Source organism: Mesoplodon densirostris, chromosome 1 (assembly GCF_025265405.1).
Source record: "Mesoplodon densirostris isolate mMesDen1 chromosome 1, mMesDen1 primary haplotype, whole genome shotgun sequence".
Taxonomy (NCBI): domain Eukaryota; kingdom Metazoa; phylum Chordata; class Mammalia; order Artiodactyla; family Ziphiidae; genus Mesoplodon; species Mesoplodon densirostris.
In genome coordinates this window covers 2705701-2849879 of record NC_082661.1, presented here as the reverse complement: position 1 = coordinate 2849879, position 144179 = coordinate 2705701, and the positions used below count along the sequence as shown (strand labels likewise).

General features: G+C 46.8%; 2 protein-coding genes across 4 annotated transcripts; one reads left to right on the top strand and one right to left on the bottom strand.

Annotated features, from left to right (window-relative positions):
* Positions 1–49485: 49485 nt before the first annotated feature.
* On the bottom strand, positions 49486–89974 carry C1H10orf143 (chromosome 1 C10orf143 homolog). 2 transcript variants are annotated; one of them, XM_060093885.1, is made up of 4 exons: positions 89857–89974; positions 62916–63089; positions 62720–62817; positions 49486–49924 (listed from the first exon to the last, which is right to left on the bottom strand). In XM_060093885.1, exons 1-3 carry the CDS (start codon positions 89923–89925, stop codon positions 62728–62730), a joined length of 333 nt encoding a protein of 110 aa, XP_059949868.1. In that variant the 5' UTR covers positions 89926–89974; the 3' UTR covers positions 49486–49924; positions 62720–62727. The 2 variants fall into 2 exon arrangements, with proteins under 2 accessions (XP_059949868.1, XP_059949782.1); XM_060093799.1 differs by having other exon boundaries at positions 62755–62817.
* An 18688-nt stretch (positions 89975–108662) lies between these two features.
* On the top strand, positions 108663–139079 carry GLRX3 (glutaredoxin 3). 2 transcript variants are annotated; one of them, XM_060098405.1, is made up of 11 exons: positions 108663–108783; positions 114328–114436; positions 122288–122362; positions 123076–123277; positions 128196–128368; positions 128601–128662; positions 130832–130889; positions 131868–131920; positions 135215–135254; positions 135363–135455; positions 138820–139079. In XM_060098405.1, the coding sequence occupies exons 1-11, from the start codon at positions 108695–108697 to the stop codon at positions 138868–138870; spliced, it is 1005 nt and encodes a 334-aa protein (XP_059954388.1). In that variant the 5' UTR covers positions 108663–108694; the 3' UTR covers positions 138871–139079. The 2 variants fall into 2 exon arrangements, with proteins under 2 accessions (XP_059954388.1, XP_059954387.1); XM_060098404.1 differs by lacking the exon at positions 108663–108783 and adding an exon at positions 109967–110049.
* Positions 139080–144179: the final 5100 nt, after the last annotated feature.

Sequence of the window (144179 nt, the reverse complement as noted above, 5' to 3'; positions counted from 1 at the left end):
CCCATGCCCTCCTCCCACCTGGGCAGAGCCGTTCCTGCCCATGCACATCTCTCAGCACTGCTGGGCCAGCCCCGCCGGATGACCTTGGCCACAGGCACCACCTGGCCTGCACGTGGGACAGACCAGAGGACCAACTCCCAGGAGGCAGCTTCGGCCAGTGGCAGTCTGCAGGGAGACACCCGCTTCCTGTGCAGGTGTGAGCTCTGAGGCCCGGTGGTCACTGCACACTCAGGCCTCCTGTGCTGACGCCCTGCTGTTCCCGCCTGGCTTCCCCACTCCCCTATGCTGTATCCCAGGTAAACCCCTGTCCCCATCCATTCTCGGGAGACGCACCCTGAGATGTGCTCCCAGGAGATTCTGTGCCTCATCCACGTCCAGCAGCCCCTAGTCTGGAAGGCTCCCGCGTGAGTGTCCTGGGGCGGCTGCCACACATCACCACAAACTGGGTGGCTTAAAACAACAGGAATTTGTTCCCTTACAGTTTTGGAGGCCAGAAGTAGGAAACCAGTACCACCAGGCTGAAGTCAGATGTCAGCAGGGCCGAGCTCCCTCTGGAATCTCGAGGGGAAAATCCATTATCCGTGCCTCGCTTCTCCCAGCTCCTGGAGGCTGCCGGCTTCGCTGGCTCGTGGCCGCACCCCTCTAATCTCTGCAGGTGCAGTCAGATGGCCTTCTCCTCTTCTGTCTGCAAAATATCTCCTTCCACCTCCTTCCTATAAGGAGATGTGGTTGCAATTAGGGCTCACCTGGACAATCCAGGCTAAGCTCCCCATTTCCAGATCTTTAATTTAAACCTGTGCAAACACACTTGTTCCTTATAAGGTACAATTACAGGATCCAGGGGTTGGGACCTGACATCTTTGGGGCAGCCCTTAGTCAGCCTGACACACTCCCAATCCAGAGCTCTGGCCAGACCCCCCCTCCCCTTTGGACATTTGTCCTGTCTTAATCTGAACTCATCTGCCCCATCCTAAACCGGAACCGCCATGGACGTTTTCACCATGGCTGAACCACTGGTTCTGTCCTCCAGGCTAGGAATCGGGCACCATCCTCACCCCACCTCTCCCTCCTCCATCTTCTCCCTGACCCAGCCCATCCATCCTAGTCCAGAGACCCTGGTGCACCTGTGGGACGTGAGGTCAGTTGAGGTCATGCTTACCCTCTGTTCACTGACCAAAAAGTGCCCAGTGCCGCTGTGGGTCACGTGTCCCCTCGGCCTCACTCCCGGGCTCCTTGGCTGCAAGTCCCTTCTCCCCCCAGAAACGCCAGCGGCCCCCATGCCTCCATCCTTCAATCTCACCTCACCCGCTTCTGTCCAGACAACTCCAATCATAGCCACCTCAAGGCACTCTCCTGTCCCCCGAGACTCAAACCCTGGCCTGTCGACCACTGCAGCCCCAGGGCCAAATTCTGAATGGACCAGAGGCCTTTCCCCCTGGATGTCCCTTGTCACCTGCACCTAACACCAAGTCTAACACCTCCATCCTCATCTCAGGCCTGCTTCTCCTTCTATGATTTTAAAGCACTGAAAAACAGCTTCTTGCAGATGCCAACCTGCCAGGCTGTTACAGCTCAGGTCTTTCTCTCCGTTTAGAGTTTGCCTATCTTCTCCACTGGACCATGTCCCACACCCGGGAGGCAAGTGACTCTGTCTTGGCCACCATGGTTGTCCCCAGTCTGATATGTTGCATGGCATGTAGTAGGCACTCAATAATATCCACTGACTGGCTTTTCCATTTAACGTTTTGTGGGCAGTTTGGTAATTAACATATCAATATTTTGATGTTGATCCAATGCTGTGTTACATGGACTTGCCCTGACCCGTATCAATGGATGCACAGACTCTGTGCACTTACCTACACCACACACAAAGCTCCAGGAGCTCTTTGTGTATGAGTCGCTGACTGCATCTCTGCTGGTTTCCATGAGCTAGGTTTCTAGGAATGCAATTACTGGCTTGAAGCGCTTTTGGTCCAAATCAGGAGCAGCTTCTTCACTAGCTCAGCCCAGGGTGGGAAGGGTTGGCCACCTGGTTTAAGGCTCTGACCCATCCACCCTAGGCCTGTCCTTCCTTCTGACGAGGTGCAGGTCTGTCCCAGCAGGAGGGATGAGGCTCCCAGGGTCCGCACCGTGCTCGGCCTGAGCAGTGCCCTGCAGTGCGCCCTCCTGGGGCATGTGTCCAGGGACCCTGCAGCTGGCCCCTGGGCCCTCACAAGGAGCTCAGGCCACTACTTTGACGGCGAGCTCAGGCTTCCAGGTGGCCTGCAGGCCTGGACACTGGCTGCCCCCAAGGCTGCAGGACCCAGGTGTGCTGGCCACCTTGGCCCTCTCTGCAGACCACTGCTCCCCGTTCACCCTCACACCCCAGTGTCCAGCAACCCTGAGGTCAGGTCCCTGTGGCCCTGAGATCTGTCCCCAAGCCCACAGCTAGACTATTGAGCTTCTTTATAAATTGAGATAAAACCCACGTAACATGAAATTAACCATTTTAGCCATTTAAAGCACCCAGTTCAGTAGCATTTAGTGCAAGTTAGTACATTCAGAGTTGTGCTCTATCCAGTTCTACAGAATTTTCAAGCCCCCAGAGGAAACCCTGCACCCATTAAGCATTGCTTCCCAGTCCCCTGTGACAGCAATTAAACAAGGAGGTCATCAGACAGTGGCTCTGATGCCAGGTAGCCACAAAAGCCAACCGACGCCTAAGCCGAGTCACTGCACTCGAATCTGGGAAGATGAGACCTGAAAACACCAAACACAAACAGCTGTGGGGTCTTTGTCAAATACGGCGGCTGCTAAAGCTGTGGCCAAATTTTCTTGCTCTTCGAGTCTTCTCTATAAAAACCCCTCCCCACTCCTGTCGGGCGGCCTGGGAGGGCTCCAATCACCTCCAGTTTCACTTCGATGTTTGTTCAAATAGACCCTTGAAAAAATGTACCGTGCCTCAGTTTACCCAGCTCCCGCCAGCCCCTAGTCCTCGCCAATCTGCTTTCTGCATCTGTGGATCTGCCTGTTCTGGACGCTTCATACAAACGAGATCACACGAGACGTGGCCGTCGGTGTCTGGCTCCTTTCCCTCTGCATCACGCTTTCGAGGTTCCTCCAGGCTGTGGCAGGATAGGTGTCACCTCCCTTTGATGGCTGAGGACTATTCCAGGGTGTGGACTGGGACCCTGACCCATGAGGGCCGTGTCCCGCCCCCACTCCTGACCGCCCTCAGCTCAGGAGACTCAGCCCAGGCCCCGAGGCCTGAGGCGGGCGCTGGCCCCAGTGCAGCTCACAGAGGTCTTGGGAGGAAACGGGGGAAGCTCATTCTATTTGGATCAAACAGCTGCCCAAGACACCCACGAACATGCACCCACGCAGCACACTGCCCCCAGCCTGCAGAGAAGTGGCGGTTATGACCGTTGTCCCAGAAACCATGAGCCTGGGTGTTTGTCCCCAAGGTGGGTCTGGGTCCCCTCCTGCCAGGGGCCCAGCCTCTCCCTGTGACCCTGAGCAGAGAGGCTGCCTTCACCTGGGCACAGTGGGGGAAAGGACTGGCTTTCCTCAAGAAGTGGGGGCAACAGGTCTGGGCCGAGACCCCCCCAGCAGCCCCTGGCCCGGCTGCAAGGTGGCACGTCTGTCCTCGATGGAGAAGAGGCCAGTGCGGGAGTGGAGGCCATGTGCCCAGGCCATCCTGCCAGGAGTGCCAGGCTCTGCCAGCAGTGGGCTCAGACTCTCTTCCCCAGGCTGGGCTCCGAGGCCAGGGCTGGCCTCCAGACACCTGCGGCAGGCACTCCCGAGCCAGTGGGTACAGCTGCCCGCAAAGATGGGGCCTGGCCGCCCACAAAGTGTGCGGGAATTTCCTCTGTCTGCTCTTCAGCCAGGCTGGGCTTCCATGGTGAGGCAAGGTGTCCAGCCTGCACCCAGGTCCCAGAGGGCAACCCAGACGGAGGGAGTGACACCGGGAGACGGGGGAGAGCAAAAATGGCATCCAGGTTTTAGTGGCCCGGGTGCCAGGGTCAGTGGAAGGCCCCTCTGAGCTGTTCTGGAGAGAGTGCTGTGCTGTTAGCCGATGCCCAGCAGCCCGCTGCAGACTGGGAGCTCCGTGCCCACAGGACAGGGTGTGGAGAAAAGGGAACCCTCCTACACTGTTGGTGGGAATGTAAATTGGTGCAGCCACTATGGAGAACAGTATGGAGGTTCCTTAAAAAACTAAAAATGGAGCTACCATTGATCCAGCAATCACACTCCTGGGCATATATCTGGAGAAAACCATAATTTGAAAAAATTCATGCAACCCAATTTCATTGCAGCACTGTTTACAATAGCCAAGACATGGAATCAACCTAAATGTCCATCAACAGATGAATGGATAAAGAGGATGTGGTACATATATACAGTGGAATATTACTCAGCCATAAAAAAAGAATGAAATAATGCCATTTGCAGCAACATGGATGGACCTGGAGATTATCATACTAAGTGAAGTAAGTCAGACAGAGAAAGACAAATATCATATGATATCGCTTATATATGGAATCTAAAAAAAAATACAAATGAAATTATTTACAAAACAGAAACAGACACGCAGACTTAGAGAACAAACTTATGGTTTCCAAGGGGGAAGGGTGGAGGGGAGGGATAGACTGGGAGGTTGGGACTGACATATACACACTACTATATTTGAAATAGGTAACCAAAAAGGATATATATGTATAGCACAGGGAGCTCTGCTCAATATTCTATAATAACCTAAATGGGAAAAGAACTTAAAAAAGAATAGATACATGTATATGTATAACTGAATCACTTTGCTGTACACCTGAAACTAACACATTGTTAATCAACTATATTTCAATGTAAAATTTAAAAATTAAAAATAATAAATAAATGAAAAATAAGTACCTCCTCCTCACCCTTCCTGGGAGCAGTTGGCCTATCAGCCACTCACACTTTAGTATGACTTTGTTCCCACTGCACAGACCCTCTCACAGTGTGGTAGCCACAGCAGCTGTATCATGTTTCAGTGGCACCCAACCCCTGTGAGACTCTGATTCCTCTACCCAAATGGAGACTTAGACTCCATACCAGCCTTGTGGAATTTCAGGACATCGAGGATTAAGGACAGATCTCTGGAGTATTTAGAGAGGGAAAGGAGAGGTTAACCACAGAGGAATGAGGATCCAATCAGCAACAGGCTTCTCATCAGTCCCGGTGGGTCCCAGAAAACAATGAAGTCAACATTTAAAGGCAGGAATCTATCCTCAGCCGAACCATCAATTACATTTGAATTTCCAGATATGCAAATTTGGGGGAAATAATCTGTTAATTCTCTTTTGTGCCCTTTCTGAGAAAAATTTTCTTGAGGATGTATTCCAGCAAAGCCAACAATGACAAAAGGAATTCAAGAAAAAGAAAGAAGTGGAATCCAAGAAAACAGTTGCATTAACCCAAGAGTGAAACATGAAAGTAAATTCTAGTCTGAGAGCCTAGGAAACAGCCAGTACAAAAACTAGCGCTCCAAAAGGGAAGGTGGCTGGCCTTCCTGATGTGGAAGCACGCTTGTTCCATCAATATGGAAAAAGAAAGGCAGTTAGCAATGCCAGGATAAAGAGTTACAGATGAGTGTCATGGGCCCAGATGAGGCATCCTGATGTGATTTGGAGCAACTGATAGAGTGTAAAAGTTATACATCCATTTCAACATGAGTCCTGGATCATACCCTTGCCAGAGGCCAGGCTCAGTGGTATAGGAAAGGAATAATATTTATAAAATCATAATATATTTTTACTAGCTTTAGAATTATAGACTCAACATAGTGGCAACTATAGGGGAGACACAGTTAACAGACTGAGGACAGAGTAAGTGTTATAAATTCTCCCCTAGCCGTTTATTACATTGCAACCCCTCACCTCCCTCCCTCTTCTCCCAGCTTTAGTTTTCTCCACAGCTCTCATCACCACCTGATACCCTCTTGCACTGTTGGTGGAAAAGTAAATTAATATAACCACTATGGAGAACAATATGGAGGTTCCTTAAAAAACTAAAAATAGAACTACCATATGACCCAGCAACCCCACTACTGGGCATGTACCCTGAGAAAACCATAATTCAAAACGAGGCATGTACCACAATGTTCATTGCAGCTCTGTTTACAATAGTGAGGACATGGAAGCAACCTAAGTGTCCATCGACAGATGAATGGATAAAGAAGACGTGGCACATATATACAATGGAATATTACTCAGCCATAAAAAGAAATGAAATTGAGTTATTTGTAGCGAGGTAGATGGACCTAGAGTCTGTCAGGTAGAGTGAAGTAAGTCAGAAAGAGAAAAACAAATACCTCATGCTAACATATATATACGGAATCTAAAAAAATTTTTAAAAAAGGTTCTGAAGAACCTAGAGGCAGGACAGGAATAAAGATGCAGACGTAGAGAACGGACTTGAGGACACAGGGAGGGGGAAGGGTAAGCTGGGACGAAGTGAGAGAGTGGCATGGACATATATACACTACCAAATGTAAAACAGATAGCTAGTGGGAAGCAGCCGCATAGCACAGGGAGATCAGCTCGGTGCTTTGTGACTGCCTGGAGGGGTGGGATAGGGAGGGTGGAGGGAGACGCAAGAGGGAGGGGATATGGGGATCTATGTATATCTGATTCATTTTGTTATAAAGCAGAAACTAACACAACATTGCAAAGCAATTATACTCCAATGTAAATGACAGGGCATCACTGACACAAGTTGGGGGGAACACTGCAGAGAGAGGATTCCCCACTTCTTCCCCTGACGCAGAAGGGAGACAGGAGAGTGTGTCCAAGGCTGGTCACGGAAGTGGAGGTCCATACATGGGATTCTAAACTATTCACGAAAACACGGAAGGGCTAAAAATAATACAAAAATATAAAAATAATATAATTAAGCGGGGAATGGATGAAGTTGAAACGACTTAGGCTTCTCTTTCATACTGAGAAGTCAAATAGAAATTGTTTAAGATGGACAAATCCAGGGACAGAGTGGAAGCATTTTATTTAGAATTATGGCGGTAACAAGATCTGAAAACATAACGGTTAAAATGGTTCTCTCCTTAGAGGGAGAGTGGGGTGGGAAATGTTTCTTTTTCATTTCATATCAGTCTACACTGCTTTAATATTTTTACTTTGTGTGTATTACTTTTATAATTTTTAAAAATGTGGGGAAAAACCATGGACACAGATGTCAACGTCTTTGTTTCCTGTAAAAATGTCTTCACTTGTTTATGATTTAGTCTTATTCCCTTGGACTTTATTGAGAATCTGTATTAAAAAACAGCCATCGAAGAGCACATCTGTAGGGTTTGGAAACTGCAATGAAAGACATTCATGTCCATTATGTCACCTAATGTCCCCATACGAGGATTCATGCCGCACACCTCTCCCAGAATTTCTCACCTGAAGAAAGTTTGCCTCAACCTGGGAAAAATATCTACAACAGATATGGAGGACAGAAGGGTTGACATCCTTAATAAAGAGAAACTTTCTCAAATTAACAAGAAAAATTCCTAAATATCTCAATAGAAAAAAAGGATAAAGGATATAAAGCATCTCACCAAAGGAGAAATGAAAAATTGTCAAATAAAACAGCAAATTAACTTTTTTACCCCTCAGCCTGGCAAAATTGAAAACGGAGGAGGAGGAGGAAGAGAAAGGGAAGGAGGAGAGCAAGGAGGGGGAGAAGAGCCAATAATGATGGGGGTGGGAGGTATGGGAAGCCTGCCTCCGGGGCCCTGCAGTCAGAGGCACCATCTTCCGTGGGCCAATTGGAGGATGTGGCCAAAAGTCCAGCAGTTTTACTTCTAGGAACTGAGGCTAAGGAAAGAATTGGCTAAGTGTGCAAAGATGTATATCAATCAATGACAGGTGTTAAAGACACCAGGACACACACAAAGGGAGAAAGGAGGCTGGGTGAGGAGAGAGGCAGAGATTGGAGTGATGGAGGAAGCCCAGGGACCACCTAGAACCACCAGCAACTAGGAGGAAGGCAGGAAGGATGCTCTCCTAGAGCCTCCAGAGGGAGCCTGGCCCTGCCTACACCTTGATTTTGGACTCTGGCCTCCTGAATTGTGAGATGATAAATGTCTATCATTTTAAGCTACCAGCCTGCAGTAGCTGGTCACATGTCCTGGGAAACTAAGTGTAATTCTTAACAGTGTAAGAATTAACGTTGGGCTGACAGTCTCAGGCTGGACAAGAGCACCCAGCCTAGCGGGCTGACTCCCAAGTGGGGCCTCCATCTCTGGTCCACCAATTCCACTGTGTCAGCTGGAACTGACAGGGTTCTATTCCAAAAAGGAAGTTGGGAGAATAATCCAGGGGGTAGTTTGGGTCAGTTTCATTCCTCCCCTCACCCATGCAGCCAACTGTGGCCTGGAATGTGCATCAGGTGAAACAGAGGTGGCTCCTGGTGATCACCTGCTAAGTGGCAGGCAGGTCCTCAAAGAATGGAGGATTTCCCAGGTGAGAGACCCATGAAAGTAGGACAAGCACAGCAGACAGAATGATGTTTAAGTGTTCAGTGTATCTTAAAACTGTAGGTCCCGTTTCTTCTTTTCTTTAAAAATAGGCCATAGGGCCTCCCTGGTGGCGCAGTGGTTGAGAGTCCGCCTGCCGATGCAGGGGATACGGGTTCGTGCCCCGGTCTGGGAGGATCCCATATGCCGCGGAGCGGCTGGGCCCGTGAGCCATGGCCGCTGGGCCTGCGCATCCGGAGCCTGTGCTCCGCAACGGGAGAGGCCACAACAGTGAGAGGCCCGCATACCGCAAAAAAGAAAAAAAAAAAAAAATAGGCCATATACGGAGTGGCCGGGCCTGTGAGCCATGGCCGCTGAGCCTGCGCGTCCGGAGCCTGTGCTCCTCAACGGGAGAGGCCACAACAGTGAGAGGCCCATGTACCGCAAAAAAAAAAAAAAAAAAAAGGCCGTATAGACTGGGAGAAAATATTTGTAAATGATGCGACTGACAAGGGCTTAATTTCCAAAAAATATACACTAAGTCCCCTACATACAAACGAGTTCTGTTCCAAGAGCGCGTTTGTGAGTCCAATTTGTTCATAAGTGCAACAAAGTTAGCCTAGGTACCCAACTAACACAATCGGCTGTACAGTACTGTACTGTAATAGGTTTATAATACTTTTCACACAAATAACACATAAGATACCAACAAACACAACAAATAAAACATTTTTAATCTTACAGTACAGTCCCTTGAAAAGGACAGCAGTGCAGTACAACAGCTGGCATCCAGGGGCTGGCATCGAGGGAACAGGCAAGAAGAGTTACTGACTGAAGGAGGGAGAGGAGGTGGGAGATGGTAGAGCTGAAGGGTCGTCAGCAATAGGAGACGGAGGGCAAGCTGCAATGTCACTCATGCCTGACGTTGATGGCACAGGTTCTGGCTCCTTGCTGTATTCAGTTCTATCTACCCTCTTGAAAAAACAATCCAGTGATGTCTGGGTAGTGGCTCTTTTTTCTCGTCATAGATGACACTGTAGCGCTGGACTGCATTCTGAACGGCTGCTGCAACCTTCATCTACTGCTCTTCCTTTGGGTCTGTGCCTCAAAAACTAACAGTGCCTCCCAAATAAAGGAAATCCCCTTACCATTTCCTGTGTCATGAATCTCTCTGGTTCTTTAGTTACTTTTTCTTCCTCTTGTCCTTCTTCATCCTTTCTCTGGGCCTCCAGTTCCATCAGGTGTTCATTAGTAAGCTCCTCGTGTTGCACAGCAAGGAGTTCAATGAAGTCATCCTCTTGCAGATCTAGCTCCAGCTTCTTGCTGAGGGCCACTAAGTTGCTGAAGACCTCTTTGGACTCCTCATCCACCTCTCAAATCCACGAAAATCATGAACAAACTGTGAAAAAAGGTTCTTCCAAACGCCATTCATGGTGAAGGCCATAACCTCACACACGTTGGCATCTTTCAAAGTTCACAACTTGAAGTTTCGTGTAAGGGACTTACTGTAAACAGCTCATAAGACTCAACAACAACAACAGCAACAACAAAACCCAATCAAAAAATGGACAGAAGACCTAAACAATTTTCCAAAGAAGACCTACAGATGGACAACAGGCACAAGAAAAGATGCTCAACATCACTAATTATTAGAGAAATGCAAATCAAAACTACACCAAGGTGCCACCTCACACTAGTCAGAATGGCCATCATTTAAAAATCTACAAATAACAAATGCTGGAGAGGGTGTGGAGAAAAGGGAGCCTGCCTACATTTTTAGTGGGAATGTAAATTGGTGCAGCCACTATCAAAAATAGTATGGCGTTTCCTCAAAAAACTAAAAATAGTTGCCATATGAAGAATCAACATTGTGAAAATGACTATAGAACCCAAAGCAATCTACAGATTCAATGCAATCCCTATCAAACTACCAAAGCCATTTTTCACAGAACTAGAACAAAAAATTTCACAATTTGTATGGAAACCCAAAAGACCCCGAATAGCCAAAGCAATCTTGAAAAAGAAAAACAGAGCTGGAGGAATCAGGTTCCCAGACATCAGACTATACTACAAAGCTACAGTAATCAAGACAGTATGGTACTGGCACAAAAACAGAAATATAGGTCAATGGAACAGGATAGAAAGCCCAGAGATAAACCCACCCACATGTGGTCACCTTATTTTTGATAAAGGAGGTAAGAATATACAATGGAGAAAAGACAGCCTCTTCAATAAGTGTGCTGGGAAAACTGGACAGCTACTTGTAAAAGAATGAAATTAGAACACTCCCTAATACCATACACAAAAATAAGCTCAAAATGGATTAAAGGCCTAAATGTAAGGCCAGACACTATAAAACTCTTAGAGGAAAACATAGGCAGAACACTCTATGATGTAAATCATAGCAAGATCCTTTTTGACCCACCTCCTAGAGAAATGGAAATAAAAACAAAAATAAACACATGGGACCTAATGAAACTTAAAAGCTTTTGCACAGCAAAGGAAAACATAAACAAGACGAAAAGGCAACCTGCAGAATGGGAGAAAATATTTACAAATGAAGCAATTGACAAAGGATTAATCTCCAAAATTTACAAGCAGCTCATGAAGCTCAATATCAAAAAAACAAACAACCCAATCCAAAAATGGGCAGAAGACCTAAATAGACATTTCTCCAAAGAAGAGATACAGATTGCCAACAAACACATGAAAGATGCTCAACATCACTAATCATTAGAGAAATGTAAATCAAAACTATAACGAGGTATCACCTCACACCAGTCAGAATGGCCATCATTAAAAAATCTACAAACAATAAATGCTGGAGAGGGTGTGGAGAAAAAGGAACCCTCTTGCACTGTTGGTGGGAATGTAAATTGATATAGCCACTATGGAGAACAGTATGGAAGTTCCTTAAAAAACTAAAAATAGAACTACCATATGACCCAGAAATCCCACTACTGGGCATATATCCTGAGAAAATCATAATTCAAAAAGAGTCATGTACCACAATGTCCATTGCAGCTCTGTTTACAGTAGCCAGGACATGGAAGCAACCTGAGTGTCCATCGACAGATGAATGGATAAAGAAGACGTGGCACATATATACAATGGAATATTACTCAGCCATAAAAAGAAATGAAATTGAGTTATTTGTAGTGAAGTGGATGTACCCAGAGTGTGTCATACAGAGTGAAGTAAGTCAGAAAGAGAAAAACAAATACCGTATGCTAACACATATATATGGAATCTAAAAAAAAAAAAACAAAAAGGTTCTGAAGAACCTAGAGGCAGGACAGGAATAAAGACGCAGACGTAGAGAATGGACTTGAGGACACAGGGAAGGGGAAAGGTAAGCTGGGACGAAGTGAGAGAGTGGCATGGACATATATACACTACCAAACGTAAAATAGATAGCTAGTGGGAAGCAGCCGCATAGCACAGGGAGATCAGCTCGGTGCTTTGTGATCACCTAGAGGGGTGGGATAGGGAGGGTGGGAGGGAGACACAGGATATGGGGATATATGTATACATATAGCTGATTCACTTTGTTATACAGCAGAAACTAACACAACATTGTAAAGTAATTATACTCCAATAATGACGTTAAAAATAAAACAAAAAAAGGCACAGTCCAAACAGAAAGGAAGGGATGGGTAATATGTCATATGAAGAGGTGTGCTGATATATATGCATGTTTAGGAAAGGAGAAGGCTAACATGTGATATCCTGTTTGTTAAGAGTAATAAAAATAGCAAAGTTTACCAAAAATAAAAAGTTGCCATATGATCCAGCAGTCCCAATCCTGGGCATATATCCAGACAAAACTATAATTCAAAGAAATAAATGCACTGCTATGTTCATAGCAGCACTATTCACAATAGTCAAGACATGGAAACAACCTAAATGTCCACTGACAGGTGAATGGATAAAGAAGATGTGGTACATATATACAATGGATACTACGTGGCAAAAATGGAATGAAATAATGCCATTTGCAGCAACATGAATGGACCTAGAGATTATCATACTAAGTGAAGTAAGTCAGACAAAGACAAATATCATATGATATCACTTATATGTGGAATCTAAAATATGACACAAGTGAACTCATCTACAAAACACAACAGACTCATAGACATTGAGAACAGACTTGTGGTTGCCAAGGGGGAGTGGGAGTGAGGGAGGGAAGGATTAGGAGTTTGGGGTGAGCAGATGCAAACTAGTATCTATAGGATGGATAAACAACAAGGTCCTACTGTAGAGCACAGGGAACTATATTCAATATCCTGTGATAAACCATAACGGAAAAGAATATGAAAAAGAATGTATACATATGTCAAACTGAATCACTTTGCTGTACAGTAGAAAGTAACACAACATTGTAAATCAACTATACTTCAACAAAATAATTATTTTTTAAAGGCCATATAGGAAGTTGATACCATATTTGGAAAGTGATGCACTCCTTCTCAGATCTGGTAAGAAAGAGCTAAAAAATACAACAAACTAGTGAATATAACAGAAAAGAATCAGACTCACAGATCTAGAGAACAAACCAGTAGTTACCAGTGGGGGTGGGGCAATAAAGGGGTCGGGGAGGAAGAGGTACAAACTGTGAGGTACAAAATAAACTACAAGGGTATACTGTACAACACGAGGAATATAGCCAATATGTTAAAAAAAAAACTATAAATGGAGGATAACCTTTAAAAATTATGAATAACTGTATTGTACACCTGTAAGTTAGATAATGTTGTATAGCAACTATACTTCAACTAAAAAAAAAAGAAAGGAAGGAAGAAAGAAAGAAAGAAGGGAGGGAGGGGGAGAGAGAGAAAAGAAAGAAAGAGAGAGAGAGAGAGGGAGAGGAAAGAAAGAAAGAAAGAAAGAAAGAAAGAAAGAAAGAAAGAAAGAAAGAAAGAAAGAAAGAAAGAAAAAGAAAGAAAGAAAGAAAGAAAGAAAGAAAGGCAAAATAGAAGGAACCTGGCTGTGTCTAACCAGAGCCACCAAGCATGCCCAAGCCGGACGTCACCTCGGCCCAGCTGGTACCTGAGGAGTACCGGGCACCACTCGGCCAACCTTCCAGGCTCAGATGTGGTCACGTCCCTTTGACATTTGCCATGGCCCCCTGAGGGTAAGTCACATGTCACTTCCTGGGAATGTTTTAAGGGCCAAGTTCTAGCATCAGTCAGCATTTGCTTCCCCTTCTGGGTGGCTGAAGAACCAGTTTAGAAGGAGATGGACCAGCCTGGGATCCTCTGAAGGGTCTGGGCCACCTGGACCCAAGCGTGAGCCAGAGATAACTCGGGTTATTTTAATCCACTATGGTTGGGGAGTCCTTTGTTATTACTTAGCTCATCCTAACAAACCGCCTGAACATCTATCAGGAAAGGAGGACTTAAGTCAAGGTTGCAGCCCGTTCAGAGCCCAGGGCCGCGCAGTGATGGCACGCAGAGGGCTGCCTCCCTCACTTATCCAAAAAAGCCAGCTGATCGCCGAGCAGGCAGGTGGATACACACTGGCGGGCCAAACATGGCACATAGGCCACCGGCTGGGACCTCGACTTCAAAGACATGAAGGTGAGTACCCAGGGGGAACGCCACACGGCCAGGAGAAACCGTGGGCTCCCCAAGCGTGCTGGAGGGCATGGAGCCCGTGGGCAGCGGGAACATCGAATCCTATTGAAATGTACATACACAAGAAGAAATGCGGACATTTGCACAGTCACAAATGCACTAACAAAATGTGATATATCCATACAATGGTATATTATTCAGCCATAATGAGGAATAAAATACTAACACACTCTTCACCACAGGTGAACCTTGAAGACATTATACTGAGTGAAAGAAGCCAGACACAGAAGACTGTGCGTTGTATGATTCCATGTACATGAAGTGTCCAGAGCAGGGAAATCTATGGAGACAGAAAGTAGACAGAAAATAGGCTGCGTAGGGCTCGCGGGTGTTCAGCTTCTTTCTGAGGTGATGACAAGACGGTAAAATTGACTGTGGTGATGGGTGCACTTATCTGTGAATACACACTTTAAATGGGTGAGGTGTATGTTATGTGACTTGTATCTCAATAAACTATTTTTGAAAAAGAAATGTGCATATCTGTACTTACACAGCCAAGACCTGCCAATGGCATTTGCTCCAGGGATGGGACTAGGGCAGGAAGAGGATGGGAGCTTTTTGCTCTGAACTTTATCTCTGTTTCATTTCCGAATTGTAGGAAGTTTTGCAATGAGCAGTTACTTTTGCTACTGGGGAGAAAAGGAGGAGGAGGCCCACAGCCCATGTCTGCCAGTCTGAGGTCCTGCAGATTCACCAACATCCTCTTCCTGCTTTTTAAGAAGGCCAAGTCCACGTGGGCTTTGCTGCGCTGAACGCCCTCCCTGTGCCCGTCTGGCTGGGAGAGCGCAGTCCTCAGAAGCTCAGCAAGTGCTCGTGAACTTCTGGAAAAACGCATGTACATTCTCCTAAGTGACCTCAGCCAGTTCTTCCCTGTTTCTGGATGGCGTTGCAGCCATTTATGGTAAAACTGAACTGGGTTCCACATCAATCCCTGTCTTGTTGAAAGGTTCTGGTTATAAACCACATCCTCAGAAGGATAATTAAAAGATGGATTAGACAGGCCATCCTGCTTTCTTGGGGCAGATAACTTGGACGCAGGCCCGCAGACGGTGAGAGCTCACCCCGTCGGTTTGCCGTGGTCATCGTGACGTGTGGGTCTCGGCTGGTGTCTTAGGTAAGATGCACGTGGCTGGGGTGAAAGTTACTATCACTGCACATGTATTCTGCATTGTTCACTTTTGACAAAACAGACTTTTAGTTCCAGAGGTGGCTTGCGTCTGGAATGGCTGTTGGATCCTTATGAACGAAGCTTTATTTCCACGAGCTCACCCCTGACATGGCCTTCGAGAAAAGCATGCAGACACTAGCCAGAGGGGCACCGCGGAGTAACAGCGGGACCTCATCCACGAGCAGGACAAGTCTGGCTTTGCAGTCGGGATAGGGCCTGCTTGGAGCCGGTCCCGCTTGGAGCCTGCCCGTCTGCCATCGCCTGGTCGGGATGCCACTCCATCTGGCACAGGTGTGTGTGTGGCTGCCCTGGGATCTGGATTCCCACATTCTGCTTTGTAGTTTTGGAGGAAAACACCAGCCTGGCATATTTAGCCCTAAAATCCAGCCAAAGTGGAGGCAGGGCACATTCAGGAGGTCCGTGGGTCCTGCTTTGCTGCGGCCTGTGAAGCCCATCAGGAGGACATGTGGGATGAGTGGGGACCCAGAGGGCAGAGACAGGCCTAGAAGAGGGAGACCCACACTCTGACCTGCGACATTCTCCCCTGGGCAATGGCTGCATCTCCCGGTGTCTCAGCGCCCAGTCCTCACGGGATCTGGTGAGTGCACTCGGCCTGCCGCAGACTCCCAGTGCCATGGGGGCCTTGGTGCTGCTCTGGGGCAAGGCCGCGTCATCGTCTGTTTGATGTGTCTGTCTCCTCAACTGGACAGCGCACAGGGCACAGAGTGTCACCCGTGAGATACAGTTCCCAGCACGCAGCAGGTATTTTAGATGGGGCTCTTCAGGTTGAAAGAAAAAAAGATAAATCTACTTTAACTCAAGCACAAAAGGTGTAGTGGTCTCAGCACTGCTCTCAGGTGGAGGTTTGGTTGCAAGACTGACTCTGGCGGGCAAGCTGACGGAGGCCATTTATTGGTGGGTTGCCAGGAGCTCCCAGAATTGATGGGAGAAGGGGCACCGCAGCTGTTCCAGGCATCTCAGGGCAGGAGGCAGACAGTCGTCTGGCTGGTGAGGCCTTGAGGGCTCTCCCATCATGCAACACTGGGTCCCAGGTGGTGTTGCTGGGGGTACCACGTGGGCTGTGCTGTGGTCGCTGCCCCATGAAGACAGAAGGCTTGGTGGCCGGGGGAGAGCGCCAGGCAGGCAGCACTGAGAGCTTCAGAGGGTAGTGTTGGCAGCTCTCACAGGCTACGGGGGCCCAGGGACAGGAGGGGGATTCCTGCCCCTCCCTTCAGGGCAGGGCTGGGGCTCAGAGCCAGACGGGGAGAGGGGACCAATGTCCCCATGGCTTCACTCCCGGACTGGAGGCAGGTCTCGTGCAGGCTGAACAACGGCCACCGCGGTGGCTGACCGGGAATCGGGCAGGATCTCATCCCCTCCTCGCTCTGAGAGCCCCACCCTGATGCCCTAATCACGGTTTCTGTGGATGGGACCTCGCCTGGCGGACAAGCGACTATTACTTTCTATGACGAAAGATGCCGTTAAGGTTCTTGAGCAGAGTAGCTCATCCAGGGTTGTCTGGGTGGCCCGAAATGCCATCAGGTGTCCTCCTAGAGGGACACAGAGGGAGGTTTGGTACAGATGCACAGGGGAGGCCATGTGAGGATGGACGCAGAGACGGGAGTGAAGCACCACAGCAGCACGCAGGCCGAAAGAGGTGGGAAGCCCCCCGCCCCCCCGACCCAGAGCCTGCAGAGGAAGCGCAGCCCCGCATGACACCTTGATTTTGAACTTCCGGCCTGCAGGACTGTGAGAGAATGCATTTCTGTTGATTTAAAATACGCTGGGATAAAATAAGCTTGTGGTGGCGTGTTAGGCGGCCATGGGAAGCAGAGACAGGTGGGTATGGCTGTGCCCACCGCCGGCGTGGGTGTCCAGGTTCACGGACATCCGGCACCTTGCTGAGGCCGTAGAGTGGGGTCTCGGGGCCGGAGGGAGTGCCAGCCCAGGGACACTGGCACGTCGCTGCCCCGGCGGCCAGGGCCGCAAACCTCAGGCTGCTGACCAGCCGCACGGGTGGAAAACAACAACGGTAATAACAACGGCCGATGCTCACTGCCGCACAGCCAGAGCCAGGCCCTGCCATGTGCTCTGTGGCTCCTACGAGGGGCGGGGACCCTAACCCCAGCCCTGTCCACACCGCAGAGGTGGAGGACAGCATGTGAGCCGTCCGCCCCAGGCGGGGCCAGGCCGGGACACGTCCGAGGGCAAACTGGATGCAGAAGCCACGCTCTCAGCCTCCACCCTGCACTGCTTCCCCGAGGAAGGTTTATACTCATCAGAATAAATGGTTCATTCAAAGGCTTATATTTTATACCCAGTTTCATGTTTTCCAGTGACGTGGTGTGTTCTTGGATGTGAAGGAGGGAAAAAGTATAAGGAAACCTTTTCTGTTTTCCCCTCAAGGGTGTTAATCTCACCTGGCTGCTGAGTTCGGGGCACAGTTCTGGGTGGGCCGGGGTTAGGAGGCTGATGGGTCTGGGGGCTGCTCCTGCCCTCCCCCGCCACAGGCTGTCGCCCCGATCCGTTCCTCCACCACCTGGCGCAGCGGTGACCCCCTCCCCTCTGTAGGTGCAATCGTCCCCACTCTGCTGTCCACTTTGAGTCTCTCACACTTGTCGACAGCCAGAGCAGCGCAGGGACCAAAAGGGCAGGAGGCTGTAGCCTTAATGGATCTGAGACTCGGAGGGGCAGGTGTGGGCGTGGAGCCAGGCGCCGTGTCCTGGGATGGCGCTGTGTCCTGGGACGGCGTCGTGCCCCGGCCGGGGTTTGGGCGAGGCCGGCTCCCTTCGGTGAGGACGGAGCCCTTTGAAACCGTCTGCCCCGTCCCTCCCATCTGTTCTCTTTCTGAAGGGGCTCCGCGTTGCAACTGTGGCTGGTGTCTATAAGATTCATCTGGGGCTTTTCTGGGTGTTTTTGAAAAGGCAGGACAGGAGAGAATTTAGGAACCCGACCGTTCTCGTAAAACAAAATAATGCATTCCTCCCAAGTATGAGATATTGATTTAGCATCACCTAAGAAGTCATCCTAACACTCTGTGAAGAATATGCTTTCAGTTCTAAAATCTTCTAATGGATATGTCAATTTTAACTGATTTTCCCCCATTAGGTCTAAACCTTTCCTTTGGATCGTGCCATGCGGCTGTCATGAGCGCTGATAACATGACAAATGGGGTTAGGATGTGCACTTCCATTTTCCAGATGAGCCTTTCCGCTGAGGCTGCAGCTGGCCTGCTTCTTTCTAGGCAAACGAGCCCGAAGGCTTAGGCAGTGGGGTCCTCAGTGTGGGGTGTGGCTCCACCACACGCGTGGAGACAGGGCGGGGCCGGCCTCCCCCAGCAGCCTCTAGACCATGTGCTTGCCCTGCAGCCCAGCATCATACCTAATTGCTCGGTGACGTTGCAGGTATCATCATCATTCTTCTTCTTCTTCTTCTGCCCAGAGATGCAACGCCTGGTCCTGTGAGGAGGCTGCTGCAGCGGCACATTCTCCCATGATGCTTTGCTCTGTGCAGGCGCTGCTCTGAGTGCTTCTCCACGATTAACCCACTTAATCCTCACAACGGGTCACTGGGAGTTATCTGAGTTTTACAGATGAGGAGACCGAGGCACAGAGGGTTTGAGATGCGTCCGAGGCCACACAGCTGGGAAGCGGGCCTCGGGCTCCAGCCTCCAGTGGTGAGAAGCGCAGACAGAACCCTTTCTTGGCAGAGGACTATCCGCCAGCTCCCCGGGGCAGCTCAGGCTGCCCGGCTGGGCTGCACGAGGCTCGTTACCTACCACCGCTCACGGGCCCCACTGAGACCAGCGGCTGCCACCGGGAAGGTGGGGCCTGTCCTGCCACGTGGCAAGGCCTTCGGCCACCGTTGGCCTCCCTGGGCTGCGGTCAGGGGGCCGGGTGGGAGGGCCTGGGTCTGTGCGGCCCCCGAGCAGACTCAGCAACATCGCAGGGCAGCTCTTCGTGTCCTTCATCGCATGTGCCACATGTTGCTTTGTTTCTTTATTGATTTTGCTGCCTTGCTTTGCAAGGTTTTCCCCAGGACTTTACCATAATAATGTTTTCTAGTCAGGCTGATGATATCTCCCTTAAGAGGTATTAATATTGGAATAAATTGTTCTTAAGGTACATCTACTTATGAAATAAACTGTAATAAGCACACTGCAGTGTTCCATGGAGCATAGCACACATCATAATATATAGAAAACTGTCGGGTATTCATAACTTTGTTTTAACTTCCGGAATCAGTCCGCAAGGGATGGGATGCCTTTCTAGAACAATCTCTGTCAGAGAGGAAAGCTCACCCAATGCTTCATCTGAAGGAGGTGGGGTGCTTGGTGGGAGCAGCCTGGGGGGTCACTGGGGATGGCGAGGTCCCGGGAACCCCTCTGCACAGAGCATCTTCGAGACCTTTGTCCCCCTCTGGCCCGTTGGAGGTTTCACTGCCTAGACCCTGAAACCACAGCTTCAGGAGGACTTCACTGCGTTGGAAGCTCTCTTCTTTAATGGTAGGTGTCAAATGCATCACCATATCTAAATATTCAATCCATTAAGTATTAAACATCTGTTCTAAACAGCACTGTGAAATGCAAATGAGAGCAGCTGTGTTATGTCTTAATACAAAATGCAATAAATCTGTAGCCCCAAACTTTCCGACCTCATTACAAAGTTGTGTGCTCACCGCTAGGCACCAAAGATGTGTCAGAGCTCGGTTGCCTCTTCTGGAAGCCAAAATGTCCAGGCGACGGGCACGCAAGAAGGATGACGGAGGATGGGGTGGAATTGGCCACCGTCACCCGGGAGACATGGAAATGAAGATTTGCTTGTTTTGTGCATCCCCCAGAGAAACTACTGACTCAGTTCAAAGGACCCTCAGGCTTTGCCAAACATCAAAGGAAACCCACATGTGTCCATGCCTGAGACCACGGTAGCTCCCGCAGCAGGTGCAGGGCACGGTGGACCACTGGCCCAGACCTGTGGGCCGCCCATGGTAAGGTTAGCACCCTGCAGGGTCCACTAGCTCTGTGCAGAGGAGACCGGCAGGCAGCAGGGCCCCCACCATCCTGGGCCACCGGGAGATGAGCCCCAGGGGACAACAAAGCAAAGAGGACCCAGGGGCTGGCCAGAGTCTCGGAGCCATCAATTCTAGTGCACAGACACTCAGAACCATCTCCATGGAACCTCTGCCAACCACGAGGAGCTTAGCATGGGGCAGCCGGGCACACAGGGCAACTGACTGGCTGGTTAATTAACTGACCCACTAGGTGTTCTCTCCTCCCTCTTCACGGTGTTGCTTCTGCCTGTGCGTCTCTCTGGAAATGATCTCATCTTGCCGTGCTGCATCTCAAGTGATGCCACGCTCCGCCCCCCCGTGCCAGCTGCCATGCCGGCAGAACATCCTCTAACTCCTGCTGCACTTTGGGCTTCTCCTTCTCCCTGTCCCGAAGCTGCCCCCTGCTCCTCTGGCGCCAACTCATGCCTTGCATATGGTACCTGCTCCATAATCCTTCCTGAACTATTGAAAGAACAAATGAACATCTTGCATGGCCTATGAGAGAATTCACGAGTGTGGGCCCCACAAGGCCCCATCCCACCTTCCGTGTTAAATATGAATGGCACTGCTTGACACATTTTCAACACAACCCACAGTAGGAAACGTGGTTTATGCTGGACCAATCCTCACATGTTTCTAACTCACATGTGGTCTATCCTAACCTTTTAGCCTCTCTGAAATGCACTCCGTCTTACAATCAAAGGCCCCGCCTTGCAATGAAATGCTGCCTGGCACCTTCCTCAACTCACTTGAGTTGCCCATCTTTTTGGTACCACGTGGGGTGAATTTCATTTTTGTTAAAATGTCTTCAAAGAGAGTCACTATGATTCAGCATTGAAATGAAAGGATTTTGAGTATGTACAACGGTACCAAAGCAGGGCAGCTGATTCGAATTCAAATCAATATTGAATCAGAATTCAATATTAGGGAAGCAGGGTTTCCCTGGTGGCACAGTGGTTGAGAAACTGCCTGCCAATGCAGGGGACACGGGTTCGAGCCCTGGTCCGGGAAGATCCCACATGCCGCAGAGCAACTAAGCCTGTGCGCCACAACTACTGAGCCTGCGCTCTAGAGCCCACTAAGCCACAACTACTGAAGCCCACATGCCTAGAGCCCGTGCTGCGCAACAAGAGAAGCCACTGCAATGAGAAGCCCGCGCACCGCAACAAAGAGTAGCCCCTGCTCGCCACAACTAGAAGAAGCCCGCATAGCAACGAAGACCCAAAGCAGCCAAAAATAGATTAATTAGTTAATTAATTAAAAAAAAACATTAGGGAAACAAATACGCATCATTGGGAGAATGACTGGGAGGCCACATGGTTTTTTGCAAAACAACATCCAGTGCTTTATGAACCTGAAGGAGAGAAGAGGCCCATAAGTAGATGAGGCTGGGTTGTGTTTGGTGACCAAGACACATGCAAAAGGACTGACTATACCACACCCAGCAATGCAGTCCAAGGCAGGATAAATGGCCAAGGCCTCACAGTAGACAAGGAACTCAAAGCGCCAAGAAGCTGCTGGGACTGATTCTGCTGTTCTGAATGCCTGTCATTTAATGCCTCTCACCATGGTTTAATTGGCTGTGTGTGTTCTTTCTTAGTTGTTCATAAAGTTATAGTCCGGTGGGGCCTCCATATCCATGGGCTTTGCATCTGTGGATCCAACCAAATGCAAATAGAATACTCAGCCATTGTATATAAGGGCCGTGAGCATCCTCAGATCTTGGTATCTACAGAGGTTCTGGAGCCAATCCCCAGGGTCCACTGTACCTCTTACAACTTCCAGCACTTAGATCAATGAACTAAAAAATGCTTAACTTAAGAAGGTTTTGCAAACCAGTATCTTTAGTGTGCAATTCACTATAAATATTTTCTCTTTTATTCTATTTCATTGTTTAAAAATTCTGGCCATGACCTACTAAACTGATTTCCTGGCTACTTGATAGTCTGTGACCTGCAATTTGAGAAGATGATGCTGGCAGCCACCTCCTCTACCACATGCAGGAACCCCACCCGGGGGGTGAGAGAGAGGCATGGAGTCTGAACCAGCGCTGTCCAATAAAAATGCAACAGGAGCCACAGACACAGTTGAAAATTTTACACTTTTCACGCAGCCACGTGAAAAGTGTAGAAAGAAGCAGGTGAAATTAATTTTCATACTATATTTCCTTTAGCCCAACATATTAAAAGATACCACCTTAACACGCAAACAGTATGTGAAATTTCTTAATGAGCTAGTTTATACACTTTCCTTCCTATTAAGTCTTTGAAATCTTAGTTTACACTTAAGTCCATCTTAGTTCAGACTAGACAGGTTTCAAGTGCCATAACATTAGCAAGCACAGCTCCAGAGCCGGGTGGGCAAACCTCTCATGTAAAGGCCCAGGTAATAAACAGCTTAGGCTCTGCCAGACGATGGTCTTTGGTACAACTGCTCAACCCCGCCACTGTTGTGTGAAAGCAGACACAGATAACACGTAAATGCTGTGCTCGTGTTCCTGTAACAATGCACTTACAAGAACAGCCAGCAGGACAGATGCGGCCCGAGGGCCAGAGTTTGCCGACCCCTGATGCGGGTCATTCCCCGCCCAAAACCATCACCATCTCCGGACTCTCCAGCTCAAGCCAACAAACCCTCTTTTTACCATTTGCTCAAGTGGTCATCAAAATTCCCAGTTAACATCTACCGTCTCAAGCTCCCACCTGCTGCGGCCGCTGGGCAGCCCTCAGCGGTGCCCTGGGTCAGAGTTTCCTCCCAGCTTTCTGTTCACTCCTCAGCCTGTGTTGCTCCCGCCCCCTTCCATCCGCGGTTCTTCTGAAAGCTTGGCATCACCTCTCCTCCCTCCCGCTCTCCCCATCTCCCTTTCTCTTCTAGGAGGCATTGGCTGGGTTCTCCCGCATTTGAAAAGCATGGGGGAACGTGAGGTTGACTTCATGAAGGCACATTGTCTCTCATGGACTGGAACCCCCAGCCCAGCCCAGGGAGTAGGGAGGCCTGTCGGGCTGATTCAGGGAGAGCCGGCCAGACAGGCAGGAATGGCCCTCCGGCCCTGCAAGTGCATGGCCTGCGTCCGGGTCTACAGAAAAGCTCCCACTGCGTCCCTGGTCCCTGCTGCCTGGAGGTCCCAGCACTGCAGCATCCCTCACGGCTTGGTGTTGGCCAAATGGCTCCAACGTCTGATTTTAGCTCGCCCAGCCCTGCACAGGAAATGATTTCCAAGTGACAAACATAAGCCTGGTGGCTCCCAAATGCCGGAAACAAGCTATCGCCAAGTGATGGTGGCAGGTAGCAGGCCTCCCTGGGTCTCCCTGCCAGTCCCTCGCCTTTCTGTGGGCGATTCCTTGTCCCCAGCTGGCCTCCAATGGTGTGCGGGGCCGGGAGGGACCTGACCGATGAGTTGCTGCCCTGAGGTTTCTGGACTTGGAGCTCTGTCAGCTGAGGCAGACCCACTTGGGGGCCGTTGGCAGCCATGTGCAGAAAGCTGATGCGCCGCGCAAGTGAAGGAAACCAAGGGCAGGGAGCGGGGAGGCAGCTGGAGGGCCCTGGGGGCATTCGCGGCCCTGGATGTCACATCCAGCCCTGGTTTGTTCTTGCTTTCCTAGGGGCTGACTGGCTCTTAGAGACACCTTCAAGTCCTTTCCAGAAGCCCCTGGCTGCTTTAGCCAGCTCCCATTTTGTTCTGACCACTTGCAAACAAATGAGTCCTATTAAGTCCTATTAAGTAAGTGTGACCTAATGCAAGTGGTCAAAGCGCAGTGAATGCACTGAGAGGAGAAAGGGGCAGCGACGGCCTGGGGGCTGCAGCCTGTCTGAGGCCAGAGGCCCGGAGCCTCCCTTCTTACCCGTGGTCCCGCAGTCCTGGGCTTGGTTTAGCCTCCCCTGCCTGGGGACGGAAGCACCTGCTCGTCTTCCATCCCTGGAGAGAGAAGCAAGAAAAGAAGCACTTCTCTTCAGAAAACACTTGTGACTTAGTTAATATCACACACTGCTTTGGGGCATCACAGGGGTGAACTGGGGAGTGAGAAAGTCTCTCCAAGACGGGACAAAGGGGGCTGCTCTTCACAACATACTTCCTGCACAGGGTTAAATCATGTCTCCCCAGGTGCACGTCCACCCAGAACCTTGGAAGGTGATAATTGGCAATAGGTCTTTGCAGGTGTCATTAGTTAAAGATGAGGTCATTCTGGATTAGGGTGGGCCCCAAATCCAATGACTGGTATCCTTGTAAGGAGAGGAGAGACACACACAAAGGAACAGAACACACAGGGACGACGGCCACGTGACGACGGAGGAGCTGCCATCCGAGGAACCCCAGCGAACGCCATAAGCCAGGGAGGCAGGAAGGATCCCCTGCAGCGTCCAGAGGGAGGGCACTGCCACCACCTTGACTTCTGGCCTCCAGACCGTGAGAGAATAGATTCTGCCGTTTTAAGTCGCCCACCTTGTGGTACTTGGTTACAGCAGCCCCAGGACACTAGTGTGGGGAGCAACTCCTTAGCCAGGCCCCCCGCCAGAGCCCGGTGCCCACCTGGGCTGCTGGTTCTGAACTCTTAGACCAGCGACTCCCCTGACACACAGCCCTCACTCTGCTTCCTGCAGCTCTGTAGGCTCCTGGACCTCCTGAAGAATCCGCTCTGTCCTGGGAAGCACCCTGCCCACACCTGGAGACCCCCAGTGCCCCTTTACCTGGCCTCCCTTTGCCCTGTGAAAAAGGCCACTTTGACGGTGACCTCAGAGGATGTCAGTGCCTGTGTCTGCACCCTCCTCCCTCACGTACTGAGCTCCTGGCGGGGACCCCGGCCCTGGCCACCTCCACACATGGCCGGAGAGGATGCACTTAAGGAAGCACCAGCTGGGGCTTTGCCGGCAAAGCAGGGATTTGAGAAACAATTGTTCCTGTTGATCACGGGCCTGATGTGTCTGTTCCAAACTCTTGTTGCCTGGATGGATTCATTTCTCCTCAGGACGTCTGACGGGGGTCATGCTCTGATCCCCATTTGGTGTGTGAGGTGATGGAGGCCTCGCATGTCCAAGTGGCCCCAGCACCCCTGCCAGGAGATGGGGCCTTTCAAGAGGTGACTGAGGTTACAGGAGGTCACCAGGTCATCCGCTAGGACTGGTGTTCTTATGAGAAGAGACACTGGCTACACGTGACCACAGAGGACAGACACGTGCGGACACAGGGAGGAGGCGGTCGTCTACAAGACAGGGAGAGAGGCCTCAGGAGAACCAACCCTGCCCACACCTTCATCTTGGATGTCCAGCCTCCAGGCCTGTGGGAAGATAAATTTCATCTTGTTTAAGCCCCCCAGCCTGTGGTACTTTGTTACAGCTGTCCTAGCAGACAAATACAGCAAAGCCTCCTTGATCTTATTTATTTGTCCTTAAGATTCCATTTTTAAAATCGATTCATTGGTTGATACTCTGCCATATTCCAAGATGAGTGTGAGTGTTTCAAAATCTATGTTGACAGGTCGAGGGTTGCCGTGAACATTGTTGGAAGCTCTCCTGCCCCCCACCCCCAGGGCTGCGAGAATGATGCTCTCACCTTTCCAGGCCTGTGGCTCAGGGGCTCACGTTCCGCGTGGTGGTTTCACGGGTACCCTGATGATGGGTCACCGGTGGGAAGATGCCATGACAGCACGTGGGCAGGTCGCTGGTGTTGTGTCCAAAGCATTATCAGTGTTTCCTCAGGTTTCACACTGCTTGCATGATACACAATAGAGGGTTCCGGCCTCTGAGCTCTTCAGATCCTTCTCCCGCAAAATTTAGGAGGCACCCACGTGCCCCTGCAGAGTATATTCTCTGTCAGGCAATTCCAAGGGACGTTCACAGAGGAGCTTCTTCCTCTTTTGAAACGCACGTAGAGACGGTTGTGCTACTGAGGATTCCAAGTGCTCTCAAGTACTGTGATGTTCTCCCTAAGCTGAAATGTTTTCCCCTCAAGCCCCCAAGAATTCATGCAAGCGTGCCCAGTGTTCAGGTTTGGATCAGAGCTCCAGCGCTGGCTGCTGCAGCAGGGGGGTAGAGAAGTAATTCAGGCGTTCTAATAGGGTGATGAAAACCGCTGCATGCACATTGAGACACAGAAAAGGAGCAGCTGAAACCATTTCCTTGTGGGTCCCAATGAGAAACAGGCCTGTTAGTCCCATGGATGCACAGAGGGGGCCAGGCAGCGACGTGCGTGGCAGGTGAGCGCACTGAGCCAGGGCCAGGTGCTGAGGTCCTCTGCGCTTCTCTCCTCCAGCCGCGCTCCTGAGCGGGGAGGACTTCCCTGGGGACTTCCCCACACCTGTGGCTCGTCGGCCATAAAGGAGGTCCTATGAAGCCCCCGACCACCGAGTATAAACAGGTGCCCATGACCTGGACTCCAGGCTCGCGATCTGCCAGGGAGCATGGCTCTCTGCCGGCAGCCCCCGGCCAGTGAGAGACAGGAGTCAGGCTGCGGCGTGACACTGGCCAATGCCACAGGCTGTGCCTCAGAGCAGCAGGACCTGGGTGACACCCAGTGTCCTAACGGCTCACAGGGCTAAAGGGTCCTGAGTGAGGGGACACCCACACACCCTCCACCACGCTCACAGCCCCCAGGACTGTGAGATGAAAGCAGAATGCTGGTTTTGAGGGGCTGTAGGGCAAGGGAGAAACGGGGCATTTATTCGTGAAGTTTCAGCTTTGCAAGATGAACAGTTCCGGAGACTGACTGCACAACAGCGTGAATATACATAGCACTACTGATCTATACACTTAAAAATGGTAAATTACACTGAAGATAGGGAATTTTTATGTTATGTGTATTTTACCACAATGTACAAGAAATGAAAAAACAGCAAGTCCCAGCTATAATAGTTAGCTTAAATAGGTTCCTTTAAAATCGGTACTTTGAAATGAAAACTGAGATAGGCTGAGCACAAACAGATGGAAAAAGACATACCCTGAAACCAGTAAGCATAGAAGGCTAGGCTGGCTACATTCACATCAGACAAAATAGAGCTCAGATAGCAGTAAAAGAGAGGAGGAGGAACATCTCATCATGACTGAAACGTCCATTCATCGGGCTCATCAGGCAGTGGACTCTGAGTCAGCACACCGGTCCCCTGTCCACAGGTGGAGTCCCTGCTCTCTTTCCCTTTCTGGCTCCCCTGCCCCAGGTCAGGCAGAGTGGTGGGCTGTGCCCTGCCGTCCTAGGAAGACAATCTCTGGCGAGGGCAGAATTGTCCAGAACTCACCTCTCACTCGGGCTGCATGTCCAGGCCAACGGCCTGCCCCTGGGCTCGGCCACCAGCCTGCCTGCACGGGCCCATGGTCCCCGCTCACAGACAGCATCCCAGGCTGCAGCCCGGAGCAGAGGCCAGAGGGGCTGGGCAGTGGCGGCCAGGCTTGCCCACCCAAGGGAGGGTGTTCCTGGGAACTCTGCACTGGAAGGCACAGGGGAGCAGGGCAGAGGGGAGAGCCCCAGTCCTGAATCTGGGGTTTTCCTTCCTGTATTAGTCAGAGCAGGTAACGGCATGTGAGGAGTGGACACAGCCCTGATGTGTCTGGACCTCAGGGCTCTGAGCATGGGGGAGGGTGTGTGGACGCCCCTCAGTACTCGGGGCTGTGACAGAAACATCTTTGCATAACGTCTTCAAGGTTCATCTATGTTGTAGCTTGTGTCAGGATTTCCTTCTTTTTAAGGCTGAATAATACTTCCTTGTATGTATTTACCACATTTTGCTTATCCTTTCACCCATCAATGGACATATAGGTGGCCACCCACTTTTGGCTACTGTGAATGCTGCTGCTATGAACACGGTGTACAATATCTGTTCAGGTCCTTGCTTTTCGTTCTTTTGGGTATATATGTAGAAGTGGAGTTGGATCATACAGTAATTCTGTTTTTAGTTTTGAGTAATTACCACACTGTTTTACACAGCAGCTGTGCCATTGTATATTCCCACCAATAGTGCCCAAGGATGCCAATTTTTCCACATCCTTGCAACCTGTTATTTTCTGGGTTTTTCACTGTAGCATCCTAATGAGTATGAGGTGTGGGTCTTGCTTTTTGAAGTCCATTCTGACACCCTCTGCCTTTTAATTGGCATGCTCAGTTCACTAAAATTTAATGTAATTTTTGATGCGGTTGGATTTAGGCCTGCTAATTTAGTATTTTCTTTTTGTTCCCTCCGTTTTGTGTCCCTCTGTTCCTCATTTTCTGCCTTCTTCTGGATTAGTTGAATATTTTTTAAAAATCCATTTCAATTAACCTATTGTGTTTTAGCTATACCTCTGTACATTACACTATTAGTGGTTGCTTACAGATTAAAGTATACATAATATACATCCTTGACTTTTCAGTCTAGTTAGAGTTAATACTGTAGCACCATATGTAAAATGTAGAAACCTTATAATTGTATAGGTCCATATGTCCCCCCAGGCCTTTAATCTACAGTTGTCATGGGTATTGTATCCACATACATAATAAACCCCAGAAGAAAATGTTACAGCTTTCTGCTTTAAACAGTCTTATGTATTTTAAAGAAATTAAGATTGTAACATTCATTTATATGTACCCACATATTTCCCAGTTCTGATACTCTCCATTACGTCTCTAAAATCTTTATTCCCAACTGGTATCATTTCCCTTCAAGGAACTTCTTTTAGTACTTCTCATAAATAGCAACAGATTCTCTGTTATTTAATCTGAAAACATTTTCCTTTTTGAAGGGTATTGTCTCCGGTTACAGACTCCTAGGTTGACGGGTTTGTCTTTCAGCATCAAACACATCGTTCCACTGCCTTCTGGCCTCCATAGTTTTTGATGAGAAGTCTGCAGTCACTCAAATCGTATTCTACACGTACAATGTGTATAGATTTTCTTTGGCTGCTTCAGAGATATCCTCTTTCTTTTGATTTTCAGCAGTTTGATTATGATGCTTAGACATGGTTTATTTATATTTATCTTGTTTGGGGCTCACTGAACCTTTTGAAATTCAAATTTAGGTGTTTCACCAAATTTAGGAAATTTCTTGGCCACTATAACTTTGAATACTTTTTTCTCCTACATTCTCTGCTTTCTCTCCTCGTGGGATTCAAATTGCATATGTGTTAGATGTTTTGATATTGTCCCACAGGTTCCCAGGGCTCTCTTCATTATTTTCAACCTGTTTTCTTTCTCTTCTTCAGATTGGATGATTGATATTCACCTATATTGAAGTTCACTGACTCAGATTTTAATCTATTATCTCCATTCTGGTAATAAGCGAATCCCCTGAATTTTTTATTTCAAATATTTTTCAATTATTTTTTTCAGTTCTAGAATTTCGTTTGGGTTCTGATTTTTATAATTTTTATTTCTTAGCTGAGATTTCTTATCTCTTCTTTCACTGCCAGCATATTTTTCTTTACTTAATTGCGTGTAGTTATAATATCTTCTTTAAAGTTGTTGTCTTCTAATTCCAGCATCTTGGGGGTCACCTCAGGATTGTTCTCAGCTGGCTGACTTTTCTCTTGAGACTGAGTCACATTTTCCTGTTTTTTTTTTTCATATGTCAGGCAATTTTAGACTGTATCCTGAATGTCATGTATTGGGAATGTTATGTTGCAGAGATTCTGGAGTCTATTCTAATCCTCCAGAGAATGTTGACTTTTTTGTTTTGGAAGGCAGTTAACATGACTGGACTTATATTGCAAACTCTGTCTTTAGTATCAGCCCAAATCACAGTGCAGACCTTTTATTTTAGCTAAACTGCTTTGATTCTACTTACAAGCATGTGTGGTTCAGATATCAGTCAGAGATTTGGGTAGAGTTTTTTCTTTTTGTGCAGAGTTTTTAGTTTTTATATGCAAGAGGGTTAGGTCCAGTAGGAGTTTCCTTGGCTATACCCATATGCTTGTTTCTAATGCACAGGTGTTTTGTTCACCCGTCACAAAGCTGGGAAGCCTCTGAACAGATGACTCAGTGACAGGTAGAAACACCTTCAGAGGAGATTAAGGAATAAAAGGTTAACTCTCTCTAGGCTGAGGGCAAAGCCAGCTGTGGGCAAACCTGCCTGTATTAGTCTGCTCAGGCTGCTACCACTATGTGGCTCAAACAACAGAAAATTCATGTTCTCACGGTTCTAGAGGCTGGAAGTCCAAAAGTAAGGTGTCAGCAGGTTTGGTTTCTTTCTGAGGTCTCTCTCCTCAGCCTGTAGATGGCTGTCTTCTCCCTGTGTGTCTGTCTTTTCCCTCTGTGTGTGTCTGTGTCTTAATCTCCTCTTCCTATGAGGACAACAGTCATATTGGATTGGGACCCACCCCAATAACCTCATTTTAACCTTAAATCCCTTTAAAGACTCTTTCTCCAAATAGAGTCACATTCTGAGTTACTGGCAGTCAGGACTTCAACATATGAAGTTTGAGAAAGAAACAATTCATCTCATAACACTGCCCTTCAAAGGCTAAGGATGGCCCTCTCTTAAAAGACTGTAATTAATTCAGTTGATCCACCCAGTGGCACCCATGTTATCCTTATATTCTGATGAGGAAACTGAGGCTCTGGAGGACACAGTCATGGAGCTACTGAGTGGCACATCTGGTGCCCACTTCCCACATCAGCCTGTCTAACCGGGAGCCCATTTTGGGTCTTGGGCTCTGGTCCTCCAAGCCCAGTAGGTCGTGGGCACCACCACACACCTCAGGACCTCCCAACACAGTACCAAAAGTACCAACTGGGGCACAGCCCATGTTGGACAGAGGGGTCCAGATAGTCCTGTGGGCTCTGTCTGTGGCTCAGAATTGCCTCCTGGCAGCACCAACAGCCTGACCCAGAGGCAGGCAGCTCTCTCCCCAGGCCCCCAGCACCAGGGCCGGAGCATTTCTAAAAGCCCTCACCTGAGAGGAGGGCTCCTCACTGATCGGCAGCTGCCTTCTGGCTGTGTGGTGTTGTGAGCATCCAGCGTCTCCATGGTCTGTATCTGACGACCCGAGCGAGAAGCGACGTGGCTCCATATGGGAGTTCCTCTGAGTTCCCAGAGGACGGCCTGGCTACACAGCCCACCTCAGGGACTGCTGCAGAAATGAAAGCTTCTAGAGATGTGTCCTCTACGCAGTGGGGTTGGCTCTTCTGAGGTGCAGCTGGAGGGAAGAAGCGACACCTGGAATGAACAGAATTGGAACGTTTTGGAAAACTTGGCTTCAGTGTCATGTTAAAGTGCAGATGATATTGAAGAGCATGGTACAGCCCTGAGCCACGGACCAGCCTGGACCAGCCCTGAGCCACCTGGAAGTCTGGGTGGAGACGGTGGAGGGGAGGAAGGGGATGGACAGGCAGAAAGGCTGCTGGTGTTACAGTTCTCCACAGCTATGTTACTGGCTCATTTTACATGGCAAAGAGCATTTTTAACCAAGCACTGCTGCTTTCCCCCAGCCTGATTCATGCAATCATATTGATGCAGTGTATTCATGCAATTTGCCTCAATTACACTGTCTGGGGAACAGCTTGGCAACCCATTAATCTGCTGGTAAAGTACTTGATGAACAAATTCAGAGAAGGATCACTCACAATCCTGAATTTCACCAGCTCCCTTTTTTTGTAAAAGGAGTCTGGGTGCTTGACCTCCCAGGAGGAAGCGATCAGCTCTGTCCTGCGTCCTAAGAGCCTGCCCTCCCCATGGGGTGGCCGCTGCCAAGTCACACCCCACCAAGGAGGTGCCATGCACAGTGCATGTGCATCTTGCTATGAGGTAACTCTAGCCCAACATGTTGCCCCGTGTAGGGTCACAACAGGAAGATATGCAATTAAAGGGACAAAAATACCCCAAGGAAATCAACACGGGACTTAGTAATATCAGACACATAGGTGACAACTGTCAGACAATCAGTCAACAAGGGGCCCCGTGTCTGTGTGATCCCGGCTAACCCATTATGATCTTTGTGAAGTGTCCTTCTGGGGGGTCCGGATCTGCAGATAGGAGGGGAAACCCCTTCCCTTTTATTAGCAGCTAAGCTCTTTATACTTCAGCCATATTGCAGCAGGTTAGAAGTCTAAGCTTTATTGTCTTATGTTATTGAAAATCCAGATTCCGGCAGCCTTCTCCCTCAGGTCACGCTTTGTCTGCGAACACATTCTCATTTTTCCATGTTCGGAGAGCGTCTGGAGAGAGGCCGGAAAGATTAGGGCTGTAATATACTTGAATCCAGTTTATTTGCCTAGCCAGAAACTTCCACCCTCCGCAATTGCTTCCCACCCAAGATGTTGTCTTTAATTCTTTCGTGACAGGGAGAAAAAACCGGCGTCGGCTCCCAGCAGGTCCAGGCAAAGAGGAAGGGCCTGGGGCCTGAGGTGTCCCTGCCAGTGGGGGACAGGGGTCCCGCCACAGCCTGAAGTTTCTGGATCTGAGCTTCTCATTTGTTTATGAGGAATGCATCTTCAGTGGCATGTCATTCATCAGAAGAGAAACACGTTCATTAGAGAATGGCGGGTGCAGAAAAGCCCCCCGGCCCGCGATTCCTGTCGCGGCCGCTCCCTCGTGCTTGGCGTCCTCCGGGAGCGTCTTGTCCCCTGGCTGCCGGCTCCTGCGCAGGTGTCGGCCCCGAACAGGGTGGTCCCCACAGCCGCTGCTAAGGTCCACCTTAGCCTGTGTGACCGCCCCTCCAGACTTTGCCGCTGGACACACACAGGAAGCCTGGGAGGGAAATGATCTGGGGGGATTATTTGTTAACTAGTTTGCTCAATTCAAACGATGGGACAGTGGGGTCCAGCTGCCTGGAGGGTGCCCTCCCCATCCCCAGCCTGGAAGAACAATGCCTGCCTTGGCCTTGAACTGCCCAGCCCCTGAATTTGGGACTGGGCTTTCCCCGATTATTATCTGTAGACCCTGCCTACAGTCAGTCCAGTGTGGCTCAGAGCACAACTACTGAGCACCGACTGTGTATGCTATTCCACGCCAGGCCTCAACAAAGGGAGGAAGCAGAGACGGCAGCCCAGAAAGAAGTGCTGAGCTGGGGGCTCTGAGCTCAGGGTGAGGAGTGGGGCCCCAGCTGGCAGGCAGCACCCAGGGAGGAGCCTGGGAGATGTCGCACAGAGTGACCAACTGGGGCCGGTGTGCCTGGAACGTCCCTGTTAATGCTGAGAGCCCTGTGTCCCAGGAAACCCTCGGTTGCGGACAAACCAGGACAGCTGGTCACCCTGGCAGCCAGAAACCCAGCTCAGTGCTGCCCTGTCCCATCCGGGTGACCCTGGAAGTCAGCTCGCAAGCCGGGCCTGTTTCCTCATCCATACACCGTGGATGGTAAGGATGCCTTTCACCTCTAGGAAACCTCGAGGCTTTTCACACACTGTTTTGTTTGGGTCCATGGCCTTCCCCAAGGCACTCTGGATGCCTTTAAGGGAGGCTACCATCAGTTTGCTGTCCCCAGGGAGCCAATGGGCATGATCCATTCAGAGACGCAGCAAGTCGCACGGCATCGATGGTGGAGGGCTTGGGATAAGAAACTGGCTCGTATGGGGAAGCGGCTCCACTGTCAGCAGGAGGCCTGGAGGCTCCAATCTCTCAACAACTTAGCCAGTCAGAGTGCTCCAGGATGGGTGCGGGTGAGAGTGGACACATCGGTGGGGAACGAGGGGCTGGTGTTCGACCAGTCTGAGTCTGGGGGCCGCCTCTTTAAGGGAATGCCCGGGTCCCTGCACCCCCAGTCCCCAACCGCTTTTGGGCTAAAGGCACCCCTGTGCCAGGTAACCTGTGCCAGGCAGTCCACAAAGAGCCACCATGACTGTGTCATACATCTGCTTGTCACTGCAGTGCAAGGACCATGTGAGCATTTGGGTCTCTCCAAGGCGAAGGCCATGTCAAGGCTCCTTTTGCAAAACATCTCAGGAAGTGGGCCGTTTGGTTCATGGATATCAATTCTGTACTGGCCTCAAATTCTTTCCCCTCACTGGAAATAAGGCAGCAACGAGCATCCTCGGTGATTCTCTCCTGGCCTGGCCCACACTGCCTGCCTCCCGTGGTAAAGCCCCTTACTCAAAGGAGCAGGAGAAGAAGAGACCACAGGAGTGGAGCTGGAGGCCCAGCGAGAGGGGCCCCTGACGGCCATGGGGGTCTTGGGGAAACTGCACGGCCTCTTTGTCCAGGGCACCATTCCTGGACACAAGCCACCATGCAAGGGGACGCTTGCATCCTGGTCAGGACCCACGCCCCACCCGGACCTCTGTGAGGCCTCCTAGGGTGGATGCGGGGAGCTGCACGATGGCCTCCTTCCCGCCACCGGAGGGCAGAGTTGGGGAAATCTGTTCCGCTTTGAAGGAGACAAGGCTCCCAGTCTGACATCTTGCCAGGGAGACGCTGTGTCTGAGACCAGACATCCGGAGTACTGGCGGCTTCCACAAACCTAAATCTCCAGGGGCCCTGACAGGTGTCACCGTCCCCACATAGGACGTTTGACCCCAGAAGGGAAACAAGACGGTGGTCCCTTCCGTAGGCTCAGAACGCAGCTTTGGGCATAAATCTGTGGACAGAATCGATTCTTAGGAGGGTGACGAATCGAGCAAAGAGCAGGGGCATTTGACACATTAAAAGATTTTGCCAAATGGTCTTCCAAAATGATTGTAACACTTTTCATTGCTACAACAGTGACTGAGTGCCTATTTTCCAACATCCTCACCAGCACCAAGTGTTATGCTTTTTAAAACTTCTTGCCAAATTGACTGTAAAATATCTAACAGATTTGACTTGCATTTTTTTTTTTTTAATTTGTGGTACACGGGCCTCTCACTGTTGTGGCCCCTCCCGTTGCGGAGCACAGGCTCCGGACGCGCAGGCTCAGTGGCCATGGCTCATGGGCCCAGCCGCTCCGCGGCATGTGGGATCTTCCCGGACCGGGGCACGAACCCGTGTCCCCTGCATCGGCAGGCGGACTCTCAACCACTGCGCCACCAGGGAAGCCCTTGACTTGCATTTTTAAACTTACAAGTTTTAGCATTTTTGGCTGTAGCAAAAATTCAAGACCAACCCAAGCGTCTATCAAGAGGATACCAGCAACATGAATTATTGTTCATATATTCAACGTAATAACACATGGCTCTTAAAACAATGATCCAGACCTGTGCTGATGAGTTATATTCACAGGAAGGACGCTCAGGACACAGTGTTAAGTGAAAATGAAAGTTGCAGGAGTTTTGTGTATAATTTTAATAACCTCCACACACACACGTGCATACACATGCATACACGTACACACGCCCATGTGTGCACACCTGCACATTCATACATACACTAGCACACACATGCCCCAGGAGGAGGCATCAGTGGGCATCAGGGAGGAAGACGTGAGACGGAGCCCGCCAGCCCATGCTCGTCACGTGACCGCCTCCCCAAATCCTGACGGTCGTGACTTGCTTCCAGCGAGCCGGGCTGTGCTGCCAGAGCATTTGAGAACAGAAAGGGAAATTTACACGTGTCAAGCGTCTGACACTAGTAGGTAAGTAAAACAGCACGAGCCCGCACCCCGTGTCCGCCGACGACGGCGACAGCCCTCGTGCCCTCTGACGTGGGACTCAGCACTTCTGCAGCCCTTCGGGCCCGGCATGGCTCACACAGAAGCCATGGCAGAGCATGGCTGCGAGCTGCGTTAAGACCTTTATTCCAGAAACGTTTTTCTTCTGGGGAATGTTCATTCGAAGCAGAGGCTTCAAAAAAATGAATGCAGACAAGGAAGTCTGATTAGGCAGCCACGGCATGTCCAGTCACACCCACACGGATGGAGAAGTCACGACGCAGAAAGTCACACCCCGCATGCGGCGAGGCTCGTGTCCGTCAGCAGCGGGGATCACCGAGGCAAACGCTGGCATCTCGTTTGCGAGGTGACCGTCCCCTAAACCTATCAAATGCTCTCCCGTATTCCCAGGCAGACTGATAAAGTAGTTTGATACCAATCAGTTGTAGATTAGATTCTGCAAAGCACATTTTCCTAGGAAATCCAATTGCACCTGCTTTGGTTTCTGGGGCAGTATCCGTTATTTGGTGATGGTACTAGGCTGTTTGAGAAGAGAGGGTGTGATCCTTCATCTGACGGGGGCCAGATGAGACTGCACCGGGGGCTTTGGAAGGGGAGGGGCTGGAGTGGGCACCCTTGGGTCCCGTGCTGGCTGGGCAGCCCCGTTTGCCCCTCTGCTTGGCATCTCCCCGACCAGGACCTGCCCCAGGGGCCCAGCCTGCAGGCCGTACATCCGAAGGCAGGCGTTTGGTGGTTCTCACCGCAATTTATTTTAATTACGTGTGACATAAAGATACCACCTACAAATGAGACAATGCTGCCGTAAGTCTCAAGGTTACTGTAGGGAATAGTTCACAACCGAAGTGTGTTAGCCCCAAGGAGTTATACTACCATTTGATTTAATTTTTCATTTTTACATTTTAATCAAAAATAGATCAAATGGTGGTGGTCTCTCTGGGGAAACATACTTCAGATAGGAAGCCGGCCATGCTCCTTTTAAATACGTAAAGCTGCCATCTCCCTATAAGTCACGGACGGCGCCTGCTGCCAGCCGCCCCTGCGATGGCCTGGGCGTGTTTCCCGGGCAGCGAGGCCGCTGCCGGCAGCTAAACCTGCTCCAATCCGTCAGGAGCCTTAAACAAAGGATGAGAGGTTCATTTAATCAAATGTCCTCCACACCATGTGGGTCATTAGATCTCCCCGGGGTGGGGCCTGTTCCGCCTCCCACGGGGAGTCCCCTTACCTTTCCCTGGTGGGTCGGTGGGCAGTGTGAATCACATCTCAGGGGTGTGTGTGTGTGTACACCTGTGCATACTTGCTCTGCATTCTAAACAACAGGCAATAAAACTTTCCAATTGCGAGGAAAGGCACGCATGCTCTTATCCAGGTGGGTTTTCCACCTACAAGGGTCACCTGGTTTGTCACATCACCACCTTGAGGGTGACCCGGACTCCCGCTGATATCCAGGTGGGCTCCAAGAGCAGCCACTCAACCCACCATGGACCTCAGATGACACACACGTACCTCCTGCAGCTTCTCTGGACTTGACGTTCTCATCTATAAAGTGGGGATGAAGCCGGGATGTGCGTCATCGCGGGGACCAAGCGTCCATCAGAGGACACGCTGGAGAAGTAATGGCCGCACACCGGAACTGCTCACGAACATTGTCTCGTCAGCGTCTTGCTACTGCCTGGGTAATAAAGGTAATGTGCTCATTCTCTCTCATCCTGAGTGTCTCCACGGGACACTGGAGGCTCTGTTCAAGGCTGGATGCCTGACGGGGAAACAGCCTGGACAATGGGGGAGACCCGGGGCCTCCAGCAGCCCTGCCCTTCCCGGGGGCTGCCTTAATGCCTCAGCAGTGCCCACAGCACTGCAGCCAGCAGGGCTTTCTGAAGTGCCCGGATCTCCCTTCCGTGAATAACCCAGACACCCACACTCCAGGCTTCCAGCCTCCCCCGTTACAAAGCCAGTGGATGCCAGGAAGCTGGGAGGGGGTGGGGGAGGCATGTGGGGGAGGGGCACCGCCCACTTCCTCCAACTCCTGTCCCTGCCTCAGCTGAGATCGGCAACACCACGGCCACACCAACCTGGCCCCGGAGACACGCTTCCACACGTTTCTAGATTCAACACATCCCTCCGGTGCCCCAACTCAGGGATGTTCCCCTCCCCCGGCCAATGTCATTTACATAAAGATCCACTGGAAGTGTTCCTTCTGAATCAGCTCCAGGGAAATGACGCAGTTTCTCCTAAAGAACAGGTGTGCCTCCTTTCTTTGGGCCAGCAGTCTACACAGCAGACCATATCCGTGCCCTAGAAGCCCAGAGAAAAAGTTCACACTCGCATCCGGCGGCCTGGCTCCCAGACAGTGGTCCTCGGCTTTGGTGACGAATCTGTCTTCTACCTCCTTCTCTGTGGCTCATCACAGACGTGCTTGGCACTGGCCTACCCGGCTCCCTCTAGAAGCTGTAGGACAGCGGGGCAGTAAAGGCTGGTCTGGCTGCGTCCCGGCCCCGGTCCCACCCGCCAAGCCTGAGGGTGGAGCCTGGCTCTCTGGGCACCCCTCCCACTGGCCAGGTGGGCAGGCCGACTGGGGGCAGGCACCCCCTTACCCCGCCCGGATCTAGGAACCCCTGCACCCTCCTCCACCCCGGTCACCGACGTGGCCCATGGCTTGGCTGGACAGACGAGGTCCCCAGTGCCCGCTTCTGGGGCCACCATGGGGCTTTGGGACAGCATTGTGGGCTCCCAACTCAGGACTCAGGGTGAGTGGGTTTGGCTGCTGTTCCAGACCCAGGGGGCCCAGGGGAGGTGAGGCCTGCAGGGACCTCAGTCGGCTTCAGGCCCTGAGGGCCACCCACTATCCCCACAGTTACACAGGTCCCGGCAGTTCAGCAAATTTTCTCACAGACAGTGCACAAGCTGTGCATCACAGAGAAAGCTCATGAGCGAAACAGAGAGCTGGGGAGACATGTTCTTAATAGAATGCAGCGGCCCTGGAACGTACAGTGAGGCCCCTGGAACTGGGGGGCTCCAGCCCTCAGCACTGTCCCAGGTGTGTCCCCGAGGGTGGCCAGGGTGGGTACGAGGTCCGGCTCGGGCTCGCTCACTCATCTTTCACGTGTTTGATCCCAATGCTTGGGGAAATCACGCCGCCGAGGGGATGGGGGATGAGCAGGCGTCCTGGTGCCAGGTGGAGCTTGGACACTCCCACCTCTGAGACTGGGGAGGATGGCCATGCCACCTGGTGGGTAGGAGGTCCAGCTCGGCGGGTCCCCTTTCCTCCGCTGGGCTCGGTCTTCATGTTAGAATCCGAGCTCCACACGGTGCCTTCCCAGGACACAGCGTGTCATCCGGGCAGGACAGCGACTCTCCAAGACACAGGGCAGGTGCAGGCCTCTCCACTCGGGGGCTGGGGTGGGTCCCGGGCTGGGAAGCTGCCGAGGTGGCCCGGCTCGCTTGCGACCACCAAGGTGGTGTCCAACTTTATGGTCATTTTGTTCATAGGGTTTGCTGCCAAAGTGACAATTCTTCCTGAAGCCACATGGAATAAGTGCCCCTTCCAATCCTGGGAGGAAGAGCATTCTGCTGGCTGAGCCCGGGATTTTAGACTTGGAGTTCTTCTCATTTAGAGTTAGAAAGTCAGGGGAAATATTTAAAATGTTAAATGAAAAATTCAAGATATTCTATTGCATACTGTTGGGAATCAAAGCAGAGAACGAGGAAATCCTGTCACCTTTAGAAAGGGACTATCCCTCGGTGATACACTAAGAGTGATTTTAAGCTCATCGCCACGTGTCCTCTTTTCAGCCTTCCTGCGGTGCACACACGTGGCTTTTCTACCCAGGAGAGAAACACCAGCAACAGGGGAGACACTTAGGGCTGAGGGCAGGGTCTGGAATGGGAAGCAGGTGGTGGACTTGGCTGGGAGGTCAGAGCCCTGCAGGATGTGGGAGCAGGACCAGAAGCCGACGGTCCTCGGTGGGCCGCTCCCAGCCCCGCTGGCTGAGCACACTGCTGGCCTGGTGGTGGCTGGGCTCCTGAAGTTCATTAAAAATCGGTCCAATCGGCTCTGTGAATATTCACTGAACCTGCCTGGGTGCCAGGGAACCCTGCCCAGCTCTGGGGCACCGCCGAGTGAAGCACCGTCCTCGACTCCACTCGGGCCCGAGAAAACCTCACACCCTTGCCCTCCAAGGCCAGCCTCTCTCAGGGCTCTGGGAGGGGGGCCGGGTAGACAGGGATGGAGGGGCGCCCTGGGCTGGTGGCTGACGGCCGAACCAGTGTGCCTGGATGGGGGACAATGGCACAGGGACCTGGCATCATCCATGACATATAAACATCACTAATCCACAAAATCCAGGTAAGCTGGAAGAGAAAATAAGGTGTAATCACAGTAAGACTTTAACATATAAGATTTCTAAAAGAAATGTGCAAATCTACATGACATTTTCTACCTCACATAAGACAGAGTCGCGTGAATTCATTTCACAAAAGCAGCAAGGAAACACCAAATCTGAATGCCACACTGAGGGTACAATGGACCATCTTACGCATTTATACCAATTGTGTCAATACGTCTTTTTTGTTAAGACCCACACTTCCTAAGAGTGACGCAGAGCCTGAGAGAATGTAAACAAAGCTCAGCTGCCACAGGACCTCTGTAATCTACTGGGCCTGTCACTGTTGCTCACATGGTTTTTGGGGACAGAGTCAGATCTTCTGGGACAAGCCTCTGTGCCTCTGTGCCTCTGTGTCTGAGGTGGCGCTTCCCAGAATAGGGCCCAGAGCATGTAGGGCCCTCACTGGACCGTGTCCACCTGTGTCAGGGTTCTGGTATCAAACTTGACAACGGAGGGACAGCTGGCCGGCTGTGGGATACTCTGCAGTCTGGGTGGGCACAGCAGCTAGCGTGGGCTGCTCCAGAGCCTGGACTTGAGGACACGGGGTCTTGAGCGCATCTGTCAATTACCCCGGATGCCAGTGAAACCGCGGCATAAGTGGAACCATCTGGGGGGACAAAGAGGCTTTGTGAAAAGCCTCCTCCTGCTCTGGTCAAGGAGAAACTGCTGACCATGGGGAGGGGGAGGAGAGGCCCTTCAGCGGTGACCCTCTGCGGGGAGGAGCAGCATCCGAACCCAAGTGCAAAGTCCTAGAGTAAGTGCAGCCCTCCCTCCCGAGTGCTGCCGCGGTCTTTTTTATTTTATTGTGGTAAGAACACTTAACACAGGATCCAGCCGCTCTTGGGTTTTCAAGTGTGCAACACACACAGTTTGCTGACACAGGCACTCTGTCGTGCAGCAGACCACCAGAGCTTAGTCTCCCTGCACACGTGAAACTCCACCCACCCAGCAACACCACCCCCCTCACCGTGTGCCCCTCCCCCCAGCCTGGCAACTACGGTTCTGTTCCTTGCTTCTATGAGTCTGACTCTTTTAGATTCCCCACATAAGTGGAATCATGCAATATTTATTCCTCTCTGAATGGCTTATTTCACTTAGCATAATGTCCTCCAGGTTCATCCATGTTTTCACATAATGTAGGATTTCCTTCTTTTTAAAGGCTGAATAATATTCCATGGTAAGCATATACCACATTTTCTTTATCCGTTTATCAGTCAACGGCCATGTAGATAGTTTCCGTATCTTGGCTATTGTGAATAGTGCTGCAATGACCATGGGAGTGCTAATATCACTTCAAGATCCTGATTTCGATTCCTTTGACGATACTCCCAGAAGTGGAATTGCTGGATCATCTGGTGGTTCTATTTTTAATTTTCTGATGAACCTCCACGATACTATTTTCCGTAACAGCTGTGCCATTCTGCATTCCTACCAAGAGTGGACAAGAGTTCCGACTTCTCCGCACCTTCATGAGCACTTAATTTTGCTTTCTTGGCAACAGCCGTCCTAACGGGAGCGAGGTGATGTCTCAGTGTGGTTCTGATTTGCATCTCTATAAGGATTAGGGATGTTGGGCATCTCTTCATATGCCTGTTGAAGGCATCATACTTCCTGATTTCAAAATATACTGCAAAGCTACAGTAATCAAAAAAGTATGTTAACAGTATAAAGATGGACATATAGACCAATGGAACAGAATAAAGGGCTCAGAAGTAAATCCATGCATATCTGGTCAAGTGATCTTCAACAAGGGTGCCAAGAATACACAATGGGGAAAAGACAGTCTCTTCCACAGATGGTGCTGGGAAAACTGGACATCCACACACAAAATAATGAAATTGGACCTTTACTTCATACTATACATACAAATCAACTCAAAATGGATTAAAGATCTGAAACTGTAAAACTTCTAGAAGAAAACGTAGAGGAAAAGCTTCATAACATTGATCTCAGCAATGACATGATGTAACACCTTTTTCCTTCCCACCAGGGAAGCCCCACCATTATAACCATTTTTAAGTGCACCTTGCGTCGGCATTCGGTACATTCATATTGTGGTGTAACCAGCTCCCCCTTATTATCTCCAGAACTTTTCCCTCCTCCCCAACAGAAGTTCTGTCCCCACTCCCGCTCTGAGCCCTGCTGTTTGCAGCAGACACAGTCCTGCCTCCCCACCGGGCTGCGGAAGTGACCGTGATCATGGGAGGTGGACGCCCAGGGATCCTCACCAAATAAGCACACATTCTGTAAGTAACTGACGGGCCAGAAGTCCCTAAAGGCTCCTCTAAAATAAGCACAAAAATCAAGAATACTATCATGAGCTCAGGGGCCGGGGGCCGTGGTGATGAGGACCGGGATGGTACTCGCCATGCGGCTCTGACTGCAAGGGAGGGGGCTTCACAACAGGGTCTGTGTCAGGCGCAGAGACAGCCCGCTTTAACCTCCTCTGCCGAGGCTGCCTGTGACCCTGTGCACTGGGCTGGGTGGCTCAAAGGCCCCATGCCAGTGGGCCCCATTCGAGCACCTCAAATACATTACCGCATCGGCCCCGCTGCAGCTTATTACAAGGGGGGCACTGTGGTTGCCATTTCACAGGCAGGAAACCGAGGCGCTGGGTTGGAGTGAGGAAGCGGCAGGAGCCCCGGGCCCCCGACCCATCAGACGTCACCACTTCAGGTGATGGACACCAAGACTAGGGACTTCCTAGGCTGTCCAGTTATTCCAGGAAAACAGAAACACCTTCCACGCTGGAGCCCGGGGACTGCCTGCACCTCCACGAAGGCCCCACGTCACAGGGTCCTAAGTGACTCGGGGACATGCCGGTTCTCAGAGTGTGGTCAATGGCACCTCCTGGGGCACCCTCCTGGGAACCGCCCCCCTCCGCCCAGACTTGGAGACTCTGCCTTTTAAGCAGCCCCTCCCGCCCCCAGGATCCAGGAGCGCTTTGAGGAGAGTGGGCGGGTCTGGAGGGGCAGATGCTGGGGTCCAAGGAGCCCGGTCTGGACCCGCGGCCTGGCCATGGATAACTGACCTGGCCTCACTGACCCTCTATCCTTATTAGTACAGTGAGGATAATTCTCCCCCCAAAGGGTTTTTTGAGGGTTAAAAATGATAATTTAGGGGCTTCCCTGGTGGCGCAGTGGTTGAGAGTCCGCCTGCCGATGCAGGGGACATGGGTTCTTGCCCCGGTCCGGGAAGATCCCACATGCCGCAGAGCAGCTGGGTCCGTGAGCCATGGCCGCTGAGCCTGCGCGTCTGGAGCCTGTGCTCCGCAACAGGAGAGGCCGCAACAGTGACAGGCCCACGTACCGCCAAAAAAAAAAAAAAAAAATGATAATTTAGTACAACATCTGACATACAGTGCTGCTCACTCTCTAAAGAGCAGCTTGCTTCCCTTTGCTTTTGGGGAAAAAAATGCACCAAAAAACTGTTTGAGTTCTAAGCAGCAAATTTTCGGGAAATGATCTGGTATAACAGTTATAATCAGAAAATGTAATGGAAAAAAGATTATCTAGGACTGAGCTTAAAGTGTAAGACTGATACTAACAAAAGAAAAACCAAAAATGAGGGGAAGGAAGGAAACTTTTAGCTACACACGTAGGAGGTATTATCAGAGCAAAATGTGCTGTGTCTCCGGGTGACAAGTCACAACAGCGTAAAGTCACCGCTTATCCCACAATGAATCGGTAAATTCAGCACAAATCCAATATTTTATGTGGTTTTTACTTCTGATATTTGACAAAACGATCCTGAAGTTGATCTGGAAGAATGAGCACGTGAGGAGAACCGGGAACATCTGACAAATAACAGGGGGAGGTGCCGAATCAGCCGTCCACACAAGCACGTGCACTGGGCCTGGACACTCCTTTTTCCCCTTTTCTGCTCATGTGTTATATTTTAACAAAGAGCCTCCCCCCACGCATATACACATCACACACACACAGGTAGTGTTACAGCCACCAGATGAGAAAGACAGATCAAAGAACAGAAGAGGAAGTATAGAAGCAATCCCATGTACAGAAGTGGGATTTACAATCGGTGCAGAAAGATGTGGTTAGAATAACTGGTTAATATTTGGGGAAAAGCAAAGTTAGATATATCATTCTTTATGTCCCCAAACTTTGTAGCTAAAGCAAAGTTCTATGTGTTCAAAATGAAATCAGAATCATGAAAAATGTCGATGCATAATTTACATATCAGTTCATATAATGTATGTAATCCTGGGGAAAGGAAGGTCTTTCTCCAATGGTTCCAAGAAGAGAAACAGGCTAAAAAGAGGCCAACAGATATGACAGCTAAAAACTTCCAGCAAAGGACTTTGTAGACCTCGCTGAAAAGAATGTGAAAAATTGTAAATGGGGAAAAAATACATGTAACAGATGAGAAAAAACCAGACTTATTATTAAAGAACTCCTAAAAATAAACGACCGTGACATGCACCCCAATAGGAAAATGGCCGAAGATGGGATATTCAGAAAGGACACCCATGTGGCTGATGACACGTGTCAGAAATGCAACGCGGGACCTGTGCATTAAGACCACGAACTTGGTGCAAAGGTCAGATTGGCAGGGATCAAAAAGGAACTTTTGCCAAAAAGTCAAAATTGAATCTGATTAAGCTTCTGGATCAACACCAATTTATAGGAAGTACAGAGGTCAGAGGAGTAGGTAGAACACGGGAGATGCAATTAGCAACATCTCAGCACAAACTCTACGAATAGTTTCCTGAAAATACACTGCAAGGGGGGACAGGAGGTGGGGGACCCGTGATCAGAGACTCAGGACAGATCCGCCAGTCAGGTGCGTGGACCCTGTCTGCGTCCTGCATCCAACTCAAACAAGTCATGAAAAACCAAACAAAATAAAAACAATCACCTGTGAAATCGAAGAGGCGTGTAGCAATTTGACCAAAGACTAGAAAGAGATTTCATAGTATAAGGAATTACTGTAAATTTTGTTTGAGGGCTGAAAATTGTATTGTGGTTATGCTTTTCACTTTGTCTGTTTGGGAGGACAGACTGAAATAATGATAGTTGAACTAATATTATGTCTGGGATCTGCTTCCAGTGCACAGGGAGGGGGAGAGGAGGTGGACAGGACTGGCCATGGTGACCCTTGTCGGAGCAGGTCAAAGGCTAAAGGGGGTCCTTGTACTATTTCTTCTGCCTACTTTTGTGTGTGTTTAAGACGTGCTAAGTTAAAAAGAAAAAATAAGAGTGGGTTCTATTCGGTGTTGGTGAAAGGGAAGGGACACGGGACCACCTTTCCAGAGGACAGAAAACCAGTGTCCCCGCTGACCTAGCAATACAACTTCTAGAATCTTCTCTTATGAATATAATTGAAAAACTTTATAAAAATGTATGTGTAGGACTTCCCTGGTGGTGCAGTGGTTACAAATCCACCTGCCAATGCAGGGGACATGGTTTCGAGGCCTGGTCCAGGAAGATCCCACATGCCACGGATCAACTAAGCCCATGCGACACAACTACTGAGCCTGTGCTCTAGAGCCCGCGAGCCACAACTACTGAGCCCATATGCCGCAACTACTGAGCCTATGGGCCACAACTACTGAAGCCCGCACGCCTAGAGCCCATGCTCTGCAACAAGAGAAGCCACCGCAATGAGAAGCCTGCGCACTGCAACGAAGAGTAGCCCCCGCTCGCCGCAACCACAGAAAAGCCTGTGCACAGCAACAAAGACCCAACATGGCCAAAAATAAATTTTAAAAAAAAGTATGTGTAAGAATATTTATCCAGCAATTTTTGTGATAGCAAGTAGATGAAAGAATGAATGCAAAGAACCTAAATGCACATCAGACAGGGAGTGGGCAAACGCACTGTGTATTTTCAGTCAATGGAATACTATGCAGCCCTCTTTTTCTTTTTTTTTTTTGGCCACGCCACGCGGCTTTTGGGATCTCAGTTCCCCGACCAGGGATTGAACCTGGGCCCTTGGCAGTGAAAGTGCTGAATCCTAACCACTAAACCACCAGGGAACTCCCGATGCTGCCCTTTAGAATGACAACCTAATACACACTTGCTGACATGAGATGTACATGATGTTAACATCAAAAGTACAGGCCTACAGATGTGCGTGTCCACACAGAAAAAGATTTATAAGGATACACACTGAAATGTGAACATTAGTTACCTTTGCATAGGGATTATAGATGACTTTTTAAAAAAATATTTATTTCTTTATTTGGTTGCACCAGGTCTTAGTTGTGGCAGGCGGGTTCCTAGTTGCAGCTCCTGGGCTCCTTAGTTTCAGCTCACCAGCTCCTTAGTTGTGGCACGCATGTGGGATTTAGTTCCCCAACCAGGAATTGAAACCGGGCCCCCTGCATTGGGAGCATGCAGCCTTATCCACTGCGCCACCAGGGAAGTCCCTGACTTTTATTTATTTATTTATTATAAATTTATTTTATGTATTAATTTTTGGCTGTGTTGGGTCTTTGTCTCTGTGCACGTTTCTCTCTAGTTGAGGTGAGCGGAGGCTACTCTTTGTTGCGACGCGTGGGCTTCTCATTGCGGTGGCTTCTCTTTGTTTCGGAGCATGGGCTCTAGGCACATGGGCTTCAGCAGTCGTGGCTCACGGGCTCAGTAGTTGTGGCGCATGGGCTTAGTTGCTCCGCGGCATGTGGGATCTTCCCAGACCAGGGCTCAAACTTGTGTCCCCTGCATTGGGAGCGCAGATTCTTAACCACTGTGCCACCAGGGAAGCACCCTGACTTTTATATTTATATTTCATTTCAACTTATCTACAACTAAAATTTTTCTTTAGTAAGTGTGAATTTGAGGTATCATTTTGAAATGCGTTAAAAACAAGTTTGAAAATAAACTACATTTTAAAAGCAGGCAAAACAGTTCAAGTGATGTTAATAAGTCTTCGATAACCATTTAACATGCTTTTGAATTTTCTGAGAGTTTTGTAATTTGTTCCAAGGTTTAGAAACCATTATAAACTTATTTGGTAAAATGATAAAAGGTATGTGTTGATATTTTTGTCCCTACACCAAAAGCAAACAAAGACAGATCATGATTAAGAAGAAATGGAAATTTTAATGGATATTCATGTATATGTATATTTAATACACATACACAAGTGCCTGGTCTGTTTCCTCAGAGTGTTCCTCCTCTTTTGACAAGAAGAGAAAGACGAAGCACCTTAAAGGGATAATCACATTTCATGCTCGTCATGGGTGTGTCAAAACCCCATTTCGTGGAATATGTGCAGGTTCTGCATGTCGCTAGTCTGTTTTCGTACCTGTGGTGTGGACAAATTGGTGTGGCAGGGAGAGGTGGTCCCTGTGCGGGGGTCTCCGGGCGGCGGGCCTGCCTCCTGCCTGTCACATCCCCTTACATCCCGGCAGAGACAGACAGGCTCCCCGCACACTTGCCTACGGACTTTAAAGCCAGCCCTTCCCCACCAAAGGGCACAGCTAGTGTCAGAGCCATCAAAACGATGGCCTGCTTGTCCCCAGGTGGCGTACCGTGCCACCTTTTAAAACGACGTTTTCCTACAATGATGTGGGGGCACGTTCGCTACATAACACTCAGTTTGAAATAAAAAAGTCCACATCCAGAGGGCGGCCCGCCCGCAGGCCGAGGGTGGCAATGTGGGGTGAGGGGTTTGTTTTCCTTTCTCTATTTTCTTCTACATGAACAAGTATTATTTTTATAATAATAAAAAAGCCAACTAAGAAAGTTTTACCAAAACGTCATCTCCCGCATCCTTTGCAGGCTGCAGGGCACAAAAGGAGGCGGGTTGGGCGGGACAGAAGGGACGATTCTGGACCCGGGGTGAAGTCAAAGGCCAGGTGGGCGAGGTGGGCTGCAGGACGTGCTGCCAGGCTCTGCAGTGCCAGGGGTCTCTGCTGGGCAAGAGGGCCCGCTGGTGGGCTCCGCGGGGCACAGGGGTGGTTCTGGAAGCCTAGACCCAGCACACTCTACCGCGGGCCTGTTCTACAGGGACAGAGAACGCTGAGGCCACACCTCCCAGGGGTCCCCATAAGCTCTTCCATGCTGCGTTTTCTCTTTACCATTTAAGAACTGTAGGAATTCAGGATAAAACTGCCGGTTCCCGCACGCTGGCCGGCTTCATTTCACCCCTCTTGTCACATTCACACTGTGAGGACTCCTCATACACGACTTTTCCAGAGAAGGTCGCCTGCTCTGGCCTCAGCGGGGCCGTGTGGCAGGGCAGGGGACGGACCTTGAGCAGTGGCCTGGCCTCGGTCTCACTCCTGGGTCTCACACTAACAACAGCCCGTGGGTCACCAGACCCTTTCACCGAGGGACTGCGGCCAAGACGCTGGCGGCAGCGAGGGGAGGTGAGCCCTGACCGCACGTCCGCCCGACTCTACCCAAGGGCGTCCGTCCTGCGCCACGCAGGGTGCTGCACAGGGGCTCCTCCCCCCAAGGAAAGCTTTCAGTCCATGTAAACGGCTGGGGCGACCGCTGTGCTGCTTCAATTACCAAAACACCTAGCTGTGAATATGTGGTCGCCCCATGAATCTGGGGGGAAAGGAAGAGCTTATACACAAAACAAAATGTCATCTAAGATTTTTCACGTTTTCCATAAAAACTAAGATGTGTATCTCACTTGAAAAAGGCAGAAGCATATTAAAGCTCTTTAAAGATGTATTCTTAAGGCCACAGATCTCAATACTTTCCCCCTCGGCCTTGACTGGCGTTTCCTCATCAAGTCGCAGCTCTGCGATCTTGCTCGGGGTTAACTGTCTAGTGACTCCAAAGATGCTGGGGACAGAAAAGTCAGCTTTCTGTCCTGAACCTGGCCGTGCGTCCAGTGGCTGTGGGTAATCCATTATCACAGAACGTCACACTAAGTTCCTTTCTGCCCCGTGTCTTCCTCTGCCCCGGCTTTCCAGTATGAGGTGCCTCCGTGACTACACACGATGGTTTACGGGTCGGGCTCTTTGGGACGCGGATGCTGCAGCCCATCACTGGCAGAGGACACGGCCACATAGCTAACACAGGGCAACACGGCAAGCACGGGGCTGCGTCCGCCCGGGCAAAGGACCTGAGAGCAAGCCTATGACCCAGTGGTTTCACCGGGACCCGTCTCTAGGTGACAAGGGCATCTCAGGGTGCCTGCAGACCCAGGGGAACAATGCCAGTCTCCACAGTCAGGCCATACACTGAAAACCCAAGAGAAGGTGAGAAATTCCCATTTTAACATAAAGGTGGTCCTGTGCCTGATAAGTTTAGTTGGGGAATCACACAGAACAGACTGGACACTAACATTTACTGAAATTCAGTTTAAGATTATAGAGCATTTTCAATATAAAAATAAGACTTTTAATTAAAAAAGAGTACATAAGCAGCTCTGGATACATCCACAAAACAATAGAAAAGTATAAAGTGGGGCTACATCTGGATATGGCTCCATAAGCTACAGGGCTCTCAAACCTCACAGGAAGTTTGATACTGAATTTTTTAAACTTTTAAATAATGCAATTGATCTTCTCAAGCAAGATGCATTTGAAAGAAGGCTTCATGAGGAGTAACATGTGGAGGCTCTTCTGGCTCTGGAGCGGAGGAGGATGGTGGGATTTCCTGATGGGAGGGTACCAGGCGCTATTTGAACAGGTGGGCACACACATCCACCCAGGAGAGGTTTACATTCGCTGGCACACGAGGGTTCGAAACCACAACTGGAATCTTCCTTTTTCAGCTTGCATCTTCTACCAACTCTCCATATGGTTAAAATGTCCCTACAATGATAAAACAGCATGTCGTGGGAATTAATTTACCTTGGCTTTACATTCACCAACACAAAGCACTGCATTTAAAACGGCTGAGCTAACACTTATTTCTGCGCTAAGTACATATTTACCGAATATATATAAAATATTGTAACAAGATAGTTAAAGCACTTCCTACAGTGCCTGGTACAGAGAATGTTCTCAATAAATGTTACTTCTCTTCTCTCCCACAGTTCTATAAGAGGGGAAAAAATAAAAATATCATTTATAAATTCATAAATAGTTTTTAAAAATGATGTCTAAATATGGAATATGATTCAACACAAAAGCACTGCAGCAGGGGCCAGGGTCTGGAAGTAACCCAGCGTCGGGAGGATCCCCACCCGGGCCCCCGCCCTCCCCACCCCTGGAGCAGACCTCCTGTCTCCTCACCTTCGCCCGCAGAAGTAACTAGGAGCACCGGACGGCTGGGGGCAGACCCGTGGCCAGACACTGTGCCACCATGAAATGAGAGGTCCTGTCCAGCATCCAGAAACCTTTATCACACTGGCCACTGTCCCGGCAAAGAGCAGTGTGGCTCCGTGGCCCCTGGGCAGAGGCTGGCAGGGCACCCCTGCTCTCCAAGGCTGCACCGTGGTGGCAGAAGGCTCGCTGGGCTGGCTGAGGCCAGGAAGGGGGTGGTGGGCCAGGCGGTGGGGGGGCAGAGCAGTCCGGCCCACGATGGCATCCTGTTTCCTGGAAGGCGGTGCTGCCCTGAGCCACGGGGACCCAACAAGAGAGACTGAGGACTTGAGGTCGGCAAGGGAAGCAGCACCCAAGCTCGTGAACACCCGTTTTACACGGATGGCTCACTGGGGTGACTGGAACGGGATGCTGTGGCTGATGAACCTGACGAGGGGTGGGGAAGGCTTCACACACGTGGACCATGGAGGCACAGCAGAACCTTACAAGATGATAGATGGCACCCCAGGCAGTGAGAACAGCAGGTCAGAGTGTTCCAGAACCAGAGCAGCTGCCTGTGTGACGGAAGCCAGGGTTCATGGTGCACAGAGACAGGGATGGGAGATCTGCCTGGAAGGTCAGGGGAGGTCAGGCTGGGCCAGGCTGCAAAAGGTCCTGAAGACCACGATGAATACAGGGGCTGGATTTGTTCAATGGGCCTGTGTTTTCCAAAACAGTCTCAGAAGCACATGTATAACAGGCATCCCTTGACAAAAGGTTGTTCTAGAAATACTAGGCTGAGCAAAATCAAACTCATCTCTTCACTTGATTCTCGGGACCAACAGTCTAATGTACATCACACCTCCAAAGGTGGGGAAAGGATGCAGCATTTCCTGAACTTCTGTGGCCGGAAACTCTTGTCAGGAGCCCCTGAGCAGTGGGGCCCCCAGTGGGGAGGCGGGGAGGAGGCCAGACAGAGCGTGGAGGCTCTGTGGAGGGGCTGCGGGAGAGGGGGAGGAGGGAACAGGTCAGCAGGCAAGGCTGCAGAGAAGACGGGCCTCTCGGGAGAGAGACTGGGACTGGGGGAGGGGCGGGGAGAAGACGGGCGACGCTTTTTAATTAATTTCATCATCATCGTCGTCAACACCACCACGTGGCTCAAAAAATTTTTTTTGTTGAAAAGGTCTTCACCGAGATGTCTCATTCCTGCCCCCATCCCCACCCTCCTGGTTGGATGGGGTGTATACGAAGCCACGCTGAAGGCAGAACAGATAGGACTTAGGACAATCGGACGCGCGAGACACAGCAACAAGAGGGCCGAGATCTAGAATCTCCCACACAAAGGAACCTGTAGGAACCACTCATTTAAACCTTCCACCCAATCTCTGTTCCCTGACCCGACTTCAAGTTCCCACATCACCATGTTCCTCTCCCCACAGTCCAGTTTGTCAGTGTCCCTCTCAAAGCCCCTCTCAAAGCTCAGACCCCCAGGGGCACCCACAGAGGACCTGTCCTGTCCCTGATACAGATGTGAGGTCTGACGTCCTCAGACTCCGACACGCCGGGTGGCAGGGACCAGCCACTGGAGGCACGTCTGATGGGGGATGTCTGGGCACTGAGCCCCTGATTTGGGTTCATGCTTTAGAGGGACCCCTCTGGCCGTACCTCTCCATGGATGTTCCCACCCAAAGGCCCTGTCCCCTTCTAGAGCCTATCCCCTGTCTAGGCCAGCCTCTCCGGCAGGTGCATTCTCCTGAGATCACAGCACATCACTAGTGTGATTGCTGCAAGCCTGAAAGATGCCCACGGGGCGGGTGCTTGTTGGAGAGGGGTGTGATGTGGGAGCAGGAACGTGGACGGGGTAGACGTGTCCACGTGCACGTGCTCAAGGCCCCTTGTCATGCAGGACAGGGCCTGAGCTGAGGAGGGGGGTGGACCAGGGGCCAGCTTTCCCTCGTTCCTCCATGTCCCGGCGTGGCACTCTGAGAAATTCAAGAATTCTGTATTTGAACCTGGCCTTCCACCTTGTTAGGAGGGATTATTTGTCTGTGTAAGTCTGAAGCAGTGCTGGAGAGCAGGGCACAAACCAAGGAAAAGAAGACTTGATTCCTGCGGTCACGTTTTGCCTCTGTTCCGGATTGTTCCACCGCTCCCGTGTGCTGGAACGTGTCCTAGCCTAATCCGCTAGGGCCCTTCTAGGAGGCGGGCATGGCCGACGCGAACAAAGCTTAGTACTTATCAGCACCCAACGACAGCATCTAGTGAGCAGTTCAGAACAACAATGTGCACACGATGTCTATAATCATCTCCTACTGTATGTCTTTAAGGGGGTCAAGTTTGGGAAGCAATCCATTTAGACCAGGGAAAGGATAAGTGGGTAGCACTGAAGTCAGGGGAGGTGGACTAGCGTGAGATGACACCCCATAACCTTCTCCACTCCTCTGAGGCTGAGTCAGGCGCTCACGCTGGGAAGGAAGAGACAGGCCTGAACCCAGGCCCAGGGTTCTTCAGGGCGCAGCTCCACCAGCCATAGCAGTGCGACGGGCAGCGCTCTCACCCCAGATGTACAAGGATCAAGAGCTTTGCAGAGGAGCTGTTGTTGAGCTTGCGAGACAAACAGGCAACTTTAAAAATAGGGTATAGGGGTCCGCATGCCACAACTCCTGAGCCCGTGCCCTGGAACCCACGCGCCACAACTCCTGAGCCCGCGCTCTAGAGACCATGAGCCACAACTCCTGAGCCTGCACCCTAGAGCCTACAAGCCACAACTCCTGAGCCTGTGCTCTAGAGACCGCGAGCCACTACTGAGCCTGCGCTCTAGAGCCTGCAAGCCACAACTACTGAGCCCGCGCTCTAGAGACCACGAGCCACAACTCTTGAGCCTGCGCCCTAGAGCCCACGAGCCACAACTCCTGAGCCTGCGCTCTAGAGACCACGAGCCAAAACTACTGAGCCTGCGCTCTAGAGACTGCGAGCCACAACTGCTGAGCCTGCGCTCTAGAGACTGCGAGCCACAACTCCTGAGCCCGCGCCCTGGAGCCCACGTGCCACAACTCCTGCGCCCATGCCCTAGAGCCCGCGTGCCACAACTACTGAGCCCACGCTTTAGAGACCGTGAGTCACAACTACTGAGCCTGCGCTCTAGAGCCCGCGAGCCACAACTACTGAGCCCACGTGCCACAACTACTGAGCCCGCGAGCCACAACTCCTGAGCCTGCACTCTAGAGCCCATGAGCCACAACTACTGAGCCCGTGTGCCACAACTACTGAAGCCCATGCACCTGGAGCCTGTACTCCGCAACAAGAGAAGCCACTGCAATGAGAAGCCCACGCACCTCAACAAAGGGTAGCCCCACTCGCCACAACTAGAGAAACCCCGCACACAGCAACAAAGACCCAACGCAGCCAAAAATAAAGAAATAGGGTATAAGGATGAATGTATATATTCTAGGAAAAGTCTTGAGTTTAAGACAAAAAAAAATTGTAGGCACAGCTTTCCTGGACTTCAAAAGCAGGCATTAAGGACAGACTCTCCAAAATACATACAGGCTGTTCTCTTACATAAGTTTGCTTTATCTCAAATTCACTGACATGGGCTCAGGAAGGGACATCCTGGCACCCTGGAGGGGATGCTGACGTCTTAAGAGGCTGCCCTGGAAGGAGCCTCAGGAGCTTAAAGAGCCCACTTACCCAGTCCTGCTGCTGCTGCTTTTTATTTTATTTTATTTTATTTTATTTTATTTTATTTTATTTATTTATTTATTTGCTGCTGCTTTTAAAAAAGATTTTTGTTGCTGTTTTCTTTTTATCTTTTGACCCCCTTCACCAATTTCTCCCCCCCACCACTTCTGGCAACCACCAATCTGTTCTCTGTATCTATGAGCTTGTTTTTTTTTTTTTTTTTAAGATTCCACATATAAGAGAGATCATACAATATTTGTCTTTTTCTGTTTTGACTTATTTCACTTAGCATAATGCCCCAAAGTCCATCCATGTTGTTGTAAATGGCAGGATTTCCTTCTTTTCATGGGTGAATAATATTCCATTGTATGTACAGCACAATTTCTTTAACCACTCATCCATCCTATTTTTGCATGTTTTTCTTATATTCAACAATCTTGTTGAATATTAGTTCTGGTAGTTGATCTGTAGATTTTCCTGGATTTTCTATATAGACAATAATATCATCAGGAAATAACCATTTAGCTTTTTTCCTTCCCAATTCTTGTTGCCATTGCTTCTTTTTCCTTGTTTAATTAATTGCCTGAGTTAGAAACCCTGGTAAGCAGAAGTGGAGACAGCAAACAAACTTGTGTTTTTCTCTTCGTCAGCAGAAATGCCCACTAAGTGTGAGGATCCTTAAACCTTACCAGGATAAACCTTCTATTTCTGGTTTTATCATGAGTGTGATTTGGAGGAACTGAACACTGTTTCTGTCTCTATTAAGATGAAAATTTGGGTTTTTTTCCTCCTCCTTTGACCAAACAATGTAGTCATTTTTCTAATGCAAGTCATCCATGTGTTCCTTCAGGTAGGATTTCTTTAAACCTAGAAAGCCATCTGGGATGGTAGCTTTTGAGAACATTCCCAAATTATTCCATTGTGATTGGTCTACATTCTCTCTTCCAGAGTCAGTTTTGGCAAGTGAATTACTACGGGGGGAAGAGAATTCCCACTGCACTGGTCATTCTAGCTCTGAGCCTAGCACAGCCACGCGTTCACACAGGACAGTCCCCTTAGCATTTCAGAGCGTTATTCCAAGGTCTTTGGTGTCTGTAACTAATGGGGGGTCTGTTGTCACTCAAATCACTGTTTCCTCATGGATACCAGTCCTTTCTCTCTAGCAGCTCTCCAGAATTCTGTCTTTAATGTTCTTCAGTTTCACCATGAGGGACGTGCACATACATCACATCCAAGACTCACCAGGACTTCTCAGAAACACAAAAAAGTATAGACAGCAATATAACAAATGCCCATGATCCATGACATAGCTTAAGAGATAAAATATTACAGATATAACTGAAACACGTGCCGTATCTGAGCCCTCACTCCCTAGGTAGGAATAACCTCCTCATGCTGAACTCAGTCTATCGTTCTCAGGAATGTTTTTATTCCTTTAGTTAATATGTATCGACGTTTTTACTTGTTGAAAATTATATCTATATGGTGTCATTTTCTTCTGTAATTTCCTTTTTTGAGTTCATCCATTCTCACTGCAGTTTATTTCACTGAATAAATATGGCCAATTCATTTATCCATTCTCCTATTGGTGGACGTCTCTGTGGTTTCTGGCTTTCTGCTAAGCAAACAATGCTACAATTATTTTGTACACATTTCCCTGGGCACCTCTGAAGATGTACCTAGTACTGAAACTTCCAGGCCACAGGGACACCCACCATCACCTTTACTAGACATTTGCTCTCCAAGTCACTGTGCCAGGTTATACTGGCTCCAATAAAGTGGACAGACCCTTCAGGTCCACATCCTCATCCACACTTACATCAGCAGACATTTTTATTTTTGCCACTTTGGTGCTTTAATTGCATGCCTTTAATTATTAGAGAGGTTGAACCTCCACTTAATATTTATTGGCTGACTGGGTTTCCTCTTCTCCAAACTGCCAATTCATATACTTCACCCATTTATCTGCTACTCTCTGTTTTGTGTGTTGCAAATGTCTTCCCTGCTTTATGGTATCTTCTTAAACAGTGAAGGAGGAATTTTGATGTGCAACATCTTATGTGCGTAGTCAAATGTGTTAGTCCTTTCCCTTTTTGGTTTATTAGTTTTTATAAATCTTCCCAATGTCATAAATATATTCTCTTATATTTTCTACTGAAAGTTTTAAAGGTTTCTTTGCTTTTTGGGTTTTTTTTCCCCACATTTAGGTTCTTTACCTTTCCCCCACTTCCCAGAATTGATTTTTGTGTGGGGTAGAGATCTAATTTTATTCTTCCGCATATGTGGATAGCCAACTGTCCTAGCACAATTTATAGAGTAACTTGGTCATTCCCAGCTGACTTGTAACACACCGTCTGCAATATATCCAGCTGCCATATATGCATTGGAGCTACACTGTTTGGTTAATTGAAGCTCTCAATTTTATTCACTTGTCTATCTGTCTACCCCTAGGCCAATAACACTGTCTTAATTACTACAGCTTTGTAACATATCTTGACATCTGATTGGTGATCTCCCTCACCTTGTGCTTCTTCAAAACTACTTGGCTACAAATGCCTTTCTTCAATTTGGGGAACTTCTCAGCCATTATTCTTTTCAAATCAGATCTCTTCATTATCCTTTTCTCTCCCATATTCTAAATTCCTTCCTTCTGGATTTCCTAATGAACCTTCTCATTCTTTCCTTTGACTGCTAATCACACTTTTTACCTCTTTATCTCTCTTGCTGTATTTTGGATGATTTCTCCAGATAAATTTCCTAGTTCACTAATTCTGTCTTCAACTGTGTCTAACCTGAGAATTGTTTTTCACTTCAATGACTGTATCATTCATTTTTAGAAGTTCTTTCTTTTTTTATTTTTTAACCTCCCAATTCCTTTTTCATACCATCCTTTTCTGCATCATGGCTCTATTTCTTTTTAAGTCATTTTTTAAATTCTTAAAATATTTACCTTCATAGTGAACTTCAGGTTCTTCTATTAATTCAGATTCTTACAGGTTTGTATTCTCCTGTTTGTTAAGAGTTCCTGGCGCCACTCCCCTACTCCACCCGCCAGCCCCACTGCGGTAGATTTGTTTACATAGTTTATATCATTCTATTGTGATCTCATGTACAGTGCCAGCTGTTTTACCTCTGAATCCTGTACACTCTGGATGGTGGAAGCATCCCTACAGGCGGATTCTGACTTTGCCACTAACCGAGGCTTTAAGGACTTTAATAGTCGGTGTCTATTTTTATGTTCATGCTTTAACTTTTGATTTTTGTAGCACTGAGACAGAATAAACTTGGAGCCCACACCCATGTACGGCCCGGTCCTTTAACTTCCAATCCCCTTTTATGGTATAGGCAGATCTTCAAGGCAGAGAACTTTAGGCAAGGGTCCAAATTCTAGCTCCCACACCTCCACTGGCCAAAGTCTCATCTATCTCTGGACATCAGCATTCTAGCCCCCATGCCCTGGGCCCATTCTAGGACCAAACCCAACAAAGGCCAAGACCTAACAACAGCCACAAAGGAATATATTTGTTTCCACTGCTCTGCTTCTCTCTTTACTTATTATATAATGAACTACGTATCTAACGTTTTTATCTGTAGCAGGAAGGGATACATTTGCATTAGCTTCGTCTAATGTGCTTGTAGGAAATCTAAACTACATTTTTCTTAAAACACTCTCTTTTCTGTAAAAATCCATTTCACCGTCTCCTCATAGTATAACATTTTACTCCTGGAGCAAGAAGGTTTCGTTTTGTTCTTCTAGTCACCTGAAGGCTATCTGTGCCTTCCGAGGCTGGAAATGATCTCAACAACACAGTTAAAATTGTTCAAACTATTTTTCTGGCATCCCTATTCAGAGACAGCATTTACTATCGGAAGTTACATCCAAAGATTCCGTCAGCAGGTCTATTCAAACTCGTCTATTTGGGGATTCACGTCTGGCTACACTGACACAGCCCAGCTCCTCTCTCGGCGGCTGGTCCTTCCACCGTTTGAATAATTCCGCCCCATGTCTCAGCCAGGAAGCTCTCGCTGTGTCTGCGAACGACATCCGCGAAGACCCACCACCTCACGCTGTGCTCCTCAGAGGGGTCAGAGCAGGTCGTCACTGTGCACAGTCCGGGAATGCTGCTGCTACACGGGCTATGAGCACAGGACCAGCCAGGAGAGCGGGAAGAGGAGAGGGCTGCGGTGTGGGTCCTGGGGCCGCCACCTCCCCATCAGCCACGGTGCATATGGTGGGCCAGTCACTTAACCCCTGTGGACCTCATTTTCCTTATCTGCAAGGTGACAGGGTTAGACCGGTGACCTCTGGGGTCCCTGACAGACCTCGGGGAAAATGCACAGAGTGCAATTTGATTCCTACAGAATGATCAATGAAATTCCCGTCGATCCCTCTATGACTGTGTTTCCTTCTCTCAGGACGTTAAGAGTAAAGGACTCACGAGGAGTAACTGTTGCTGAAACAGGACACAAAGAGCAACCCACTGCACACAGATGTGTCTTCACCTACAGCACAGTGTTACCTTCTCACCCCCGGCCCTTGCTCCTGCCAGACACCCGGGCCCAGGAGAAAGAGAGAATCCTGTTTACACCAGCTTCCAGGTCCATTCCGTTTCAGTGCAGTATTTACAGATGCTACAGATGTAGGAAGCAGTGGCTAATAAGACAGATAGGTAAATAAAATAAGGCAAATATTTTAAAGGTCACCCATTTGGAGATAAGAAGTAGTACAAGGAAAAAAATGTATCCATTCAGAATCAGAATAATCATCCCTGGGCTCCTCCTGCCATCCCTACAGGGAAAACAGAGCCCAGACAACAGCTGGGACGTGCTGCCCCCGCCCCCCCCCCCCGACGTCTACTCTCACGTCCCCGCCTCTCCTCTTCCCCTCCCCCAACACCACTGTCCGGCAAAGGATTTTCACGTCAAAAAGTGAGTAACACTGAAGCTTATTAAGGTTGCTCCCTTAGTATCTGCCCTCAACACTAACGAACAGGCTGTTATCCAAAATCATTCTGTTGGGGATTGGGAGAGGGGGGTGGGGGGGTTGGGGTGGTCCACAATACCCAAAACATCATATTTTGCATGTTGGCTTTTATGTGGCAATTCACTACCAGCTTGGGCTAAAAACCCAATAACCCAAGATAAATGGAAGCAAAGGAATACCAGTGATGTGCAATACAAAAGGCCTATCTTTTTCAACTTAACATCCAGGGTCGTCACTCCGTGGGCACTCCTAAATGCTGAGCCTGCTGGGCAACAAAGACCCACAGGCCTACATTTAAGCAAGGCTTTTGTTTTCAGGAGGATTTATCCACTCCTTAGATGATTAGCCCAGGTGGGGTCCAGTCAGAAAAGGGAAATCAATCTAGGTATTTCATACAGAGGGATGTGGGATCCAACTTCACAAGCGATGGAGGAGAAGAGAAGCCACACAGGGGAAGGGAGGCAAATATTCCCCCAGTAGAAGCCCCACCCTCCTGCAGGCTGGGAGGACAAAGGGAGGAGATGGTGTGACTGCAGAGCCCCGGAGCTGGCTCCACCCAGCAGGAGCTGGGACCATGGAGGGAGGGGCTGAGAGGCTGCCTTGGGCGGGGCAGGGGGAGGGAGCCATGCCCTGGGAGATGCAGGGGAGACGAGAGCGTGGTGAACGGAGCTGAGAGAAAACAGACAAGTGACCGTCACACGGACCCAATAAAGTCTGAAGGTGACCCCTTCCCTGAGGAGCTGTACAGCATCAGTGGCCACGTACCATTCAGAAAACGGGGTGCTGAGGACACAGCACCTCCCCCCAGCAAACATCTTAACTCTGTTCTTCCTGTAGTTTCCTGCCTGATAATGCCCACTCCCTTTCACGCATCTTCGTTTCGTTATCATGGAGACTTCTCACAGCCTCACTAGATTTCATTTAATGGGTAGAATGTCCAAGAAGAGCGTGATTTTCATGGCACACTTGGCTGCCATGGACCCCTGTGCCAGGCGGACTAAGCTGACCGAGGAAGGAAGCTGGCTGCAAGGCGCAGCCTGGCCTTGGGACCACTCGTGGAAGGAAAGGAGCCTGCTAGAGACGGCGACCATCACCCTGCTCCTGGCCTTGCAGCCTGGATGGTGCACAGCAGCGAGGGCAGCCCGCCCCGGGGTGGGGGGTGGACACCCCAAGTGACATAACACCACGTCCCACCACCACAATTGGGGATGGCTTCACCCCAGTTGTCCGTAACATGAGCAGGGGGACTCAGGGTGAAGAGGAGCTGTTTCTAAATAAGCACTTGTACTAGGAGTTGAACCTGAACAGTGATCACCCTAAGAAGCTGTCAGCAACGACTGAAACAGTCATCCCCGCGACAGTGAGCTGGGACAGACCAAACAGGAGACTCGTGTGCCAGCCTGGAAAATGAGTTTGAGAAGGTCTACAGAAAAAGTCCTTGCATACGTGAGCAACGACTCTTGATAACAATAAGGAAAAGCTTCGCGGGAGAAAGACAACAGGAACTCAGGCAGCGGGCTTAGACAGCCATGTGAGAATTCAGAGCAGAACCCATTGGATCAGCTGATACCCCGCTGAGGTCAGAAATGCACCAGAGAACTGGGATGCAAAGGAGGTTTTCAGGGATAAGCAGCAAACAAGCTGAGAAACACAGGTCTACGTTTCCCGTTAGGGATTCCACACAAACTCCCCAACATAACCTCTGCTTCTCTCTGAGCCAAGGTCGCCATCCCGGGTCAGCTATGGGAACTGTGGGCCAGGACGGGGCGGGCTTGTGTGTGAGGTGGGGGGCACACTTGTGAATGGAGCTGTGTGTTTAATAAAGTCTTCTGAAATTTGGAATTGCTGCCCGTCAGTGATTTACCGTTAAGCACTTCTCCCTGGGATCTTGCACTTCTAAAAATACTATTTGCTTTTTATTTAACACTGAGCCTTTTGATGTTCTAGAATACGAAAATAGTGTCTTATTATTTTAAAAGCTTAAGAGAGAAACTAGCCATATTATTAGAAAAAGAAGATATATGCAGCTATAGTCTGTTCAAATATCAAGAGGTGTGACTTTTCAAATTCACATTTCAATCTTTATTTACATAAGACTTCTAGAAGTAGTGGGTGTAAATATTAAATCACCCAAGCTTGGGTGAAATTTTATTGAGAATAACTACAAATAAAGGGAAACTGATTTTTTAAAGTCACTTTCTGAAATTTAGATGAAAAGAATATCGAGCATTAACGAAAAAATGATATATTTACATATCAATATAGGTTTTCTGTGTGCAGATTCATCTCCTAGGAAACATACAGAGGCAAGCTTGGGGAATTACAAAGGAAGGAAAACCCTAATCAAATAGGTACTGTTGTTCAAACAGAACATTAGCTTAAATGATCCAATCAGGTGCTTGGGCCAAATTTTTTTTTTCTTTAAGCCCTGCGTGCCAGAAGACGACCTCTCAGAGCATGAAGAATCCACATTACATTCCAACTGTTTGCCCAACAGATGGGGGATTTGAAAGATACATTCCATGGAAATGGGATAAGAACAAGGAAGGTCCTGGTTAGTCACCAGCATTAATGCAATCTACCCATAATGGGGTCATATTATTTACTCGAAAGCCAGGGCATGTTTGGCCGTTAGAGTGAATCACCCGAAATACAGTAAGTTCGAGTTGCTGGATCTTTGATGTCAGGATTACACCACAAAACGCGATACACCCTGCAGAAAGCTCCCGGAAGATAGAGGACAAAAAGTAGAGACGCACACTGGGGCAGGTCTGCCACCAACCTTTGTCTTCATATTTGTCTGATGACGTCACAGAGTCAGAGGTTCGCGTGGGCGATAACTGACACAGTTCTAGGCCTCAGTTTAAAACAGTCATTGCCTCTCACTATAAAACAAGTCGCCTGCAATGCAGCACGTAAAGACTATAGTTTACTGACTCAGTCTTCTGCTTATCAAAAACAGCAATGTGTTTCTCTAAAGATCTTTAGGGGGCAATCCTGAAAATACTCACACAGACACACACACACACAGAGACACTCCTGCTTTCTATGTGGAAATTAAACACAATTCTATCTTACTGCAATATGAAGACTGCAAATTTAAAATTAAAAAAAAAACAAAAACCAAGAATTACAGTGGTTTCAAACCTATTAGCTTGTTTTTAGGACAAGTTCAGAATTAGTAACAAGGGTATCATGATGCTAACACACACTTTACGATTTTCTGCCCAGCACAGGAGACTGAGAATCTGACCCTGGTCACGTTAAGACCTCCCTTTACTTTGAATTAATGGTGTGAATACTGTGTTTCTCCTTCTGAAATCTGTGGTTTGTGTGAAGTTTATGCAAACATGAAAGAAAAGCTTAAAGAGGGAAAAGAGAAAAAAACAACGTTGATTCCTATTTGGATAAGTAAATGAGGTTAGGACTTTTCTCTAAGATGTACTCAAATAACCTCTATTTTAACCATATCCAGAGACCTGTTCCCTTCCCTGAACCCTGTGTTTTAGAAAGAATTTAAAATGTATATTCAATTTCTATTTCCAGTCTGAAGCTGGAAACAAATTAGTTTGCAGCCGGGTAGAATGCTAAGAAAAGCTTATCTGCACCTTTTTATTCACATCCCTCATTCCTTAGAAACGTAACCGCTGTTTTTATGAACTTTGTTTTATGGATCTAATATTTAAGGCCAAGTCTACCTTTTATGTCACAGCAAGAAGGTTAATGCACTTACAGACTCCCCCGCAATGCATCTTGGGCAAGGCTGGGCCCAGCTCTTTCCACCATCCTGAGGAACCTATTTAACAAATCACAGCCGCAGGTGAATCAGAACGGTGGTGATTTACACTTTTCATTAGACATTTAAAGGCTGGTTTGGTGGGAGCAGAAACCTACCCCCACGCTTGGTCGCCCCTGGCTGCCGTCTGGCCTCGGTGCAGGGAGGTAGCCTCTGGGCTGGGCATCTGGTGACCCGGACTCCTTGCTGCCCCAGGACGCAGGCACGCGCACCTTCGCCTGGGGGCAGCCCCGCTCCGGCGACGCTGCTTCTAATCTCCTGCATGCCCGTTTCTGCAACAAACAAAATCTCACTTGAGATGGCCTCGTAAAGCACACAACACTCTAATTGAATTTGCTTTCTGAGAACCTCAGCTCAAAGACAGACCCCTGTGGAGCTGGGCAAGTTTATAGGACATTTGAGGAGATGACTTTAAACTTTATCTTTCGGGAATAAACACCATCAATTACACTTAACCTCATTATTTCTAGCATTGTCTGATATTTACTTAGCTTTATGGATTTAAAATAGTCATTTTAAACAATTTTTGCCGAAACTCTTGTAATAAACTATTGTGACTGGTTTATTGATATTGAAAATGTAAAAAACCTATAAATTTTGTTCAAGAAACTAGTTATACGCTTCAATACATTTTGCCTGGTATCAAGGCAAATACTTTCTTAATACAATATGAATAATTCACATGTGGATAATTCTTTGTCTTCCTGACACTGAAGAGTAAACTAATTTTATTTATTTCAAAAGTTGCACACACAGCCCATAACTGATAACCTTTGGGAAAGTCAGCATGTGGCTTTTGCTTCCCCATGAACTAAAGGTGAATTACAAAAGCAACCCTCCAATGCTAAAGGAAAGCGGTTCACTCTCTAAGTGCGAAGACTGTGTACTTTGCGGGGTAATGATGTTTTCAGTGACACAGAGCTGAGGGTCAGGAGGTCCACCCCTTGCCAGCGCCAGCATTCCGTCCTGGGTCCCTGGGCCAGCGGGCGGCCCCGCTGGTGGACAGCTCCCACCTGAGTCAGGAAACACCCTAGTACACGGGGGGCCTGCACACCCACTTCGGTCACTGGCAAACCATCGTCATGACTGGTGCCAAATCTGTTCATTATCTGTCCTATTATTTATTTATGGTTTTCTAAATTGACTTTTTTTACTTAATGGATTTATCTACTATATTGATGGAAACCTCCTAGCATGGGTTTAGAGTGCTAGTGTTAGTCTTCCCTGACATGCCTTAAAACAGATACCTGAGGATGAAAATGGAAAACGTTGACATCTGAGCCCCTTAAACCATTGAGAATAATGTCCTGGGGTAAATAAAGTGTGGAATCCAGGTGGCTGAGACAAGGGCAGAGGCAGTCAGCCCCCTCCCTACAGTTCCTCCTGAACACCGGGCAATACAGAAAGGTCACAGTCACTTCCGCATTGAGCCACACCCTGGGCACAACCTGAAATCAGAGAACACTGACATCTGAGAATACGGCCAGTGAGAAAGAAAAGCCACCAAACCCCAGTGCGGGGTCCCCCCTACTCCAGCCCACACCCCCAGCGTGGCTCCATGCTGAGCAAGGGCAGAAGCTGTGAGCTGGACGGAGCGGGGACGCCAGTGTGGGTGTGAGTCATCGGCCTCCGGAAAGCCCACCCAGACACGGCAGCCCGGGGGGGAGCCTGAGCCCCGGAGCACAGACTCCAGGCAGGACCTCCAAAGTCCACACCGTGGAAACCGATGCCATTTAAAGAGGCTCTCCTCCAAACTCACAGCTCCTGAGAGGGAACCAGGCAAATGAGTTGGGGGAGTGCCCCTTGGGTGCTGGGTGGTGAAAATGAGAAGGAGAAAGAGGGGAAGTTAGGGTCCTGCAAGCAAGGAGGACCGTAACACCCAGGAGCCTCACACCCTCCCCTGTCCATCACCAAAACAGACAGACAGACAGACACCTGCTACACCTGGACTCAGCCAAATTAACAGAACTGCCATTAGACCAGCAATCTTTACAAAACACCCATTAACATAAAAATCCCTCCTGAAAAACAAGCAGGAATCAAAAGAAGATTGTAATTCAATCAGTCTAAAAACATACTTAAATGCTCAAACAAGCATTTGAAGATACGAAAAACCACCTTGAATTAGAAATGTAAAATGTAAAAACAGAAAGGGACAAAAGCAGGGAGAAACCAAAAGAGACCTGAATGAGTTCAGGAAAGTAATGGAAGGAAAAAGCACAATTATCTCAGAAATGAGGAATAAATTATAAAATGCACTAAGGAGAATAAATTCAAGTGAAAATTAATAAAAGGCACTAAAGAAGGACAGGAGCACAACCAAGAGAAGGAAAAGAACATAAAGAAAAAGAGGGTAGGAAAGGAAGCAGTGGAAATGGAAGACAAAGAAGGAACAGTGTTCATAAATCAGAGTTCCAAAAAGAGGAAAACAAAATAATGGAGCAAAGCTAATGTTTAAAACTGTAACCTAAGAAAACTTCCCCAAAACAAAAAAAATGACTGAATCTTAAAATGAAAAGGCTCACAGGGCACCTGGGAAAATTAACCCAGAATGATCAACACTGAGATATATATCCTAATAAAACTAGGAGATTTTAAAGATAAAGATAAAATCCTCAAGGCCCCTGGGCATGCAGATCAATGAAAGTGCAAAGGGAACTGGACTGGAATCAGGTTTTTCAAAACCAACATACAAGTAAGACGACAATGGAGAAATATTCTTTTCAATCTCAATGAAAGAAAATATGAAATAAGAATTTTAAATCCAGCAAGCTGTCCTTCAAATATCAAGATTACAGAAAAAGAGTTTCAACATACATGAATTTAGAGAATACTACACCTATCAGCCCTTCCTGAGGATTCTACGTGAAGGTGAGCTTTATCTCACCAAGTGATGACTGGGAAAATTCCAGCATAAGGATTTTTTGTAAGCATTTGAAAGTATTTAGATGTACATCTAAGACTAAATTTAAAATAAAGGTGGGATTAGGTCGAAAGACTAATGTGCAAATATTAAATATTCTGACAATCAGAAATAATTCAACTAAAATATGAGAGGGCTTCCCTGGTGGCGCAGTAGTTGAGGGTCCACCTGCCGATGCAGGGGACACGGGTTAGCGACCCAGTCCAGGAAGATCCCACATGCTGCAGAGTGGCTAGGCCCGTGAGCCATGGCCGCTGAGCCTGCGTGTCCAGAGCCTGTGCTCTGCAACAGGAGAGGCCACAACAGTGAGAGGCCCGCGTACTGCAAAAAGAAAAAAGAGAGAGATGAAGGGGGAGGGAAAGAGGAAAAATTCTGACTGTGTATAGGCCAATACTGTATAAGTGACAGGAGCATATTAAACGATACTGGGAAAAACTTGATAAGTCAGACAGTAAAGAGTTAAATGATAAAACCGATTACTAAGGACATTAAAATAGGTTTAAATACAAAACTAATCACTAGAAAATACAAATCCTCCTAAATCTAAAATAAAAAATCTCAATAAAAAAGCAAAGAATACAGATTGCATAAAGAAATAGCAAATATAAGGAAACATACATAATTATGGAATATTATGATAGAGTTGCATGCAAATAAATCAGTCACGTCAAATATTAATGAGCTTAACTCACCTATTTTTAAAGAAAGGTTTTAAATTTGGTTCACAAAACAAGACCCAATTATATGCTGTATACAAGAGGCACACCTAAAATAAAATGATTTTGAAAGGCTAAAAATAAAAAGAATGGACAAACATATACCGGCAAATGAAAACAGAAAGAAGGAATAGACCAAGTAGATTTCAAGCCACAAAGCATTAAATACAACAGAGGACATATTTAATGCTAAAAGCCATAGCTCACAGTGAAGACTTAATGCTCATGAACATCTATGCACCAAACAACATAACCACCACCTTTACAAAGCAAAGACTATACAGAGATACAAGGAGACAAAATCATGCTAATCATAGGAGACTTAATACACCATCCTCAGTACAAGGCAGAGCAAGGGTTCCAAAAAGTAAGAAGAAGACAGATGATCTAAGTGGTGTTCTCAATCAAGGTAGATCTTACGGATATTTACTGAACTTCATACCCTGATAACACAGAATCACATCCTTCTCAAGAACCTACAGCACATTCACAACAACTGATCATATATTAGGTCACAAAGGAAGCATCAATAATTTCCATGAGGTAGAAATATTGAAAATAACACTTTCTGATCGCAATGCAATAAATCTATACATTATTAACAGAAACAAAAAACAGAAAGGCACATCCACTTGGATATTTTAAAACCTGATTATTGACTCCCAGATGAAAGAGGAAATATAACCTGAAAGCACAGAATTTAAAAAATAATTACAAGGAAAACACTACCTATCAGAATCTATGCAATGGATTTAAAGCAGTTATCAGAGAAAAATTCATTATACTAACATGTTACCAATAAAAATGAAAGCATAAAATTAATGAATTAATAAAATCTCAGCTCATAAAAACTAGAAAAAGAACAACACAGTAACCCAAAAGAAAACACAAGGAAGGAAATAATGGAGGGAAAAGCTGATTAATGAAGTAGAGGTTTTTCCATCGAAAGATAGTAGATGTAAATCCTGGGGATTTGGGGGTGGGGAGAGAGGAATTAACAAAACAGACAATCCACTGGCTAACTTAACCAAGAAAAAAAGGGGAGAAAGCACAAATACAGAAAATAAGAAATGACACAAGGGAACTAAAATGAAACACAAGAAATTTTAAAAATCGTAAGAGACTATTTTGCAGATTTGTATGCAAATGAATTTGAAAAGGTAGACAAAATGGATAACTTCCTAAGAAAATTCAGATGACAAAACCTGACCCCATCAGAGATAGGAAACTTAAACAGATGCCTGTGGTAGAAAAAAACCCAGAAAGGGTTATGAGCAAGTACCCCACAAGAAGCACCAGGACCAGCCGGTTCCACAGGGGAATTCCACTAAACTTTCAAAGATCAGATCATTCCAGTGCACTACACAGAAATTATTCCAGAGCACCGAGAAGGAAGGAAACTTTCCAACTCCTTTTATGAAGCCTGTATAACTCTGATAAATCAGATAAACAGAACAAAGAGAGAAAACTGCAGACCAGTATCACTCATGAATTTCAATGCAAAAATATTACATAAAATATTAACAAATAGAATTAAATATCACATTAAGCAATCACATATCATGACCAAGTAGGATATTTTTCTAGAAATGAAAGTTGGGTTCAGTATTAGGAAATCCATTAATATCATTCACTGTATTAATAAAGCCAAGGAAAAATTAATATTATCTCCATAGATGCTGAAAAATCCTTTGACAAAATTAAAACCCATTTATAAAAACTAAAGAAAATAGGAATTGAGTGTTATATTCTTTTTTTTTTTTAAGTTGTTGTAACTATTTTTTTAATTAATTAATTAATTTATGGCTGTGTTGGGTCTTCGTTTCTGTGCGAGGGCTTTCTCTAGTTGTGGCAAGCGGGGGCCACTCCTCATCGCGGTGCGCGGGCCTCTCACTATCGCGGCCTCTCTTGTTGCAGAGCACGGGCTCCAGATGCGCAGGCTCAGTAATTGTGGCTCACGGACCCAGTTGCTCTGCGGCATGTGGGATCTTCCCAGACCAGGGCTCGAACCCGTGTCCCCTGCATTGGCAGGCAGATTCTCAACCACTGCGCCACCAGGGAAGCCCCGAGTGTTATATTCTTAACATGAAAAAATATACATAGCTTAATCCTAAAGCCAGTATCTTATTTATTGGAAAAAGACTAGCGGCATTTCCACTAAGATCAGGAACAAAGCAAGAATGCCCAGTCTCCACTTTGGTTCACCATTGTCCTCGAGGTATTATGTACCCAATAGTTACAGAATGGCCATCATCAAAAAGTCTACAAATAACAAATGCTGGAGGGGGTGTAGAGAAAAGGAAACCCTTGTACACTGTTGGTGGGAATGTAAATTGGCACAGCCGCTATGGAAAACATTATGAAGGTACCTTAAAAAAATAAAAAGAGAACTACCTATGACCCAGCAATTCCACTCATGGGTATATATCTGGAAAAAATGAAAACTCAAATTCAAAAAGATACACACACCTCAATGTTCACAGCACCACATTTACGACAGCCAAGACACGGAAAGCAACCCAAGTTCCCATCAACAGACGACTGACGCAAGAAGATGTGATGTATATGCACAATGGAATATTACTCAGCCATAAAAAATATCGAAATATTGCCATTTGTAGGAGCACGGATAGACCTAGAGAATATTACGCTTAGTAAAGTAAGTCAGACAGAGAAAGACAGATACTGTATGACCTCACTTATATGTGGAATCTAAAAAAATATTACAAATGAATCTATATACAAAACAGAAACAGACCCATCAGATATAGAAAACAAATTACCAAGGTGGGGGGAGTAGGAGTACTGGACTAACAGACACACACTACTGTGCTTAACAACAAGGATTTACTGTAGAGTACAAGATATTATACCCAATATCCTGTAATAACCTACAAAAGAATACAATCTGAAAAAAAAAATTTCACAAGTACACCTGAAACTAACACCTTATTGTAAATCACCTATACTTCAACGAGCAAAAGGAGGGGTAGTGCTGGTGATAAACAGATACACAGACCAATGGGACAGAAGTTCAGAAAGAAACCTGAATGTGTGTGAAAATCTGGCATCTCGAGCCAGTGGGATAAAGATGGACTCTTTAATACATGGTGCTGGGACAACCGGGCAGCCATTTGGAAAAAGATAAAATACAATCTGTATCTCATACCACATAGAAAAATAAACCTCAAATGGATTAGGGAGCTAAATGTAAAAAAGAAAAGAAACTATAATTCCTAGAAGAAAATGCGAATAGATGCTTCTCGGTGTAGGGAAAGACCTTCTAACTATGACTCAAAATCCAGACCAACAAAACAAAAATTGATAAATTTGACTATATAAAAATAAAAATGTCTGCAGGGCAAAACAAAACAAAACCCTAAACAAAATAAAGAGATAACTCCAAGTTAGGGGGAAAGATTTGCAGCATACACCACAAGAGAAGAGCTAATAACCCTAATACATGAAACTCTCATAAAAATTGAGGGACAAAGCAGCAGAAACCCAAGAGAAAAATAGGGAAAAAAAGACGTGAACAGACAACTGATGAACAAAGTTATAAACATGGCCTCCAAACACGGGAAAAGCTCCAACTCACGTATATTTACAGACGTGAAGATTCAGACAGTATCAAGATCCGCTGTCATCTGTCAGGCTGGCAGAACGTTGAAGGCGCGATGCAGCCTCTGTTGGTGAGGCTGTGGGAAGCAGGCGCATTGCTGACGGGAATGCCAACTCTGCAGGGAAATTCGGCGGTACATAGCAAAGGCACACGGTTTAACTCAGAAACGACACCTCTAGGAATCTGCCCTCCAGGCACAGCAACAACGGTGTGAAAAGTAAAAACTGCACAGCGTTATTCATGGCAGCACAGGTTAAAGCGCTGGAAACCACCTAGATGGAGAGTGGCTGGGCAAACCTGGTACTCTGCAGGCAGTGGAGCGCCATGCAGCAGTACAAAGGAGGGGGTCCCTGGCTTGCAGTGATTTCCATGATACACGGTGAAGTAAACAGACAAACTGCAAAATAATATCTATAATCTGCTATCCTGCATGTAAGAAAGAAGGGGATAGAAGACATTATACACCTCTCTGCTCATCTGTGCAAGAGAAATACTGGGAGGATATATCAGAAGCTGAAGAGAGTGGGTGGGAAAGGGCTGGCCAGAAGGGGGCTGGCACCAGGGATGAGGTGGGAGCCCCACCCTGCTGAGCTTGTTCTTGGGTAGCTCTGAGTCTTAGAACCGTAGTAACACTTCATGTGCCCAAACAATAAATTTGAAATTTAAATCCAAAAGCATGTCAGGGAGAGGGGACCCAAATGGAACACACACAATAACAAATGAACAGAACTGTATTACAAAAGAATAACATAGCCACTGAAGGACAGAACCATCCTCAGGGAGCCTTGAAAATACTATTCTGACTAGAAACTTAAAAGGCTAATGACAGACAAAAAGAGCCCATTAGAAATTATGGAAATGAAAAGTATAGTTATGGAAAAACTCAGTAGATCACTAAACAGTGAGTCACTGATGAAAAATAACTAATCAACTATGAGACAGAACGAAAAAAATTCCCTGGACCGCAGCACAGAGTCAGAGACACACAAAACTATGAAAACCAGTGAAGGAGAATGAAGGTAGATTGAGAAGATCCAACACACATACATCCTCCAGATTTGGAGGGTTAAAATAAATAAATGATAGTGAGGCAATATTTGAACTAATGACAGAATTTTTCAGAACCAAGGCATGAAATGAACTAGATTTGAAAATCCAACCAAACGCCACACAGGATTGACAGAAAAAGAACCCATATCCAGACATATCACAATGTAACTGCAGAACTTCAAGGATAAAGAGAAAAGCAAAGAGGCCGCCTCTTTAAAAGTACCTCTTTTAAAGTAAAGAGGCTGTATGCAATTACTGACTCTAGTTAGTAAATCTGTTTCTCGCAGGGTTACCAGTTTTGAAGCTTTATTGGCATACTAGGATTGAATAAATAGGTAAATATATTGTGAATAATGAGAGCCAGCTTTCTATTAATGAAGAAAAATTACAAATAAAGAAAGGGAGAAGGCTACAATGAACCCAGGGGTGCTGGATTAGAAATGGAATTATTAGTATGAATGCACAGTTTTTAATACATATCCAGATAGAGATACAGAGATATATATACATATGTATATATATATATATGTAAATACAAATATATATACATTTACACACATATAAAATATGTATTTTATAATGTATACATTATAAATATGTATATAATAAATACATTTCCTAGCTATGTCTGCTGAGGACAATAGCATCCTAGCAGCAAGACTACACGTAAGCCCCTAGATACTGGTTTCTAAATATCATTCTCCCATTAAAGGAATCTGGGCTCCGTGGAAAGTGGTTTATTCAGGGATGGAGCAAGGAAAATATAAGCTGAGCCTTAAACATTTTCTGGCACCCAAAATAAGAAAATTGTTTTTTTTTAAAGGACAAGGGCACATCAAAAAAAATTAGCACCAACCTGAAGGAGTTCCTAATGGCCAAAGCTGAAACAGCTCAAGCAATAAAATAAATAACAATAGCAGTGGATTGTAATCCACAGAATAAATACCCGTGAGGCTAACCGAAACAAAAATAATTGAATAATTGGGGGAGAAAGAATAGTTCTTCCTTGCAGATGAATTCTAATTAATAAGTATAAAACGAATAAGGGAAAGACAAAATCATCATTAAGTATATACCACACTGAAAAATATTTCAGGCAAGATTTACTAACAGATGCTAAATCAGTAGGCAAAGGTTTAAGGAGAAGTAGGATATGGCACAGTCTCAAAGTATCTCCCCCAAGGTATGTATTAATTACAAAGAGAAAACCAGTAACTTTACAGGGGTTGAAACCACCTTCATCCAGAGATAGAATGAAGGTTAATATCACCAGTAATGAGACATCCTGACATCATGGACCCCCGATGGGATGCACTAAAAAAGTGTAACATCACCTCTGTGATATTTGTGTCCGAAAATGCACGGCCTCAACCTCATGACAGAAAATGCTGGACAACCCAAATTGAGTGACGTTCTTCTGCAAAATAACTGACCAGTGCTCCTTAAAAGTGCCAAGGTCGGGACTTCCCTGGTGGCACAGTGGTTAAGAATCCACCTGCCAATGCAGGGGACACGGGTTCAAGCCCTGGTCCGGGAAGATCCCACATGCCGTGATGCAACTAAGCCCGTGCACCACAACTGCTGAGGCTGAGCTCTAGAGCCCAAGAGCCACAACTACTGAGCCCGCGTGCCACAACTACTGAGCCCGTGTGCCACAACCACTGAAGCCCACATGCCTAGAGCCCATGTCCCACAACAAGAGAAGCCACCGCAATGAGAAGCCCACGCACCACAAGGAAGAGTAGCCCCACTCACCGCAACTAGAGAAAGTCCGCGCGCAGCAACAAAGACCCAACACAGCCAAAAATAAATAAGTTTACTAAAAAAAAAAAAAAAAGTGCCAAGGTCAGGAAAGACTGAGGAAGCCTCATAGACTGGAAGAGTCTAAGCAAACACCAGGACTAAGTGCAATGTGGGGTCCTGGATTAGATCCAGGAACAGAAAAAGGATGTTAGTGGGAAAACAGGTGAAACTGGAGTAAGGTCTGTAGTTTGGCTAATTGTCCTGCACCAATGTGAACTTCATGGTTTGCTAATTGTACTACGATTATGTACGCTGTTTAGGTGAAGGGTGTTCATGAATTCTCTATATTTGGGTTTCTGTTTTTGTTTTTTTTCCCCAACCTTTCTGTAAGTCTAAAACTATCCGGAAATACAATTTTAAAAATGAAGGTAAGAAAGTCTCTCGTACCCACTGTGGCATGTATGCCACACTTCTAGAAATACGGATGCAAGCCAAATTGCCTTCCCACAGCCCGCTAATTCTAATTTTTCCCTGTTGAGCAACGTAAAATAAACAGTGACAGGTGTATAAGATAAAAATCCTTTCCGATGTGTTAAGACAGCTCTCAGGTACTTTGAGGCTATTCTCTCCAGCCAAACTTACCTAGTGCCTTTCACTATCCCGTTCTGAGGTTTTCCACAGTCTTCCCATCCTAAACACGCTGCCCTGGAATTCCTAAATCGTCAAGATCCCTCTTAAAACGAACCATGCAAAACACTTGCAATGCCCTGTCGCCACCCACAGAGGAGAGCCGCGTCCCCTCCTCCCCGGCTCGACCCTGAGTCTGCTGGGAAGAAACCCCTGCCAGCCGCGCGGTCCCGGCGACCACGGCATCGGGTCCACGCGAGGCCGGCGCCCCCAGCTCCGCGTCTCCTCCACAGGAAGCGCCGTCCCGTTGCTGGTGCCCACCGACCGTCCTTGTTCGTCTTTAAATTCAACTGCAGGCTCTGCTACGTCCCCTTGTTAAGTGTAACTTGATTTCCATGTTGTTTCCTAGTGTATCAAAGTACTGCCAAATACTGCCGTAATCATGCGGATTGCCTTCATGATTGGAAATGACGCCGCCTTCTGTGTCCCACCTGAGCCGACCAAAGTGTTGAAGAGAAGACCAAGGACCTAGATCTCCATTTACTCCGGATCTGCTCAGTCTTTACACTGCAAAAAAAGGCATGACGTGTAAAAGGGGTTTACTGTCAAGCTCCAATAATCTGGGCAGGGCTTCCCTGGCGGTCCGGTTGTTAAGATGCCACGCTTGCGCTGCAGAGGCGCGGGTTCCATCCCTGGTCAGGCAACCAGGACACCGCGTGCTTTGCGGGACGGAGGAGAAAACATCGGGGCAAAGGATCGAAGTGGAGATACTAAACGCGCCCGTGCCACGTTACACACAGGCTGCGACTTTCCCGTCAGTAGCGTCACAGGCTGGTAACTGCGGTATTATTGTCTCCCTCGCTCCTTCCCAACACTGCTTGCCAAGAAGGAAAGCAAAGGGCATGGGTGGGCGACTGCGGCCGCAAGCCACACTTTCTGGATGAAGTCTACACACGCTGGAGCTACACTCTAAACTCTTCCTCTCTGGCGTCTAATAACGTCTGGCACAGTAAGGTCATCAGACCTGGGACCACAGCCGGCGACAAGCTGACACTCCTCGCGGCGCTCAGGTGGCCGGGGCTGGGTCCCCAAATCCCGGGGCAGGGGAAAGGGGGAGCCACCCTGACACTGGGGTGCTTGGCGAGGGCTGTGCTCCTCTAGGGAATGTGGGGATCACCTGCTTGGTGGCCCTCAGCCAGCTGAGTGGATTAAATTATTCATGTTTTCTGCCATTTACTGTGGATTGTTGAAAGCTGGCTGCATAAGATACTGATCCGTATCATTTACTCGGGAAATATTCCAGTTATCGTGGATTGGCCTGGACCAGAGGAAGACAAAGGCTGCAGAGGCATTTAACTCCGGGATGCTTGTGCTGCATGGCTTGCTCTCTTCCACTCCCTACTGGAGAGGCTCTGTCAGCCTTCATAAAGGCAGATGAAGATTTACCACCCAAATAAAAGACTCTTGCTCTGTATAAACAAAATTAAAATCCTGAGTATACACAAAGACCCCATTACTTAATAATTGAAGATCTACCGAACAGCAACCTCGCCAGAGAGGAGTTGAAACAGGAACATGGTTGAGTAAGAGAAGACACTTGATAAGATGCATAAATTAAAACATAAAAGAGGTATCATGTTCCCACAATGATGGGACACACAGCTGGCAGGTCTGGGAAAGACAAGCTTCCCTCCGTGGAGAAGGCAGGTCATGCCTTTGCTGCCGGGAATCTTTCCTTTACTGGAAGCGATGGGGCCCCGGCCAGCTTGGTGAGTGGGGTGAACGGGAGGTGGGGTAAAGGTTTCACGAGCTGGCAGAAATGGAGTGCACAGCCCTGGCTCGTAGAAACCAGACGGGAGCTGTTCTCCTGATGCGCCCGGGCACACACGGGTGAGCCAGAAACAGGGAGCACACAGAGCACCGTCCAGCCCAGCTCTGTCGAGGGCCAGCTCTGCCCTGGACTGAACCCAGATATGCGGCCACCTCTGGAAACCCGTTTCTCGACTCTGTGCTCCAGAAGGATGTGGAGGATAAAGACGCCAACTTCCTGAACCCTGACAGAAACACAGAGTGTACCCTCTTCAGTCAGCACAGCAAGAAAGTGGCACGCTCTTAAAAACCTTAAGTTAAGCATATATAACACATATGCTAATATATGTCAAGCATATTTAAGTTAGAACGCCAGTGTAAATCATTAGAAGTTGGTAATGCAATTAAAGGTAATTCTCTACACACACACACACAATAATCTCAGCTTTCATTTCAAAGGTATTTTAAGGATTTTTATTATTTTATTTTTATTATTTTATTATTATTATTAGAATAATGGAGATTATTCTAAAGATCATTTGTATTATAACTGTGTGATGCTGGTTAACTGAGTTCTAGTTATCAGAAAATTTGCTGAGTGAGTTTTTTATAGGTTACTTTTAACTCTATCATAGTAAAGAAAGTTTACTTTCTTTGGAATAGCTGACGCAGACGTCCATCAGCTCTGATACAGAACCGTTAGTGCTTATGAACAGGATTAGTAAGGCCAACAGACTGTCGTTGAGAAAGAAAGCGTGTTTCCATCAAGCAGAGATTCCCTCTCACTGACACCTGGAAACCACCTTGTGCTCTTGGGGAGGGGTTGCTTTCTGCGGCACAGAGCAAACTATAGAAAACACCAGAAGCTAGGGTCCCTACTCTCAACCCCATGTTGTCAGGGCATCCCAGGACTTCAGCCACGTGGACCATAACATCGAGATGCTGCGCTTCCCTCAGCTGCCCTTTCCAGAAGACTCCTCACCTTACCGGGCACGGGCTTGCATCCACGCCCTGGATCAAGTCTAGCTCAGCAAAGAGAATGCATCACCTCCTGATGAGGAGATGAACGAGGTTAAGCCTCGGGCAGGAGCGAGAGCTGGTTCCCTAGAGGAAGGTAGCGGAGGAGAGTGAAGAAAAACCACTCTTTACTTCCAATTAAAAGACAAATGCACACTCTAGCCTGAGGATTAATTCTGCTTGCATGGTTTACCAAGGACACTATAACACTAAATTGTAAAAATCTGCTCTCCATGGGTGGAGCCTAGAAACCATCCCTGCAATGATAAAAAACTACAGCTTGGGGGCTTCCCTGGTGGCGCAGTGGTTGAGAGTCCGCCTGCCGATGCAGGGGACACGGGTTTGTGCCCCGGTCCGGGAGGATCCCACATGCCGCGGAGCGGCTGGGTCCGTGTGCCATGGCCGCTGAGCCTGCGCATCTGGAGCCTGTGCTCCGCAACGGGAGAGGCCACAGCAGTGAGAAGCCCGCGTACCGCAAAAAAACCCCAAAAAACTACAGCTTGGAGTGTTTCTGCATGTGTTCTTTTTGGGGGTTTTTTGGTTTTTTTGGCTGCATTTGGGTCTTCGTTGCTGCGTGTGGGCTTTCTCTAGTTGCGGCGAGTGGGTTATTGTGGTGCGCGGGCTTCTCATTGTTGTGGCTTCTCTTGTTGCGGAGCACGGGCTCTAGGCGCATGGGCTTCAGTAGTTGTGGCACACGGGCTTAGTTGCTCCACGGCAAGTGGGATAGAACCCTGGTCCGGGAAGGGTTCTATCTGCATTGGCAGGCGGATTCTTAACCACTGCGCCACCAGGGAAGTCTGTGCATTTGTTATTTCAATAACAAACAAAAATTCTGCGACGTAGGAAGGATAGGGAATTTTATTTCTATGACGTCCACAAACCTCAGGTAACTTGCCTGGTGATTTGAGATGGCAGAGCTGGGGCTCAGTGTGCATTCATTCTAACTGGGGAGACAAGACTGAAACATACACTAAAGCAGCACTAAAAACTTTACAATAATGTACGAAAAATATTTCAAAACTTAATATAAAGCCATAGTAATCAAGATAGTGTGGTAATGGCACAGGGATACACATAACAGATCAATGGGATGGAATAGAGAGTCCAGAATAAACCCTTCCATTTCTGGTCAACTAACTTTTTTTTTTTTTTCTCGGTACGCGGGCCTTTCACTGCTGTGGCCTCTCCCGTCGCGGAGCACAGGCTCCTGACGCGCAGGCTCAGCGGCCATGGCACACGGACCCAGCTGCTCCGCGGCATGTGGGATCTTCCCGGACCAGGGCACGAACCCGTGTCCCCTGCATCGGCAGGCGGACTCTCAACTACTGCGCCACCAGGGAAGCCCTCAACTAACTTTTGACAAGAGTGCCGAGACAATTCAATAGAGAAAGAAGAGTCTTTATAAGAAATGGTGCTGGTGTAATTCTATATCCATATGCACAAAGAGAAACACAGGGCCCTATCATTTACTACACACAAAGATGAACTCAAAATGGATCAGAGAGCTAAACGTCAGAACTAAAAGTACTAAATTTTTAGAGGAGAACACAGGAGAATATCTCTGTGATCTTTGATTAGGCAAAGATTTTTTTTAGATATGACAGCAAAAGCATGACTCGTAAAAGAAACAAATTGATAAACTGGATTTGATCAATATCGAAAACTTTGGGGCTCCATAAGACACCATTAAGAAAGTAAAAAGACAAGCCACTTTCTTGGAGAAACTGTTTACATACCATACACACCTTAAAGGACTTGTCTCCAGAATATATAAAGAAGTCTTTCAACTCCACAAGAAGACAACACAATTTTTTAAACGGGCAAAGGATCTGAACAGTAATTCTGCCAACAAAGATATACATATGGTCAATAAGTACATGAAAAGATGTTCAACATCATTAGTCATTAGAAAAAGGCAAATCAGGGGCTTCTCTGGTGGTGCAGTGGTTAAGAGTCCGCTTGCCGATGCAGGGGACGCGGGTTCGTGCCCTAGACCGGGAAGATCCCACATGCTGCAGAGCGGCTGGGCCCGTGAGCCGTGGCCGCTGAGCCTGCGCGTTTGGAGCCTGTGCTCCGCAACAGGAGAGGCCACAGCAGTAAGAGGCCCGCGTACCACACACACAAAAAAAAAACAAAGAAAAAGGCAAATCAAAACCGCAGTGGGATACCACTTCCCACCCACTTAGAATGGTTATAATCCAAACAAGTGTTGGCAAGGATGTGGAGAAAATGGGACACTCATTTGTTGCTAGTGGGAATTCAAATGGTGCAGCTGCTTTACAAAGCAGTTTGGTGATTCCTCAAAATGTTAAGCGCAGAGTTAGCTGACAACCCAGCAATTCCACAGCTAGGTACCCACCCAAGAGAGATGAAAACATATGCCCACACAAAAACTCGGTCATGAATGTTCACAGCATCATTACTTATAAAATCCCAAAAGTGCAAACAACCTGAATGTCCATCAACTGAGAAATGGTTAAATAAAATGTGGTATTATCTATACAATGCAATATTATTTAGAAACAAAATGGAATAAAATACTGATATATGCTTCAATATGGATGAACCTTAAAAACATTATTACGCTAAGTGAAAGAAGCCAGTCACAAGAGATCAAATATTGTGTGATTCCATGTATATGAATTGGCCGGAGCAGGCAAAATCAAGAGACAGAGATGGGGGAGGGGTAGCTGCTAATGGGTACCAGGTTTCTTTGGGGGTGATGAAAACGTTCTGAAATTAGATTATGATGATGTCTACACAACCCTGTACGTACACTAAAACCACGGATCCGTGCACTTTAACAGAGTGGACTTAACGGCATATAAATTTGCAAAATTGTGATTTATAAGAAATATATATATGGTCATTCAGGTGACCAAAATGTATTTTTCAGATATATGTGGTCTTTGTCCATGGTTCCTGGATCACAGCTCCCCAAACCCTTGGAATTTGCCAAGCGATTAGAGCAATGTGAGTGTTCTCTGTCATAATATGTGGTCTCTAGTCCTCAGTTCCTGAAACCACTTCACAGCCATAAAGGTGAAGTGGGTGTCTCCTTATTCATAACAAGCCCCTTTCCACCTCAACTGGGTTTATGCTAATGAAGTGACTTTTGAAAAGCACCTGGGGGGTGGGGGGACTTGCTGCCTGAGGAACAAGGTAGAAAACTAGATGGATGGAACTTTCAGTCCCGCCCCCGGATTTCCGGGGAGGGGAGAGGGCACAGAGGCAGTGTTCAATCATGCGTACATAACAAAGCCGCCACAAAACCCAGGAGGAGGGGGTTCGGAGAGCTTCCAGGACGGGGAACCAGACGCTTCCACAACCAGTGCGCCAGGGCCCAAGCTCCAGGAAGACAGAACCTCCTTTGCTCAGGAACTCATCCTATGTGTTTCTCCATCTGGCCGTTGATTCGTATCCTTCAATGTCCTTTTACAATAAACTGGTAATCTAGTGAGTAAACGGGCTTCCTGAGTTCTGTGAGCTGTTTTAGGAAGTTAATTGAATCTAAGGAGGGGGCTGTGGGAACCTCTGATTTATAGCCAGTTGGGAACAACCTGAGCTTTCGACGGGCATCTGAAGTGCAGGGCAGCCTTGGGGGACTGAGCCCTTTACCTGTGGGATCTGATGCTGTCCCTGGGTAGTTAGTGTCAGGATTGAGCTGAATCCTTGGACATACTACTGGTATCCAAGAACTGCTGTGGGCAAGCCTCTCCCCCAACACACACATATTGGAACTGGGTCCAGGAACCCATTTAAAATTATACATAAATAAAGCTATTTTTTTAATGGGCAAAAAACCTGAATAGACAGTCCACCAAGAAAGATATAAATGATTAATAAACACATAAAAAGATCTTCAACGTCGTTCGTCGTTAGGGAAATGCAAATTTATATTGCTGTGAATACCTAACCTCACACCTACGAGGGTAACTATAATCAAAACGACAGACACCGTGAGGATGTGGACAAACCAGAACACTCACAGGATGCCAGTGGAGGTGCAAACAGTTTGGCAGTTTCTAGGAAGTTAAACATAAATTTACCATTGGAACCAGCCATTCCAGTGAGGGACATCTATCTAGCAGAAGTGAAAAGTTATGTCCACACAATGATCTCTATGTGACCCTTCTGAGTTCTCAACACGATGCATGATAGCCAAAAAGGAAAAACAGCCCCAATGTCCATCCGCTGATGAATAAATAAACAAAATGTGGTATATCTATACAATAGAATATTATTTAGCAATAAAAAACCAATATACTAATATATGCTTCATCATGGATGAACCTCAAAAAACACTGAGAGTGAAAGAAGTCAGCTGCAAAACCACACACTGTATTATTCTGTTTACATGAAATGTCCAGAAAAAGCAAATCTAGAGAAACAGAAAGTAGATCAGCACTTGACTGGAACTGGGGGTGGGAACGGGAGTGACTGCAAGCGGGCACAAGAGTTCTTTCTGAGGTGAAGCCGTCTAAAACTGGGTGGTGATGGTTGCACAACTAAAGTGACGAAAAGTCACTTCACTGTACACTTAATATTTTAAAAACCCTAATCAACGTGGTCTTGATGATAAGTGCAAAAGGGAAATCCAGGAAGTCATGGGCCACGGCATGGTCCTGAAGGGGAACACTGCACTCAGCTGATTTATAATTTTCCCTAAATAAATGATACTTTGAAAATATCAACAATTTTATACATCAATGTAATCCTCCCTTCATTTCTTTTCAGTTAAACATACACATACACATGCTCTTCCAGGTTAAGCAGTCACAAAGTAGGTGCTGAACACCTACTGGGTGCCTCGCTTGGTTCTGGGCATCTGGTAATTAGAGAAGCAGACGCCAGGTCATGGTCCTCCATGGGCCACTGCTGAACACAACAGACACCTAAAAGGGCCCAAACCATGGAAAACTACCTCTTGACTGACCTAACCTCATTTTGACTTTTCTGTGTCATGTACAAAGAAATCTGCTGAAAACTAGAAATGATTGAGGCTATGTGTAGCTGGCAGTATGAGTATTTGTATTAGAGTTATAACTGAAGGTGAATTATGATTGATAAATTTCCTTTTTCAAGATGGGAGGATGGCTGAATACAATTAAACTGAGTAGACCAGACAATACGAAGTAGCTCAACAGATGATTTCTAAAACTAAACTGAAAGACAGGTGAGAGAAATAAATAACTTGTTTCCTGAGGAGTGGGTTACAATTATTTAGAATGAAAAGAGTGGCCACAGAAAGGCAAAACAAAAGGGCTTTGTCAGGGGTCTGCATCATCAGCTACTATACATTAGGTTTTTTTGTTTTTGTTTTGCTTTTTAATTTATTTTTGGCTGGGTTGGGCCTTCGTTGCTGCACATGTGCTCTCTCTAGTTGCGGTGAGCGGGGTCTATTCTTCGCTGCAGTGCGCGGGCTTCTCATTGCAGTGGCTTTTCTTTTCTTTTCTTTCTTTTTTTTTTTTTTGGTGGTACACGGGCCTCCCACCGTTGTGGCCTCTCCCGTTGTGGAGCACAGGCTCCGGACGCGCAGGCCCAGCGGCCATGGCTCACGGGCCCAGCCGCTCCACGGCATGTGGGATCCTCCCGGACCGAGACATGAACCCGTGTCCCCCGCATCGGCAGGCGGACTCTCAACCACTGCGCCACCAGGGAAGCCCACAGTGGCTTTTCTTGTTGCAGAGCATGGGCTCTAGGCACGTGGGATTCAGTAGTTGTGGTACGTGGGCTCAGTAGTTGTGGTTCGTGGGCTCTAGAGCACAGGCTTGGTAGTTGTGGCGCACGGGCTTAGTTGCTCCATGGCATGTGGGATCTTCCCGGACCAGGGCTCAAACCCATGTCCCCTGCATTGGCAGGCAGATTCTTAACCACTGTGCCACCAGGGAAGTCCCTGTTCATTAGATTTTTCACAGTGGGGATCTCATTCAGCAGATGAGCCGTAAAACCTACATCCTACAGGACGAAACAAGCAAATTTAACGCTGAATTTTCTCACTTTGTAAGTAGCAAAGAACAGTGACCCCTGAGAGAGGGACACCAACGGGCTGAGCCCTATACCTGCCCTCCCTCACTGCCTTGAGTTTCCAGGCTGCGGCATGGCAAGAGGCAGAGCCTGGGGGATTCCCTGAGTTCAAAACACGTTGCTGAGCATGTTGGGGGCTCACAGGACAGAGCCTTGGAGAAAAGACAGTGGCCTAGAGGGAGAAACAGCATGATCCACACACATGCAGCTGAGTGCTGATCAGCATACACGTGTAAAGAAAGTACCCAAGGGCAGGAAAAGAGCCACCCGGAAGGATTAGAAACAGTAGTGCCTGGTGCTCAGACATGGCTGGGAAGACTGTCTGACCCTGCCACCAAACCTGGAAAACCTCATGACTCATGACGCAGAGGGCAGACTACACAGATCTTACTTCAGGAGTAGGGAGTAATGAGCCCTAGACCAAGCCCTATTCTGGTCTCACCTAACAAATCTTAAAAGCATGATCCAAAGGCTCAAACTTTTTCCAAGTAGCTTATCTGTGACCCAGAACAAAGTTCAAGCATGTTTATATAGGAATCTAAAAATATCCAGCACCCCATATGGTAAAATTCACAATATCTGACCAGCAAAGAAGCAGAAAAATATGATGCATAGTGAAGAGAACAACCTATCACAGCTGGCCCCAAACTGACACAGATGTAAGAATTAGCAGAGAAGGACATTTAGAAAGTTATTTTGACTGTATTCTATATGTTTGGAATGCTACACAGAGATATGGAAGATATTTTAAATCCAAATCAAACATTATAAGTTGAAATCTACAATGTCTGAGATTAAAAAAAAAAACAGTAATGGATGTAATCAACAGCAGATTAGACACTGCAGAAGAAAAGGTTAGTGAACTTGAAGGCACAGCAATAGAAACTACCTGAAAATAAAGAAGAGATTTTTAAAAATGAACAGAGCACCAATGGTATGACCTCAAGAAGCTTAAATGATGTATAATTGGAGTCCCAGTAGGAGAGAGGAGAGGGGAAACAGAAAAAAATATTTGAAGATATAATGGCTGAAAATGTCCCAAGTTTAAGGAAAACTATAAACCCACAGATCCAAGAATTTCAATAACACCAAACACACAAAAACATGGAGACAATTATACCAAAGAACATCATGGGCAAATTGCTCGAAGTCACTGATAAAGAGAAAACTAAAAGGACCCAGAGACCAAAGATATTACATTCTGAGGAACAGAGATGGGATGATGGCAAATTTCTCATTAGAAACAAACCAATTAGGAAGACAGCACAGCAACATCCTTAAAGTACTGAAAGAAAAAACTACCAACTTAGAATTCCGTATGTGGTAGAAATATCTTTCAAAAATGAGGGTGAAATAAAGACATACAAAAGGTCAAAATTTTTATCACCAGTAGGTTTGTCCTATAAGAAATGTTAAAGGAATTCCTTCAGGAAGAAAACCAAAGTATAAAATCAGATGGAAATACGAATCTACACAAAAGAATGAACTGCACCGGAAATGGTAACTCTGTGGGCAAACAGTAAGTTTTTGCTCTTGTTACTGAAACTTCTTTAAAAGATGACTGACTGTTTAAGCAGAAATAGTAATAATATAGTATGGTTTACAGCATATATCAAGGTAACCTGTAGGACAACAAGAGAACAAAAGCAGAGAGGAGAGGGATGGAAGTGTATATTGTAAGGTTCTTACATGTACAGTGGTATGGTACCATCTGATGACAGACTGTACAATTTGAAGATGCACATTCTAAATCATAAAGCAAAAAACAAAGTTGCAGTTAAGTCAATGAAGGAAATAACAAGAAATCATAAAAAATATCTTACTAAAGCAAAAAGAAGTAAATAAATAAAAAACAAAAAGCAAGATGATAGACTTTAATCTAATTGTATCAACAGTCACGTTAAAAGTAAATAGACTAAATACTCTAATGAAAAGGCAGAGATTGTCAGACTGAATAACAAAAAAACCCCAATTATAGACTGTCTACAAGAAACTCACTTTAATACAAAGATACAAATAGATTAAAAGTAAAAAGGTGAAATAAGATATACAATGCTAACACTAATCCAAAGAAAGCTAAGGTTGCTATACTAATATCAGACAAAATAGGTTTCAGAATGGAGAATGTTACCAGGGATATAAAAGGTGATTTCATAATGACAAAGGAGTCATTTAATCAAGACGACATACAACTCATAAATGTATATGCACATAAGAGTTTCACAGTACATGAAACAAAAAACTTATAGAAGTGCAAGGAGAAAAGACGAATCTACAATTATATTCAGAGGTTTCAATACCATCTCACAAAAACTGTTAGAACATTAAAAATATTATAGGACATGAAAAAAATTGTTAAGGATACAGAAGATATACACCAAACTATCAACCAACTTGATTTAACTGACACTTATAGAACACTTCACTCAACAGCAGAATACACATTTTCCAAGACTAACCATATTTTGAGTCATAAAAGAAGTCATCTCATAGGAAAAACAGTATGGAGGTTCCTCAAAAAAATTAAAAATACCATATGATCTGGCAACCCTACTTCTGGACATTTATCAAAAAGAATTGAAATCAACATCTCAAAGAGAGATTTAGCATGTCCATGTTCACTGCAGCACTATGCACAATGGCCAAGATGTAGAAACAACCTAAATGTCCATTTCAAATGAATGGATAGAGAAAATGTGGTATACTCAAACAATGAACACCATTCAGCCCTTAAAAAGAAGGAAATTTCGCAATATGCAACAACATGGAGGGGCACTGAGGACATTATGCTAAGCAAAATAAGCAAGGTAACGAAAGACGAGTACTGCATGATTCCATTTATACGAGGTATCTAAAATAGTCAAGTTCACAAAACGAAGACTGGAATGCTGACTACCAGGGGCTGTGGAGAGGAGGAAATGGAGAGTTATTCATCAGCAGAGACCTGCTGTACAACACTGTACCTACAGTCAACAATAACTGATTGTACACCTATGATTTGTCAGTTAAGAGGACAGATCTCATGTTAAGCATTCTTACTACAATTTTTAAATTAAATTAAATTTTAGAAAAAGAAAAAAGTGTCAGTAAACGTCAAAGGATTCAAGTCACACCAAGTGTGTTCTTGGACCACAGTGGAATTAAACTAGAAAGCAGTAACAAAGATCTCTAGAAAATCCCCAAATATTTGGATACTAAATAACACACTTCTAAATAACAGATGCATCAAAGAAAAAATCAACTGGAAAATTATAAAGCATTTTGAACTGAAAAAATAAAAAACAAAACATTACATGCACTAAAGAAGAAATGTATAGCGGTCAGTGTCTACGTTAGAAAACATGAAAGGCCTCCACCCAGTGACCTCAGAATCCACCTTCAGTCACAAGAAACAAAAGAATGAGTGAACCCAACATGAGAAGAAAAAGGGAAATAAAGAAGATGAGAGTGAAAATTATTGACACAGTAAATAGAAAAGCAATAGAGAAAAATCAACGAAACTTAGAAAGACATCGCATGTACATAGATCAGAGACTTAATATTGTTAAGATGGCAATATTCCTCAAATTAATCTATAGATTCAATACAATCCCTATCAGAATTCCAGCTGACTTCTTTGCAGAAATTGACAAGCTGATCCTAAAATTCCTATGGAAATTCAAGGAACCCAGAATAGCAAAAACGGTGTTGAAAAAGAACAAAGTTGGGGGACTCTCATTTCCAGGTTTCAAAACTTACTATAAAGCTACAGTAATCAAGACAGTATGGTACTGATATAAGGACAGACATACTGATCAATGGAACAGAACTGAGAATCCAGGAAAAGACCCTCACAGTTACAGTAGATTGGTTTTCAGCAAAGGTGCCAAGACAACTAAATGGGGGGAAAGAATAGTCTTTTCAACAAATGGTGCTTGGACAGCTTAATACCTACACACAAAAGAATGAAGATGTCACACCATATATAAAAATTAAATTGAAATGGAATGTACATCTAAAGCTAAAACTCTGACTTTTAGGGAAAAAACTGGGGTATGAAATAGAATAATTTTGAAAATCATGTATCCAATAAGGGACTGGTATTAAAATATACAAAGAACTATTACAACTTAATAATAAAAAGACAACAACCCAATTTAAAAATGCACAAAGGATCTGACAGACATTTCTCCAAAGATATACAAATAGCCAAAGAAGCACATGAAAAGATGCTCAACATCATTAGTTATCAAGAAAATGCAAATCAAAACTAAAAAGAGGTATTACTTCACACCCACTTAGAATGGTTACAATTTAGAAAGCAGATTAAGTGTTGGTGATGATGCAGAGAAACTGAAACCCTCATACACTGCCGGTGGGAATGTAAAATGCGGCAGCCACTTTGGAAAACAATTTAGCAGTTCCTCAAATGGTTAGAGATTTACCATATGACCCAGAAATTCCACCACTAGGTATATACCCAAGAGAAATGAAAATATGTCTATACAAAAACTTGAACATGTTCATAAAAGCATTATTTATAATAGCCAAAAAGCCAAATTGTACACTTTAAATACTTGTAGTTTGTTATACCCCAATAATATTGTTAAAAAAGAAAAAGAAAAAAAATGATAGGCAAAAAACCCTGTAATAGCCAATGAATTAATGTAGCCTTCTATTTTATTTCTAAAGGACATTGACAAAGAATGGAAAGAAATTACAATACAGGAAATGGCCACTTATCCCTAGGAATCAAAAGCTGGGAAAAGGGATCTTGGATCAACTCAGATGAAACCAGAAAAAAATATCAATTCAACGTGAGCCCAGGCATCTCAGGTATGCTCTGCCTAGAGAACTTGCTCTTTACAGAGTTTTTATGGAAGGAGAGTCTTCAGGTAGATGAAAGGCTGAGTAGACATGAATCTTCAGGTGTTCTACGCAGAAACTTCTATTCTTAAAGGAATGGTGAGTGTCGTGGGCAGGGACTGAAAGGAGCCAGGCACTGGATGCCCTGAGTCACGGGGTCAACCTAAGCAAGGACCTCACGTCTCTTCTTCCAGAGCCTAGAACAGTTCCTGATACACAATAGATGCGCAAAAAACGGCTACCCGACGGAAACGATAAACACTACTGATATTTAACTGCTACAGGTGTTACCACACTAGCCAACCTTACCATGATCAGGACACTAACAAGATCACAGGAGAGGCACCTGACTCTGGTTCACGAGACTCACTCATTCCAGAGATGGGTCCTGGCGGCTGTAGCTCCTAACTCCATGGCTGGTTTTAATGCACAGGGTGTAGGGCCACTAGGCAGTCACAGAGGTAGGAAAGGAGCTGCACTTCCTGAGCGACAAAATTCTGAAGGGGGTGTGTGTATGAGAGAGAATGGAAAACTTGGGACAAGAGCTTGGCTACTTAACTCAACTCAATCTGGATTATTAGATCAAAGACTAGGACACAATACAACATAAACAAGAACTTTATCAAATTAGGAGGCAATATACACCACAGCAATAAGATACCACCTCATCCTTCTTTGGTCACAATCAGGAAGTGTTGTAGCCTCAACCTGGGCATTTAATTTCAGCAATTCCAATCGGAAAGATCACTCAAGGTCTCTTCCATTAAGCCTTTCCTGTTCTCTCTGATCAATAGTGACCTCCGGCTCCTCATCCCTGACAGCCCATGGCATCACACTTTTCATCATTTTATGGCCAATTTAGGACTTCGTTTTGAAGTCCCATGTTTTAGTCCCACAAGCCCCCCATGGGAAGCTGTATAGCCCCAGCGGTTAAGAACACAGGCTCTGGAGGCAGACAGTGGGGTTTAAGACCTACTGCCACCACTTACTAGCTGTGTACCCTTAGGCCAGTTGATTAACCTCTCTGTACCCGAGTTTCCTCATTGGTAATACAGGTATAATAACGGATTGTTGTGAAACTGATAACCTACATGGTAGCCACTCAAGGACTGGCAGCATCTGCCACATCTCTGCTAAATGTCTCTAAGACATACAGCTCAGTGTGGCCTAACAGGAATTCCTCATTTTCTCCTGCAGTCACACGTCAATCTTTCCTCAATGACAGCACCACTGCGTATCTGGGTGCTCAAGTCACAACCCTGGGAATCACCTGGACTCCTCCCTTTACATTTCCTTCCACATCCACTCCACCAGCAAGACCTGACAGTTCTTCCTCCAAAATACACAGCCAAGTCTGTGTACTGTCACCATCTCACTCCCCTCTGTCTGAACCTCTGTCGCCTCTCACGATCTATTTATTCCTGGCCTCCCCTCTGACCACTATCCCTTTCATTTCCCACAAAGCTGCTCTGTGCAAAGAGTTAGCTCTTTAAATGTCGGTATGATAGTGTCACTCTACTATTTACTTCCCACTGTCTGGAGGACAACACCAGGGAGTGGTGAAGCCACGGACAAAAGGAAACTGGGTCCTTGGATGTCTTTGATCTGGGTACCACCAGTCCCATACTTATATTTAGCGGCTCTGTGTTCCATGGCCCTGGGCTCACCTCCATACTGCAATGTACGGCTGTAATGTACGGGAGAATCAAACTTCCATCCGGTTTGAGCCAATGTGGTTTGAAGTCCCTCTGTTACAGAAGTTTAACCTATGCCCTGTAATATGGCACAAGGGAGTGGGGCGCCACTGTGACAGAACATAAGTGATACTGGCTCGTGGTCAGGCAGTGGGTGGTGAGGAAACATGCTGCAGAGCAGAAAGCTCGTCACTCCTGCTATGCTGTGCAAAACATTTGAGAAAAACGTTGCCTACATTAACTCAGAAGGCACACCCCGTGCTTATGGAGCCCGTAGGTCCAGAAGCAGCAGACAAACAATTAAGAAGCTCGGTACGGTGGCAGATCCTTGCTGCTCTTAGAAGGAAATAAACGAGATGAAGTGAGAAACAGCAATTCGAAGGCAGAGGTGTTAGACAAGAGTGCAGCTCAAAGGCCCTGCCCTCCTGCTCCAATCCCACAGGACTTCTTTCAGTTCCCTAAAAGCCCACGCGCTTCCTACCCACACTGTTTCCCCTTCAAGTCTCACACAGACCGGATTACCCACCCACCCCAGCTTGATCAGGCCCTGCCCCCCTTACTGATCACCTCTTACCCTGCTCTCACAGCAAAGGACTGGCGTGTCTACTCACCTGGCACCCATACCACACCCAGCCCACCGCCTGCACGTGGAGGCGTGACTTAGGAACAGCGGCGTGCAGAACGCAGGACACCCCCCTGACCTAGACATCTAGACCCTGCAGGGAGCCCCGCGCACATCTGAGGGACCCTACGTCTCCAGTGCTCCGGAGCGCCCGGGTTCGCATCTCTGCGCAGGCGCGGTCTGAGGGGCGGCCCCGCCCACTACGCTCCGCCCCAGCAGGTGCGCGTGCCCCGCTCCCGCCGGGCCTCCGCCCAGGCAGGGCGCAAGAAGACGCGAGGCCCAGTGGGGGCCTGCCGAGAGCCGCCGCCTTCCCGTTCCTAAGGCCCAGGCCCCGGGGGACTCACCGCGTCCCCCGGAACCTGCAGCTCCTCTGGCCTCCGCCGTCGCCACCGGCCCAGCGCCAGGGGGTCCATGCGGGCCCAAGCCCGAGGCCACCCAGCCTCTCATTCCCACAGGGTACAAGGTGCCGCCCCCGGCCACGCCCCGGGGCCACGCCCCCTTCGCCCACGTGCCCCGAGGGAGCCAATGAGGGGCTGGGGGCGGGGTGCCGCAAGGAACCCTTGAGACCCGGCGGGGCCAGGCGACAGGCCGGAGTAGTGGAGGCCAGAGCCTTGAGGAGAGGAGGGGACGTTTGCCTCAGGTCATTGATTCGGGAAGAGGGCTGGCCGTCACTTCTCCGATCACTGAGTCGGCCGTGGGGCTCCAAAGAACCTACTCTTAGGGTTTCGTCACGATTAGACTACAGACCCTGGACCGGCTGGAGGAGCGCCCGCCTCCTTTCTTGTGATTGGTCTCCGAGCCCAGTCTGCGGCCGTCTTCCTGTGGCTGGTTGGCTGATAGAAGGCGCAGCGGGCCTTATCAGCACGGGAGAAGCGCTGGCGTCTCTGGGAGATGTAGTCCCGGGGATGCAGCTTCAACTTCCTGGCGGGAGCGGGCCCCGGGCTGCTGCGCGGCCTCACAGTGGCCTCCTGCCGGGTTTGCTCGGGGCACGGTAGCTTCTCGTCTGGAGGCCCCGGGAGCACCCGCTTCTCTGAGGCTGCAGGTCTGAGCTGCCGGGGCCTTTGGGCTGTGCGGAAGGGGAAACCGAGGCCTTAGCTGTCCGCGCCGTCGTGGGGTGGGATTCCCTCTGTGAGCAGTCCCCAAACCGTGGGCATCGCACCCCCGACCCAGCGCTGTGCGGAGCCGCACTGCCCTCATCTCAGGGAGCCGAGGGTCAGGCTCGGAGCGTGCTCAGGCTCGGCCGGCCCCCACACCGCACTGCGGAGACCCACCGGCTTCTGCACCAAAGCGCCGAGCCCGAGATCCTTTCTGGTTAACTAAAATTGGTATAAGCCAGTCCTTTGACAGTAATTGGCTAGTGGGTCTGTTAGGGGCATGGCTGGCTCTGGGACAGATGTTCCTTACTGTTTAAAAAAGGGGCTGGATGGTTGGGGGCTTAGTTCTTTCCTGCTGTTGTTGCCAGTGGAAACTCCCTGGAGCTGCTGCAGCCTTCTTATCACCATGAGGGCAGCTGGTTGGAAACTTAGTGAAAAGTAGGAAGGCATCAGGCTCTAACAATGTGAGCTTCTGAGCCAACCCCAAACCAGCTGACTACCAATCTCCAGACATCTTGTCTTGTCTCTGTTATTTGAGTCACTGTAAATTTACCATTTTGCTGCAGTTGGAGACATCTTTTGTCACAAAGACTTGTCCTTACCCGTTGTGGTGAAAAGCATGAATCCCTACTCAGTTGGGCTACTTTCTGCAGGATATTCAGCAAATTAAGTAGCTAATTATGTCAGCTTTCTCATTTATAAAAGATGATAACTCTTCTGGTATTGGGAGGATTAAATATAAAGTGCTTAGAACAATGCCTGACACAAACTAAGTACTCAATCCTACTACTAGTACTTCTAGGACTACTAGTTAATCCTGTATCAAAAACCCTTGGGACCTTCCAGTTACAAGGTGATTAAGTTCTGGGCATGTAATATACAGCATGGTGATTATAGTTAGCAATCCTGTTTTCTTTATATATTTGAAAGCTGATCAGAGTAGGTTTTAAAAGTTCTCACAACACACACACACACACATACACACAATGTAACTATGTGAGGTGATGGATGTGTTAACTTACCTGATTGTAGTAATCATTTTGCAGTATATACATATATCAAGATCATTACATTGTACACAGTAAACTTACATGACAAATGTAAGTTATAGCTCAATAAAGATGTGGGTGGGGGACCTTGGGGCCAGATGTTTTGGAATTCAGAGTTTTTTGGATTCTGTGTTAAAGGGCAGTATGCATACTGCATGAAACACCTTCAGCGGGGTCTGGAACAGCATATAATCAAAGACAATATTTCTGAGCAAAAATGTGTGAATATTCACAAATAACCCGAAGTGGGATATATAAAGGCTATAGTCTTACGTTAGTTCCAATGAGTTTGCTCCAAACTTAGGGTGAAACTTCTAAGTTTTAGAACTTTTTGCATTTCAGAATTGAAAATAAAGTACTACTGTGGACCTGTATTACTACCTGTACTTTAAAAACTTTGCATGTATGTATGTGTCTTGCAGTTGAGATTAAATGACCTGCTTTGTCGTCCAGTTTCAATTTCACTGTTCTTTGCACCTAGGGCTGCTTTTTCAGATGCTTGAGCCAACCATTGGGTAATGGGGGTACAAACGCTTAGTCCCTGAAGTAGTGACAGATGATCTCCTTGACCAAACTCTACTCAGGTTCCTCTGAAATCTCTTATCAACTAGGCTCTGACCTTTGGGCTCCCGTGTTCATCCCTGCATTTTACAGTTTCATCAAGAACCTTGCTAAAAAAAATAAAAAATAAATAAAAAAATAAAAAAAAAAAAGGGCCTCCCTGGTGGCGCAAGTGGTTGGGAGTCCGCCTGCCGATGCAGGGGATACGGGTTCGTGCCCCGGTCTGGGAGGATCCCATATGCCGCGGAGCGGCTGGGCCCGTGAGCCATGGCCGCTGAGCCTGCGCGTCCGGAGCCTGCGCGTCCGGAGCCTGTGCTCCGCAACGGGGGAGGCCACAACAGTGAGAGGCCCGCATACCGCAAAAAAAAAAAAAAAAAAAGAACCTTGCTAAGGCAACTTAGCCAGAAGCCCCCAGCCTTGGTGTCTGATTGGGCTCCTCATCCTCCAGCATCCCCCAGGGGTTGTCTGGTCATGGTCGCCTGCTTTCAGCAAGAATGCTGCTAGGTTAGTTTAGCTAGAATCTCCCCTTACCCCTGATGTTTCCTCGTAGAAATTTTCCATCCACTGACCCCACTCCCCCACCCCACCATGCTCCTTGGCTATAAATTACCACTTTCCCTTGTATTTAGATTTGAGCCCAATCTCTCTCCACTCCTGCAAAAGCCCATTTCAGTAGAGTCCCTATACTTGTCACAATGGTCCCCCTGCATAAAGTCTGCCTTATCATTCTTTAACAAGTGTCATGATTACTTTTTTCTTTAATACAATTGGTATATTTAGAAGGACGCAGTTTAGCTTATCACACTAATTACCAAACATCAGTCATTTGGGTACCAACCAAAAGATGTATACTAAACCTCTCCTATTATTTACCTAGTATATTTAAATTCTTAATATCTTAAAAGTTAAGACTTAAAAATAATACAAAATATCTATAAAGTGATAATTTAAAGGACTTGTTATTCTAATATGTTACATACATTAACAAGAAAGCAGGAGAAAGCTTCATGACATTGGATTCTTGCATATGATGCCAAAAACACAGTCAACAAAAGAAAAATTAGATAAACTGAACTGTATAAAAATGTAAAACCTTTGTGCATCAAAGGACACTACTAACACAGTGAAAGGCAACCCAAGAAATGGAGTAAATATCTGCAAAATTATATATCTGATAAGGAGTTAACATCCAGAACACATAACACCTACAGGGGCTTCCCTGGAGGCACAGTGGATAAGAATTTGCCTGCCAATGCAGGGGACACGGGTTTGATCCCTGGTCTAGGAAGATCCCACATGCCACGGAGCAACTAAGCCCGTGCACCACAACTACTGACGCCCATGCGCCTAGAGCTTGTGCTCTGCAACAAAAGAAGCCACCGCAATGAGAAGCCCACACACTGCAACGAAGAGTACCCCCCGCTCGCCACAGCTAGAGAAAGCACGTGTGCAGCAACGAAGACCCAGCACAGCCAAAAATAGATAAATAAAATTTAAAATAAAAATTTTTTTAAAAGAACACCTACAGGGCTTCCCTGGTGGCGCAGTGGTTGAGAGTCCGCCTGCCGATGCAGGGGACACGGGTTCGTGCCCCGGTCCGGGAGGATCCCACATGCTGCAGAGCGGCTGGGCCCGTGAGCCATGGCCGCTGAGCCTGCATGTCCGGAGCCTGTGCTCCGCAACGGGAGAGGCCACAGCAGTGAGAGGCCTGCGTACTGCAAAAAAAAAAAAAAAAAAAAAAGAACACCTACAACTCAACAACAAAAAACAAGCAACTTGTTTAAAAAACAAAGGACTGGAATAGACGTTTCTCCAAAGATGACATACAAATGGCCATGAAAAGATGCCCAACATCACTAATCATTAGGGAAATGCAAATCAGAACAAAATGGGAGAGACTTCTCTGGTGGTGCAGTGGTTAAGAAACTGCCTGCCAATTCAGGAGACACAGGTTCAAGCCCTGGTCTGGGAAGATCCCACATGCTGCAGAGCAACTAAGCCCGCAAGCCACAACTACTGAAGCCTGCGTGCCTAGAGCCCGTGCTCTGCAACAAGAGAAAGCAACGAGAGAAGCCATCGAAATGAGAAGCCTGTGCACCGCAACGAAGAGTAGCCCCTGCTCACTGCAACTAGAGAAAGCCTGTGTGCAGCAACAAAGACCCAATGCAGCCAAAACTAAAAATAAACAAATTAATTAATTTTAAAAAATTCTTTAAAAACCAAATGAAATGCCTCTTCATATCCATTAGGACAGTGGTCCCCAACTTTTTTGGGACCAGGGACCAGTTTCGTGGGAGACAATTTTTCCATGGACCAGGGAGGTGGGGGATGGTTTGGGGATGATTCAAGCACATTACATTTATTGTGCACTTTATTTCTATTATTATTACATTGTAATATATAATGAAATAATTATACAACTCACCATAATGCAGAGTCACTGGGAACCCTTAGCTTGTTGTCCTGCAATTAAATGGTCCCATCTGGGGGTGATGGGAGACAGTGACACCCGAAGTGTGTTGGTTATATCCAGTCTGCTCCGTAAGATGCAGCTTAATTGTCACTTGCCACTCACTGATAGGGTTTTTTTGTTTGTTTGTTTTTTGTTTTTTTTTGCGGTATGCGGGCCTCTCACTGTTGTGGCCTCTCCCGTTGTGGAGCACAGGCTCCGGACGCACAGGCTCAGTGGCCATGGCTCACGGTCCCAGCCGCTCCGTGGCATGTGGGATCCTCCCAGACCGGGGCACGAACCCGTGTCCCCTGCATCGGCAGGCGGACTCTCAGCCACTGTACCACCAGGGAAGCCCACTGATAGGGTTTTGATATGTCTGCAAGCGGTTGATTTATGATGGTGTCTGTGCGGTCAAACCTCCCAGCTAATGATGATCTGTATTTGCAGCCGCTCCCCAGCGCTAGCACCACTGTCTCTGCTCCATCTCAGATCATCAGGCGTTAGAGTCTCATGAGGAGCCTGCAACCTAGATGCCTTGCATGCGCAGTTCACAGTAGGGGTCGAGCTCCTACTCCTATGAGAATCTAATACTGCCACTGATCTGACAAAAGGTGGAGCTCAGGAGGTGATGCAAGTGATGGGGAGCGGCTGTAAATACAGATGGAGCTTCGCTCACTTGCCCGCCACTCACCTCCTGCTGTGCGGCCCGGTTCCTAACAGGCCATGGACCAGCACCGGTCCATGACCTGGGGATTGGGGACCCGTGAATTAGGAGGGCTATTATAACACAAACAAACAAACAAGTGTTGGCTAGGATGTGGGGGAACTGGGACCCCTGTTCGAGGGGAGAAGGTGAGAAGGTAAAATGGTGCAGCCACTGTTAAAAACTGTATGGTATTTCCTCAAAAAATTAAACATAAAATTATCATACGATCCTGCAATTCCACTTTTGAGTATACACACTACATAATGGAAAGAAGGGATTTGGAAACCTATGTTCATAGCAATACTATTCACAACGGCCAAAAGGTGGAAACAACCCAAGTGACCATAGATGGGTGAATGGATAAGCAAAATGCGGCCCATCCATACAATGGAATATTATTCAGTCTTTAAAAGAAAGGAAATTCTGACACAGGTTACAACATGGATGAACCCTGAGGACATTATGCGAAATGAAATAAGCGGGTCACAAAAGGACAAGTACAATAAAATTCCACTTCTATGAAATAGTGGAGTAGTCAGACTCACAGAGACAGACAGCAGCAGGGTGGTTCCTGGGGGCTGGGGGAGGGGAATGAAGAGCTGGTGTTTAATGGGGGCAGAGTTTCAGTTAGGAAGATGAAAAGAGTTCTGGACACCGGTAGTGGTGATGGTTGCACAGCAATGTGACTGTGCTTAATGCCACTGAACTGTACAGTTAAAAATGATTAAAATGGTCATCTTATGTGTATTTTAACACAATAAAAATAAAGAAAAGTTAACTATTAAAAGAAATGTTGTTTCTCTGTGCACCACTTCCAGTCACCTTGCACACCGCCTACAGGGAAAGCGGCTCTCAGAGGAAGGTAACTGAGTTCCAATTCCACCTGGCCAATTTCCAGCACCTGGGCAAGCTGCTTTGATTTCTCAGCTTTAAATATATATATAAACGGTGCCTCCTACGGTGGAGTGCTCCGAGTTTACAGTGAGACACTGTCTGTACAGTGCCCAGCGTGATGCGTGGTACTTGGCAAGCTCGCAGTTCACTGTAGATGGAATGAGGAATCTCTAGTCTTTCCCAGCCGAGCACTGGACCGACCATTCGGAGTCCAGGAAGTTTGTGGAGAGGTTTCGTTTGCTTAACTAGTGAGGTGTGCTGGGGGGGAGTGTTCATTCCTGAGCCTCAGTTTCCTCATCTGTAAAATAGGAATAAAGCCTTCCAGGGAAGTCAGAGCTTCACGGAGTAGCTGGGGGTTGTCTTTAATAACATGCTCAGCTCTGCTTCCCTAAGATGGGTTGTGCGCATGCGCATGTGTCTTGCGCGTCTGTGTATGTGTTGTGAGGAGGGGGCCAGAAACAGTTTTGATTCAACTGTTGCAAAGTCATTACTTCTACTCTTCCACTGACTTAACCTTCCTCCTTTAAATCTTTAATGACCTCTCTAAAAGATGACTACCTCTGCTTATCTTGTTGGCATGTACCAGAGCATATATATAGTGTATCTATATACACGCATATCTCCAGAAACACATAGCCTGGCACATAGTAAGTGTTTAATAAATGCGCTTTCCCTTCCTTCTTGCCCTCTTATTTTAAAAAAATTCCCAGAACTACTTTGGGCACTAGAACAGGTTATTTTTTTCCCTTGAAATTCACAGTTTCTTTAGACATTATATGACAATGTCGGTTATCGTCTTTGCCTGGAAACACTTCTCCCGAAACTGCAAGAGCTCTCCTTGTTCTTCAGAGGCCGAGGGAACCGTCCCTCGAGAGAGAAGCCGAGCCCACCCCGCCCCCGCCCCATCTGCCTGATTCCGGTCCCTCAGGGCACTCATGCCTGGATGGTGGGAAGCTTTCTTTTTTTATCCACTGATGTTCCATATCCCCTCCAGGAGGACTGTTCTCCACTGGGCAGATCCAGGCCTGCAGTTGGCACTCAGGAAATAACCATACACTGGGCATTAGCAGACTTTAGTGTTCAATTTGGCAACATTGATTTCACTTCATCCTCCCAGCAACACAGCAGGGCTCGGGCTGTCTTCTTGTTCAGATAAAGGAACAGAGAAACGTCAGGCTCAGAGATGTTGCCTACCGTGCCCAGGGCTGCAAAAGGCTGAAGGGCGGACCTGAAGTCAGACACAGCTCTGTCTGGATTTCTTACCCTTCTGCTGGCCTTGCCTTTGGTTCCGGTGGAAAGCCTCCTTGTTAAGCTGCAACCCCCATGAGTCTGATCAAACAAACAACAACAGTTCAACAAACCAAACGGCTCTGCTAGTTGCCCCAAGGGCCTTAATTTCACCACACAATTTTCCGGATGCTGCTGGCAGGTACAGAGTCCCAGTGGGCTTCCTCAAGGTGAGCCTCTGCTGCTCCCGGACATGAATAATCTTTATTCTGATCATCCACCTTTGCATTCGAAGTGGTTCAGGAATGGGAGTGTGTAGCCAAGGGCTTCTCCTCTTAAGAATCTGTGTCCCCAGCGCCCAGCACAGGCGGGACCCAGCTGAGTACTCAGAGCTAGGCCGGTGAATGAATGAGTTCAGCAGAGGTAGCTGTGTGGTGTCAGCTCCAGCCACAGCCCAGGGAGGCCTCAAGACAGGTGCCCCTGCCCTCCTGGCCCCTCTGGGCTGTTTTTAGCTAAGACATCTAACATCTATGGAATGTTAAATGGGACAAGGAAAAGCAGAGTGCACAAGCCGTCCACTAGTCCACCTCTTGTCTCGGATATCACATCTTATGCTTCTGGGCCACAATCAAAGTGTTACTAAACAGTGGCTGGTCAGGACTGCCTACAGGTCCCCACGCTCTGCCTGCATCTTCTGCCTTGGTCTTCAGCTCAACAGTACACAGGTGACTTGAGGGCCCACGTGCCGTGGACAGCTGCTCCATCCCAGGAGGGGTGATCTGAAGGATGCCTGTCTCTAGAAAGTCAGCACATGTTCATCTTCCTAAGGGTCATGGTTTTGTTCCCACGTCATTTTAGCTCAGGTTATTATCTTTTTTATGGCAAGACTCAGTATAAGATTTTTCTAAATGTAATCCTTATAATGATCCAGGAATATTTCATTAAGGCAAATAAGAATAACAATAATAATAACCCATCATTTTCAACTTTCAAACTAATATCTCTACATGGAGACCTTTGTGATCTGAGCCATTTCCCTACATTATTTCCTGACACTGTAAATATGCTCTTCAGGGATGATCAAAAATAGATAATTGAGGGCTTCCCTGGTGGTTCAGTGGTTGAGAGTCCGCCTGCCGATGCAGGGGACATGGGTTCGTGCCCCGGTCCGGGAAGATCCCACATGCCGTGGAGCGGCTGGACCCCTGAGCCATGGCCACTGGGCCTGCGCGTCCAGAGCCTGTGCTCCGCAATGGGAGAGGCCACAACAGTGAGATGCCCACGTACCTCAAAAAAAAAAAAAAAAGATAATTATTTGAAAGACTTTATGACCGGTGCAAGTTAGAGATTTGTATGATACTGTATAACATATGTACCCCCATCCATCCCATAATGCAACTGTAAACACTTGCTTTATACCGTAGGCAAGGATTTTGTAGTCTGCCATTTTGCATTTTCTAAATAGGTGCTGTAGAAACATTGAAATATTAATAAACCACAAATGTGCCTTTAAAAGCAATAGCTTTAGGTTTGAACAGAAAGTCTTAACTGTATTTCATTTTAACTTACCCCTGCTTCTAATCGCTGGGTAATGCTTGTTAAATGCCAGGCACCAGTGTACTTTCTATGATACACTATGTTTCAACAATAGATTAAAATTGTAGCGTGATGTTTTATATTTCATCCTAAGATTTTTTTATCTGCAAGTATATGAAGTCACACTGGCTATGTTTGAGAATCCATTTTTGGCATGTATTTTCATATAAATTATAGGGTGTTTTTGCCTCTCAGCTCTCACAACATAGTAAGGAGAAACCCCCAGGATGTGGAAATATGACTGAGGCCGCGTTAGTATGTGGGTTGGAAATAATGATTATAAATGACTCGGTAGGTAGAGAAAATAAGGGGAGAAGACTTACTGGGGAGAAGTAAAAAAGCTTGCTCTCTTTACGCACAGCTGGAAGAAGGCAGCATGAAAGATACATTACTAGTCACCTTCTTTTTATTTCTAAGGGTTTTTTATTAACCCCTTTTTATCTATCAAAATAAATTGATTGCCAGCAGATGCCATATTTTCTGACTATTTGAAATTATAAAACAAAAGCAAAGGCACACAAACTTACATACTATATCTTCCGGTAAATAAGAGACAAACCCCTGCAAAGAGACTGCTAAATAGTGTTAAAGATTTTTATAGCCATCCCTTAAAAGAGAACATTTCATTTAAGGCCTTGGGATTCTTCAGAATTTGGCTCTCCCCTGCTGTGTTAGTGGACAGGAATTCCAGAACACTGTTATTAATATTTATGTCCCATCATAAAAGGACATATATCTGTAGGGTAAATACAGTTATGCCTGATAATAACTCTGTCCTGGGTAAGGAATGCTATAATAACCTGATTCAATGGGAGAAAAAAAACCAGGGCCCAGAATCCATGTGAAGTGTATCCAGTCATTTCTAGCTGTGAGGCAGTGACAGAGAACATGCGGAAACCAGAGAAGCAACATTTCATCCAAATGGGTGAGAGCATCTTCCTGGTCCTCACCCGTTGGGGAGAAAGGCCTGAGAGTTTGGGACAACAGGAATAAACACAGCAGTTTAGGAGCTGGGGCCTCCTGTGTAGAGGGGCTGGGGGTGTGAGGGTAGCAGGCTGCGACTGAAGACCTACCTGACGCCCCGGGAGCTTTGCCTCTTCCGTCTCAGCCCTCAGGGCAGCCGCAGCCTGACTTCTGACGGCTCAGTGCCTGGCAGAGCTGGTGTGCCGTGTCCGTGCAGAATCGGCCAGACGTGCTGCTTTCTCCTTCAGGTCTACGCCATAAAGGGTTACCCGGTTTAAGGTCCGCCACTTCTGCCTCTTATCATAGGAAGGAGACTTTCCCCCCTGTATCTCCTGTTATTTATTTCTTAGTTCAACAGATATGAACTGAGAAAAGAATGTATGTCATAGCTGGAAGGTCTAAAGGTCATGTTGGCATCGACATTTTTGCATGAGATATTTGTTCTGATTAAAATAGTGAAGTGTATTTCATACAAATGAGCAAATAATAGATACTAACTTAAACTTAGGCTAATAATGGAGTCACCACCAAGTTTTTGCTTTACTCTGGTGAAGAGACACAACCATGGAGGTTTAGCTACTTTATCAAGAGAACATGAAAGACTGACCCGTTTATTTTATATACGTACTACAGGGCAATAGCGCCCACGCATCTTTTAAAAATCAGTGGTTTGCTTTTTTCCTTCCTTGTTTGTTTGGTTCTAGAGGAAGGAATTTAGAGTTGGCAATTTTTTTAAAAGAAAAATCATCCCAGCCATTGAAATCCGGGCTGGGCGAGCCCGTTTGGAGACCATGGGAACTGGGAATGCTTTTGGAATTTGAAGTAAATCCAAAGCTGTTCACATCGCCCAGTGTTCCTTTATGATTTCACCACCTTCCTGGACTTGCCCCTGAGCTTCACCGAGAGCAGCTGCTGCCACGCTGTGGGGTGGGGGGCTTGCACAACTGCCTGAGTGGGAGAGCACCAGCATCCCTGCCCCGTCCTGCCCGCTGGACTCCAGCGGGGGCCACTCACACAGCCCAGGCTGGGCAGCTCTGGAAGGGGTCCAAGAATATAGACTTTAGGTGATTAAAAACAACAACAACTGGGTGTTCCTTTGCCCTACACCTGGGAAAATGTCACCACTACCTTTTAGATGCTAGAGAGGCCGGGAAGGAAGCTGTTATAGGTGTGGCCGACTTTTGAGGCATTTTATCAAACATAAGCGTATGGTGGTCATAGATTTAACTAAAATTAAACCAATTAGCTCTCCAGGTTGGGATGGCTTCTGCCTCATGTGAGAGAATCACTGATTGGGTATGGCTTGCCCCCCAGAAATATTAGGGTGTATTCTTTAAGGGGTGTGTGTTCTCAGCATACCCTGAATTCCTTCCACAGGTAGGAAGGGCCAGCTCTGCTCATGGTGCTCGCTGGACACTCCAGACACCCACTCTGTGAGGTGACATCTCCAGGCAAAAGCAGCCTATGAGAGAGCCAAGGTCAGCGGGACGGAGGACCTGTGAACTCAAGCGTAGGTGGAAGGATTCTCTTTGAGCCGTGACATCTTGGAGCCACACGGCCCAAAGGAGCTTGCCTGGTTAGAACTTCTTAGTTCTCTTAAGAATTACCTCTCATTTTACAAGTGATCTTGTTTGTGACACCAAGGCAAACTCATTTGTATCCTTAGTTTCTCAAATTTGAAACAAGAATTACAAATAGGAGCAGAAAATTGACCTGGAGAATAAATACATAGACACACATGCACACACACACACACACACACACACACCACTGTTTATATGTAAAACGTTTGACTCAAGACAACACACAGCTGCATGCAAACATACACAGTGACTATGTACACTCATGATCAACAAAGTGCCATGGAATCTTCATCTGGGTGATCACATGGAAAACTGAAACTTCAGGTAGGCAAAGATGTGTGTGGCAGTGTATGTGTAAGTTTTTCCTTCTCTCTCTCTGCACATGACCCTTCCCTCCAACCCCATACTAGCGGCTTTCATATGTGCAGCACAGACTTGGTACATCTTATAGGATCTCAAGTACACTGCCAATCGAACTGAGAAGGCAGGAGGTGTTAAAAATTGGCAAGTCAGGGTAAAGCACGTTTTCGGTGGATCAGCAGAACCTCTATAGATAGAGCATCAGTTTGTGCTAATTCTGAATTGTGACGTCTCCAGGTTGAATAAAGAAACCACTCAACAAAGGATGCTCCTTCCCCAGCCTGAAGAAGCGGCTGGTGCCACCTACAGCCTGGAAACTGGCTCTACAATCCTCACCTGCCGCCCTGGCTGGTCTTCCGTGGAAGAGAGATTAGAATTGATGCAGGGGATGGAAAATGGGTAGTCAACTCTCAAGATGAATTTTCCCTGATAAATTGTCAACAACTAGAAACGTGTGTAAAATTATTTTGACTGAAGAGCTTTTGAAGATTGTAGCAATTAGATCGAGATTTGTGAACTACATTTCCTGTAAATATATTTCTTCTAGAGAGCGCCTTATGGGATGTGGTCACATTTTTGGGGGGGGACCTATAGCAACCCAAAAACGTTCAACTCAGTGCTAGATTAGGTTAGTGGGTACACGCTTATCCACATTGTCTTATTTTAGGAGAAAAGAGATTACTGTGAAACCACCAGATAACACACACTTCTGAAAAGAAATGAAATGTATTTTTATCAGTGGAGCCAAGATGAAGTATGTCTTGAAATCTGTTTGACAAATAAGCTTGCTCATAAATTGTCCATTCACTGCTTCGAAATCTTTTTTCACATTTGAGGAGCTGTCAGAGGTCCCTAACAAACATGAGTCTTATTTAGCTTATTGGATATGTAATTCTTCTTTTCTTTGAAATTAATTATTTTTCAAGCAAGTGCAGCAAAAATGCAACCAATAAAAGTCTCGCTATGGCAGCATAAACAACCTTTATAGCCAGCATATACATAGAGTTCTTCCAATAATAGCAGTTTCTGGTAAAGAAGGGAACAAAAAATTGGCCAGACTTTGCCAAGATCAAGCGCAGGGCTCCTAAGGGTTGACAGACGAAACATCACAGCCCATTCCCACTTCCCTATCCCAGACTAGTTCATGGTTATCAGGGTGACATTTGTAGCATCTCAGTTGCCAGGGAGGCCCTTGGGCCAAGGAGAACAGGGCTGGTCACTTGGTTGGACCCAGTGTCCATTTTACCTCAACGTGGTTTGTGAGACAACCTTCCCAAGGCCCATTCTTGGGGCCGCCAAAGCTGATGGACAGCGGGGTGAAATTCCCTGGAGGGCTCCCGAGGGGCAGAACACAGACTGTCCACTTCTTAGTTACCCGACTCCTGGTCCAGGCCGGTGGTCCCTCAGCAGCACTGTGCCAGGGTGGGTGGCCGGGCTAGGGCGGGCCGATGGGGGTCGACTTCCGAGAATCTGGTCCAGGGATTCTTCTCTGGGGTTCTGGTCAACCCGTTGGGGCTCCCGGGAGGTGCGTTTGTTTTGGCCCTTCCAGACCTGCGCCCAGCCGTGGTCACGTGACCACGACCCCTGCTCCGGGCCCCCCGCGTGGATGGAGCCCGCAGCATTGGGACCCGGGGCCACCCCAGCTCCGCCAGGACTCCGCCCCAGGAGCTCCGAGTCGGCAGGTTCTCAGCAGACGTGCGGGTGCTCATTTATGCCATTTATAGCAGCTCGAGAAGATGTTATCGCAGCTTGAGAACGGAAATTAAAATATGTATCCTTCAGGTGCAAATCTACTGTACTTACAGTTTTACTGTTTCTCAGCAGGGGGCTCCATTAATCTTGTAACCGTGAAATTCCTAAGGAAATTAATTCCCCTCAGTTGGGGTTATTCTCAACCGGCCTTTGGAGGCGGAGTGATTGGGATTTAGGAGTCTCTCTTAAAAGAAAGGAAGCATTGGCCATTTTCCTTGAGTAACAACTCTTCTTAACGCCATGCTTTGCCCATTAAAAACCCTGTGTGTCTCTCGGCTCCTCGAGGGAGTGTTTACAACAACCCAGCCAGGTGGGAATTCAGTTCCAAGTCCTCCCCTATAACGACTAGGCGTTTTTCTCCACCTGGGTTATCTGTGCCCACCTAGTACTCAGCACTGTGCCCCGTTGGGGAGTAACACTGGGGCCCATGAGGGAATGATGTGTCACCAAACGTGGGATGGCTAAAATATTTCCTCACCCATTCAGGAGCGGTGAAATGTTAGCTGTCGTTAAAAATAATTACACCTCAACCACACAAACACATCCCTTTTCAATTGGAGTCCATTCACAGACACAGGGTGCAGCACCTCTGCTGCCAGGAAGGCCCCCTGCAGCCCTCTCTGAAGCTTGTGCTCTGCCAGGCCAGGACTTTAGCCGCCGGGACCCAGAGCCTCAGCTTCCTGGTCCCCGTGGTCCCAGCCCCTGAAATGCCACACAGCCTTCTCAGCAAAACCTAATTGTCCCATCCTTTTCAGGGCTGTGCTGCTTGGAGAGCTGTCCCTGGTTCCTGACCAAGTGGGCCGGAGAACCCGGAGAGGCCCCTGCCCAGAGGCCACGAAGTGTCACTGGGTTCCCTAGGGGGAGCCCTCGGCCCCAGGAGGGTATAGGATGTAGCTACATGATGCTTTCATATGGGTCAGCAGACTGTCAGTGTCTGGGATTAACCCACACTGGGGACAAAGGCCAAAGTCAGCCCCCGCATCTTGCTTTCCTGTGGCTTTGAGTCTTCATGCACTAAGTTCTGTGTGATAATGATGAGTTTTTCCCTCTCTGCCTGAACACGCTCAGAGAAACAGAGGACTGGGCTCTCCAGAGTACGAGCAGCATGCAGGATGGGGTGCAGTGGGGGGCGGGAGGAGAGCTTGGGGTGGTGCAGGGAAGGCCATGGAATGAGTCCCGGCACTGCCCCTTCCCTGCTGTGGCTTTGGGCAATTTCCTTAGCTACAAAGTGGGGCAGGTGTAACTGAGCTGGACCCTATGGGGCCTTCTCAGGACAGAGCTGCACCCCACCCACCATGTCCTCTGCCTGATTCTTGTCTGTGGAAAAACTTTAGCCTCCTAGGCCTTGCCTGAGTTCCAAAGAATAAATTTAATCAGAGAAGTGAGAAAATGCAGAGAGAAAGGAAAATGGTCAAGCAAGACAAAATAATAGTTTAAACAAAGTCCAGGGCCTTTAGTTCCTCCTCAAAGGCTATAGATAATATTCTGAGCCATGTCCTTGGAGCTGTTTTGCAGATACTGAAGCCCCTACCAGGTGGAAGAAGTTAGCTGCATGCTGCCCACAAGCACGCAGACCCCAGACCAGCTGGAACCAGAAGGTTGATGATGTTGACTCTGGATCACCTCACCACCAGCCAATCAGAAGTATGTCCACCAGCTGATCACACCCCACAACCCTCCTCCCTTACCCTGTCTTTAAAAACCTTTTCCTAAAAGCCTTCGGGGAGTTTGGGCCCTTTAAGCACTAGCTGCCTGGACTCCTTGCTTGGCTCCTGCGATAAATGCTGCACTTTTCTTCACCACAACCTGGGGTCAGTAGATTGGCTTTACTGTGGGTGGGTGAGAGGACCCGAGTTTGGTTTGGTAACATAGGCAGTGATGTTTTGCATCATGATGTGGAAGTAGCAAGGACTTTGGAAAGCTGAAAAGCACTATATAGCTGTGTACACCCTTATCTACCTGTAACTCAGATGTGACAGCCCCCCAAAATGTGGCTTGGGCTCAGGGCTGAGTGGAATGGTCTTTGTTGTGAAATCAGAGCATTTTAAAGCTCAGAGATTCACTTGCTGAACGTTAGGCCTGTTGATATCAATAGTGATAACAGCAAAAAGGGCAGGAGGCAGAATTGGAAAGGTTTTTAGGGAGTTTTCCCAACTTTTTTTAAGGTAGGGAGCATGCTCCCTAGTTGGTATATCCTGCTTTCAGGAAATTCCATTTAAAGAAGGAAAAATCAGGATTTTTAACAGTTACATTAGATGGGTGATTCTTGCATTTTTTGAAAAAGATTCACTATTGCACATTTCCATAGTGCACTACAATTTCATTATTTTTAAATTACAAAGCCCATCCATGTTCTTTGAAAAAAATGCAAGTGAAATGTTTTTAGTATTGATGTGTAAGTTTTCTTCAAATTAGAGATATAATTCTTTTTTTTTTTTTTTGCGGTACGCGGGCCTCTCACTGTTGTGGCCTCTCCCGTTGCGGAGCACAGGTTCCGGAGGCGCAGGCTCAGGGGCCATGGCTCACGGGCCCAGCCGCTCCGCGGCATGCGGGATCTTCCTGGACCGGGGCATGAACCCGTGTCCCCTGCATCGGCAGGCGGACTCTCAACCACTGTGCCACTAGGGAAGCCCCAGAGATATAATTCTTGTACAACATTTGTTGCAGATGTGTTTCCAAACATACTAACATTTCAATGAATGACTCCAAAGAAGTTTAAAAAACAAAAAAAGAAAAAGAAAAAATGCAGGTGACACTAGGAAGCATATAATGTAGAAGGTGTAGGTCCTCCCTTTAAAACTTCCCTATTTTTACTCTCTGGGCACAAGTTCTTCTAACACTTTTGGAGAACATCCTTCTGAAGACCTATGCTACATGTAGCTATGTAGCTATGCTACATTAAGCTATACGGAGTTATGTGTTTTATTTACATATAATTCTGTTTAAAAATGGTCATCAGAGCATACATCTTGTTTCGCAACATGCTGTTTTCTCCCCTCCTGGTGCATTTTTTCATAGTAATCTCTAGATTTTATTTACTTTTTTTAAAAAAACTAATGTTTTTATTTTAAAATGATTGTAGGGTCACATGCAGTCATAAGAAATAACAGAGAGAGATTCTGCCTATGCTTTTCCTCAAAAGATAGCATCTTGAAACACTGTAGTACAATATCACAACTAGGATGATGATATTCATACAATCTGTCCATCTTCTTCCATTTCTCCAGTTTTACTTGTACTCTTTGTGTGTATTTCATGCTATGCAATTTTGATCACGTTTAGGTTTGTGTACCTACCACCAAAGTCAGGATACAAAACAGTTCCTCACCACTCTCTTATTGCATTTTAGATAATGGAATTTACCATATTCAGGAACACCCACTTCTCAGGATGAGGCACATATGTAACTAAAGACCACTTTCAATCACTGGTGCAGAGCTGCCCAAGAGAAAATACAAAGTGAGCCACAAATGAAAGTCACCCGTGTAATTAAAAAAATTCTAGTAACCACATTTAAAAGGTAGAAAGAGGTAAATTTAATTTTAATAATATATTTCACAAAACCCAGTATATCAGAAGTAGTATTTCAACATGCAATCAATGTAAACATTATTAATGAAATATATTACATACATATATATATATATATATATATATATATTTTGGTAATAAGTCTTTGAAACTCCACAAGCCCACTTCTCCACCAGCTGCAGGTAGAGAGCATGTACTGAGCTCCTGCCACGTTCTTGGCTCTAACTTAGGCACTGGGACAGAGACACAGTTCCCGCCCTTGATGAGAACCGGGGCTGGTGGAGACCACAGGTGCAGTTCTAACCCGGTGAGATGTGCACGTGGTAGAAGGCGCACAGGTGCCCTGAAGACCCACGGGAGGATCCATGGGGCCTGCCCTCAAACTCGGTGCAGAGCCCGAGGACCCCCAGGAGGAGCCTCACGTGTCTTGGTGGAAGGGATGGAGTTAGTAAGATGGGAGCTCCAGGAGTGGTTCTTTGGAGAGCAGGCGGGGTGCAGTTTGGGGAGAACCAAAAAGACTCCCCCGGCCCCAGGGCAGATGGATGCCGGGCTCCGGAGGCAGGGGAGGGCGCTTGGCTGGCGGCTGAGGTTTCCCTGGTAATTGAGGATACTAGGACCATGGACAATTTTACCCAGGCTGGAGAGTGCGTGGGAGTTATGGGCAGGGGAGGGGGAAAGGTGGTGAGCGGACACTACCGGGGCGTCAACATTAGGCGATGCCAAGGAGAGCCAGGGAAGACCCAAGGTTAGAGGAGCGTGGGGCCTGCGGGCATGAGTGAGGGGGTCCTGGCGCTGGGCCCGTGGTGCCGGAGGCGGCCCAGCTGCCCAGGCCGTGCTGCTCGGAGGTCACAGTGGGTGATGGGCTGCGCCCAGGGATGGCCCCGCCGGGAGGTAGGTGGAGGGCCACGCGGTGGCGCGGGTTCGGGCTCTTCAGGACCGAGTTCGAAGCCCCTTGTCAGTGTTGAGGTTCGGAGAGGGCGCAACCTCCCTTCCCCTAACCTCCCATCCCATCCCCACCTTTATGTAATTTCCTTTTAGCTTAAAATTTCACTTTGTTAAACATACACTCGCATCACACACACACTCACATCACACACACCATTCTCCCAGCTGCCGTAGGAGTTGCAAGGAACGTACGGCGCCCCGACATCCAGGAATCCCGGAGGTCAGGATTCCTGACAGTCCGGAGCCCCGGGGGTCAGGAGCCTGGGGCTCTCACTTGGCCCGCCGGTAAGCCCCAACCTCCCGCGTTTCACCGGATCCCGGTTTCCGCGCGGGCCTGGAGGGCGGGGCAGGCCTGGAGGGCGGGGCTTCCGCGCGGGCCGGAGGCGGGGCGGGGCTTCCGAGTGCAGCCGCCCGAGCCCCTCCCCCATCGACCGCCCGCGCTCGATTGCTCTTGTCTGGCGGCGGCAGCATGGCGGCGGGGGCGGTTGAGGCGGCGGCTGCTGTTGTGGAGGTCGGCTCAGCCGGGCAGTTTGAGGAGCTGCTGCGCCTCAGAGCCAAGTGAGCGGGGCGGCGGGCGGCGGGCGGCGGGGATGAGGGGACGCGGCGGGGACCGACCGCGAGGGCTGCCCGGCTCCCTCGCACCCGGCCCGGCCTGGGCGGAGCGGCCGGCGCGGCCCGGACCCCGAGGCCAGGTCCCCGCCCCGGAAGGGGAGCGGGGTCCACCGCAGACCTCCGGCCCCGGCCCGCCGGGCGCCCCAAGGCCCGGGTCCCGCCCTGCCGCCCGGCCCGGCCTCCCGGGGCGCGGCGACGCGGGGACTCAGCCGCGGGTCGGGGGTGGGCGCGGAGACCCCGGCCCCCGCCCGCTTCGTCACGGGCGGGCGGCGGAGGAAGGCCTAGCTGGGTCGGCGGTCCTGCCTCCTTTCCGAGGGGCGTTTAAGGGTGTTGTTGATGGGGCAGAGTGCACTGTGTGGCGCTGTCCGGGCCGAGGACGCGGGTCTTCTGTTTCCTGGACGGGCTCAGCCGTGGTCCGTTCTGGCTTGGCCCACGTGCCTCTCGCCCTTGGGACGGCGTCTGAAGGAGACCCACCGGGATGTAGAAGCCGGGCCTGTGGGAACACATGGAAACCCCGAGCTTGCGAGTCGGCGCCGGCGGGCGGGCACGGGGCCTCCGCAGCGGTCTCGCAGCTTCCGCTGGCCGACCTCTCGGGGGCTGGGCGGTGTCTCGGGGCATGGCCGGTGGGGGCGGCGGAGCGCCAGCCGATTGCCAGGGAGCCAGCCTCAGAGCCGCTGCGCACGTTCCATAACCAGGCCTCAGGAGTGTCCTCTGCGGTGAGAGGGGTAGGACAGTGCCCACCCGGGGGTGTGGGAGCGGACACGCGTGCTGCCTGGCCGGCGGGAGCACTCGCGGCGCCTTCGCGCTCGGGCTCTTCTGCGTGCGGCGGCGCGGCTGCGCGGGCTCGCTGGCAGTGGAAGCGTATCGGCGCGAATGCAGGAGCGGATCGTGGTTGGAAGCGGGTAGTGAGTACGCTGGCGAGCGGCTGAGCTGCGGAGTGCGGGTGCGATGGGAGAGTTCCCGTCTGGCTTCGCCGCCGTGCTGAAGTTAAAGGTGTTCACCAGAGCCACTCTTGCGGCATTTCCGGTCTTGCTGGGAAACTGCCAGAAACGGGCGGGGCGGGGCGCGGGGGGGGGGCGCGAAGGGAGTGACGTGGACTCATTGATGAAAGGTGATTCATCCAGCGCTCCCCCCATCTTACGGCGGCCCACTTATGGAGTGCCCCAGAGGCGGCGTCTTGAAAGGAGCAGGGCTCGTGTCGACCTGCCCTTCGTAAGTGTTCAGTTCACGGTCACCTGGAGGACTATTTTGCTTTTTGTGTGTCTCACATTTTTGTTTTTATGTATCGTTTTTTAAAGAAAAAAGTCATTAAGACATCACAGTTGGAAAAAGTTTAAATGTTAATTCTTGCCACGGGCCCGTACTTGAAATGATCCGGAAACCAATATACCTTTTTCGTGGTGATGAGTTTAAATGGGCACATGGGAAGGACGAGATGCTTGGCCTCTGCGGAAGGAACAAATCTCTGCTACTTTTGGTGAAAATGGCAGCATTTCAGAATATTAAATAGTACTTGTTAATGTAGTTACTTAACGTCTACTTTACAAATCTTCACTTCCCAATTTTAAAATTTCATGTGAATTGAAAACTTTTTTTGCTTAAGTCAAATAATCAGACGTTTATATGTTACTGAAACCTCAGTTGGTCTATACAGTGGGGATATTAATACCCATTTAGAGAGTGATTAAGGTTTTTACCTATTTAGAGAGTAATTAAGGTTTTTACCCATTTGTAAAATATTTAACAGAGCCTCATGTTATATGATCTTAATAAATGGTAGCTGGTGTTACCTGCAGAGGAATAACTATAAGAGCAGAACACCTGTAATAACAGAGAAGCAACCATTTATGAGTCACTAATTATCTTACTGAAAAAGAACCAGGTTCATTACATTCTTTAACATCACAGTAGTTAGGATTTGAATCTCGTCTTTCTCTAAAGGTTTTCCTTAAACAATGCACCCTGCATATTGGGCTGTCCATGAAGGTGGAAAGAATACTTACAGATAATCCAAGAGAGGGTGACAGCGTTTATGTTTGTTTCAGGTTTATGTCCTTATGATATTAGGCATCGTGTACCTAATTGGAAAGTGGAAGTTAAGCACCTAAACATGGGAATATTGTGGATAATGTAAAATAACAACATTAATATCATTCTTTAATGTTTCCAAAGTGCTTGTATATTTTCGTTTGATCTTCCCAACCTCCCAGGGTGTTATTGCTATTTTACAGATGGGGAAGTTAAGTTAAATTACTCTTGCAAGCCACATTAGTAGTAATGGAATTTAAGTTGTGTACGTGTACTTTTTTCTTTTCTTTTTTACTTACGTTGGCACATACTGTTAAAAAGTTTGGTAACTTGTTTTAATTTTTAAAAATGTACTTACTGTGAGCATTTTCCCATGTCAGTAAACATTCTTTGACACACAATTTTTAATGGCTTTATGATATTTTATTGTATGACCATTAAGAAAACTGTCTTGTTGAACAATAGATTTTTACAGTTATTTGCTATGTAAAATACTGGGAAAATATTCATATACGTACATTTTTGTCTTTTTAATGACTTCTGTAGGATAGATACTTGAAAGTGTTTGAGTATCTTGAAATTTCAGGAAGGTTCCAATTTAATTTTTACCTGTAGGATATGAAAGTGCCATCTCACTTTATCCTTTTTGTCATTGAATATTTTAAAAATCTTTTTTTCAGTTTGGTGAAAAGTGGTATCTAACTTTTAAAAGGTTGAGGTATTAACTTATATACTGTAGTAAAATGCACAGATCTTAATTGCTGGGTGTGATGAACTTTGACATTTGTATTAACACAATTAACCATCATTCAGGACAAGAATATAGAGCCCCAGAATGCTCTTTAGGCTCTTTCCAGTAATCCCCCACCAGGGATCTGCTTTCTGTCACTGGATGAGTTGTGCCTCTTCTTGGACTTTATGTAAATGGAGTCGCAGAACTCCTGGTCTTTCATGTCTGGGTTGTTGTGCTCAGTGTGTTTTTGGGATTCATCCGTGCTGCCGTATATCTGTAGCTGGTTCCTTTTTTACTGCTGAGTGGTATTCCGTTGTGTTAATATACAGCAGTTTCTCCAGTTTGTAGACATTGGGTTACTTACAGGTTTCGGCTGTTATGTGCCAGGCTGCTGTGAACATTCCTGTGCAGTCGTTTGGTGGGCCTGTCTTCCTTCCCACCATCCCTTAGGCCCCAGAGGCCCCCCCGCCACGCCGTGCAGAAGCTCTGCGAGAGGAGGCTAGAGTAGGCCGAGGCTCACGCGGGAGGCTTTGCAGGGCCACGTAGCTCACGTCTGCCCCGCATCCCACTGGCCACAGCTCAGTTCCAGGGCCCCAGCCCGGGACACAAGCGAGACTGCGAGGTGTAGTCTAGCTGCATGCCCCAGAGGCACAGGCAGCAGCAGTTGGTGGAATGCTTCCTCCGTAGTCTCTGCCCACCTGCCCACACGCTGCAGCTCCTGCCTTCGGCTGCTTCACTGGAACCCGTGGAGTAGGGGCCCTGCCATGTGTCCTTTCCCACCTTAGGTGGCTCTGCCTGTAGAGCCTCCTGCTTTACTCTGGTGTGCCCCTGGGCAGCCCTCCCGTCTTCCTCGGTCCTGTCTGTGACCCCTGTCCTCCATTTTCCTTCATTTCAGCACATGACTTTGCTTCCTACCTGGAAAACAGGACTTCCAGAAGCATTTTGCAGAGCTCTTCTTCGACTTGCCCCTCCCCCGACACCTACACATTTACTTGTAGCTTCACCCATTCTTGATTCCTTTGCTCCTGACTCAGAGGAGATTGTCCCTCTTCTCCAGGCGAATTCTTCTCTGCTCTCAGTTTCCCTCTCCTGCCACCTTTGAGACCTTGAATCCTTAGCTGTCTCTCGTGTCTTCAGCCTCTCCCTCCCCATTTGCACTGTCCCCTCACAAAATAAACGATGAAAATTCTCTCGTATTGAAAAAAGCCCATTCCTTGATCCTGTCTTGATCCTTGCTCTCTCTCTGTTTACAGCCCAGTCTCTTACAGAGTAGGTTTCTAGCCATCTCTGCTTCCTCATCCTCAGTCCAGTGGTCCACACGCTGCTTCTGTCATCCTCTGGACTTAACTCTCACTATTGCTGGTTGCCCTTCCTGCTGCGTTTGACGGTTGTCTCTCCTTCCTTCTTGATTTCTGGGAGCCCCTTGAACCTTGCTGTGTGCCTTTTAGGTCCCTTCTCTGGCCTACCACCAGGGCTCCTTTACTGCCGTCTGTCCTAACTTAGTGTTGCTGAGCCCCAGAGGCTCTGCCCTCGGCCTCCTCTTCGTCCTCCTGCATGGATGAGCTTGCTGCCGGCGCTCCTTGATTCCCAGATCTGCAGATCAGGATGGACTTCTTTCCGGAGCTCCAGACTATCACAGCCCACTAGACTTCCTTTCCTCGCAGGCTGGCAGCTTCTGTACAGTGACTCGTGGCTAGTGCTATCACTAGCCATCAGTCACTAAGCCAGGAACTTGGAGGTACTGAAATTTAGACTGTGCTGCAGTGCCACCAAGTCCTGCCCCCAGCTCTCTGAAGCCCCCAGTGCCTCCCTCGGCTTCCGGCCCCCAGCACTGCGTGGTAGGCTCCTCCTTCTCTCAGTACTTAGCTCACATGAGCCAAGTATTCTGTTCCTTTCCTTTTGCCCAAGGTTAGTTGTCCTTGTTTCCTTTCTCCGTGTAACATATTTTTCAATGTATTTTCTTCCTGGGTTTTCGGATTTTTTTGTAGTCAAGGGGGATTATATTTGAATTTGGAATTCTGTAAAACTGAAGGGTTTTTCAGCTGGATATGAGGATAGAATTAAATATATCTTTGCCAAGGTAATTTTATATGAAAATAGTTGATAGATACATACTGAGACTCCTGAGAATTTCATTGACAATTTATTAATCGCTATTCTGTCTGTTCATACTATCAATTTTTAGAAAATCTTCTGTAGCATAATAAAAAAAAGTATGTGAAAAGCAGCTCCCTTTTTTCCTCTTTGTTTTCTGCTTATATACCTTCATTTGCAACATCTTATTTCTATTCCTATGGTCACTTCATCACAGTACCATGTCTAAAAAGTAAATACTAACATGAATAGTAGTAACGCATATACAGTCATTTTTCACAAACGTTGTGCCTTGACTACCGAAATCTAGTTTCCATCTTTCTTTCCTAAGGGTCTCAAAATAGTTAATTTACGTGCCTAGTAGTTGAGGTGGATGAATATTCAGAACCACTTCATGTGAGCTAAGTATTGACTCAAGAAATATCATTAACTTGAAAATTCATCCAAAAGATTCTCAAGGCCTTGCAAGTTATTATATTTCTGTCTGTGTTTAATATAACAAGATTCTAGCAGTACAAAAACAATTCAGGTGGTCCTTGTACAGGTTTCTTTGCTAATAGAATTTGATCTGCATCAGTATTTGCTTATTTCTAAAGCTACTATATTTTTAAAAACTGCATTTTATGGATTTACAGGTCCCTCCTTGTAGTCCATTTCTGGGCACCATGGGCTCCACAGTGTGCTCAGATGAACGACGTGATGGCAGAGCTAGCCAGAGAACACCCCCAGGTTTCATTTGTGAAGGTACTGTATTTTCAGTGTCATGTCTTTTAAGAATTTAATTCTGATTTATGGGTTAGACTACATTTTATTAACATATAAGGGAGGACTGGTGTGGGATTCCTCATGTTCACAGATGGTGTTGGGATCACAGTAGATTATTCTTAAACATCTTAAAATGGTTTTGCATTTTTCAAGTACCAAGTGGTGTAAAACTCACCACACTTCCCTGACACGTGCTTGGTTGGGAGAACAGGATGGCAGTCGGGGGAGTGTCGACGTGGGCAAAAAGCAGATGAGATCATTCATTTTGGGGAATTGTGGTTTTAATATAGTAAAGATAGTAACAAGACTTACTTCATTGAAAAGCTAGGTGTGACATGGAAAGTGATTCAAGAAAGGATGTGTGAAGGCTGCTGTAGGGACTGGGGCAGTAGGAGGAGGTTGCTGTCGGGGCCGGGGAGGTGCAGACCTGCAGGAGAAACTGAGTTCTTCTGACCTGCCAGGAAGCAGAGGAAAAGGAAGCCAATCTCTCCCTTGCTGCCTTTTTTTTTTTTTTTTTACCCTGTTGTGCATGCTCTGCATTCCTAGCATCTTTCTTGGGTAGGTAGTACTAGGAAAGTGAGAGTTGTGACTGGATTAGCTCACTTGGTTTAAGCATATTTAACGTTATCAGTCAGGACTTAATACTCATTTAAGCAGCAGGGCCAAAATAGGAGCTGAATATCTTAGAAATGAAATTTTGGGAAGAGAGAAAGCTGAATCCTTAATATTTAAAAAAGCAGACAGGAAACCAAAGCTTTATTTTTATTTTTATTTTTTAAAAATAAATTTATTTATTTTTGGCTGCATTGGGTCTTTGCTGCTACGAGGCGGTCTTTCCTCTAGTTGTGGCGAGCAGGGGCTACTCTTCGTTGCGGCGCGTGGGCTTCTCATTGCGGTGGCTTCTCTTGTTGCGGAGCACGGGCTCTAGGCGTGTGGGCTTTGGTAGGTATGGCACGCGGGGCTCAGTAGTTGTGGCTCGCGGGCTCTAGAGCGCAGGCTCAGTAGTTGTGGCGCGTGGGCTTAGTTGCTCCGCAGCATGTGGGATCTTCCCGGACCAGGGCTGGAACCCGTGTCCCCTGCATTGGCAGGCGGATTCTTAACCACTGTGCCACCAGGGAAGCCCAAAGCCTTATTTTTTAAAACCAGGGTTTGTGAGTTCAGAGGATATGTTGGCAAGTATACCTGTATATGGGGTTAAAAGTGACATCAACTGTATTGCTTGTATGCTGCTTTTTATGTAAACTGAAGACCCAGAATTCTGACATACTAATCCATTTGTATAGTGAGTGATATAATTTTCAGACAGTTTCTATATAAATAAGTGTGCTTTGAATAGGTATTGCACTTAGATGGTTCAGAAATCAAAACAGTATAAAAAGATGTACTTTGAGAAGGTCCGCCCTCCTTCCCCTGTCAGCCCTGTTGTCCCATCCCGTAAGTAGCTGCTTGTATTAATTTTGCATGAATCCTTCCAGTGTTTCTTTATGCAGATAGAGCAAGTATGAATATAATGGTTAGCTTTTTAAAATTTAAGGACTTATTTAAAATTCCAATGAAATGTGTAATGAAACCTTAGAATATAACCCTAAAATGTCCAATATAAATAATGGAAGGGAACATTAAAGCTGCATGTTTGGTCAGTGATAAAAGGTAATGATTACAAGTGAAATGAATGATTAAACATTCAATCCTAAGATTAATCAAGATGATGGTAATTGTTGTAAGTCTGCTTTTTGTGTGTATAGTGTTACTGGTTTAAGTAGCACATTGTTCTTAGCTGCCATTTGAATGATTTATTTAAAGTGACTATAGAATTACTTCTCACATTGGTACCAAACTTGGCAGTGAGACTTTAAGTTGTTCAAGTGCTTAAGTGTCTCAGCAAGCCAAGGGTTGGGAAGCCCTTATCTGTTGGGGATACCTGAACCCAACTGCACCTGCCATTCACGGAGAGGGTGACAGGGCTAGGTGGGTAGTTTGCCCAGGTTGTTACTTTCTGCAAATTCACTCTGTGGCTTAGTTTTTCTTGCTTAGACATCCTGAAAGGTAAAGATCATTTGCATGGAATTTGGAAGGTAGGTACTTTTAAAGGCCCCAGTGCTGAACAATAGTCAGCCCAGGAGAGGTAAAATATTTGAGAGATCTCTTGGCATTTCCCAGTAAGAGAGGCATGTGGTTCATTTTAAAACAGCTTTCTCAGTGAGAGCTTTGTGAAACTTCTAGGGCATAGAATTGATGTTCTACTGCCCTCTGGTTCTTTTGATTTCTTGGTCTTTTTTTTTTTTTTAATGACTGCCATCGTTCGGCATTTTTGACTTGACGTATAAGAGGTTAGTTCATTCTGTGACTTAGATTTACAGAATCATTGTATAGATGGTTTTAATCACAGTTTGTGATCGTCAACAATTGCTTATTTTGTAGAAGATGGTAAAATAATACCGGAGAAAAGCTAGCATACGTTTTTGGTCCCAGTAGTTTGTGCTCATTGGAATAGGTTGCTGAAAGGCAAGATTTTCACATATATTGCATCTGAATCCCCTCACTTCCTGGACTGATGATATGGTAATAAAGTACCTGTGCTCCTTCCTGGTGCCATGTTTAGGCCGCGTGCTGGTTGCACTCACCTGCATCGGCTGCCATGTCCAGTCAGGTCCTGGGGCTGTGTCCCACCCTGATGTTCTCACACCTCCAGGGGCATGGAGGAGATCCATGAGTTATTTCTGTTGCTGGAAGTCTCACAGAAACCTTCGTTTGTTCAGAATAAAATTAACCAGCTAATTAAAATATCAAGTGCCTTTGCTTTTCAAATTATGTAAAGTCAGTTTGTTAGCACTTTAAAATGGGAATACATGTTTATCATTAAATCAAATTGTTTGGTAGATAGACTATTTCAGGATAGTTTCTGGTAGAGGGTGAGAAGGAGGAAGACTAGTATTGGGTCATGAAATTGGGTACCACTAGTCATATTCATGGTCCAAGTCAAATCCATCTTTTAACAGGAGTGGCAATTTATTTTAAAAATTTTGTAGTTGATTTTATTATTTTACTTTTTAAGTAACGATTTTGTGTATTTAAGGTGTACAACATGATGATTTAAATCATCATTTTGTGTGAAGTCTTTCTTGTATACTTCCGTGGCTTCCCCCTGACCCTTTCCTCTCTCTCCGAACTTAGTCTGTGCCATTGTTTGGACTGTTAGTTGGGGAATATCTTGTATCTTCATCTGCTCTGTCATTTCGTTCCCGTTTTGTTGGCTTCTTGACTAGATGGTGGGATACTTGAGGTAGGAACCTTTACCTTACCATGTTTTTTTTTTGTTGTTGTTTGTTCGTTTTTGTTTTTGTTTTAAATTGCTTTCCTTTGTGCAGGTGGGAGCAGGGAATATTGATCAGTTTATTTGGCATCTTAGAGAGCATGTGTAGGATTCCATTTTTTAGGAACTCTAAGATGTCTCTTAGATAATTCTAGTAAAATTGTTAAATCTTAAAAACATTCTAGTTTTAATCGATGCTGTCTTGGTAATAAAATAATACCACAGTTAACATAGTTTATTAGCTGTTACTGGGCTAAGTTTGGCAAAGTCTTTAAAAAAAGTTATCAGAAATGTTAATTTAAATACTATTTTAAAAATTATATTTGACTATCTGACAAAGAATTTGATTTTGAAATTTTTTCCTTTTGTGTCTTGTCACAGGGCAGAAAGAAGCCCTGTAGGAGGTATAACAGAATGTCCCGGAATGTCAGGTGGTTTTGTTTGTTTGCTTGTTTTATTGAAATATAGCTGATTTATACTGGAATGTCGAGTTTCATCATTCTGGCCTTAACCTTGGAGGCTCATTACCACCACTGGCAAGTAGTCATTCCCATTTTGGCTTAGGAATAGTGACCACTGTTAGTTCAATATTCTGTTCAAAATTTATTTCTTGAACACTTAATTATACGCCACACAGTATGCTAGTTACTGGGAATGTGGAACAGTAAAGGTACAGACAGTAAATGGGTAACACATAGTACCAAGGTAATTTCAGGTGGTAGTAAGTTCAGCAAAAGAAATGAATAGGCAGGTTATGAAAGATGGAGACTTGGGTGGGTGGGTGGGTGGGTGGGGTGCTTTGTTTAGGTTGGGCTGACAAGGTGTATCTAATAAGTGAGAGTTAAAAAATGAGAAGGTGGCAGTCATCGGAAGAGCTGGGAGAGAGCTTTTAGGTAGAGGCTTAGCAAGTACAGACTTTAGAGGATCAGCAGTTGGCCAGTGGGGCTGGAGGGTAGTGAAGGAGGAGAGGCTTTGACATGAAGTTGCAGAGGTAGGCAAGGGCCGAGTGGCCTTGTGGGCAGTGGTCAAGTTTTGGTTTTATTCCAAGTGCAGTAGAAGTGACATAGTCTGATTCCTAAGTCGATTACTGTGGCTGCCATGTGGAGAATGGTTTGAAGGGGGTAAGGGTGCAGCCTAGAAGCAGGTATACTAGTTAAGGAGGCTATTTCACTGGGCCAGGTGAGAGATGCCTTGGACACTAGTGGGGAGAATGTTGAAGTAAGGTCATGGTCTGAGTTGGCTTATATTTTGGAGGGGGGGCACCCAGGAGACCTGTTGATGGATTGGATGTCAGGGGTGAAGGAAATAAGATTCGTCAAGGCTGTCTCCTTTTTGATTCGAGCAAGTAGATGGCTTAAATGAGATAGGGATGCCTGGGGAGGAACAGGTTCAGTGGGAGATATCCAGTAGGGATCTGAGCGCAGATGTCGAGGGTGTGGCTTGGAGGTGAGAGGAGCGGTCTGGCCTGGAGAGGACTTGGGTGGCAGCACCTTATTGGTGCCCCTGAGAGCAGGGGGTTGTATGCGACCGCTCTAGGAACATGAGCGCAGGTGAGAGAAGCGGACTCAGAACCAGGTCCTGGGATGTGCAGCCATGTAGTGGTTGGCCAGAGGTGAAGGAAGAAGCCAGAGACTCAGTCTGAGAGTTGGAGGAAAAGAAACCATGAAAGCCAAGGGAAGGGTATCAGAGAAAGTGGGTGTGGTCATCCTTACTGAATGATACTGAAAGGTCAGTAAAATGAAGAAAAAAGGCGTAACCATTGGATCTGGTGAAGTGGAGCAGGGCCGCGGAGAGTGGAGTGAGACTCGAGCCGGACTGCGTTGCTCCACCGCCCAACGGTGTTGTGCTCTCCACCACGTTACCTATAGCCTCTTGAAGTTCCGGTTTCTTCTGTAGGACAGCACCTACTGTGACGATTAAGTGAACTCAGTGCCTGAACGTACTTAGAACTGTGTTAGCCATTATCATCAGGATGGTCAGTGGTGACCCTGGTAAACTGAAGGAGATGATGCAGAATTCCCTTCCTCTGGAAGGGAGTAGTGTCTTCCTCTGGACTCATCTTGCTTTAGTAACACCTCCCTGCCCTCCTCCCCCTTCTCCACAGACACAAAACACGCTGCGTGGGGAGGGTCCAAGTTTGAGATTCACGGTATAGGAAGCACGTGGTTCCCCCAAAGGCCTTCCGGCTGGGAATCCGTTCTGGAAATATTCGTGTCTGTTTTGTCCTGAAGTCATGTATAAGTCCTATCTTTGAAATTTGATTATTTCTTGTTTGATTGTTGTAGTAGAAAAGTTAACCATAGTATAGTGAAAAAAGCACAGGCTTTGTAGTCAAACAGACATGGCTTTGTTTCTCGGCCCTGCTGCTTATTAACTGTGTCTGGAGTGACCTCTTTACCTGGCCCCCTGTGAAGCTGAGATGATTACATGCCCCATACTTCCCAGGCTGTGACAGCTCTAGGTGCTCTCGTGTAAAGGCATGTCATGGTTTATGGCACAGAGCAGGCCTCCAAGGAAGGTATTAGCTCTTATTGGCCATCTTTGGTCTGTTGGGAATGCAGAAGAAAATTAAAATTAAAAATTTTTAGTATTTATACATTTATCTTCTACTTCCATTGTTATTAACGGTTATGTTGTCTTACATCCAACGGAAGTATTTCCAAAGAGTTCTAGTGTTGTCAAGGTTTCGGACTTCAGGTGCCCTTGATATTCTGGGGAACGGCTTTGCCTTTAATGGTGCTCCTGGCCCAGGCTCAGGAGGATTTGCCTGTCACCGTTGCTTTGTCTTATTAAGATCTCGTCTTCTGGGAGCTCATTTAAGGGAGGCACGTGTAGCGATCCTCCTGGCTTCAGCAGGAATTTCAAGAGCATCATTTGCTTCCCAGAAGAGTTGTCAGTAAGGGACCCTACTGGAAACCAGCGGGAATATGAGAAGAGATCAAGTTTCAAAAGCATATAGGAATTTGATTTTATGAGTCAGGATGCTGCTTGTTTTGTTCTGGTTTAAAACTCTGTTATCTTGTTTCTACTTAGTGTTGTCTGGTTTTTGATTTGTATTACTTTTCTGTTAGAATCCAGGAGTGCCAGCGATGGGGATCTTCACTGAGCTTGGCCCAGTCAGTGCCCAGTGTGTGGTGGGCACTCACCAGGTGTTAGCCGAAAGACAGATCGTGATGCGCTGCCTTTGTTATCACCTTTGTGCTCTTCTTTGGTCTGAGTGTGGAACTGTATGAAGGAATATGGCACAGAAGTTTCTTAGACTTTAGAGTCTCCTCTAAATAGCTGTCTCCGAATGCTTTACCTTCTCTTTTTTCTTTTTTTAGTTTTATTGTACATTTGACATCGACTTTAAAATGTATATAATTTTTCACATTGGAGATTGAAAATAATTTAAAATATTGTTTCAAAGGGGTGTTGTAAAGAAACAAGAATTAAGGTGGTAAGAGAGCACCCAGGGGCGTATGGGCTGGAGAGACACGCCAAAGACAGATGGCTGCTTGCCGCTTTGTCACTGCCGCCCGTTTGATGGGCTAGGGCTCCAGACAAAAATAGTGTCTCCAGCCCGGTGGGGGTCTTTCACTCCTGGAAGAATGCAGTGTATATAGTTTAAACTCTTTAACAGTAGAATTTATCAATAAATTTTATTTCCTACAGGTGTAGTGTGAATTTAGATTTTTATTGGTTTTCAGAGTTTATATTACATTGACAGTCCCGTGAGGAAAAGATACAACGTATCTCAGTTTTTCTCAAAGTATACAGTTCAGAAAGTCCGGGTAAAAAGCTTGAGGTAATTGTGTTCTAGTTATTTAGAAAGGGCGTTACTAAATAATGTTTAAGTTTATGTATCAGATACCACATCAGATCTTGTTGGAGGGCTTCAAGGAAATTATCGAATAGAATGTGGTCATCTTATTTAAAATGCATTTAAATGTATGAATAGACCCAGAAGCAAGTAACCTAGTAAGATATCTGCTTTGGGTCCAGCAGCCTTGCAGGAGTTAAAAGTAAAATTTATCAGACATCAATAGTTTATTGAAGAAATACTCCTTTTTGCTTCATAATTTGCAGAAGGCTGCAACTGTCAGTCATGATGTACTGCCTCTTGAAATTAGTCAATAGAGCAAACAGCAAGAATTGCTGTGGGCAGAAAATAAGCACTGTAATCATGACATAACTGGGGTCAGTGATTTATGGATTTCAATATAGTCGTAGCTGCATATGATTGAAAATTTACTAGGTCACTAGTGCACCAAAAATTTTATTCACAGCCTCCAGGCATATTTTGAAATGTGCAACAAAATAAAAACCTCTGAACCTGTTTTGATACTGCAGACTCAGTGGATGACATGCCAGCCCAGTGAGTCTCATTTAAATGTAAATGTGTCATAAACTTTTGTACCATACTCTTTAAAAAACATCAACTACTTGAAGGGATAATGCATGTGAAACTGATTTACATATTGAAGTAGTAAAAAAGGATCTTTTTATAATCACGCTTAAATTCTTTTATTTTAAAGTTGGAAGCTGAAGCTGTTCCTGAAGTATCTGAAAAATATGAAATTAGTTCTGTTCCCACCTTTCTGTTTTTCAAGGTAAGGATAAAGATGGCAGAAGAGATCGTCTATCTGCAGTGGGCCACGGGGCTATCTGTGTTGGTTCCTTTGCCCTCTCCCCTGCTCCCTGAACATTAGGCATTTGCTTGCTCCTGGCTTTGCCCTTTCTTCTTGTAGTCTCATCGTTTGCTTGCCCTTAGGGGTCCTGGAAAAGGGGCATGGACTGTGGAGGTCCAGCCACCAGGATTGGAGAAAATTCTAGATACGTGGTTGTAAACCCAGAATGTTCCCTGAGTTGGGTCAGAAGTTGGTTGTTTGGGGCATGCGCCTGGACGTAATGAAACATCTGGCTGGTTCTGGTTTGATTAATGACTCCTTTAGGAGGTGGGTGCAAATCAGTGCTTCAGGGTACCCCTGGGTGTTAGCATGGTCCCCCAAGTACCTCATTTATACTTGAGTAGATTTGATCCCAGCGAGGGTGGGGAAATCCTTTCTGACCTGGTTTGAGAAGCAGTGCCGCTTTCCTAGTATGTTCCCAAAAAGGAAAAAAGAAAACAATTATTTATTTCTAAAATTGAGATGCACAGCAGGTAATCTGTAATCAGAGTTTTAAAAAACTTTTCCGGTGATAATGTTGACCTCTTTAAAAACTGGCCAGAACTATGGATTTGTGCTCGTTGTAATTTTAGAGCCCAAAATATAGAGATGATGAAGAAATGCACACATACTCTAAATGACTTTTTTAACTTTAGAATTCTCAGAAAATGGACCGATTAGATGGTGCCCACGCCCCAGAGTTGACTAAAAAGGTTCAGCGACATGCGTCTAGCGGCTCTTTCCCACCCAGTGGTAATGAGCACCCGAAGGAAGACCTCACCCTCCGCCTGAAGAAGTTAATTCACGCTGCCCCCTGCATGTTGTTCATGAAGGGAACTCCTCAGGAGCCGCGCTGCGGTAAGGGGATGCTCTGAGGATACTCACCGGGAGGGGCGCAGTTGAGGCGACGCGCTCTGTGCAGGCTGCGCCGTATCTGATACTTGTGTTCAGACCCCCTGAGAAGAGCGGGAAACGTTACAACTCCCAGGGGATGCTATAATTCGGTGTGAGAACTCGTTTGCAGTGTAGACTCGGAGAATGGTGGAACCAAAAGGCATCTTGGAAATCACCTGATTGAAAATCTTTGTTGTCTCCTACCTAGGTCCCAGGGAAGGTGACTCGCTCGGGTCGCTGGGTAGCAGAGTTGGGATTAGGTTCCGGCTGCCAGATTGCTGTCTCCCGCCGCTAGTGGGCTTTTGGGGGTGTTCGGTTAGTTTTGCTCTTAACACTTACCTCTCGTTCTTGGCAGCCTCCTTATTCACATAGTCCAGATTCAGCAGTTTGAAAATGTACAGAACTGCAGTAGTGTTCCTATGTCTACCTGGTGTGCTTCTGTCTTCCTTGTCTCTCAACGTCTCATGACTGTATTATTCACCCACTGATGTCAATTCCAATTTGTAGCTGCTCAAAATTTAAAGATTTCCAATTCTGTGGCTTATAGGCACTCTTATTGTCTTACCACAGGTATGCTTGGAATTTTGTCCTTGAGTAAGTCTCAGAGTTATTTGGCCCCTCTGGTATTGGGGTTACATTGTTTTCTTTTTACTGTGCCTTGTACAACATGATTATGTTGCATAATGGAGCATTTAATGCCTTTTGGTGATGCTTGTTTGTTTCAACTGCACAGGAGGGATTTATTAAGATAGGTGGCAGGAAAGTTGAGTGTGTTATTGAGATGATTACTGCATGTCCAGTGTGACTTTATCATATAGCCAAGCTTCCAATATAAAGTTGATTATAAATTCTTCCCTGTATAGTTAGCAAATTACATATTAAAGTATGAAACAGTCTAGTTTTAAACGTAAAGTTTCATGATGAATTCTATCTTAGGAGGATAAAGAAATGGTTCCGTTTTCTCTCAGTTATGCTTGAAAATTTTCCTTGCCAGTATTTCCATGTCAGATGCCTGCTGTTTGTGTGTTGAAAGGCTAACTTAGTCTATACTAGAGTTAACCAAAGATAGCAACAGGTAGCCTCTGTGTTTTGGTTGTTTGTTTTTAATGGATGTTGCAGCTGGTTCAGTTTCTCCCATCAGGCATGAAAATCACTTCTGGTACTTTATGTGGTGACCTAATAACAGGGACTTAAATCAGTCCAGTGGATTTTATTTAATACCTTCATTGAAGCCTGAAGTGCTGTAGAACTGGTTGTAAGATGCGGAGGAACCGGTGGGACAGGTTATACACAGGAAACCTACAGTAAAACCAGTAGAATATTATTTCCGTTGGGAATGAACAGTAGTGTTCTCTTAATTGTTTCTGAATGATAACCTAATGAAATGGGCAGGTGGTAGAAACTGAAGCTTAGGGAAGGTATTCTGAGGCAGCAGAAGGGAAGGTGCTAGATACACTGGAAAAAGCCTCACAGACTGGGTGTCACGGCAGGTGAGCTGCAGTCCGAACTGCCCCTGTGCCTGCCACCTGCCTTGATAACTTGAGGTACAAATCAGTTACCTTCCGTGTGACTTCACTGATTCCTTGGGGGTGTTGGGGGTTGGAGCCAGTCTTGGAGAGCCTTTTCAATTCAGCTGTTGTATGATTATTCAAATAAATTAGAATTATACTTAGAAATAATCATTTTTCTGCTTACCTTTTACTTCATTAGACTGGATTTATGAAGTATTTCTAGCCATTTTTATATTAACCATCTGAGTGGCATTTGGAAGACTGTACAAATAAGGAGGTAGAATAAAAAAGAAACTTTGAAACATTTCAGAACAGTAGGAAAAAACGCTGTATTGTAGACATTTATAAAAACGCTGTATTATAGACATTTAGATAAATACTTGGGGAATTAAAAAAAGATTTTTAGATACATATTATAAACAGTTTCATTCCGTACAAGTACTTATTTTATTGTTTATAATTTTGATAACTACACTTTAATAGGCTTTTCTGTTTCCCAGTATTTTGGTGTCTGTTACATCATGTCTTTCTATCACATAGAGTAAATAGATTATTTTAGAGTTTTGGTATTCTTTGAAAAAACATCTACTTAAGGATTAATTGGGAGTCTTTTATTGTGACTGTGCCCTGCTGCTTCCTTCACTGATGCTGCTCTGATTCTGTTTGTCCTTTTCTGTGTGCACTGCTACACAAACTGTCTTTATCTCCAAACTGTTCTTTTACAGGAATGTACACGACTTTCACCCTCTTCCTTTCTGAGCCTGTTAGTGGACAATTGTTTTTGCTTTTCTGGTGGTATGGTAGAGATGAGGCGTAGGCAAAGCCTCCTTTATAAAAGAATGGCCATCAGTGCTCATGAGCTCAAGTGGCTAGTGTTTCCGTATTTTGCACAGAATTCGCTTTGAAAGCACTACTGTCAGTAACACGTGTCGCTCCCTTTGGGCGCCCTTTGTGGAGTACAGCTACACTTGAGTTTTCATTACCGGGCCCCCACCTTGCTTTCAGTTAATCAGGAAAACATGAATGAATAACATTTAAAGTTTGCATCAAGGAGACCTTGAAAGCTGTTTCAGGGTCTGCCCTGGAATCTACTTGGACTCAGCCCAGCCCCTGCACATTGCACATCTCTGTCTTCTCAACCTTCACTTTTGGGCTCTACCTAGAGAATGGTATGTGGTGTGTTAGGAGCCTGACATGTTGATAGGCTCTCATTCGTCAAAGAATTAGATTATCCTTATTCTGTGCTGCTCAGGAGGACAGGAAAGAGAGGGCTGTCGTGTTTTAGGATGATTTTCAAGAAGAGCTGAGATGTACATCTTTTTAAACAGAATGACAAATCTTTCAACGTGCAGGTTAATCAAGTTATTTGGGAATTCTTGTATCTATTTCTGCTAACAAAGCTTTTAGCAAAGCAAAAGGTATTTGAACCACAGTGCAAAAATTTCTCCTGCAGTGAGAGTCATCTAACTGTGTTTTACTTTTTAAATCAGACACAAAAACACTGCAGGTTCTGCAGTGTTCTTTAGGGTCTCGTTGTTATGTAGTGGGACAGTTAGGCTCCTTATTCATGTATTCTGTCATGAGCAGAAATGATTGTGGGTAGAAATGGTGGTTCTGGGACAGTTAAACGTGGTTTTTCTACTTCTAAATATTCTTATTGCATGCATGCATTTTTCCTAAAAAAAAAGTGGGTGTAAACATTTTGTTATTAGAATAAAGGCTTCTCACTATTTTGTCCTTAAGCATAACATTCCAGTCTGCCTCTTTAACCCTTAAAAATGAAACTCTACCAATCAATCTTTCTAGTCTGCATGTAATTGCCTAAAGCAAAAATAAAGCTTTTTCTCAGCCAGTTACAGTAGAAATGAGTTAATATATTGGCAACAGAATAACTATCAGCAATCAGCCGTTAGCTGTTTACTAATGAACTCCCAGATGAATGAAAAATTTCAGAATCAGTGTTTTACTTCAGGCTATACATGAACTTAACACTTCAGTTGTAGGAAAAGCAACTTACGTGCTATGCAAATAAATACTGGTACTTCATCTCAATGAATGGCAGATCTAAAAATGTCTGGAGCCAGTAATGGATCCATGTTTTAATAGTAAAAGTGCTTTTTGCGTGACATCAGGGAAAGCCTATTCGTACAATTAATTTTATACTGAATTTCATGGTTTGATTTTATTTAAAAATAATCGCAGATGCTGTTAAATCGTCCAGGAATTTTGAATCTGAAGAATAGATTATTTTCCAGCAGATTACGACTGTGTTTGAAAAGAAGAATGATGGAATGTGAAAGAGTAGAGTACAGAGTATTGAAAAACAATCGGGAAGAATTAGCTTCTAGAAAGAAAAATACACTCTTTTCAGACAAGACTAACAGGTTTATAAAAGACTGATATTCACACTCTTACTCTTCAGTACCAGTGTCATAATAAGAAACTGATGTCAAAAAAGTACAGAACAAAAAAAAAGTATAATCATGGAACATGAGATTGTCACTACAGTGAGGTAAAAAAAAAAATCACATTACATACTTTGGAGAATATAAATAGTTTTAGAAAAGAAACTGTCAAGTTATGACACCAGATGAGAAAGAATACCAGCAGTCTACTGACAGTTCATATATAACAACAGAGAAGATAGCTTTGAAATTCAATGTGCTATATCCATTTTAGACTAAAAGAGAACACATTGCTTCTTGATTTTTAATTTATTCTGTTTAGGGATGATAAAAATTGAGAACTATTGAAATGGGTACACAGGAAGTAGTAAAAGGGCAGTAGAAAACAAACAGAATTGGGTTTCCAAGTATGGTCAAGTACTAGTTAAAAATAACAATTGTAGAGTTTTTTCCTCCACCTGGTGTTGATTCTTATAGATTCACAGAACAGCAGAGTTGGGAGGGACTGTCTGGGCGTCCACGTCAGTCCCCTGATTGATGGGAAAGTGCAGGGAGGCAGAGGTGGCCGTCCAGGCCTGAACTGCGCCTCCCCTTGGTGAACGGAGCCGGTGCTGGGGCTTGAGGTCTCTGCTTTTTGGCCAGTCCTGTTTTTCCTACAACAAAAATACCTAATGTTGAAGAGGAACTTCGATAAATAAACATACTTTTTGTTTGTTTGTTTGTTTAACTCACGAGTACTTTAAAAAGTTAAGCCATACCTGAACATGTGATGTGGTTCAAGGTCAGAGAAGGGGTTCTTGGAGTTTGCTTCCTCCTTACATACTATTCAGCCATGCTAATTAAATCATTGGTAAAATAGAGGCAGACATCTGTGATCAGTAGATAATATGTAATCTGAATTAATTTAAAATTGTGTGTATTTGCAAGAGAGAAATTAAGTTCTTGATTTTCTTTTTCTGTATGCAGGTTTCAGCAAGCAGATGGTGGAAATTCTTAACAAACATAATATTCAGTTTAGCAGCTTCGATATCTTCTCAGATGAAGAAGTTCGTCAGGGCCTCAAAACCTATTCCAATTGGCCCACCTATCCCCAGCTCTATGTTTCTGGAGAGCTCCTAGGAGGACTTGATATAATTAAGGTTAGACTTGAGAAGACTGGACCTTATAAAGAATTTTCATATTTAAGCATACTTTTGTAAGTGCTGTATTAAATCTAAAGTATAAATTTCTTAAGGCTCTACCTTTATGAATCTGAAATAAATACAAAGTATTTCTGATGACGTGATTCATTAATATTTTATACTGTGGCATGACCAAGGAGACAGATGTTATATTAAATGTTTCTTAAACTTACATGTATGTTTATTTTAGGAGCTAGAAGCATCTAACGAACTAGATACAATTTGCCCCAAAGCCCCCAAGTTAGAGGAAAGGTAAGCGTTTTAAAAGTTTCAGTCTGCTATTGTTTTAAAAACATTTTTAAATTTTCAGTTTTTGCATTACTCTTTCTATGTAGAAATCAGAGATTTGCTTTTGTATGCCAAAGTCATAATTGTGTCGTTTGCAAACTCGTCATGCAGACTTGGGAAGGTCTGATTTGGATGGGAGAAAATTCTGTACCAATTTAATGATTATGTGGAGGAGAGTCTTTGTTTTATAGAAATGTCATTGTCACCATGGTACGACCAAGTTTTAGTTCTCTCCATTTCGGAGCTGGGATCCAGTTGTCTTGGTTCAGGTTTTAGTAGCGGTTCCTGCTCACAGCCTAAAGCTGGCTTACTTGTGTTTTCTTCTGTTGCTGTCACTCTCCTGGTAGAACACTGTGAAAAGTGGTTGAGTGTGGAAAGCAGATGCTGTGCGTGGAGTTTGCGTGTAAACACTTGGGGGATTTCTCACTGCCTTTCGAAGAACTGTGGTAATTTAAAAATTTGAGGAGATTTTAGAGCTGTAAAATCTCTTAGTTTTATGAAGGATCTCAATCTGCTTTCAGAGATTTTATCTTACAGAAAGTTTGGGCTTTGGCCAGTAGGAAGACTTAAAGTTAGGATTTTAAATGTAATAAATATTAATTCATGTAGAGGATTAAAAAGCAATTTATTTTGAAATACAGCATATCAGCCATTCATAGTCGGTGCTTGACTTTGTAAGGTAAAACTTCCTGTTGTAATTTTCTTATCATTTAACATTTTGAGATTTTCTAAAAGTGTTTAATAATAACCACCTCGTTTATCTGTTTTTGATTCATGAGGTAGTCCTCATAGTTTGCATATATGTCGAGCTGACCTTTAAGTGCCACATTTTCTCACATGATTTACGCCTTTACTGCCTTTTAGGTAGAAAGTGCTGCTCCTCGTTCCTTTGATGCTCTGGTGTCTTCAGCTGGGTTTCTGCTGTATGGCCTGGGCGGCCATGGAGGCTGTGTGGCCTCAGAAGACGGCTGTGCTTTTCCTAATTTCTTTTTACAGATACACTTTTATTTGCTTTCCGTTTATTTTCCTCTGTGTTGAATACACTTTTGCTGTTGTTTTTGTCCCTGTCTTCATCAGACCTTCTCTCTCTTTTCCTGATGTGCTGCATTTGTATCTCCCGTGGTTTCAGACACCAGAAGATAACTGGCTAGAATTCCATAGAAAGTAATATCCAGTATATTTTGAGTAAAAATTTAAAGGGCTCCTGGAAAGCAGAGTGCAGGAGCCTGAGTTCCTGGGCTTGGCCATGTCTCTGTGGGTGGGACACAGGGACCTGTTTGGTGCCCTGGATCCCGGTAGTTGGGTCTCCAGGTGCGTGATTGGGGTCTTTCTGAGAATTAGCTGATTGTACCACATGAAAGTGTATGTGACGTAGCTTTGTGCATGATTGGTGTGTCTCGTTTGTGATACCTTTTTTCTCTGAGGAGATTTGGAGCCATGAATGATCCAGAGCACGTGGAAGGAGGAGAACACGGTGCTGTGACCACCATTGTCCCATTGTCCATTGGGGCTTAGAGGCCCTTCAGCAGCCCGTTGTCCTGCTGTGGGCTGTTCCTGAGAGTCATGACTGGGCTCTAGGCTGCATGCAGATGGTTAGCATTCCTGACAGCAGTTAGATCATGAGGTTTGAAAGATGGTATAAAGTACCAAACATAAAGTCAAGACGAGAGCATTTGATTTTAGCAGCTGGTGTTGGTGCTCCAAGATTTAGCGCTTCTCCCTCCAGGTGGGACCTTGTGGGCGTGAAGAGTGTAGAGCCATGCGGGCCTCGTGATGGGAAAGGGACACACATGTCTAGTTCTGGGAATTCTGGATGGGCTCAGTCTATAGGTCCTTACTGAACAATTCCTTGTTGAGTTGCTTATTATTATTTTTTTAGTTCTGTGAGTTGATGGGCTTAAATTGCAACTTGAAGGCACATTCATTGCCTTAAAAAGCAATATTGTGTTTTATAGTGGCTCAGGGAGACAGTGAAATGAAGGAAAATGTCAGTGCGTTTGCTTGTTTAATGCCACTCGAAGCTGTGGACTCTCATCCTTCTATCCCTCAAAGATGTACGCTGCTCATGAAGCGGAGTGAAAGTGCTGTTTAATAATTTAGCTGAGCTGTTTTATATCAATTTTCTCTCTTCAGGCTCAAAGCACTGACAAATAAAGCTTCTGTGATGCTCTTTATGAAAGGAAACAAACAGGTAAAGAACTCAAGAATGGTTTTATTTGTAATTTCTTTTGATGTTAACGTCTGTAGCAAGGGGACGCTTCCATCTTACTTTCCTGGCTTTAGCTAACGAAGCCATAGTGGCAGCAGGGAGTTCCCCAGGCCTCAGTTGGTGCTTGTGGAGATCAGACACGGTGATCTACATGGTGCTGGACTTTAGCCTCAAACCTCAGTGGGGCGCATTTCTTCCTGCTGCCAAACTTTGTCAGCTAATGCGGTCGGCCCTGTTCACACTGGACTGGTTCTGTTAGCTGCTGTCGACTCCTGGAGTGTGCAGTGTGGTTCTCTGCTTCCCGAGTTATACCTTTTTTTTTTTTTCTTCTTGGTGATTATTTAAAGCAGATTTTTATCCTTTTTTTCCTGGAAGCCCAGAAAGTATGCATAAATTCTGGGAACAGGATCATGAGTGCAGTTAAGGTGTTTATGTGGTGCCAGGTCTTTGCCACAGGATTGGGAGTTGGAATCCTGGGGCGTGAAAAAAACTGTAAGATGTTTCCATAACCTCAGAAAAGTTCGGTGCTCTATAGTGTAAAGGTAGATTTGAAAAGTGGGAGTAGAAGTCCAGGTGGGAGTAGGAGAACAATGCCCCTAATCATTGCAGCAAGGTGGGAGGTGAGGCCGTCTGAGTGACATAGAGAAGGGGCAGCAGAAGCCTCAGGGTTTAACTCAGGACCTGTCTGACCACAAAGGTTACAATGTTAGAGCACGGATCATCTCCGGTGGTTACAAACTGAGGTAAGTCTAGGGGCCGTGCGTCTGGGACGACGTCGGGATGGGTCAGTCCCGAAGGTGCAGGTCTCATTCCTCTGACGGCTCTTGATGTGAAGAGGCCCTGGGAGGTGGCTGCCTTCTGCAGGTGCTATCCCCCTTGACAGAGCATTAGATACAACCATGCTAGTGGGCTGTGTGGGAAATGCAGTGCATCCTAAAATTTGTTTTTTTCTAAATTTAGGAAGCTAAATGTGGCTTCAGCAGACAGATTCTGGAAATACTAAATAGTACTGGGTAAGTAAATCTTGTTTTCAAATGGTATATTTTAAGAAATTCTAACTTTTCAGTTCTGCCACTGATGCTTTTCAGTTGTTATATCTGTTCATATATTTTTATCTATTTATTTTTGCTATAACGTTTTGCGAATGCTTTAGCTTAGACCACAATAGAATTTTCTGGCCAGGGTCCAACCTGTCGGTAACATAAAGGAGGTATTCTGGCAATCATCAGAATAACTCTGTCTACTTTCCCAGAGGAAAGTTGATAACTGAGTTCTTACCATGCATAAAGGTATTTTAGGGAAAGTGTATTATAGGTTTTTAATTTTCTTTAAAGAAAATTCTAGTTTCCAAATAGTTCATGAAACTGATAGGATACATATTAAGATCCATTGTCTGGATCTGACAAATAGGGTAAATTAAATTGCAGAGCTCATGCTTTTGCTCTCCTTAGTGATGGAGCTGCCAGGTAAGAAAATTATAATTGAGTTTTGTGGTTAAAAACCAAACCACTTGGGACTTCCCTGGTGGCGCAGTGGTTAAGAATCCGCCTGCCAGTGCAGGGGACATGGGTTTGAGCCCTGGTCCAGGAAGGTCCCACAGGCTGCGGAGCAGCTAAGCCCGTGAGCCACAACTACTGAGCCTGTGCTGTAGAGCCTGTGTGCCACAACTACTGAGCCCACGTGCCACAACTACTGAAGCCCACACGCCTAGAGCCCGTGCTTCGCAACAAGAGAAGCCACCGCAGTGAGAAGCCCGCGCACCGCGACGAAGAGTAGCCCCTGCTCGCTGCAGCTAGAGAAAACCCGTGTGCAGCAACGAAGACCCAACGCAGCCAGAAATAAATAAATAAAATAAAGAAATTTATTTAAAAAAAAGCGAAAACACCAAACCACTTGTTTGGAGATACTTAGCACATGTTCTATGGGGTTGTCATATGTTTCTGCTTATTTCTTATTATTTCTCAACTGCTTCTTTTCAATATTGTAAGGATTCTAACCGTAGCTTTAAATAGACTAGCTGACCCTGTGAAGTGACACGGTAAGTCATCTCTGAAGCATTTGGGCATTCTTGGGCAGGGTGGAGTAGCATAGGTTCAAATACAACTTTAGGGACCAAAGAAGAAACACAGTTGTTCTCTTCAAATGATTGTGACATTTCACAGAGGAGAGTCTAGTCGCTTTTGTCCTGTGGCCTCCAGCTGCCTCATTTTCACCCCGCCCCAGGATGGAGGGGAGGCCGCTTGGCTTTGGTCGTTTTGTTTACGCCCCCTTTCTCTGTCTTCCCTCTGCCACAGCTCCCAGTGAGTCGCCCTCAGGCCACCTCTCCCTAGTGCCAGTGTGTCCCCTCAGGTCTTGAGGCCAGGGTAGGACAACCCTAGGCCCATCACCACTCAAGTATTTGGTGGAAGGTCTCCATAACTTTACTTTCTGTCCCATGTCTGTCTAATCCTGATTGGATTGGAAGCACCAGGTAACCCCCAGTGGAGCGCCTTCTTTGGGAGAGAGTGCCCTCCCGGCTCGAGACTGGCTAAACACCTCCCAGGGTCTGTTAACTTGAGTGGACCGTGGTCTTGCTGAGAGCCATTAGAATGTGGAGGAAGCTCCTGGCACTTTATTCCTTTCCTCCATTCTTGCACTTGTCTGTTCCTTCCCTAGCCAAAGTACGCATGCCTTGAGGGGCTGAGTACCTAGTGTGTATTGGGTGTGAAAAGCACCCTTTACAGTGAACTTCTAGATGTATTGGCTGCTGTGACTCTATATACCTATGAGCATTTAGGCCCAGCACTTCTTAAATCCTTTATAGATAGTTCCAGAGCTCATTATTTGTATCGTACTGTGTCAATTAGGAGATCTGCAGGGAGACTTAAATTGGGTGATTCTTTTTAATCTTTTTTGCTTTTCTTTCAAACATTCCTTTTTTGGTACTTGGTGCTGATTATCCTGTCAGGTTATTTTTTTGACTGTTTCCTGCATCATGGACAGTCTTCTTTGGAACGTGTTTACTCAGTAAACAAGATTTCCCTATGAAGATGGTTTTGGTTTTATGGAAAACAAAATTTGTTTCTTTATATGTGGCATTTTCTTTGGCCAGTTTTTGGAATCGCACGTGTACCCATAGTCTCCCTGCAGGGATTCAGTCTTATATTCTTACTAATTCTTTGACCACCTTGTAATGAAATCCTCCCCGAGTAGATGTGGTTGAATTTTCATTAATTTATACAATTAGTGTTCATTACACGGCATAATGCCACAACACTTTCACTGGTTTTGTGCATATTGAAAATAGCACGTGGGGCTGCCCTGGTGACGCAGTGGTTAGGAATCCGCCTGCCAGTGCAGGGGACACGGGTTTGATCCCTGGTCCGGGAAGATCCCACGTGCCACGGAGCAACTAAGCCCGTGTGCCACAACTACTGAGCCTGCGCTCTAGAGCCCGTGAGCCACAACTGCTGAGCCCATGAGTCAACAACTACTGAAGCTCGCGCGCCTAGAGCCTGTGCTCCGCAACAAGAGAAGCCACCGCAGTGAGAAGCCTGTGCACCGCAACTAAGAGTAGCCCCCGCTTGCCGCAACTAGAGAAAGCCTGCACGCAGCAAAGACCCAACGCAGCCGAAAATAAATAATAAGAAAAAGAAGGTATAGCATGTGTGTTCTGTGATAAGTTTACTGCTGTGTGGAAAGCACATCTGCAGAGCGTAGAGTTGGTTGGCAATTTTTTTCCCAGCTGGTGAGCCCCCAGCCTCCATTCATGGGCACCAGCAGGGCTGCTCCCTCCTGCACCCTAAGCAGCTGCCAGTAGGTTAGGAAGCAGCCGTGCCGAGGGGGCTGGAAATGGAGCGAGGGTGCTAACGACAGGCCTGCGTGAACGCTGAGTCTAGCCTGAACTTGGCAAACTGCAGCTTGCCGGCTACTTACGTAAATCAAGTTTTATTGAAACACTGTCCTTTCATCTCTGCCTTTTCTGGCTGCCTCTGTGCTTCACAGCGGAGGTGAGTGGTTGGAGCAGAGGCTGTATGGCTCGCAGGGCCGAGATGGTTACCACCTCACCCTTTACAGAAAGGTCGCTGACCCCTGTCTGACCTGATACTGTGTAGAGAAAACTCCAGATAAATTACTGTCTTGGGATAACGTATTCTGTGTAGTACCTGACAGATTAAGAAGTAGAATCATTTCTATTTTTCCACAGTAAATTTTGTTAGCAACAAAATAGTTGTACTTTTCTTGACTGTTTTTGAAACACCAAATAGTTCTTATAGTTTTTGTCTAAAACTGTATTTCTTGTTAAAATGTTTTCTCCTTTTTTGTAGTGTTGAATATGAGACATTTGATATCTTGGAGGATGAAGAAGTAAGTTCTGTGTTTTATGTTTTGTCCTTTGTCTTAGTTTTAATCATTAGGATTATCATTTAACCCTAATCTGATGGGAAGGTTTCAGGGTCCCTTTTGTTTCCGTAGGTTCGGCAAGGATTAAAAACTTACTCCAATTGGCCGACATACCCTCAGCTGTATGTGAAAGGGGAGCTTGTTGGAGGACTGGACATCGTTAAGGTGAGGTTGGGATTCGTTCGTCTGGGAGCCCAGAGAACTGAAAACCCGGGCGCGTTTGAAAATTATTTCACTGGGGTTGTCCTCGATGTTCTTTCCTGGCCTCATATCGAATCACTTCTAGACCAGCATTACCATCTTTACAACCATAATATCTGCCGTTCTTTCAGCTCTCACCTGATGCGGGCAAATCAGCCCCCTTACTGTGCGGCCTTTCCTGCCACACTGGGTCCTTTCACAACCTCCTCCAGCTCTTGAGGGACTGCTGGCCAGGGTCCGAAGTGTGCCTGGGCATTCAGAGCGGCTCCGGGTGTGGCCGAGCTCAGAACTTGATTTATTCACACTGTACTAAGTTCTTCCATGTTTTCAGCTTTCCTTCACCCTGTCTCTGCTTTGGATTTCCTTGCATGTCTCATACTGAAGTATGCTTTCTGCACCCTTCAGGGCCTTTCTCTGAGTCACTCACAGAGTCTTTCTGGCCAGAAGTGGTCGCTCTGCCCCTGCTCCGGAAGTTCTCCTGTCCTTTTCTGTTTATATTATCGTCATTACGTTGTTTTCTGGTGGCATTTTATTTTGCTTTACTCACATGCACTTGGGTGATGGAGTGAAGAGCACCATGCGGAGGGACCGGGGGCCTGAGACCTAGTGCCGGCCTGGCCCTGCTGGCTGTGTCACCGAGGCCTGAGGTCATCTCCAAGTCCCCCTTTGATTCTCAGATACTAGAGCTCTGGAGAACTCTGTCAGATCGTAAGCGTGTTTCAAGGACGCTGTTTCTTACCTGTCTTTGATGATGAATTTCCTTCTTTGGTTTGCTTTAAGTAAATTCTAACTGAATTTTAAACGAACATGACTTTTCTCATAGAATTCCAAGTCCAGAACTTAGGGCACCCCTACCTGGTAGCACCTGTGTGCTCCGGTGCTCTCCTGATTAGCCCAGGACCCCAGAGGGCAGCTGCAGCTTTCACGTCCTCAAACCCTGCCTCCGACCCAGGCACGCCCTGGGCGTCATGGTGTGGGAGGAGGGTGGCAGTGGGTCGGCACAGGAGGGCCTGGGCAGGAACGCAGGGCTCTGCTCCGGAAGCGCCAGCCTTCACGAAAGGCGGGTGGTGGGGCTGCCGGGGCTCAGGCCCGCCTCGGCCTCGCCGGTTAGAGGATTTTCCCTGAGGTCAGATCCCTGGTATTTTAAGTGGAAAGCAAGCGGTAAGTACCTCTGTCTCTAGTTATAAAATGAAAGTTTTTAACTCATGCTTTCGTACCGTGAAAGAACTCTGGCCCAGCCCTGAGTGCCGGTAGGTTTTCTGAACACAGGGCCACGGTTTCATGTGCCCAGATTTTGTCTCCTGCCCAGTCAGTTCAGGTTTGACATCACACTTCTTGAGCAAGCCAGTGAGGCATTTCCCCAATAAAGTGTCTCATTCCTGGAGGGAAAAAAAAAGGTTTAACACAGTGGCTTTTGAATAGCCCTGAGGCAACAAAAATAGATCTGCATTCATTATCTTATATCTATTTTTTATTTTTGTAAGACACAAACTGTCTTCCGACCGGAATACCCTTGAGCCTGTTCTTGTCTGAATGTTTGATGGCCTGTACCTCAGCCACTGGTAGCTCTTGGGGAAATACAATCAATAAATCTCATTTAATTCTAAAGCTGAGCTGCACGGGCAACTTCGTAGGTATATAACAGGGTGTCCGTTACATGACTTTCTGTGTTCGCCTGCTAAGAACTTGCACGTTTGGAAACGTGTGATAGTGCTAACATTTTTCTTTGAGAAGATAACTGGGAAGAGCTGTTAGGGTGCCGTTTTGGTCTGTTCCTGGCAGAGGGCAGTTCTTCACCTTTAGGTCACTTAAAGCAGCGGTCCCCAACCTTTCTGGCACCAGGGGCTGGTTTCGTGGAAGACAGTTTTTCCACGGACCAGGGGTGGGGCAGGGTGGCTCGGGCGGTGACGCGAGCGACGGGGAGCGGCAGGTGAGGCTTCGCTCGCTCGTCCGCCGCTCACCTCCTGCTCTGCGGCCCGGGTCCCAACAGGCCTTGGACCGGTACCGGTCTGTGGCCCAGGGGAGGGAGACCCCTGACTTCAAGCCTCAGCCGTGTTGCCGACGGGTTAATCCTGACTTCGCTCAGCAGGAGCCGTGAACGCTGCTTTGGTCGAGTGGGTGACTGGACGAGTGAGTCACTCGGAGACTCAGTGACTCCATCAGGCCGATGTCCTGAGAAAAATATCTGCTGGTTAATACGCACACGGTGTGTCCCTGTTACCTCTAAAGAGCGAACGGTTCCTCACTGCAGACTGTGGATGGGGAAACAGTTGAGAGGCAGAATATTTAGATCCGTTGCTGTTTAACCCACTGGCTCGCAGTCACAGCGGCGTCTGAAGGCCTGCGCCACCCTCTGGCTCTTCGTGTAGGCCGCCACGTCTCATCCTCCAGCGGGGGAGGAAAGGGACAGAAGTTCCGGGAGCTGTGTGCCCTGTCGCAGCCAGGGAGCCGTGGCCAGATTCCACCCGAGGGCAGCCCGCCCACCCACCTTGCCGCGTGGCCTGCTGCTTCTGAGTTGTGTGCTCTGAGAGGCCCTGCTTGGCCTCTTGGCGTAGCTGGACGTCTGCTTGTTAAATGGGTAGAAGATCCCAAGACCTTGCTGTCTGAGTTTGTGTGATAGGATCATGCCTGTTTGGGTTCAATCCAGAGAGCAGTGCGAGTGGATTTTAGTGGTTTTATTCATTGATGTTCATGCAGCTTAGGAAGAACCTGAAATGTTCTGTCAAATTAAGTGTTTACCTTAAACTAGAAAATCTTATTTATCCTCCATGGTCATGTTTTAAACTTGATGGCTGTATTCCATATTTTAGATCTGAAAGATAGGCACAAAAAATTTTCTGAATTACTTCATCTCTTTAATGGTTTCTGGCCTTTACATTTACGTACTAGTACCATGGCTTTTCCAAGTTTGGTTGAAATAGTGAAGCCTGTTTACCACCTGTAGGACCGCAGGTATCATGTGCATTGTATCTGAGTGGACCTTAATATCACAGTGTTTCTTTTTTCAGTCACTCAAAGTTCATTTTCCCTGTTTATTGCTGTTGTTTAAATAGGAAGCTTCGTCGTGTTGCTCTCATTGCTGTATTCGCTAATGCTAAAAAATCTGTTAGTGTTCGTTTCAGAATGCCTTTTAACTTTAATTTTGTACTGTGATAGTGTACCCAGTTTTTATGGCATGGTCCTTTGTTCAAGTGTGTTGGTGGACTGGAGTTTTCATCCAATAAGGTGTTTCTTTGGGTTCTCTGATATAGATGCAATCTTTGTTTAGATGTTTTCATTTTTTATATATACGTATGCATGATATTATTGTTTCCTTTTTTGTTTTTAGGAACTGAAAGAAAATGGTGAGTTGCTGCCTATACTGAAAGGAGAGAATTAATAAACGTTAGACTCGGTGCCCAGCTACTGCAAGAAGGCCTTCATTCCGGTGGAGCAGTTCATGATTTCGTCCTCAGCAGGGGACTAGGAGTGGAAGGTGCTCGGCCCCAGGCACGCTGTGTGTGTTTCACAAGGTTGTGCTAAATAAACGTATGTGACGTTTTTCCACCAAAAATAGAATGCAATAAACACCTTCACGTTCAGTTAAAAGTAGCTGTGTAAAAAAGTGTGTCTTTACAGTGGTGTTAGACATGTAGTTACTGTAATTAACCCACTTTTCATCTCTTTTTCATCATATGTGGGCATCTTGAAGCAGTTAAGAAATAGACAGTCTTCAGAGAGTGGAGAGCTGTGAGAGTCTGAACCACAGCAGTATTTAGAGCCACTCATAGACCAGACCAGTGGCTCCCCTCACTGGCCGGAGATCTCTTTACAGCTCAGAAAATTCCGCTGCAGACCTTGTTCTGACAGCATCACTGAGCTGGGCCCTGGTGAAGTCGCGGGGGCTGTGTCAGGCGTCTGCAGATGGAGGACCCGTCTCAGAAGCCCCAGCAGCGTAGTACCAAGAAACGTTTGAGAGGAAGGTGACTTCTCAGTGGGTGTGTCAGCAAGGCTTCTTTCGTAACTTGTACAAGGATGTAGCCTGGCAGAGAGCAGAATGGTGTTGTCGAGTTGTGCGTTACACATCACAACTTACTTTAATCATTGTATTGAAAGTATTGATTTAGCCCTTAAGTATATGGAGAACATCCAGAATTCCATGAAAATTTCAATAGTATTTTTGATCCTGAATCCAACGTATTGAAAAAACAGTTGCTCCAGTAGGCCTGTGCTGTGCATGCCTTAAACAGACGGTTGAATCCACTGTCATGGTTCTTAGACTTTTCTGGTACCCGTGGCACATGTTAGCCTCGTTGAGTTTTCCCAGCCTGTCCATCTGAAAACTGTCTGGTGGTTGTAAGGAAAGGGGTGCAGAGGCCAGCAATTTAGGTAAGAGAAACAGGAGGAAATGCAGGTTAGCGCTTCACTAGGGCGCTGGCTTTTCCTGTCTCTTGAGCGACAGGCCATTTCTCTGCTTTTTGGTTGTGTGGAGAGGAGGGAGCTGATGCCCTGGTGTGTGTTACAGAGACATCTGCACGAGATCATAAAGGTGGACGTGGCCTTGCTTCCTGCCGGGAGGAGGACACCCATCATGGTGGATATTCCTGCCACTGTGTGTAATCAGGTGGGTCTCTTCTGGGCATTAGTCTATGAACTACGTTTTTCCACTTAAAATGAAAACAACTGTATAAGCAAACCTTTAAAATGCAGATGGAAATGGAATTTTGACTGAAATTTTATTAAGCCATTGGCTTCAGGGATGTGTGTGACTCACAGAGGGGTCCCTAATTTCCTTGTGTGCTTTTATCCTAAACCTAAATCGTCTGCACGCCGCTTTCGTGATCTCTGCTCTCTCCACGAGTGCTACCTGCCCTGGTATATTTTCTCCTAAGTCACATTTTAACCTCACCTTATCCCAAGCAACAGTCTTTGCTATCACAACAGTATCTTTACTAGGTTTTTTTTTTTTTTTTTTTCCCTCTTGCACATTCAGATAAACAAAATATATAACTTTTAACAAACACGCCGACCTCCAATTTGGAAACCACCCTTCTGGCCAAAGGTGTTGCTCTGGTAATGTAAGATGCTACATGCATTTTAGGACAGCCTTCTCTTCCTTCAGGTGACTCTTGCATGATGAAGAACTTTGACGGTATCATCCTTGGTTGAGCATCACGGTTTGAGTTGGGATGAGTGTTCAGAGTTTTTGGGGAGTTGTCCCTGTGTTGAACGTGAGGTTGTCCTCTTGAATTCTGTTAGTTTTTGGCTCTAGGTATGTTGGAGTGACAGTGGCGCAGATTTCTGTTTTGCAGGTGTTTCCAGCTAGATGTTGGGAAGGCCAAGAGGCCTCCATGCAAACTGATAGCCACTCCTCATTGACTTTTCTGGGTATATTGTAGGAGTAAGGCAGGTGATTCTTGTGCCTGGTGGAATTTCACATTCCATAGGTAATCCCCGATCAGATTTCCTAACCAGCAAGCCTGTCCTAGTCATAACATTCTGTCAAAACTGTAATCTTCTCTGGGATCCACAAATCCTGGAGACAGAGTAGTTCTCAGCACCCGAGAGACCGTTGGCAGGGAAGGTGACAGGGTGTCATTTGGATGCTGCAGGTTTGAGCTTTGTTGGGAGCAGACGGGGCCGGGGCTGTGTGAGGGTGTCAGCGGGTTTGTGTGGTTTGGGGGAGGAGGGGCGTGTGTGTGGCTAGAAGGGCTGGGAAGTGCTGTTGTCTGCTGGGGAGCCGGGGGCCTCTGCACAGCCCAGCCCTGCCAGCTCCTCGCCTACGTGGTTCCCTGTGCTTGAGTTCGCTTGTGACATGGGGCTCATGGTGGGCCTGGGGCTGGGGAGTGGCAGGTCACCGTGCAGGGTGCTGGGGATGCTGGCACTGGCTGCCGTTACGACTTCGTCTTTTAACCCCCGGGTTGCCCTTCAAGAAAGTGACTGTTCCATAGGAACCGGGAGGGCTCACTGAGGAAGCAGGCAGCTCCCCAAGACTTGTGTGTCGAGCCTGGAGGCAACTTCCTTGCGAGGGAAGGGTTTTTCAGGAATTGGTATCCATTTGGGGAAATAGCTTGCAGGAAGGGACTAAAAAAAGCAAAACAAAAAACCCAAAAAACTCTGATTTTGCTTTGTAACCAGAAGTGGAAAAAAAAAATAAAACCAATGAAAGGAGTTGGGAATTTGGGTGAGGAACTTAGGGAGATAAGTGAGCTGTTAGCGCAAAGGCTCAGCTGCAGGCTTGGGCTGAGATTTCCGTCCGGGATTATATGACTCCCTAGACCTGAGGCTCGCCTCCTCCACGCAGCCACCCCATCACGGTGTATGGAATTAAGTTGCCTTTATACCTGTAATGGGAAATGCCGGGTGACTGGCCGGGACTCTGGGCTCTGGCTGAAGTCTGTCCCTCTCCTGAGCACTGGGGAGGGCAGTTCATCCTTCCTCTTTCTTACCACCTGTTACTTTGCAGTCCAAGGATTGATTTGAAGAAGGCCTAGGAGGTAAGTGTGTTGAGACTTGCTAAAATAATGTAAATGGCCCTTGGAACATAAAAGGATGGGGGGGTTGGCCTTGCCCTGGTGATGACGGGGACCTTGTGTCATGCTGTGGGACAGCTGAGCCTTGCAGGGCAGCCGTGCTGTTCTTGGCCTCGGTCAGGAACTTCACGCCGTCCATCTTGACTGATCATTAACGTGCTCAAGAAGGAAGAAAAGGGCCTCCCTGGTGGCGCAGTGGTTGAGAGTCCGCCTGCCGATGCAGGGGATACGGGTTCGTGCCCCGATCTGGGAGGATCCCATATGCCGCGGAGCGGCTGGGCCCGTGAGCCGTGGCCGCTGGGCCTGCGCATCCGGAGCCTGTGCTCCGCAACGGGAGAGGCCACAACAGTGAGAGGCCCGCATACCGCAAAAAGAAAAAAAAAAAAAAAAAAAAAGAAGGAAGAAAAAAAATGATTTTCCATTTGCAAACTTCACAAAAAACCTCCTGATGAGTTTGAGATAGAGACAAATTTTTTAAAATAGGAAGCATATGTTTATAATTAGAAAATCTCATTGTATTAACTTATTTTTAAAGAAAGCTACGTTTCTAGTCATGCTAAGAAGTTTAATTGACCTCTGAAACAGCTGTAATACATTTGAATGACTTGATGCAGGTCATGACATTACCTGCCTCATTGGAGGGAATTACAAAAATAAGACCTATCCCGTGGCCAAATCAGAAGTTCAAAGCTTAAGACTGAAATATGAAGCATGATTTTCGATTTAGGTTTTAATTAAAGTCAGTTTTCTTAACATGACAATAGGTACTTGTTACCACAATTCACACATTTTTTTCCGAAATAAAAGTAATTTGGTTCTTTGCAGATAAATTCATTTTTTTTATACCCCATTTCAGACGAGTTGTCGGAATGGATAGAAGTTGGTGCCTCATTCACCAAAATGGGTAATTTCAAAGACAGGGTTTTATAGTTAGTAACCCCACTCTGGTTTCAGAATGCTTAGGGGCTTTGTCTGATGTTCACAGGCATTCAGATCCGGAAGACGTGAGTTCGGCCGGCTTCGGGGCATTTGGGCCCAACGGGGAGGGCGTGTGTCGGGTGTGTGCCCGGGCTCCCCACGTGCCGCCTCGCTGAGGCCGCGGCATCCCTCGAGGAAGGCTCCGGTGCATCTAAGTTACTTCGCAGGGGGCTAGCCGCGGGGGCCTGAGCCAGGAGGGGCACCAACTCCAGCCCTGGGCACTGTGCTTTGGGCATCGTGGCACGACGGCTGCAGCCAGAGGTCTTGGGCTTCCGAAATCCGTCAGGAGTACCGTGGCTGTGTAAAAATTAGGTGCCAGGACTCAGCCCTTATGACCAAAAAGGCCTTTCGTGTGCTCCCCCACCTTCATCTAAATGGTTATCATTTGTAGATAATTTTTAACCATCTCCTAAAACAACGCGTTTTTTTTTTAAGTTATAAGCTTTTCCCGTATGAACCTCTAGAGGGAGAGCCTGACCCTTTGTGGGGTCGCCCAGGGGATGCCTGCCACGTGGCCTGGAGTTAGGGGGTTAGGGTTCCTGTCTCCAGGAACCAAGTACAGCCAGCCTTCAAACCCAGGCCTGGAACCTGGTTATGGAGTCTATTCAGGAAGAAGAGAAGCTTGGTATTTTGACGGGCGTTTACATAGTTTTTTATGCTATTGCTCTGTGTTTTGTGTTTTAAAAAAGGGCCATGATGACAGATAGGAGCTTGGATGCCCTCAGAGAGCCCCTCCCTCCCTCCCTCCTCCCTCTAGAGGAAGGTTCCAGGCCATCTGGCCGCTGGTGCAGGCAGGGCGGAGGCCCCAGCTGTTTCTGGGCCCACAGTGGAGATCTGGCCAGGACTGACGCAGTCCGGGGCACTTGTCCCTCGTGTGTCCTGAGGTCTCACTCCAGCGTCATCGCGTCCTGCTGGGCAGGGTGTGTGGGTCTGGCTGTCAGGCTCTGGAGGGGGAGCAGCCGAGCAGGCGGCTCACGGGCACAGCGCCGGGCTCTGCGCCGGGCTCTGTGCCGGGCTCAGTGTCGGCCGTCCCCTCCCTCTGTTCCCTAAGTGTGCCCTGTTCCGGAAGAGTGCTCCTCAGGGCACTTCCCTCTCCTGGGAAGCAGCCTCCTGCATCACCTCGGTGGGGCCTGAGTGCTGGGCCCAGTGCAAAATGAAAACTCTGGCCCTTTGTTCACAGAGCAGGAAAAAAGTGCCC

What these genes read in the sequence shown, in the direction of transcription:
- C1H10orf143 (XM_060093799.1), bottom strand. Translation starts at nt 89,925, where the DNA reads ATGGACCCCCTGGCGCTGGGCCGGTGGCGACGGCGGAGGCCAGAGGAG. An exon ending in AGGGGCGACCAAGCGTGGGG is followed by an intron (nt 62,818 to 62,915) that starts GTAGGTTTCTGC and finishes TTTGTTAAATAG; the next exon opens with GTTCCTCAGGATGGTGGAAA. An exon ending in GATGCATTGCGGGGGAGTCT is followed by an intron (nt 49,925 to 62,754) that starts GTAAGTGCATTA and finishes TTATCATTGTAG; the next exon opens with GGACATTTTAACCATATGGA.
- GLRX3 (XM_060098405.1), top strand. Translation starts at nt 108,695, where the DNA reads ATGGCGGCGGGGGCGGTTGAGGCGGCGGCTGCTGTTGTGGAGGTCGGC. An exon ending in CCCAGGTTTCATTTGTGAAG is followed by an intron (nt 114,437 to 122,287) that starts GTACTGTATTTT and finishes TTTATTTTAAAG; the next exon opens with TTGGAAGCTGAAGCTGTTCC. An exon ending in ATATCTTGGAGGATGAAGAA is followed by an intron (nt 135,255 to 135,362) that starts GTAAGTTCTGTG and finishes TTGTTTCCGTAG; the next exon opens with GTTCGGCAAGGATTAAAAAC.